The sequence below is a fragment of the Myotis myotis genome, unplaced genomic scaffold (assembly GCF_014108235.1).
Source record: "Myotis myotis isolate mMyoMyo1 unplaced genomic scaffold, mMyoMyo1.p scaffold_m19_p_9, whole genome shotgun sequence".
Taxonomy (NCBI): domain Eukaryota; kingdom Metazoa; phylum Chordata; class Mammalia; order Chiroptera; family Vespertilionidae; genus Myotis; species Myotis myotis.
The window spans coordinates 55,473,193-55,617,371 of NW_023416401.1; the positions used below are offsets into that span (position 1 = coordinate 55,473,193).

At 39.6% G+C, this 144,179-nt stretch overlaps 2 protein-coding genes and 1 pseudogene across 8 annotated transcripts; 1 reads left to right on the top strand and 2 right to left on the bottom strand.

The window, feature by feature from the left end:
* Positions 1-5,209: 5,209 nt before the first annotated feature.
* Positions 5,210-47,821, top strand: CCDC68 (coiled-coil domain containing 68). The gene is made up of 13 exons (XM_036323678.1): positions 5,210-5,323; positions 15,613-15,692; positions 20,730-20,825; positions 22,672-22,800; positions 23,925-24,011; positions 26,846-26,986; positions 28,165-28,290; positions 30,820-30,948; positions 35,799-35,881; positions 38,428-38,533; positions 40,360-40,443; positions 42,765-42,841; positions 47,404-47,821. Exons 4-13 carry the CDS (start codon positions 22,684-22,686, stop codon positions 47,459-47,461), a joined length of 1,008 nt encoding a protein of 335 aa, XP_036179571.1. The 5' UTR covers positions 5,210-5,323; positions 15,613-15,692; positions 20,730-20,825; positions 22,672-22,683; the 3' UTR covers positions 47,462-47,821.
* On the bottom strand, positions 7,798-12,519 carry LOC118663305 (annotated as a pseudogene).
* A 5,689-nt stretch (positions 47,822-53,510) lies between the features above and the next one.
* Positions 53,511-110,616, bottom strand: RAB27B (RAB27B, member RAS oncogene family). Of its 7 annotated transcripts, XM_036321670.1 has the most exons (9): positions 89,412-89,478; positions 89,100-89,158; positions 82,588-82,659; positions 82,206-82,263; positions 69,024-69,195; positions 67,319-67,404; positions 62,838-62,941; positions 60,794-60,917; positions 53,511-59,744 (listed from the first exon to the last, which is right to left on the bottom strand). In XM_036321670.1, the coding sequence occupies exons 3-9, from the start codon at positions 82,619-82,621 to the stop codon at positions 59,555-59,557; spliced, it is 768 nt and encodes a 255-aa protein (XP_036177563.1). In that variant the 5' UTR covers positions 82,622-82,659; positions 89,100-89,158; positions 89,412-89,478; the 3' UTR covers positions 53,511-59,554. The 7 variants fall into 7 exon arrangements, with proteins under 7 accessions (XP_036177563.1, XP_036177565.1, XP_036177560.1 ...); XM_036321672.1 differs by lacking the exons at positions 82,588-82,659; positions 89,100-89,158 and adding an exon at positions 110,346-110,616 and having other exon boundaries at positions 82,206-82,268; XM_036321667.1 differs by lacking the exons at positions 82,588-82,659; positions 89,100-89,158 and adding an exon at positions 91,770-91,883 and having other exon boundaries at positions 82,206-82,268.
* Between the last annotated feature and the right edge of the window lie 33,563 nt (positions 110,617-144,179).

The following is a 144,179-nucleotide window of genomic DNA, read 5'->3' on the forward strand; positions in this document are numbered from 1 at the left end:
TATTTATCAATCATATTACTTTATGAGGCAGAAAAGCAATATGCACTGATTTTGTGTGTATCAGTTCTATGTTCACAGCCTAGGAAGTTTCAGATAAATTTCAACTGGGGGACGTGTGCGATCTGGACCTGGTTGCTTTAATGGCACCTAGGACTTTCTGAAGCTAGGATCACTGTTGTGATCTGGAATTAGGTTTGAGGTCCTGAGACTTGGGTTAAATTTAACCTAGATCATTAACCAGATGAATTTTCGGCTACAATTTCAACTGTAAACAATCTGACAGGGTGATTGGCAGCCTCTCATTATAGAGGCGTACTGATTAATTAACACAGAGCTTAATTAATTTCGTAAGGCAAAGAACAGTATTTCTTTGCAGTGAAAATCAATATTGGAATACTTGGATCCCGTTCTCGGGGTTAATTTCACTCAGGTATTTAGCTCACTTTAAATTCACAGTTCTTAATAAATGTTATCTTCTTCCAACTATTAAGGTAATTGGGAATATTTATGATACTCTACCTGAAGTTATTTTTGGAAGACTGTGAAGTGTAAATAAGTATATTCTTTTATTCTTGCTTAGGTTTCAAAAGCATATTTCTATTATTGTACTTGTCAGGATGTTACACTACACTGTTAAAGGCAAAGATGTATGTAGAAACTGTGGGAATATATGCCCCCCCAAGGGTTTTGGTAAGAATTATCTCAATGTTGTGCTCAAAGGACATTTAAATCATTCTGCCATTGTCAATGCCTAGAGAATTATTTCCTTAAATATTGGAGTGAGTCTTTGGGGCTCCCCAGAAAAGAATTCCTTCCTTTGGCATATGCCTTAGGAGAATTCTCTATTCTGTAACTAAACCAAGAATGGGAGAGTTTCTGCAGCCTGCAAGGTACTTTTCTGGGAAGGCCTAAAGAAAGTCCACAGGTTGGAAACTGGAAGGGCTGGGATTCTCCCTCCGCCTGGGAAAGAGACATGATACCTGCCAAGAAGCTCAAGATGAAGATTGAGCTATAAGGTGTCACTTGGACCATCGGAAGTCTGAGCTCAGGAGGACAAATGAAGATGCTCACTTCCCTGAAGAAGACAGTGCTGAATGTGGCTTTGACCAGCTATGCAGCACAGAGACACACACACACAGAGAGAGAGATAGGACACAGTGGGAGGTGGCCTCGTGAGAAAAGGTGCTCTAGGAGTGCCCTGTAGAGGGCAAGGACTTACTGTAAGCCCAGAAGCCCAGGAGGACTCAGGAGGGCCTTCTTTTCCTCTGCTAAACCAGGAGCTAGAGCACAGTGAAGAGAGCAGAAAGGACTCTGCCCTGAGGGGCCAAGGGAGGACTGTGAGAAGCAATGGTTAGGACACTGGTGCAGGACTCACTGAGCATCCTGTTGTGCCTGTGACCCATGACATTGGGACTGCACATCTGTGAGAGATGTATTTTACTGCAGCTTGCAGAACAATTCTAAGGTGATTTAGTAATTATTTGGTTAAGCCAACTTTTAAAGTAAATTTCACTCCTTAAAGAATCTCTTTAGGGCCATAGAGAGGGGAGCAGTAACCTCTTAGTGCTCACGTGTGAGGGTGTCAGTGAACCAAAGTGCAGGGAGAACCAGTGATGTGGGGACAGGAGGAGCTGAGGTACCAGAGGGAGAATTTCAGGGTCAGCTGTGGACTCCTGAGGCCCCATGACTACTTTGTTACTGAAGCAGCTGAAATGTGACTCCCCAGGTGTCTGTGACCACTTGATACCACACACACAAGTCAAGTGCACACAGAGGGGACTTGCCTTTGCCAGTAAAGATAAGCTGTGATTTTGGTCACTCTCTGTTTTCAGGAACAAGATGCAAATTGATTTCTTTGCAGATTTTAAACAGATTCACCTGTTCGAACTGTTCTAAATATCTCCCTTTTTATTTGTAATCATTATTTCACCATTCATTATCATGAAAACATACATATGTAAGTTTTAAATTGTTCCATCTGAGTCATATTAATTGGTTAAATAGACTTCAGATTAAATCCTATTTTTATGGCATTATGAAATTTACAAAAATATCTGAGACTTCAAAGCTACGTATATCCAGTTTTTCTCCCAATTCATTAGCTGTTTTTTTCTTAATCTATGCTACATCCTCCTTCTCTTTTTGTCATCCCAGTATTTTATCTTCATACTCATTCCCTTGATTATTTCATCCAGTTCTATAATTTTTCAATGCCTTTAATAATTCACATATTTATTTTTATACAATTATACCCAGTCTTGAACTCCAGACTCCCATATAAAACTACCTCAATGTTAAATATCTCTATTGGATATCTAATAGGTATTTTAGTCATAAAAATTTGAAATGAAATGCTGCATTTTCCTCTAACTCTTTCTCTTTCTTTTTTAAATCCATAAAGTAAGGGTTGGAACTGTAATGCTGCGAACAGGTTCAAGAAACAGATAATTAAAGAAAGTTCTGCTTGTTTGGTTTGGGACTATATTAGGTTTTTCCCTATTCCAGCAGAAGAAAAACAAAAAAGAACAAAACAAAATGAGCTGCTGGAGTATATTGGCATTATCCTTTCCAACTGCAGGGAGAACAAGGATAAAGGAAGAGAAGAGGAACAAAGGGGAGCTACGACAACCCATCTCAACATTTAGGCTCCACCTATAACCAAAAACTTTGTCTAACACAACCTTCCCACGGCCTTGCTCTGGCTTCACATCCCTCCTCCAAGCTTAGAAATACCTGGATGAAGTATTTAGAATAAACATCACAACTCTCATACCTTCCTCCACTGTTGTGTTATGCCTCTTTCATGTGGGGGAAGTGATATTATTATTCTAGCTACTGCTAAGTTAGCGTGGGTGACGCTTATAGCAGAAAGAAAGGTTATGAAAATCAAAACACATCAAGTCCAAAGGAATATACCAAACTGTGTGGCCTCCAGCTGGTTTAGGTTGGTTCATCTACTAGTATACCAGATGATGGTTATGGTAGGCAGCTTTTCTGATCGGTTGGTGCCGCTGCTCAAACCAGTAGGCACGCATTTTGAATACTACCCTTGGTTATGTCATGGTTTCTGTATCTATTATGTGAAAGGAGCCTTAGAAAAGATGCACCTGTTCAGACAGACTTGTATACACAGGTAGACACTCATATATTGTTCGTAAATATTTGCTAAGTGTTCTACTGATGAACTCATAACAACAACCAGAGTTTCTTTACCTACAATGTAGGTTGCTAATAACTCCACATTCTTGTTAATCCTGAGAGGTTCCTGCTTCCCTCCATACCAGATTTACTAAAATCACCTGGGTAGTAGCACATTTGCAGAACTAGGAAATAGTACTTCATACCGATTCAAATTATGTTTTCAGGTCAAGTTCCCCACCTCTCCCAGAAAAGTGCATGGAAATCTCACCCTCCCCTCTAAGCTTGTCAATTTCCTCTGGGGCTTAAATACAATTTTCTTCTCTTAACTATTATTACTTTTAGCAGCTTTGTCAAAAAATACTTGAAATATAGAAAATTGCTTAGCTCGGTGGTACTGGATTACTCACTGGGCCATCTATCCTGTGTTTACCTGGACTATAGGGGTACATATCCCTCTCCAAGAAGTGTTAAGCCCAGGAAAAGAAATGACAGGATCTCAGAAAGCAGGACTGAGCCAGATCCCAGCTCAGAAGGAGGAAATGTGGTGTTTATGGGACCAACTTGCAAATGCAAACATGAGCAAACCAAAGCAATGTAACAAAGGATCCTCAACCGGTGGATTTCTCCAATGTTTAAAGTTGTTACAAACATCCATGGCTAAGTTTGGAACAGGTTTGTCTATAAACATGCATTTATCTATTTAATAGAACCACAAGGGTAACTTAACCAAAACTTACCTAAGAAACATCAATTTTCACCTCTCCAATGGGGGCCCAATCCTCAGGCTCATCACACACACACACACACACACACACACACACACACACACACACACCATTTCTTTTTCTCTTACTGGGTTGGGACTCAGTAATCATAGGATTCCCAGGAAGATTCTGAAAAGCCCTCGGATATTGGGGGATGTAGGCTGCAGTTTTCCAACTCTGTTCAATGTGAGAGGGTGGATCAAATAATTAGTTAATTATTCCTCCCCCTCCCCAGACCTAATTAATACTTTAGGAACTTTTAAGGGACACAGGAGCCAACCCAAAGGAGTTCCCAATGGTCAAAGCTAGAACAATTTGAGCAACAAAATAAGTAATCTAGTATAAATTACAGCTCAAAGTATAGAATATACATGAGTCCATACTGACATCAGTAAATGGTGGAAGAGTGTAAGGGGGAGGGAAGGAACAGATCTTCCCGGCAGAGTAATTGCAGGTAGTATGTGTAGACACCCCCACCCATCCAGCAGGTGGAGTTTTACTTCCCCCTCCTCCTCTTGGGTGTGGGCTGGATTTGTGACCTTCATCCAAAGAAGAGCTTATGACAGAGAAGACAAACTGCCTTGGAGAAACCTGGCAGGCACTGCTCTAACCCAGAGACTAAGGTTGCCATTCCCAGTACTGGGCCGAATTGTTATCATGTGCCCCCATAGACGCTATGATGAGAAAGGCACTTCACCTCCGTCGTCTTCCTTCACCAAATTTATCACCATGGTCTCGTCAGGAGGAAAACATCAGACAAAACCAGGGAAATCTTAGCAGAACAGCTTAGCAGAAGTCTTCAAAACTGTCAAAGTCAAACAAACGAACAAAAACAAGAGAGGCTAAGAAACTGTCACAGACCAGAGGAGATTAGGGGAAACTAGTGAAATGAGAATGAAGCCGAGTTTAGTTACTTGTATGGACGATGCTAATTTCTTAGTTTTGACAAAGGTACCAGGCAATGAAAGACCTGAATATTAGGGGACACCAGCCGAGGGGCTTAGGGCACTCTGTGCGGTCTCTGCAACTTTTAAGTGAATCTAAAATTACTCCAAAATAAAAAGCTTAATTATAAACAACAAAAATAAAAGTTTATGAACTTAGACAGCAAACAGAACCTTCTTTTATAAACTATCCCCCTTATATCTCTACTGAGAGGTGTGCGGTGTTCGGGAGGCGAGTGTTGGGGTGCAGGCAGCGCACCTCGGGGTTCGTGGAGCAGGGAGTGTGCGTCTGGGCGCGGCGGGAGCCCAGGCTCCTCCCCGGAGCCACCGGGACGCCGGACTTTGCCCCGGGCGCGCCCTTCCGGGAGGAGCTGATCTGTCCCCGAGGAGCTCCCAGGGCCCCCGAGTCCACCCGGCGGGAGATCCCAGGGGTGGAGCGGCGCCGAACCCCGCGCGCCCTCAGCGCCCTCCAAGGTAGGCGATCTGCGCCCCCCAGCGCGCGCCAGGTCACCCCCAGTAGGGCGGGCATCCAGGTGCCCTTGAAGCCGGTTCACCAGCGAAGCTCAGTTAACCAGGGACAAGTCCCTATTAAGGGGCCCTTGTGCGGAGAGTGTACCTCCAGGTAAAGCGGTCTTCTGTGCTCGGATTCCCGGGGCCAGAAGTTTCTGCTCCTCCGGGAAGAGAAAGTAGCTTCCCCAGACCTCCTATCCCCCAAGCTCCCACCCGGGCAGTGGTTCTCAACCTTCTGGCCCTTTAAATACAGTTCCTCATGTTGTGACCCACCATAAAATTATTTTCGTTGCTACTTCATAACTGTAATGTTGCTATTGTTATGAATCGTCATGTAAATATCTGATATGCAGGATGGTCTTAGGCGACCCCTGGGAAAGGGTCGCTCCACCGCCAAAGAGGTCTCGACCCACAGGTTGAGAACCGCTGCAAGAGCAAAGCTAAGTCCTCCTTAGCCCAGTGAACATCAGGTTATTTTGGTTGCCAGAGGCCCCCGCGGTTTCTGTTGTCAGGACCCGGGAGAAAGCCCCCTGGAGAGCTTGCTGTCACCTGTGAATCCCCAGGTCGCAGCTCTGGCAGGTCACTGCTCCCGCAATTAAGAGCCCAGACAAATGAACGAAGGAAGGTGGCTGTCTTGCCCTTCATTCATTCCTGCGGGACTCTAGCTGCGGGTGTGCTGTGGTGGGATGCTGGAGCTGGAAGCTCCAGAGCCCTGCAGTTGTGCCGAGGCGCAGCGTTTCCTTCCTGAGAGGCTAGTACAGGCCCGCACGAGGCTGGTTTTTAGATGAGATGATGACATGGCTGTGGTTTCCAACCCTCTTCGTGATGAAAAAAGAAAAATACACACACACACACACACACACACACACACACACAGGGGTGGGCAAAAGTAGATCTGTGCCATTGTGACATTCTTTTGAGTAAATAAAACTATTGTCATAATCTGCATGTCTTTTCCCACAGGAACAACTATTAACCCACTTTTGCCCATATGGAGTATATTTGCCTGTAAATACATTATATACATTGGGAGAAGCAATGAGTCCCAAATATAACTGAAACTGCCTGTTCACCATTACACTATATTGTTTTATTTTAGGAATCCAAACCTCCTTTCCTTTCTTGGTATGTATAGACTAGGTGAAGCAGAGAAATGCAGAGGGGAATTACTGTATTCTGCATTTGCAAGAGGGGGAAAAAGATAGTCTGTCCTTTTGATTTTACCTAACGCTATTAAATATTCAGCTCTGCAGAAGTCTGGTTTTCCAGAAATTTGATCTGAGCTGGAGTCTCAGGTACCGGGACAGACACAATTGGTGCTGTTGTTTCCTGCTGCTGGGCCGCCCCGCCCCCTACCCCTCACACTCCTGGATAGTGAAGGTCGCTGACACCGAGGAATGTGTGCCTGGGCAGGGAATGCCCTCCCTGGGGCCCCTCGGTTTACAGAAAGAATGAAAACAGTTTACACTTCCTGGGACCCAGGCAAACTTCATAAGAAGGAGCCTATCTTTGTGATTTGCGAAATGACTTAAACCTGTTCTAACTACAAAGAGGCTTTTGAAATAAATAGTCACTATTTCAGTTGTATTATTTATTCACCTTGATGGTTCTATGAATCAATACAAGCATGTTATGGGTTACAATGTGCTGGACATCGAGTGGGCTTGAGTCCTAATCCAAGTACCGGCCAAAGATGAAAAAGTAAGCTAGGTTTGGCTAAAACTGAAAAGTGAAGTGTATGTTTATTTGTCTGGGATAAGGACAGAAAAGGAAAAAAAAATTTTGAAGATTTTGGAGGGAATTTAAACGTCTTTAGAAGTAGTTGTTTTAAAACTTTTGAACTGAGATATTTACATCAAAATCACATGAGCATGTATTCATTGAAAAAAGTTCATAATGGCAAAATGTTACTATCAATTTAATTACACGTTTAAGTGAACTTACATTTTACAAGCATGAAAATTTACCTGCGTTTGGAAAACAAGAACCTGCATGTGTTTCCAGTCAATTTTGGAAAATACTTGGTGTGTCTGGGTTTCCGCCTTATTAACGCATCCATTGAACCAATATTTACTGAGCGTCCCTCCTGTAGGGCACTGTGTTCTGTGTTGGAGACTCAGGGGACCCAGCCCTGTGTAAATAGCTCACCTTCCTGTCCTCATGGAATTGACACACATTGAAATCCTCCAGGACCCTGAGACCATAGATTAGGAACCATATCAATGATCATCAGTTTTGACAGTGATTTAACCCAGCTCAGTTTCAAACCACATATTGTCTTACACTGATTTAAATAATTTGTAAAGGAACTTGTGTGTTATTCAGATCAGGTTCTTTCTTTCTTTCTTTCTTTCTTTCTTTCTTTCTTTCTTTCTTTCTTTCTTTCTTTCTTTCTTTCATTTCAAGCTTTTATTTAAGGGCAATGATCCAGAATGGATTTAAATCATGAAAGCAGCCACATCCACGGACTGCACATAGTCCTCAAAAGCAGCGATCCACCCCTCCAGCATGTCTGTTCCCAACTTTATCGTCTTCTGTCACACAAGATTATTTGAAGTTTTTAAAATTCCACGCCCCACTAGAACCAGTGTGGAAGAGGCCCGGACCAGGCAGTCTGCTTGAGTGCTCCTGACACGCTCCTCTAATTTTGCCATTTCCATCTCGTCATCCCCCGGTTTCACATCCAATAAGATGGAAGATTTGGCCACAAGTGCAGGCTTTCAGGCTTTCTTTGACTCATGCTGCCCAAGCTGTCCTTCCCTTAGCCTCTTCCCTTCTTCACTTTTCTCCTCCTCATCCGATCCAAACAGACCAATGTCATCATCACCTTTAGTATCTGTAGCTCCACTCCCTGTGTTGTCTTCCACATTAGCAGGGCCATGCTCGTCCAAAGCTGTCTTCACTCCGGGCAGGCTGGCCTTGTAGGACTTGATGTGATTAAACCAACGTAGGGGATGATACACGTCGGCAGGTGGTAGGCCGGACACTGCTTCAAATACTGCCACGTCTGTGTGTGATGGCACAGAACCCTCGATGGTTCTGGCTCTTTCCGCAGGTAGTCGTTGAGCACATGGAGACCAGTGGGCCTATTCAGGCCTCCAAAACCTATGTTGTTGGCTGATTCAGGAGTTGGGCAGCCACAGAGGAAAGAGGTGCACAGGCAATCAGTGCCAAGCAATAAGAGGGCGGAAAAAGTGGTTTTCTCTTTTGCTTAGATTGGGGAAGAACTTAGAAATCATGTATTCTGGGTTTAATATTGAAAGGTGAATATGGTGGATGGTGCACCCAGGCGGGCTAAATAGCCATCTCAGACGGTGATTAAAGAAAATTGAATTTATTTAGGGAAAAGGAATGGGGGATGGGATATCCAAAGGGAAGGGCTGCCCAGCACCGACATTGGGTCAATGATGGCAGCCAAAATATACTTGGGACAGTGAAACAAGGAAGGGCATAGAAAAGCAACAGGAGAGTGTAGGCTGTGCTGCTCTGGCTCACTGGGAAGTCAGTGAGACAGTTCAGGGGTAAGCCCAGGATGAGCTGCCCATTGTTCCCCTGGTTGCAAGTCTCATGTGATCCCTTAGAGGTTGGAGGATACGTTCCAGTGGGGGAATGGCAAGGGTGTGCTCTTTGGAGGGAGAATGTGCACTGGGGCCTTTGTCTTGCAGGTGGAAATCTTAGGGGAGGTCTCAGGGAGCGTCTTAATAGAATATTCATCAGCATTTAGGTGTGCTCTTCTAGGGTCCTGGTCTCTACTGATTGGTTGGTGCCAGGGCAGAGTGGGAGGAGTGGGGGGGTGGGGAAAGTGAGGGGGCGAGGGGTGGGTGGGGGGGGTGGTCATTAGTCAGTGCAGCTGGTCCTGAGGTAGCCACAGTGCCACTTGTTTGGTTTTGCTGATTTTCTGGACCTGGAGCTGAAATACAGCTGAAGCCTAGATGTTATCATTAGGGAAGAAAAGGTCACATGACCAGTGATACGCTAAGGCAGTGATGGCGAACCTATGACACGCGTGTCAGAGGTGACACGCGAACTCATTGTTTTGGTTGATTTTTCTTTGTTAACTGGCATTTAAATATATAAAATAAATATCAAAAGTATAACTCTTTGTTTTACTATGGTTGCAAATATCAAAAAATTTCTATATGTGACACGGCACCAGAGTTAAGTTAGGGTTTTTCAAAATGCTCATATGCCAAGCTCAAAAGGTTTACCATCACTGTGCTAAGGGAAGATAGGTTACCCTGGGGGCAAGGTTTTTGTTTTCCCAGTTTTGCCTCTAGCCAGGCATTCCCTGCCTTTCTGCCCTACAGAGTGGTTGTACCTGCCCATCATCCTGGAGGCCTAACATCCTGGGGGTCTAACTAGTATTATGAAATACTGAGATGTTAAACCTAAAATAGCTAAATATCAATATTATATAAATTTAATAAGAACTAAACTTTTAGTAGTTGATGTCAATAATTTAGGAAGAAAAAATGAATGAAAACCTTCAAATTGAGAAAATTTTATGCATCAAATTATATTTTCCTGTATATTATGACAGTAATTATATTTCCTTCCAGAGATAAAGAGTAGCTTTATTCAAGGCATTTCTTGCCTCCCCTCTTTTTTTCTGCTCTTTTTAAAAAACAGCTTTATTAGAGGTATAATTTATAGACTGAAAAATATATTCAAGTGTATAATTCAATGATTTTTAGTAAATTTACAGAATTGTATAACCATCACCACAATCCGGATTTAGAACATTTTCATTATCTCAAAAAGACCCCACATGGCTGTCTGCCTCACTGACCCTCAGCCCCAGCAGCCACTAATCTACTTTCTGTCTCTTTACATTTGACTTTTCTGGACACTTTATACAAATGGAATCATACAATATTTGGTCATCAGCATCTGGCTTTTTCCACCTAAAATAATGTTTTTGAGGTTCATTCAGGTCGTAGCATGTTTCAGTGGTTGGCTTGTTTTTACTGCTAATATTCATTCCGCTGTATGGCTGTGGCTCATTTCTGCAATTACATTTAGGTGGTAAGACAGACACGTTGGTCTAAGCTTCCTTGGTAGCATAATTTGAAAATACCTGATGGGAGCCAACCTCTTACTTATATTCCTTGTATGGATTGCTGATCTTTCCTGAATGTGACATAACTGATCTTTCTGTGATACTCCCATGAAAATTGTGAATAGTAAACCTCATGCTGATAGAAAGAAGCCTCATCATTCAGTCCTTTTTAAAATGTTTCTATTAATTTTTTGAGAGAGAAAGAGAGAGACAGGAAGAGAGAGAGACAGGAAGAGAGAAATATTGATGTGAGAGAGAAAAACATCGATCAGTTTCCTCTTATACACCACCCTGATCAGGGACTGAATCACAGCCTGAGCTTGTGCCCTGACCAGGAATCAATAACACTCAACCAACTGAGCCTCTCCAGTTAGGGCCATTCAGTCATTTAGGTTGGACTTGGGAGATGTTTAACTCTTGACATTAATATTGGTAAAGAAGATACATCTCCTTTGCTACAGTTCATCCCAAATGTATGCATTTAGAATAAGAGAATTTTGGTGATCCTTAGACCTAACAGTGACAACTGAATTACTCTTCAAAATATGAGCGCTTCTTGGTAACATATTTCAGTGGTACACTTAACATAAAGCATGAATCATCCATACCCTCTAGCCAATAATTAGGAGGGAGAGTATCTAGATTTATAAGCTTTTAGTTGTATTATTCTGTTGTTTCTATGACTGTGCTAAAGAATGAAACTGATATACCTGTTCTTTTATTTACACTATTTGATCAGGCACTATTTGAGCTCTTACTAGTAGATCAGAGAAAATCCAAAACAGAAGAAATGCTACTCCTTTTTTTTTCTGTGTCTTTTTTAGGAGCTAGACAGAAATTGTAAATAACCCAGGTTCCTGTGAGGTGGTGCTGTTGTTCTGTGTGTTTCCTATAGAACAGCAAACAAGAACCTCTTAACGCGGCATAGGCATTGGCTTGGGGATGCCTTTCTTAGCAATCGGGAACCTTGAACAGCAGTCAGTCAGAGCTGTTTTCTCAGACACCCCATCCACCCTGCTCTGTGCCAACTACTGAGTGGCAAATTCATTTTAGGATGTTACACTTGACAGCTTATGCTTACAGAGCTTCTTAAGGAGATTTCTCTAGTTGAGGAGAAACCCTTCTATAAAGAGTTGGCAGAATCTGTGACACTAAGGAGAAGACAATACTGTACATATGTCTTTGAATGCATGTTATGGCTGAAAATGCAAGTTCATACTTGGGTTGTGGGGGAGAATTTACTAACATAACTTGAAGACCTGTTGTATTGACAACTTAGAATGCAAAGGATTCTCTTTAAACTTCTAAGATTTGCAAACAAGGGACTCTAGGTTAAATAGTACAGTTTTCCAAAGCTGACTGTGCTTCCTTGGAGCTCAGTTTTTTGGTTTGACACAGTGGTTCTCAACCTTCCGAATGCCGCGACCCTTTAATACAGTCCCTCATGTTGTGATGACCCCCAACCATAAAATTATTTTCGTTGCTACTTCATAACTGTAATTTTGCTACTGTTATGAATCGTAATGTAAATATCTGATGTGCAGGATGTATTTAGACGACCCCTGTGAAAGGTCATTTGACCCCCAAAGGAATTGCGACCCACAGGTTGAGAACCACTGGTTTGAAATATCGAAACAACTTGCTGAAAATCCTGGGTGGGAATACTACTCTTTTGATGATCTGTGTTTAGATGAATTGATCAGTCTCTGTTGGTAACATCTTTTTTTTTTTTTTTTTTTTTTTTTAACTTGGTCAGGGTTTAAACATTCCCAGGGCAGATGCATTTTTGTAGCCATACACTGCCAATCTCTTTTCAAATGTCTCCTAAGAGTCACATACCAATCGCAGGGCTCTGTCTTCATCCTTTCCACTTTCATAGACTTTGAAATTGGCATGGGCACACTTCTCTGGAGGAAGGCTCCATCAGCAAAGAGCTGTAAGCATCTTCTCATTATTTTGATGCACTCACTCATCATAAAATTTGTTGACATGATCCAGTATAAGGAACTTGGTTTTACCAGAACAGAAGCTACTTCTCACCCTTGTATTTTTCTGTTACCGCCTGGATTTTGGTGGGATGCTGCCCGCAGATCAGTGACATCTTCCTGGAGCCAGAGGGTGGGTAGAGCCTGCCAAGCACAGGGTCCCCACTGCTTCAGGTGGTGGCCAATCTGAGCAGACTCTGTAGCCATTGGCCAGATAGTCTACATACAAGTGGGCAACTGTGAAGAATGATAACATGCTATGCATCTAGAAAGTGACTAGGAAAGTGATGGATAGATGAGACAACGATTTCTAGGTTCATGAATTAGATTTAAATCTTGTTGCAAATATTCTTACATAGTTTTTCTATATTTCCTCCCACTTTTCCACTTTAGTAAATAATAATTATAATTGACTTTTCTTAAGATGTTTAGATTTCCCTTGTTTCTATCACCATATTGAATGTCAGGTTTTACTGACTATTCTTATAGCAGCAATACTTCTACTATCAGCAGTCCTGTTACCTGCTTTTCAACGATCCTGATTCCATTGCTGCTTTTTTGCTATATTTACTTTTTTGGGGGGGTCAATAATTTGAGTGGAGAAAAGAAAATCAAGCTAATTGTGGCTTTTAGTTAGTTCTGATAAAGTCAGTGAAATCCTTGGATTCTGAAATCTAAATTGTATTTTGCTTTTTAGAGTACTATTGGATTATTTCTTAGAACAAAAGTATATAAATTCACCCTTTTTTAATGTAGAGTTCTGTAGGTTTTGAAAATGGTTCCAGTCATTGAACCACCATCACCATGAGGACATACAACAGTTATATCACCCACCCCACCCCCCAAAAAAATACCCTGGCTCTCCTTTGTAGTCAGCTTTTCCCTCACTTCTGTCCCCAGGTAACCACTGATCTGTTTTCTGTCCCCAAAGAATTTTCTAGAATGTTATATAAGTGGAACTAAAGAATATGTATCCTTTTGGATTTGGCCATTTTCAGTCAGCACAATGCATTTGAGATTCATCCATATTGTTGGCCGTAACAGTAATTTATTCTTTTATATTGATGAGTAGGATTCACCTGTTGATGAATGTTCGATTTTTTTCTAGTGTTTGGCAATCATACACATTGTGTTTTATGGAACATAAACTTTCATTTCACTTGGCAAATACCTAGGAATGGGATTGCTGGGTTGTACAGTATGTGCTTAACTTCATAGAAAACTACCCAGGGTTGTCCAATGTGGCGGCACATTTTTCATTGCCACCAGCAACAGACAGGAGTTCCAGCTCCGTGTCCTCGCCCACACTTGGTATAGTCTGTTTCCCCCCGCGCTGGGTAATTTTTAAAACTAAGTAAATTAGCCCTAGCTGGTTTGGGTCAGTGGATAGAGCGTCAGCCTGTGGACTGAAGGGTCCCAGGTTGGATTCCGGCCAAGGGCATATGCCTGGGTTGCGGGCTCGATCCCCAGTAGAGGGCGTGCAGGAGGCAGCTGATCAGTGATTCTCTCTCATCATTGATGTTTCTATCTCTCTCTCTCTCTCTTTTCCTCTCTAAAATCAATAAAAATATATATTAAAAAACTAAGTATATTCCATTGAAGCTAAAATATTCCAAGATGAGTTTAGAAAGTTATCGCTATTTTATATATTCCTGAGTTTTCTACTCAAAATATTTTATAAAGCCACAAAAGAAATTTTCCAAAAGGACACTTTCCTTGTCAATGTTACAAATGACTGAGATATATGGCATTGACATCTGTTTCTTATCGTATTTTTTTCACTGACAAATTGTAAGTGGCTTTTGAAATAATTGTTAATGGAAAAGCTCAAAGCAGGAGGAATAATTGGCTGATGGGAGAGGAATTGAGTGGGGTCAATTGAGTGTATCCTTGACACTGTCAAGTGATGTCCTTTTAACCAATGACCACAATAAGCTGTGAATTTAAGTATTTAGTATTCCTTAAATGCGTATAACGGGTCAGATACTCCAGTGAGTACTTTTTATGTGTTACCTCATTTAATCCTCATGTAACTATAAGGGGAAGTTAGCATTGTCATCTGACATTTTCAGTTGAGCCCTAAGGAGTTTAAAAGGGTTCCCAAGGCCACCCAGCTAGTGGGGAAGGAGAACAAAGTCTTGTGGGCAGCACCTCATCCAAAGGCCCTGTTTTGAAGCCATGAATCCATACTCCTTCTGTTTGTGGGGTAAACCCATGGGGACAGCACTGTCTGCTCAGGTTCCTGAAGGACACACCTAGGAGCTCACATCAGGAGGTACTTGACTGTTACTTAGTGACTTGCTTTGGGAAACTCTGATTGCTAAACTAGCTTGGGCTCAAGAAACTGGGCCTAGAAATCCATTCAGAATGCAACAGGAGGCAAAATGGTGATCTGGAAAGAACCAGAGGGCTCATAGGTTGGGATCCATGACCATTATGAAGTAGCAGTCTTCACTTGGTTGTGTTGAGCCTCATTTCCTCATCTGTGAAATGGGACTAATAACACCAACCTCTCAGGGTGTTTGTGAGGATTATTAAAGGTAGAATATCCTAGCCTTCATATGATGGGCATGCAATAGACCCTGGGCCCTGCTCCCCACCTCTCCAAATGGGAAGGGATCCATGTGACTCCCCTGCCCCTCTTTGCAGTTTAGTTGCCATATGGGCACTGGGTGAAATCTTCAGCTGATTTCCAAAATTCTAAATAGATAGATCATTTCATTACAAAGAAACCTGGATTTGTGATCAATCTATCTGGGTTCAGGTAATGAGGTCAAGTTATTGCCTTGGAAAACTTAAATAGTTTGTCTGTGACTTGGTTGCATTATACATACATATACAGGGATAGAGATAGAGATATATGGATAATAACTACAGATAGTGTATTGTAATGATTAATTTTGAGAGCATATGGAAAATGATTTCTTGGTAAATGACACAGTACTTTGTTAAGAATCTATATTTGTAGATTGTGTTTGTACCAATATTTCAATCCTTTTTCCCCAAAACTCACTTGCTTTTATTTCATATGTAGGAGCCTTGTGTAGCACTGGCTATGATATAATTATATGTGTATATAAAACTGAGTAGCATTTGCAAATGAACACAATTAGTTCTACTTTAAAAATCTTAGATTATTACTTGAAAACTTATTACTTGGGCTCAGTATTAACATGCATGTCTTTGATATACTGTGTGTCACTTTCCAGGTAAATTGCACAGTCACCTGAGATTTAGCTAGCTGACACTGGATGTCACCATTGTGCTGTGGAATGTGGATGCAGAACAGGTATGCTCTTTAATACTCAGGAGATTGTCTCTTTAAGAGTTTGGAGATATGTGAGCTCCGCCCCCCCTCCTCATATAACCTGATTATTTTTATAGCACTTGTATTGTATTACTTTTTCAGTTTCTAATATCTAAGCTCTATATAATAGTGATCGAGAATGATGAAACAATAGTTAATATTGTTAGCTCAGAACTGAGAAACTGAAAACTCAGAAACTGGTGTCCAAACCAATCAGGGCTCTTGGTTGCAAACCTAAGTAATTGACTCTGGCTAACTTAAGCAGAAATGGAATTTACTGGAAGGATGTGGAATAGCATCCAGAATTGATGGGAAAACTTGCAAAAATCACACTTTAGCAAGAGCAAGATAAGTCCTTCTGGCATTGCCACTGGTCAGAAGATACTTCCACTGGCCTCCTGCCTGGGCACAAAGCACCGCCCTGTGCCAGCCTCCTTCCCTTCCCAGAATAATAATGGTGTTTTCATTGACTCCAGCTTCCACATGCCTGATGGCCAATCCCTTACTAGCATTTCCAGGTGGCAGTACTCAGTGGGCTGGGTCTAGCTGTTGTACCTGTGCTCCAGCCCCTGGGAGGGAGGAAAAACAGGTAAGGCATCTTTTCCTGCGAAGACTCTGTACAGATGCCGACTCCCTATTATCTGGGAAGGAGGGTCGAGTACTGAACAACCAAAGCATGCCAACCACCCACCATGGAGCTTGTCAATCAGCACCCACGGAAATGAGTTGAGAAGACTACTTAGTCACCTGGACTTTATGGCCCCTTCTCTTGCCTGACCTGGAGTTCGCTGCACTTGCCTTGACTTTGTTCTACCCTGCCTTTCCTTGAACCCCGAGGAAGCCTTACCAGCCAGGAGGAGACCTGTTTTAAGTGGCTGTGGTGACAGCTTCTTAGGCAAATTGGAAGTCTTAAACTTCAGGCTATTAAAAAAAAAAAATCCCCGCTACATTAAAAATAAAAAAGAAAACATGGGAGGCTACATGGGGCTCCTTGTTCTTAGAACACGAAGCAAACTCCAGCCTGTTCTTGCTCCTCCCCCCACAGCCTGGAGTCCTCTTCTCCCTGATGGCCATAGGGCTTCGCCTCTTTTACTCAAGACTTTTGCTTAAATGTCTTCCCTTCCCACCCAGTGCCAGTGCCTCCTTTTATTCTGTTCCCCTGCTCTGCTTTTCTTCATGACATTTGTTATCACCTCTCATTATTTTCTCTACATACTACTGTTTTGTACTTTCAGTATACGGAAAGTCCCATGAAGGCGGAGTCTCTGGCTCACCTCTGTGGCCACAGCTCTTATCACAACTGTATTTAATAAATATTTAATATACGAATGACTGAATTAAGGGCTAAGTAGAGGAAAGAAGCACCTTTGTTAGAGTCTCTAGAATATACACAGTGCCTGTGTTAGTGTCCTAGGGCTGCTATGATAAAGCCACAAACTGGGGCTTAAACATAGTCATTTCTGTCTCACAGTTCTGGAGGCTGGAAGTCCCAGGCGCTGTTGGTGGGATGGGTTCCTTCTAAAGGCTTTGAGGGAGAATCTGTTCTGTGCTTCTTGCATTCCAGCTCGGCAGTTCTCTGGCAGTTTGGGCGCTCTTTGGCTTATAGAAGCACCACCTTGATTGCTGCCCTCCACTTCCCCCCGAAGTGCATGTCTGTGTCCACACTTCCCCTTTTTATGAGACACCAGTCATATGGGATTAGGGGTCCACCCTACCCAAGTATGAGTTCATCTTAACTAATTACATCTACAGTGACCCTATTTTCAAATAAGGTTACACCCTGAGGTACTGAGGGTTAGGACTTCAACATGTAAATGAGAGAGGGGACACAGTTCACTGCCTTCTATGTGTTGATTGTATAACGGGTAAGCCATTCTTCTGTAATTAAACAGAGAAGTAGGTTTAGTCACATCATTCTGGGTGACCAGTGATGTGTTGCTTTATCACAATTCACAATAATGTGTATGAATTGCTTTGTAACTTGTAAACTATTCATTAGATGTTAGCATAATCAGTTGGGATATCGATGGATTATTGATGCTTTCTCAAGAAAGAACCAATACAATGGGTTTGCTGATCTTTAGATTCCCCCAAACAGAGTTTCGCTTATAGCCCAGCTCCATCTGCAGACTGTTTAAAATATTACCTGGTTCTTCTCTACCACTGGTGGTTTCATATTTTACTTACTCATTTGACAAACATGTATGAATCATTTATTATGTGCTAGGCACTGTTATAAGTGCTTGAAAAGTGTTAACTCGAACAACTCCATACAGTTTATTTATATTATTAATTATTCATGTTATTAATATTATCTGAATGTTACTAATAAGGAAACAGAGGCACAGAGAGGTTAAGGAACTTGCTCAAGTTCAACACCTCTGCTGAGTGGCAGGGTCAGGCCATGAAGCTAGATAGTCTAGCTCCAAAACTTCTCTTTGTAGAAAGCTCTTTCTTCACCGAAAGTCTCATGGAAAAAAATCAGTGTGAGACTGAACAAAGCGGAGCTTCTTTGGTTCAGATGAGAAGCCAAAGCCCAGTCTGCTCAGCACCTCCCCTGTCCCCTGAGAGTCCTTTCCGCACCGCTTTGATCTAGGAAATAACACCTCTTGGAGGGATGCCACTTGTAAGCTGTCTTCAATCCACTCTAGCAGAAAACAAATAAAATTCGTTTCTCACTTTAATTAACTGATTGTGTTTTATGTTGAAATTTTTATCTGCCTAATCTACTTCTGGCAGAAATAAAATGTTAAGATGGATTTTCCCCAGGAAGCTAATGCCATATGGCAATTTGGACTTTGTGAGCTTAAGTTCCCCTTGGGTTTCTTTATACAAATCAAGGACTGTGGTTGAAAAAGTTTTCTGAACCAAACAGAGAAATGGAATTTGATTTCATATGAATAGATTTGGATATAAGCCTTGCAACCAGCTGCTTATCTTCTGTGGTCATCAATAATATAAAATACTAGGAGCAGCAATATCAGCAGTTACTCTCCATTGACTGCCTTCTACAAACAAGGATGTAAAAAAAAAAAAACACCAACAACTCGTTTTTACAATTTGAGGCGTTTCCACCCCTATTTTACAGATGTGTAAGTTGAGGCTAGGTTTTTATGCCACTTGTGGAAGATGGCCCAATAGTGAGTGGAAATAATAGTGATTAAGGAGCTGCATACCTTGATATTAAGAATAAATGACACAAAAAATATATTTTGGATATAAAACATGAGGCCCATCGTGGTTTTCAAATTATGAAAGACTGAGAGAAATCATTGAAATCCATTCTTAAGAGTGATTACTTCCTATGATGAAATACCTCCTATCATTTGTTAATGTACATAATGTATAACATAGTAAAATGAAAAAAAGAAAGTAAATCCATCAAGTGGAACTGTAGATCAAGGGGCAATGAACTGGGGAACCAAAAACAACTCAGACCAAATCGATGTTTTGCTTGCCTCTGTTTTCCCACTGGTTTTGCTCCCACTCCTTGCCAGATCCTAACCTAGGATTTTTCTGTAAAGGAGCAGATTAAACATTGCCTGTCACGTATTTTCTCTGTCACAGCTACTCAGTTCTGCTGTGTGTAGTGCTAAAGCAGCATAGACACTATGTAAATTAATGGCTCTGGTTACAGTAAAGCTTTATTTAAGGACACTAAATTGGAACTTCATATAATTTTCATGTGCCATGAAGTGTTATTTTTTAAAAATATATTTTATTGATTTTTTACAGAGCGGAAGGAAGAGTGATAGGGAGTTAGAAACATCAATGAGAGAGAAACATCGATTTAGCTGCCTCCTGCACACTCCCCACTGGGGATGTGCCCACAACCAAGGTACATGCCCTTGAGTAGAATTGAACCTAGGACCCTTCAGTCCGCAGGCTGACGCTCTATCCACTGAGCCAAACCGGCTAGGGCCAAGTGTTATTTTTTTATTTCAATGGTTGAAATTTGAGAACCATTCTTAGTCCAAAGGATGTCCAGAAAGACAGGAATTCAGCTCGGGCTTGTGGGCCTGGTTTGCTGACCACCACTCTGGCCCACTCCACCTCTGGTTGCCAAACACATTGCTGATCGCCTCCATGGGTATTTCCCTTTTTCTTTTCTTTCTCTTTAATTTTTATTGAATTTATTGGAATAACATTGGTTAATAAAATTATATAGGTTTCAGATGCACCATTCTGACCTGTATATTGTGTTGTCAAAGTCTCCTGTCACCATTTATTCCCCCTTTATCCTCTCCTATCTCCCCCCACCCCCCATTCCCTGTGGTAATCATCACGCTGTTGTTTATGAGTGTTTTTATTTGTTTTTGTTTGTTTTGTTTAGTCCCTTCCCTTTTTTTCACCCAGCCCCAAGCCACTCCCCTCTAACAGCTGTCAGTCTGTTCTCTGTGTGGATGAGTCTGTTTATATTCTGTGAGCTTATTTTGTACTCTGAGCATTTTGATGTTGTTTTTTTTTTTTTAATATATTTTATTGATTTTTTACAGAGAGGAAGGGAGAGAGATAGAGAGTTAGAAACATCGATGAGAGAGAAACATTGATCAGCTGCCTCCTGCACATCTCCTACTGGGGATATGCCCGCAACCCAGGTACATGCCCTTGACCAGAATCGAACCCGGGACCCCTCAGTCCGCAGGCCGACGCTCTATCCACTGAGCCAAACCGGTTTCGGCTTTGATGTTGTTTTGAACTGGGAACTTAACCCCAGAAGAGACTTAAGAGAACCCAGTAACAGAAGTACTTCCACTCAAATTCTGTAACAGCAGAGCTGCAGCTGCCAAGCCTAAACAAATAGAAGTCAGCGTGGCTGTCTAAGAAGATTTAGAATAAAATGGAAAATTCTTGGCATACTCCGTCAATTTCGTCGAAGATTAAAGGATAAATGCAAAACTGCGTTATCCCCAAAAGCTAACCAGTTGTAAACTGATGCTAGTAAATATGAAAATTCTTTCTGTGTTAACTGCATAGGCTATTGCTAAACTTTAAATAATTGTGTGTTTTTCTCACTAGGGAAGCCAGCCTTAATATGATGGAAACACCCTTGAACTTGGTGTCTAGAAGACAAAAGTTTGAGTTTCAGCTCTGTTAGTTTTACTGTGATCTCAGGTAAGTTAACATCACCTATAAGAATCTTGGCTTTCTTATCGGTAAAATGAGATTAATAATCCTATCTCACGGGACTTTTTATTTTATTTTTTAGTTCTTTATTGTTTATTATGAAAATTTCCCACAGACACAAAGTAGGTAGAGGAGTATAATGAACCCCATCTGCCAAGCTTTGACAATACCTTGCATTTTGCCCAGATTTCTTTCATCTTTACCCACCCCACTTTTTTCTGTATTAGAATATTTTAAAGCAATTCCAAATTTATTATTTCACTGCAAATACTTCAGAATGTATGACTAACAGATAAGATTTTTTAAAAAAATATTATTGATTTCAGAGAGGAAGGGAGAGGGAAAGACAGATAGAAACATCAATGATGAGAGAAAATCATTGATGGGCTGCTTCCTGCATGCCCCCTTCCTGGGATCAAGCCCGAAACCCCGTCATATGGACCAACCAGGAATCGAACTGTGACCTCTGGGTTCATAAGTCAACGCTCAACTGATGAACCACACCGGCTGGGCAAGATTTTTAGTTAAAGAATGTCATAAATTCATTATCACACCTAGTAAAACTACAGTGAGTCTTTAACATCATCTATTATCCAATCAGTGTTACAATTTCCCCAATTGCCTCAAAAATGTCTTTATATAGCTGGTTTATTTGAGTCAGGAGCCAAAGAAGATTCATATATTACATCTGGTCATATGTCCATTAAGATTCTTAATTTATAGCGATTTCTCTTTGCCTCATCTTTTTTTATATAATTAATCTGTGGTAGAAACTAGTTTGTCTGGTAATATTTCACATAATCTGGATTTGGCTGATTGCAACCTTTACCCTTGTAGAGTCATTAAACCAACCTTTTTTTGGCCATGCCCCCCACCTAAGCATCTCTAAAATCCTGATGCCCTCCCCCGCCCACCCTCACCCCCGTTACATATAATTCTTATTATTCAAAAAGTGGACTCCTATTCACATGGAGGAAGCCTAAATGACCATTAACTTGGTAATGGGTACTGAGAAAGAAATCACTAAGAAATTGTTAAAAATAATAATATGAAGTGATATGAAAAAGTAGCAAGTGAAGTTTCAAAACATATAATAGAGAACTGAAATGCATAAATATGTTACAATATATACTTATATGCTGTATATGATGCCTCTAGAACCATAAGAAATGTAAAAAATTCACTGTGAATAACTCATTCTCGAATTGCCCCTCTTAAATATTAAATTGCCCCCCTATGGGATGTGTGCCCCACATTGGGAACCACTGCATTAAGCACTTTCCTCTTGTTCAGATATTTACTGCTGTTAGACATAGGAGCTTAATTAGATTCAGGCTTACTTTTTAAAAAGTCGTATTTCATAGGTGATGCTTTCTACTTGTGATTGTATCACATCTAGAGGACAAAATGTCTCTGGTTTGCATATTCACAACTGCAAACCTACATTTGCCACACCCTGTATATAAGTAATATATGTATATGTACATATTATAATTATATTATTTTATTTCCACAAACATTTATTAAGCACTTACAATGTGCTAGGATATAAAGATGAAGAAGCCACAGTCTCTACAGTCTAATATGATGTGGATTAAAAAGAAAGATGTTACTATTTCCTTCTCAGATAATCTTTAAGTTTCTAGTCAAGGATTGTTTCAGCTAGTGTTGTTTTAATATTAAATAAATTCCTGGAGTTACGGGTATATACACATATCAATAATTTATAGTATTTTCTACTATACAGTATTTAATTATAGTGACAGCACAGTTTACACACCATATAATCATATCACCAAATAAGTTAGCCTAACTGATTTATGTGTTCCTAAAGCCAGAATTCACCATGACAACAGTAACAGTGACCACAGAGGTTCCCTCAAGGGGTAAGATGGAAGACAATCCTGCCTCGTATGAGTCCACGTCAGCTCACATTATTGAAGAAACCGAATATGTGAAAATGGTATGTGGGTACCAGACACCATGTTAGCACGATGTGATTTTTTGCAATAAAGTAATACAGATTAGTGGGCTTTGTTTCTCCTTCCTGAGGACATCTGAGGAAGAGCAAACCTCGTCTGGCAAAGGACAGGCTTGGTGACTGAAGTTTGAACACCTGTTTAGTATCCTCTTGAGGATACGAGCCCTCTGTTTTCACACTTGGAGTGAAATAGGAGAATGAGCCAGGGGGGTTCGGAACACCTATCAGCACTTAATTTGTCCCCCAGTATTCACCACTGCAATTCCTACTGGGTATATTATTTTCAGTTGTTCCGGGAGTGTTGGTACCATGTTCCCTAGGAGATGTTTACCTTTTCTGCTGACTTCCTGTCTCTCCTTGCCTCACTCCTTCTCACAGCTCAGGGATGCTATCTGCCAATGACTACATGTTGGCACGTTCCTTCATGAAAATTGTGAACTCTTATAAGAATTCAATGATAATGGGTAACAAAACTTACATTTGTATGAACTGTTTCTTAGAAGAGATGGGAAATGTGGACATAGATAGTTTGTAACATTCAGATCTATTAATTCATCTCTGAGTGTCTTGCAATTCCATAGGTCACCAGGACACAGGGCTTATATTTCATGCATAAATTTGTATCTTCTCCATTTAGTAATTATCCTCTAGTAATTACTAAATAGCAATTATTCTCTAGTAATTACTAGATAGTAATTATTTTATAGTAATTACTAAATAGTCATTATTTTGTAGTGATTACTAAATAGTAATTGTTTTACACTAATTACTTAATAGTAAATTAGTACTAAATTACTATATAGAAAAGCAGCGCTAAATAGAATTAAATACTAATTACTAAATAGTAATTATTTTGTCGTATAGTATTCATTCAGATTGTATTTTAGATTTGACTGAGAGTTATAGAGACCAAGTGCTTCATTTTCTGCAATCTAAACAATATTAGCCTTAATGCAAGTTAGATTGATGGTAGTTATTTAAATCTGACATCAGTATATATGTATTACTGTCTAGATAAATCAAGTACACTGCTGCTGGTATAGAGGGAAAAAAAGTATTGGACATTAAATGCCTTTAAAAGAAAAGAAAATATTTTTATCTCCTAGATTCGAGCTACTCTGGAAAAGATCCGTAATCAAATGTTTAAAGATGACACTGGGCATAGCGGTACAAAGCACAAACTAGATGCAAAGGTAATGAATTTATCAAAACGCACTACCTTTATTCCTTCAGTAAATAAGCATAAAGCCAAATAGGAAGTATTCTTTGCCGCTTTGAATGATGAATGTTAAATATTTTATCATTATCTAAAGATGTTAATGGACATATGCATGAAATATTTAACCACAGATAGCATGAAGATCAGATTGGAATGATGAGGCCTTACCTGAATATTTTAAGCTGGGCTTACTTATCTAAAGTATATGGGAAGGTGTCAGTCCAGCCAGGATACATGGCAGCAACATTACACAATGACAGACAGAGGCACAAGCTTTTAGGCTTACCTGGGCCTCAACCATGGCCATGCAGTTGAAGCCATTAGCTGAGTGGCCAATCGATAACTTTAAAACACCCCCCTCCCCTGTGATCAGCCTTATATTCTTAAGGTTGAGCAATCTGCATTTAGCCTTGTCTGGATTATTCCAAGTTAAATCTCATCTGAGCCAAGTGCACGTCATCAGCATCAACGTCCTCCACTATGTTGCATGGTCATGGAGAATACCAAAGATAGGGTATGATGCATAAACACAGTCTCCTTTATCATCCTCAGCCCCCCCAAACTAACACAACTAGCTTCAATTATTATCTTAAACAAAGTGTTCTGAAACTGGAAAAAAAAAAAGGTTAATGTTTATGAATGATGGGAAAGATAAAAAAAATTCAGTTTTGGTTCTGTTGAGTTGCCTATTACCTCCAAGTGAAGGTTTCTAGTGGGAGGGCTGGATTTCTGATTCTGGAGCGGAGGGCAGAGGTCTGGGATAGAAGGTCCAGGCTACAGGGTAGAGATTTTGGGGATTAAGAATGGTGCTTAAACTCCTAAAAGTGGAGGAGATCACCAAGCATGTGAGTGTGGATAGAAACGAGAGAAAAATCTAAGCTCTGAGCCCTGAGATTTTCAATATTAGATCTTAGGAAAAAGAGGAATAACCATCACAGGAGACTGAGAAAAGAGACTAGTGGATTAGGAGGAAAAACAGGAGAAAATTGAGTCACTGAATGCAAGAAAAAGGGTCTCAGAAAGAGGAGTTGGACTACTGTGTCAAATGGTGTCCATGGGCCAAGTAAATTGAGGAGTGAACATTGACTATTGGCTATAACATCGGGGATGTTTTGAGGACCTTAATAGAAGTAGTTCCTTATGAATGGAGATAAGTTGTGTTGCCAGTGTCTCTGCTCAGCCATCTCAAACCACAGTTTAGCAGACAAATGAAGCATCAAAACCTTTGGCATCTGGGTAATGTCACAGTAGAGATTTAACCGTAATGATCTAGGGCTCTGCTGTTACAGAACCAAAGTTTGTACACCCAATGCTTTGAAATGCCAAAACTCAAAACATCAGAGCTCCAAGTAAGAAGTTTACTGACCAAGAAGGCACCAACTGAGAAGATGGAAAACGTAATGGCACCTCAAATCCATCTTCAAAGTGTATAGAGTTCAGGCTTCTTTGATGTCAAGAGAAGGTAGAATTGGAGTGGCAAGAGGTGATTGATGACCACAGACATCTGGGCACCAGTAAGGGTCCAAGAAAGATTGTGAACCATCTTTGTCTTAGTCTGTTCACTCTAGTTGATGTGAGTCAGGTCACAAGGTTCCTGCAAATCTTTGAAAAACAATCATTTTTGTATAGACTTCCCTTACCACCTTGGGCGAGGCCCCTTCTAGTCAGGGATCTTTTTTAAAAAACTCAGACTGCAAGCAGAATTCCTCTAATGATTAGCATGTTGATCTGAAGGCCAGGAGGGAACAAAGTGGACTTCAATATGATGGAGTCAAAGAGGCCAAGCATTTCACTGTGTAAAATTCTCCTCTCAAAGTGCGGTCTACATTCCCAGCAGCAGCAGCGAGCTTGTTAGAAGTCTGGCACCTAGAGCTCTACCCAGGACCTCCTGAATCCCAGAATCAGAATCTGCATGTTAACCAGATCTATCACGAAGTGACTCATATACACGTTAAAGTTTGAGAGGCACTGACCTATGATCTTTGTGGTTAACTATCTCTGACAGTAAGCTACCTTCTACAAGAGTTTTCCCATCAAATATTCTTTAATAAATTAAAAAATTGAACAATGACTACTCTATATATGGAGAGTGAGAATATGCATGAGGGTCTGAAGTAGGAAAAACAAAACCATGACAGAATCAATTATTTATGTAGTCCATCTATTGTACTAAAGAGGATATAGGCTTTGTTGTTAAGCAAGCTGGGATTCTAATCCTTGTTTGAGCAGTTATTATGGATATTAAACTCTCTAATCTTCAATTTCCTCATCTGTATAATGGACATAATACCTTCTAGTGTTCTGAGTATTCAGACAAAGGAGTGTGTATAACACAGCTAAAAGATTATCTGATACATAATAGATGCTTACTGAATAAAAGATGTTATAATTATAGGATCTATATAATATTATATATTGTACCTATTAGGTATGATTGTATTAGTTTGTAATGCAATGTAAGTAACCAAACTGCATTTGTCTGTAACTTAGATTTTTTTTAAAAAAAACTGGCCTTGTAGATATTATATTTTCTTAAAAGGACTTAATGGTATATTTAAAACTGTGGAGAATATAAAAGACAGAAAAGATGTACTCTGCCTCTTTTAAATATAAGAATCTATTCAAATTTACGCAAATATGGAGGCCAGCTGCTTCATCTAGAAATCTCTACTGGTCTTTGAGACTCAGAAGGTTTATTTGTGCCGACCTGACTCTCCCATGATATACGTAATAGGGAGCGATCTTTGTTGTTTTGGAAGTTTGTAGAGGAAATGAAAGGTTTGTGATTATCATGCTTGCTCGTTTCAGTGCTGTCGAAACATTCAGAATGGCTCTGACTCTGAAATGGACCCCTCGTGCTGCAGTCTGAATCTGCTCATGGACAGGATGAAAGGCAAAGATTTACAGCTCTTAAAAATGAACGAAGAGAATGAAGTATTGAAAATCAAGGTATGACCACAAGGAGAACTCTCTAGGGTATTTTGAGCCAATAGGATAGAATCGTGGATCTGTGAAAGCAGACCTGCACACACAGCCGTAGATCCACACATAGGTTCACATAGGTAGAGAAGCGTTTGATGTTTTGTAAATTAAAACTCACTATTTTATTTGGGAGCCTACTTTTATTATTAAAAAGATCTCACAAAGGCTCAATGGTTATAAAGTCTCAGTTGTGCAAGATGAAGAGTTTCTAGAGATCTGCTACATGACATGTTAATATTGCTGGACACTTGAAAATGTGTTAAGGGGGGTCGGTCTTGTGTAGCATGTTCTTAATGCAATAAGTTTTTTAAAAGTCTTCACATGTTTAATAAATCATGATATATTTTACATATACACATATACATATACATATACATATACAGTCCTGCAATGACTATCTTGGTAGGTAAATCTTTGCAGTCATCCTTGATTATTTCTTTAGGTTCAATTCTTTTTTTTAATTTTTTAAAAATTGATTTCAGAGAGGAAGGGTGAGGGAGAGAGAGATAGAAACACCAACGATGAGAATCATTGATTGGCTGCCTCTTCCACGCCCCATGCTGGGGATCGGGCCCACAACCCAGGCATGTGCCCTTGACCAGAATCAAACCTGGGATGCTTCAAAGTCCACAGGCCGACGCTCTATCCACTGAGCAAAACCGTCTAGGGCTAGGTTAAATTCTTGAAAGATTCATTACACTTTAGCTTTACTGCCTTAATACTCCAATCTTGTCTATTTCAATCACTGCTATTTCAGGACAGTACATCTTTTAGCACTGCTGTGAACATGGAAGATAAGATGCTGGCAAGTACATGCATAGGCTGATGGGCACCGTGGAAGTCTGAAGGGTACAGTGCGTACACACAGGGCACTGATGTTCCTGGAGCTCCGGTTTGGCCTGCCCAGGCCCAGGCTGCCTGCATGACAGCCCCACTAAACAGGGTTTCTCATTTTACATTTTCCTTTTACAAATTAAGCGTCTTTTCTCCTGTCCATTGACAACGGGGGTGCAAACCAGACAATTACGCCTCTGTGTTTTACCGCCTCTGTGTTTTTAATTGCTCGTCAAACCATTCTGCCTTAGAACCTTTCCACTGTAAATGTCAGAGCCTGCACAGGGACCTTTCTTCTTTTCTTTTCCTAGTTGGAAGCCTCCAGGGAAGCAGGCGCAGCGGCTGTGAGAAACGTGGCCCAGAGACTATTTGAAATCTACCAAACACAGTCTGCGGAAGTTAGGAAGCAGCATGAGGACAGCACACACTTCCTCCAGGTACTTGCCTGTTGGGTAAATAGCCCCCAGGCGTTCTTGTCCCCCTTTCTGAAGAGTTAAATGTGAAACAAGCAACGGGAAGGGCAGGAAGTGCTCTGTGACCATCCCTCCCCACCCCCACCCCTGCTCTGCCGGCCCCTGGATGCTGCCAAGCTGCTGTGTTAGCACCCTTGCCCAGGCCCTGCAGCGCACAGGCGGCAGGTGGGCCGTGCCACCCTGCCTAGAAATCAGAGCTGTCCCAGGCGACCCTGGCCAGTGACTTCTCCTCTGGTTCTGCCTTTGACTAAGTAGCCGAGGTTGAGTCCTTCCACCTTGCTGGACTTGGACCTCCTTGTGTCTAAAACGAAAGAATTGGGCGAGTGAGATGGTTTCAAAATGGTTTTGATCCTAGAATACATTTCTCAGGCTGAGCAAACAACAAGCATATGTGTATGTGTGCATATATATTTTAAGATATATAAAAATTATATATTTCATATTTTAATATATGAAAATTAAAAATATTAAAACCTAAATATGTATATACATGTGTATGTAATTTGTAGACACACATTTTTGTTTCTTTTTTAAATCTGAAGTATATATTGTAAGGCCAATAAAAGCTTATCTGAAGAATGTATTCTAGAGCTGGAAAAGAAAAATAATAGTGCTCATGCACGTGTGTGCGTATGTGCGTGTGTGTGTGTGTGTGTGTGTGTGTGTGTGTGTGTACACTCACATGCGCCAAATTGAATGCTCATTCATGCCTGGATCCCCGCCAGCGCTGGCCCTAGGAAAGCACAGTGGGGACACAGTAGGAAATTCTCTCCTAGGTGACATGCCTTCATGCCTGTGGAGGTGCTGGTCAAAAATTCACAGCACACAGGGTACAGGTAAGAGCCTGAGTGACAGGAGCAGGCTGTGTGGACCCCAGCGCTCTGTGAGGGGTGACCCTGCGGGACTGGAGTGCACATGTCCCGGCCAAGGGGCTCAGCCCCAGCCTGGAGTGGCCTGGCAGCAATGCCTGCCTGGTGTTGTCAAGGGAAGACAGACACTTTTTTTTAAAACTGTACACTCTCAAATCTGTTAACTACACACGCAGCTGTGAGTGTGCATGTCAGAAGTCAGCTGAAACGCGCCCACCTCTGGCCCGGGGGCGGCCAGGTGGACTGCTCTCCACTGGTCTTCAGCACAGCTGCTACCCACCCAGACACAGTGGAGAGAATTATTCTGCTTTTATGACACTTTTGTGTTAAAATAAGACATTATTTTTCTTAAACATATAAAATTTCATTTTTGTTCTAGATATGTTTTGTTGAGAAAAGGTAAAAATTTTTTTCTTAAATTTGTGTCTCTCTTTCTCATACCAGTTCAAGTCGTATGCTTTATGGTAACATATGTAAACATTCTAGGGAAAATATTTATATATTATTAATTCTTCATTGATTTGGTGGTGTTGTAGCCCATTAGGTTTATTTAGAAGGAAACACTGAATTAAAAAATAAATTCTAAACAAGTGCAAATTGTTATTACTATTTTGGGGGTTACTCAGAAAATTATAGAAGATAATATTTTTACAGTAAAACCTTGATATAATGGACTTATTCGGGCAAGGAGTCCTCTGTTAAAGCCAAAAGTCCATTATATAGGAAAGTAGGTTTTTCCAATGCGTATGTTAAAAATTTGACAAATTAGGTTACCTGTTTTTACTTATGTAGACACATTTGTGTAATTAAAATGAAGTATGTATGAAAAGTTTCCTGTATGCTTACAGTAATTTTAAATTTACACTGAATAGATCTAGTAAATGTGTGCATTCACCAGTTACCATGAGTAAGCAAATGCACACAGCTGGGCGTGGCTTAGGGCACAGGGAACTTTGGCCAGCATGAGTTACAACTGCTGCAGAAAGTCCCGCCAGGTGACAACAGAACCAATTACCTCACGTGATGTGGTGTGATCACGTGCTAACCATTCCCTGAACATTGTTAAAAGCGGTGACTCTTGAATTTAAATATGTAGACTATAGTTGTAGATATATAATATTTATGTCAATGAAATTACTACAGTATTTTTTCCAACATATGGCCTATTTTTTTTTTATTGATTTCAGAGAGGAAGGGAGAGGGAGAGAGAGTTAGAAACATCAATGACGAGAGAGAATCAATAATCGGCTGCCTCCTGCATGCCCCCCACTGGCGATCGAGCCTGCAACCCAGGCATGTGCCCTTGACCGGAATCAAACCCGGGACCCTTCAGTCCGCAGGCCAACGCTCTATCCACTGAGCCAAACCAGCTAGGGCTATTTGTTAAAACTTGTTAAAAATATAGTGACTTAATAATGAAAAAATTACCTGTAAATTTAATTATAACCAAATCTAGGTTAAAAGCATTTTAACATTAACAGGGTGTTAATTTTCACATATGACATATGGACCGGAAATTTTGTCCATTAAATCCTGAGTCTGTTAAATTGAGGTCTGCAAAATTGAGGATTTGCTGTATAGGTTTAATAAATTAATAAGCTGACAGCTGTCTTTCTGACCAAAGGTTAACAAACTTGAAAAAGAACAGGAATTGAAACAACAGGTTGAACATCTGAATCAAGTTGCTGAGAAACTTGAAGAAAAGCATAATAAAATTGCAGCCTTGGAGAGCCTGGTACAGAGCATGGAAAAGGTAAAGGGGCAGAGAATTAAAGGGATTTCTTCCAGCAATTAAAAAAAATAACATTAAAATGAATAAGATAACGTTAAGTAGAAGTACTCTTTGCAACTCCTAAGACTCTAGGAAGTATTCAGTGATGCTAGTTTCTTCCCTTACACATTTAATGTGATCTGTATTGTTCAGGATTGACCTCTCTACAAATACTGATGTCATCACTCTGTCACTTTCTCCTTCCAGTAAATGTATAACTTAGAAAGGGAAACCAGGTGAGACACTGAATGAAAACAATGGAGAAGATAGCCAAGTTTATCTATTAATAGTAATAATATAGTGGATGGGTCCCTGTAATCCTAGCATTTTTATGTATTATAACATTTATGTAGTTTGGCCACCCACATCCACTGTAGGTTTGTATCACCTGTAGCTGCACTGGAACAAATAGAGTTCACATTAAGAAAAGACATTCTATACAAATTAGAACTCTCAAAAGAGAGTATAGAGAAAGTAATAGCAGAAGAAAAATTTATTAAAAGCTACATGCAGTGTTCTTTTAAGTAGCTGTCACTCCAAATATATACAAAAAGTGAGCATATAATTTTAATTATCCATGTTTTAAAATTTAGAATTCAGACAAACCAAGATATATTCATTTTTTTAATAGCAAAACAAACTAATAGAAAATTGGCATCTCTGAAACTGACTTGGGAGTAGGTAAGACTATAGGCTTTACTTCTAGTAAATACTTTCTAATACATTTTATATTTTTATTATATTAATTCCCTGACTTACCTATGTTCTTTCCAGCCTTGTTTTATTTAATGAGTTTCCTGCAGTTGATCCCATTTTAGAAATGTCACTTCAAAAGCATCCCGTTTCAATATTCACGTTTCTTAGCAAAAGGACTTTGATTAATTTTTAAATATGTCCCAAGAAATTAATTGATAACACTGTGCATTTGGCCGAATTTGTAATCTTAGTGAAAGTCCTATGAGGAAATCACAAAAGCTAAATAAGCTTAAACTGAACTGAATCAGATAATAATAATACTCAGCTACATCTGTGTTGTGCAATGGGTTGCTGAGTGTTGCACTTGAGCCAAAGTCACTGGGCTACAATGTACTTAAGCAGCTGGTTTGTCCAAGTGTGACAGTCCATCACGATGATGTTTTGGGCAAGTGATAACATTTCAATGACTATTTGTAGTATCAGGATATTTGTCATGTAATAAATAATTTAACAAACTAAGATAGCACAAAGAATGCTTGCCATTGGGAAAGAAAGACAATTCTGGAATGCAAATAGGGTTGCTTAGCCAAACAACTTGATTAACTAGTTTGACCTTTAAATTTAGATTTGCACTCACCTCAAACCCAGCAGCTTTGGGTGAGGGTTAGGGGCCAACTGTCAGTCCCTGCAAATGAACAAAAGCACAGTGGAATATACTTTTCATTTCTGAGAAATCTGTACTCAATATAGATTCATGTCAATTCTGGGATATATTCATTCGACTTAATTCCACAAATATTTGAGCACCTACCATGTACCAGCCTGAGCTAGAGGCTAGGTATCTATTTGTGAATGAACCAGAGACAGTCTGTTTGTGGAGAGGACAATGTAGTATATCTGGGTTGTGTGGGACTCAAGGAACTTTCCAGATCTCCCTTCATCCATTCTCTTAGGGCTCCTTAGGGCTGTTGGCACCCCTACTGAAGATAGGGGATACACCCCAGAAAGAGGTGAGATGGCTCAGATACTGGCAGATGTTTGGACTGTCTCTAGGAGTTCTGGGACAGAGTGAGTGGACAAGATGTCCATGGCTCAGCAAGGCCTTGCAGTAACTTCCAGAATGCTAGTTCAGTGATTTCTTAGAGTGGATCCATTCAGATGTCTGGGAGGCAGGGTAGTGAGGATGGAGTCCAAGGGCAATGGAGTTTTTTTGTGGGGTTTTTTTTAAGACATTGAGTTAAAGACATTTTACATTTGTAAAGCAAACATGCAAAGAAATAAAACTTTAAGAAGCAAAGCTGGGTAAAGCATGTTGATTTAAGGAGATACTGAGAATATAGGCTGTTATGAAGGGCTTCTCTGGTGCAGAATGTGTATCAGAAGCAGGGAAGGATGTACAGAGACTTTTTTATTAATAGGAAAAAGGTGAGTTCAACAAGGAAATGAAAATCAAAAATGAACATCCACAACAAAGGTTGATAAATACCACCCTCGTAGGGGCTGCCCCCAGAGAAGGAGTCATTTTCTACTCACCAGTAAATAGCCATTAGTGGTATGAGGTCTGGTAATGAACACATTACTTACAACCCTCACCATCTGTCCCCCTTTATCGGGGATGCAGTGAGAATGAATTCCAGACACACAGCGATAAGCCAGCAAAAACGTCCAGTCAGAGCCTTGTAATACAGCATATGCTCCTTTTGCGAGCAGTGCAATTCTGTTGCACCATATTTGTTTTCTAGTGTCATTGATGTAGCTCTATTAGAATTTTAGAGTTCAAAGGTGCTTTTGAGACCATCTAGTTGCTCCTCATCATTTTATAAATGAGGACAATGCAAACAGGAACTATTCAATGGTCATCCAGTTACCAGTTTACAATCCTTTCCATTATGTCTCTATCTCTCCGTCTTCTCTGATGCTGGATAAAAGGACATCCTTGGTTCCTAAGTCATGTAGATGTTAAATTAGTGTCTGCTCCATTATGATGAAGAGGGGTGATTTGGGAAGAGTGGGATGACCACTGGGTGGCGCTGCGAACTCCTTTCCCTTCTAGAAGGCACTATCCCTGAGAAGCGCTGGCTGGGATAGTGTGATTTTCTGTGTTGACAAAAAAGAAGCATTAAGACCCCTCCTCAAGGCAGAACATTAACATGTCCAATTGTCTGGTCTGCTTGCACCTTGGTTATAAAGATAATGGAGTAAGTCCATTAAGAAGAATGGTTTTCGTTTTGTTTGTTTTTTTTTTAAGTTTTATTGAATTTTTACAGAGAGGAAGGGAGAGGGACAGAGCTAGAAACATCGATCAGCTGCCTCCTGCACACTGGGGATGTACCCGCAACCAAGGTACATGCCCCCAATCAGAATCGAACCTGGGACCCTTCAGTCCGCAGGCAGACGCTCTATCCACTGAGCCAAACCGGCTAGAGCAAGGAGAATGTTTATTAAACACCATTTTCCTCCCTACAAATTCAGAGCATATTATCAGTAATATGTTTCTTTGATGATCTGAGTATTATAATAAGCTTACAAGGCATGTCTGTGATCCCTCATAAATGACTTGAACACAACTAATGCTACACTGAACAATTTCTATGTCAGAGGAATGCTATGGAAAAAATTTGAAAAAATATAAATTTTAAAAAAAACAGCACATAAAATATGAAGTGTTTGGCACCTGTAATTATTATATATTGAGGTCCTAATATGTTCCAGAGAAGCCCGTAGGCCTTTCACATATATTATCTTCAATCATCCCAACTTTCAATATAGGAGTATTATTCCCATTTTAGAGATGTTCAAAGAGTCAAAAAACATGACTTATACAAATATAGAATAAATACATGTCAGATGTTTTATTCAAATCATTCATTAATGAGGGACCAGTAAAATGGTAAAACTGGTTTAAATAAAATATTTAGAGAAACTGGCTATTTATAGGCATTTTGAAAAAAAGCATATAGAATAGGATTTCTAGGTTAGATATTTAGCCAGTTAATATTCTTTAAGGCAATTAATCCATAACCCTTGGGATTATCTTTTCAAAGAGAGCATGAGTCTATATATTAACATTCAACTTCAGAGTCAGGGCTGTAATAATAAATAATAAAAATCAAACACAGGGAAATTCTCCAAGAGAATGAAATAATCCTTGGGTCAGGTTATTAAAGTGACCCAATATGACATTAAAACCACATGCTGTATATTACTTTGATTTCCAAGTTTTGGTTGATTTTATTAACAGCAATAAGGCCCAGAAAGATTAAAGCTTTGGCAAGAATTATGCAGCCATAAAATTTCAAAACCAGGTCAATGCAGGTCCAAAGCCACGCTGCTGTTTTTGCTGTAAGCCTGCCTTGTATTTCACCCACACAGACACTGTAGCAGGAGTGCATGTAAACAGCATTGTGCAAAATACATATAATCAAATACAAAAAAGGACCCAGTCACCCCAGCTTGGTGTTTCACGGACTTGTCTATTTTCCCTTCCGATGGAAAGGGTTTGGCTTACTAATGACATTGAGGCTTATTCTTTCTCCATGCCCTTTCGCTCACGTGCTAATTAGGAAGTGACTTTATCATTTGTGACCTTGGTCCTTCCCTAAAAATGCATTTACTGCTTTCCTACGTCCTGACAGGTGCCCTATGAGCAGGTAGGTATCAAGTGAAGCTCAATAGTGTCCTTGGGTGCCGACCTCGGTCTAATGGAGAAGCACCTGTGGTGGGAGAGCCGTGGGAGGGATGAGCAGGGGCCTGCAGGGGTGGGATGGAGAGGCAGGAGAGGGGTCACTGGGCAGGCTGTGTCGGCAGTGCGCTGGGTTCGGGGGAGAGTGCTGTGGGCAGGTGAGGACAGTGAACACAGCCTGTTCAGACAACCGGACTTTGAAAACTACGTGAAAACTACGCAGAGAATGCCTGGCCAGGCTCCACAGGGGCGGGTTGTCACTGCTCCATAAAATGGCCTCTTTAGCTCAAGAGGTATTCCTATTATTGCAAGAAGCATCTTTTGTGAACAGTTTGCAAGAATGTCTTACCACATGCACATATATTGATGAGAGAGAGAGAGAGAGAAAGAGAGAGAGAGAGAGAGAGAGGAGAGAGGGAGAGATAAGCAGATATTGTATCTTATTTTCTCCTAGGAAAAAAGAACACTGCTAGAAAGAAAACTGTCTTTGGAAAACAAGCTGCTGCAACTCAAATCCAACACTACACATGCTAAAAGGTTTGCGAATCTACCTCCTAAGTAATAGCAGTTCCTGGAACCTTTTCTCTCCACTGGCCAGGGCCAGTGGACAGAAGGCTACCACCCGCTAAGGATACGGGAGGCCTGTCAGTGCAGGAGAGGAGAGAATGCCTGGCATTAGCCGCTGTATGCCTCCCCTTCCCCACTCACTGGGCTCCAGGGAAACCTGGGAAGGTTAATCCTTCTGAAGCCTGAGTGAGCCCCTCCCCTCCCCGGTTACCCTTGGTGATAAAGGCGCTGCTGTGGAGGTCTTCATTCCTTCTGTGCTTCTGACATTTTGTTGATGGGTCTCTGCAGTAGCAGACATTGAATTGTCCAGCCGCCGTGGAATTGTAAGGTAGGTTTGTGGTGTTCCCCAACTTTGTAGGAAGTGACAAAAATACTGTGAACAACTCCTTAGTTCCATTAAGAGTCCAGACAGTCTGAATTTTCTTTTAGAAATGATTTTTTTTTTATTGATAATAGTTTTTTTGGTCAGTCTTTGAGCGCCCCCCCCCCCAAAAAAAATGTAACTATTTGAAAAACGAAATTGACCTATTTTTTTTTCAGTTCTATTCTATATGAGTGGTGGTTATAAAGAATTCTCAAAACATTCTTAAAGAGGTTTTAGAAATATCTTGAGGGAAATGGATGTTTTGTGTTTATAGAATGATGTTTGAACACCCAGGCCTATGCAATTTTCATAGGTTTGTCAGTATCACAAATATTCATTTATTGCTTTTTCTGAGCTGTGTGTAGAGGTATTCACTTTGCTAAGAGGCAATAAAATGAAATCAGCATGAATCAGACTCTTGGGTTAAAGCAGCAGAGACTTGGTGAAGCTCCCACAAATAAAGGTTAGGTTCAGATTGGAGAGCTATGGCCCTAGAGAGCAGGCATCTCTGGGGAGACAAGAGGCCACCCCGGGCACCTGGACATGGCTTTTAGAAACCCGATTATTTTGTTGCTCCCATTCTGTCCTGGGTGCGAGCAGTTTCACTCTTCCTTTGTTCTTCCTGTACAGCTCATTAACTTTTCCCACCATTTTCACCAGCTGGTTTATATTCTTTGCATTTTCCTCTCCAGTTCCAGAGGAAAGAGACTGATTGGCTTAATACTGCTTCCTATTGGGCAGAATGTCAAGCCCTGCCCGTGCCTCCTGGATCAGAATATGCATAAGATCCCTGATGATTTAACAAGATCCTCCAATGCACATGAAGTTTGAGAAGCAATTTTTAGTACATGCTGTGACACAAACAGAGACTTTTTTTCTAATGAGAACATGTTCTGTAGAGTGGCATGAATTTCCATGACCTTTGTAATATTTGAACAGGCTCTATGGAAATCAGAATTGCAATTGGATGTTGGCCAATAATCGTAAAACCTTAATAAGTGAAAATTATCTTCATATATTACTTTGTAAAAAGCTCATTTTCCCAAAGTACATTCACTTTATCCCTTTAAGTCTATAATACAATCTTGTAAAGTAGAAGAGGTAGGAATTATTATCTCTGTTTTACTGAGGCTTAGGAAGGTGTGTGACTTCAAACTCACGCGGCTCCCAAGTTTGGTGGTCTTGCCATAATGCTGTTGTCTCATAACTCAGATAACACTGGCAATCGATGATAACTGTATAATCAGTTCCAGTTACCTAAATAGGGCTTTAGGAAACTGTGAATAATCTAAATTCAAACTTCAACCATCTTTTTTCACAATGGTTGATGTAGACTCAAAATATTACCTGGAATTTCATTTCCTCCTTTTTTCCCCCTTGAGCTACTTATAGGTAGCAGAATTGCCCAAAGTAGGAAGCCAAAATAATAAATAGACAAACAGACAATCTATAAGGTATACTGACTGTGTCATTGGAAATGGGTTTCTGCTATGTATGTAAAGTCTCCATTCCTGGCCCCATGTTCTAAACCAGCTGTGGGCAAAGTACGGCCCGCGGGCCGGATCCGGCCCATTTGAAATGAATAAAACTATTGAAAAAAAAAGACCGTACCCTTTTATGTAATGATGTTTACTTTGAATTTATATTAGTTCACACAAACACTCCATCCATGCTTTTGTTCCGGCCCTCCGGTCCAGTTTAAGAACCCATTGTGGCCCTCGAGTCAAAAAGTTTGCCCACCCCTGTTCTAAACTCTTACCCCCTTGAATTCTCCGTGCATCCTGATGGGTGCTAGGTCTGTGGGTGCTCATAGGCAAGACACATTCGATAGGCCGATGCTTCACCTGGGTCACTACAACCCGGCTCAACCACCTGCTGGTGGGCCAGAAAGGAGCTTTTGACACGAATTTACATTCTTATTGAAGTTCTTATCTGAGCTAACCAGAGGCTGCCTTATGGCTGTTTATCTTCAGCGTGTCTTGTGTAAAGGGGCCTGGGCATCTGACTCACATAATGCCCAATAAGTAGCAAGGTAGCAAGTGAGGAGAACCTAGCAGCACAGCTGTAAACAAAACAAAACAAAACAAAACAAAATACAGCTGTTCGATGCATTCGTGAGTCTTTTACTCTCTCTCTCCCTTTGCATCTCCAGTGTCCAGGGTCTTCAGAAGGAGATTTCCCTTCTCCAGGAGCAGATCTCTCACCTGCAGTTCGTGATCCACTCCCAACACCAGAGCCTGCGCAGAGTCATCCAGGAGGTCAGGTTAATCCAGGCGTTTCTGGGTAGATGGTATGTTTACAGTGAGAAGACCCAACAGGACCGGCTTGCCTGGGCTTCACAGGCAGCCAGATTCTTCTCCCCATGGGCCGCTGCTTCTATTCCCGAACAACATGGCTGTTTTCAATGCCTTTTTTTTCTGTATGCCAACACCTGGAATGTTCTCAACTAAGATATTGAGGAAATTGTGTTTAACTGCTCTTTAGATCAGCGATTTTCAACCTTTTTCATCTCATAGCACACATGAACTAATTACTAAAATCCCGCAGCACACAAAAAATATGTTTTTTGCTGATCTAACAAAAAAAAGTAATTTTGATTCATTCACACCAGGACGGCTATGGTTGTGTTGGCTGTTGTCACTTTTTATTTGACAATCTAAGGGAAAAGAGGTCAGTGCCTCTGACTACAGAGTCAGGGATTGCATGTTTAAACATTTTTTGGCACACCAGCTGAAAATCGCTGTTGTAGATGTTTCAGTGATTTTGAAGTGTCCTGAGCCAGGTAATGTACAGTGTTCTTTAGAAGATTCTGTATATTTGGAGGCTCAGCCTTTTCTTGAGGAAGGAATAATTGGTCAGTTTCATGTAAATTTACTTAGGAGGAGTGTTAGAATAGGGGTGCCTTCATTCATTTTTTGTACTAATATTTGTTTCCAAAAGGAGTCTTTCTAAATACCTCAAACACCTTCCTGACATAAATGTAATGTTGGTGCTTACATGGTTAGAACCTCACCAAGAGAATCGACTGTCGGCTCTTCAGAGCCAGAAAGAGCTTAGGGACATCCCACGTTCTCATTTTACAGATGGGAAACCTGAGGCCCACAGTAGTTAAATGACGGAGCCGGTAGTGGGAGGGTTGGCCTTAGAATCCATGAGTTTCCTCTTCCTGCACACTTCTGAACTTCTCCGCCTCCCAGTCCCATGCTGCCACTGGCCTGATGCTTTTCTTCTGAAGCAAAGCAGGCTCGCCTCACCATGCTGCTGGTTTGTGCCGCGCCAGCACGGCCAAAGGCTTAGAAAAGACAGATAAGAGAATGAAAGCTGGGTCTCGGTGGGACGCTGCTCCTCCAATGGAGATACAGGAACAGTGCCCACTAGTTGTGTCTTTATTTTATAGACAGATTCCAAGAGGCAAAGTAAGGGTGTGGTCAAGATGTTTACAACATTCTCATGAGTTTCGATCCTACTCAATTACATGCACCTGAACTCTATCAAGCCCACATCACTCAGGCACGTGGGGCCACATGTTTGGACCATAGGCTCAAGCTCACAACCATAGCTGTTGGCTATAATTGTGCTGGGAGGGCTCTGCCCTCCAAGCTGGGACTTGCACGTGGCAATGAGAGGACTGTGCCCTCTCATTAGTCCAAGGCTTGAGCCTGTCCAAACCCTGTAGCCGCTCTCCACACTGGTTGACCAGATCTCTGCCTCAGGTTGCTTCCCCACTCCAGGCAGTGGCCTGGCATCTTGTCCACTGGCCTCTGCATCTGCAGCATGAAAACGTTATGTGGCTGAGACATAAGGATGGCCAATGCTGCTTTCCACAGATGCACTCCTGCTGAATTTGGTTTAAACAGGTTTCCCAAAGATTGAAATGTTTAATAGCACCGTCTGTGTGCTCACATCCCCAGGAGCCAATTTGTTCAGCCATTCTCCTTGGCCTACTGAGTCTCCTGATGCTTTGGGATTTCATTTTTGTATATGATGTACCTCATTTGACCACAGAAACCTGCACAATTCCTGACTTACATAACTATTCCCTGTTGTCTGACAAGATTTTTCAATTGTGTTTCCAAATTCTTAGATGGAAGGCTTAAAAATTAATTTAAAAGAACAAGATAAAAGAATTGAAAATTTGAAAGAAAAAGTTAATGTACTTGAAGCCCAGGTAAGGAGAAATCTGCTATATATTTTAGTGTGAATGTGACTGTGTGTGTGTATGTGTGTGTGTAGTTGTGTGCAACTGTGTCTGGGTGTTCATGTGTGAGTATATGTGCATATCTGTGATGATCTATGAGTGTCTTTCTGTGAATGTATGTATATGTGTATCTTCTATGCATAAGAAATTATAGCTCTGGGGAGAGGTGCTCTTAATTATTACTAAAGAATCAGTATTAAACATTTGACATTATTAAATTTACATTACATATCTATATTAATAAAATGGTAATATGCTAATTAGACCAAATAGACATCCTTCCAGACAAAGCCATGATGGTGGGGCCGAAGCAGAGGTGGTTAGGGGCAATCAGGCTGGTTAGGGGTGATCAGGCCATCAGGGGAGAGCAGTTAGGGGCAATCAGACTGGCAGGGGAGAGCAGTTAGGGGTAATCAGGCCAGCAGGGGAGAGTGGTTAGGGGTGATCAGGCAGGCAGGCAGGTGAGTGGTTAGGAGCCAGCAGTCCCAGATTGCAGGGATCGGGCCTAAACCAGCAGTCAGACATCCCCCGAGGGGTCCTGGATTGGAGAGGGTGTATTGTTAAAAGTCCATGCAAATTTTCTAGAATACTTGCTATATTGTGGAGACAGCTGATATGGACTGGCATTAGAAGCTTGGTCAAGGCCAGCTTAGTCAGATAGCCCATTTGCTGTCTCCAACCTTTACTTACTACCAGCCCTGAGTTGTCTTCTCTCTTCTTCTTCCTTTATCCATATCCATGTGGCTTCCAAACTTTGCCTCAGGGCTCACTCACTTCAAGAAGGCTCTTATAATGTTCTTATTTTTCAGAGTTTTAAAACTCAGCGTAAGACTTGATCATTTACTGAGATGTTTTTCTATCTGCCCACTATTCCCTTTTTACTAGGGAAGCCTCCACTGAGGTTGGAGTATATGAAGCCCCCACAGCTGCCTCAGCTCAACTTCCTGCTCAGGGTCAACCCTTCTGTCTTTGTCAGATGGCTAGTCACTGCCTGCCTCAACCTGGTCACCTTGGCTACTGCAGCCCTCGGTATTTTGAGGTCCTGCTTGCTGTCCACTTCCGTGTTGTCCTGTTCTGTAAACATTCAGAGGCTCTGACTTCCTTGCAAATCTGCTCATCTTTTGGAGCTTTGCTCCTCCCCAGGGCAGACCAGAGCTACACGGTCACACTCCCAGCATGCTGCCACACCATTCCTCCCACCTCACCATTCCCCCTGCATCACTATTCCTCCCACATCACCATTCCTCCCCCCTCACCATTCTGCCCACCTCACCATCCCCCCCATCACTATTCCTCCCACATCACCATTCCTCCCCCCTCACCATTCCTCCCACCTCACCAACCCCTCTCACTATTCCTCCCACCTCACCATTTCTCCCACCTCACCATCTCCACCACTACCATGGTCCTTCTGCTTTCCCAACAGAAGAAAAAACTCATAACAGAAAGAGGTTGTCCAGATTTTTACATCTTGAATTTTGTAACCTTTTCTACCTTCCCATAAGACCACTGTTCTCCTTATTGTGCAGGGTGAACTCTTCAAGCCTCAGGCTTTGCTTAGGTTCTCACCTGCTTTAGGTCATATGGGACTGACCATTGATCAAGACAATGCTCACAGCTCTCCACAGCTGAAAGTGTGGTGATTGTGGAATAATTGGCTCAAAACTAGTGTTCACTCAAGTGCCCCATGAGGGCTGATGGTGGTACCTCGGGGGGCCTCAAGTGATATGATCCGTGGCACATTACAGCCTCTGCCTGCTAAGAAATGTCTTCAAAGGCGTCTCCTCACTGCTTTTCTTACAAAGTGGCCTTTTGGCAAATATTACTTGATAAAATATTTTTCTTAAGTTATTTTTACACAGCTAACATATTAATTCATTCTATATAAAAGAGTAAATATGGATAAGCAAATATAATACAAAAAATCATGCAAACATACCATCGATGGGCTATCACTCCATGCAGTTAAAAACCAACTGCCTTTAAGTCTTAAAAATCAGTGCCTGGCACTGAGCTGAGTTCTTTGCATGTTTTTATCTCATTTTAGAACCTCTGAAGAACAGACTATGGTTATATCTGTTATACAGATGAAGAAGTTAGGCACAGAGAGGTTAAGTAACTGAATGAGGTCACCAAGCTAGTGAGTGTGTAATTTCAGAGATAGTAGTGACTTTCAACTGGTTACCTTCTGTGTTCTGACAGGAAGGACATGGAGTGATATAGGGTTGATTAGGAGCATGATTAATGTGCTAGCCATGTGATTTCTGAACTAATTTTCTTTTCAACTTTAGAATAAAGAACTAAAAACCAAGGTGGCACTTTGGTCTGAAACTCCTAGGACAATGGTATCTAAGGCCGTTGCTACCAGGTAAAGTCTCTCTTCTTCTACCCCCACCTGCCTTTACAACCTCTGTTGAACATTCATGAATGTTGACATTCATCCCACTGGAGAGAGATCCCAATGTATTAATACTTATGTCATTGTTTACTGTCTGTTTCTCAGTTCTTCAAGACTAGGAGCTGTGTTAATCTTGTTCACCACTGACTTCTCGGAGCCTAACATATGAATGCTTACTGAATAAATGAATTAATTCACTTAGATATCTCTTACCTCTTCTTTGTTGCAAAGCAAGCCCAAGCTAGGCTTCCGTACTTTCTGCAAACAAACTAGATAGGCTCCTCTCTTGTCCTTGTTCTTCTACTGCTCACATGTTCTGTGCTATTGATGCGCATTTTAAGCATAAATTGCTTGTATTTACTTAAATGTCCATGTCTATACCTCAAATCAAAATATGTTATAAATGTCAAGAGGGAAAGACTAGTTCCTTGTATTTCACTTTACTGCCTGCGTTGTTAATGACAAGTGTCTCCAATAATAATGTCCCAATTAAGCAACGATAATGACCCAGTAAAGCAATGGAAATGATAGTTGAAACCATCAAAGTCATTTTCTAGTGTTGACAGAATCCAAAGTGACAAGATGTAAAACAAAGCAAAACAAAAAGACTTCTGGCCTCAACCTCATTTTTATAATACTCTGTGAAATATTCACTTAAAAGAAAACAGTCTGCAATTACATGAATAATTTAAAAAGTGATTAAAAACTTCCTGTTCTAGCAGCTTTTGAATTTCCCAGTCTAGCCCCTCGGGGGCAGAAGCCCATTTTCTGGAACTCTTGGCGCACGCCTGAGCTGGAGAATCCCGCTGTGATCAGCATCAGGCTAGGAGTTCAGGCCTTAGCCTCTCTGCCTTAGTCCCTGAAACAAGTGCTTCACTTGGCTAATCATATATGTAATTACAGCCTAGAGAGGAAACCAATTATGAACCGGTCTTCTAAAATCATTGGGCCCCCAGATGCTACCTTCTTAACTTTTAGGCCACTAGCCCTGCAGCTTCTAATCAAGAAAAGAAAGTAGTCCCGGCAGTAGTAAAAGAGGCAGTGAAATACCCACACTTCAGAAGCAGTGAGAGGACAGTCAATCCTCGATTTTGTGGACCTCGATTTAATGGACTTCGGATTTAACAGACAAAATTGCTGGTCCATATGTCATAAGTGAAAATTAACACCCTCTTAATTTAAAAATGCTTTTAACGAAGATTTGCTTATAATTAAATTAATATGTTATTTTATTATTATTAATTCACTGCTATTGTTAACAAATTTTAGTGAACAGACCATATGTTGGAAAAAACACTCTAGTAATTTCACAAACGTAGATCAAGACTGTATACCAAAACTGTAGTCTACATGTTTAAATCGTAGAGTCATTGCTCATTAGCAATGTTCAGGGAATGATTAGCCCTTGATCACACCGCATCACCTGTGTGGTAATTGGTTCTGCCATCTGGAGACTTTCTGCGGCAGTTTTAATTCCTGCTGGCCCATGTTCCCACGTGGGCTATGCCACGCCCAGCTGTGTGCATTTGCTTACTCATGGTGACTGAAGAATGCATGCATTTACTAGACCTATTCAGTGTAAATTTAAAATTACAGTGGGGCCTTGACTTACGAGTTTAATTCGATCGGAGACCGAGCTCGTTAACTCAAATTACTCTATCAACTCAATGCAAAAAATCGGCCGAGAAAGCTGGTATCTCGAAAAACTCGTTAGTCGGGACACTTGTAAGTCAAGGCCCCACTGTATAGTAATACATATAGAAAACTTTTCTGTGAAATTAAACCTTTCATACATACTAAATTTTAATTACACAAGCAGGTCTACATAAGTAAAAACAGGTAAACTAAGTAACTTGTCAATTTTTTAATACACGAATTCGGAAAACCTACTTTGTTATATAAGGGATTTTCTGCTTTAACAGACACCCCCTCACTTGAATTAGTCCATTTTACCTAGGTTTTACTGAGTTCACTTCACAGCAGGGAGGGGGAAGAGTTTGGAATAGAAAGGCAAAGCGTGACTTTACAAGATAAAGAATAAAACAGAAAGACAAATCCTTTTACGTTGGTGGGTACAGGATAGTTAACTAACATTTAGAGCACATACAGCTGGTATGTGGGGAGAACAAGATACCAATGAGGGGGCTACATGGTCTCTCCCTCTGGTGGGAGATTGTGCCCTGACAGGGCTAGAAAAAGGGGATTACTCTGACATTCCAAGGGTTTGTTATTGTAGCTGCAAAAGGACAATAGACAGACCCAGTTAAGGTAGAGACTGGCCTAAGACATGACTAACCACCCTGACTTGCTTTTAGTTAGGAAGTTTTAATTTCAGACAACCCTATGTGGCTACTTTAGGTCTCTGAGTTTGCAAGGCCTGCCATACAGGTCTCCCCTGAAGTTGTTAGATTTAGTATGTGGCCCCTTTCCATCCACACCAGATACCATTCCCCTTGGGGTGGTGAGGCATTGTGGCCAACATCCACTGTTTTGACCCTGGAAGGAATGGAGCCAGCCAGGAGCTGGTTGTCTCCTTACTGTAACCACTGCAGTAATGAGTGCCGAGATCCCAGTGGGGAAAGCTGCAGGAACAGAGGGGATGTGTTGGAGACAATGGCTTCTACGGCCAATCCTACAGCAGCTGCAGTTAATTTAGAGTGAAAGGCCTTTTAGTTTTAAAGATGTATTTTCTTCCTATGACTTGGGAAAGGGCACATGGGAATAGTTCCTAATTGAAATAGTGAAACTGGACTGAATATGCCCTTTGTTTTATGACTTTTTGATAGAAATTGCAGTGTGAATGATATGATGGCGATGCAGGCATTCCAGGGGTCCAGGGACCCGAGGGTCTGGGACCCACTGTGAGCTCTTAGCCTCATGTAGGAACAAACTCAAATTTGAGCCAGAATATAGTTCAAAGTGAAAGTTTCATAATGAAGCAGTGAAAGAGAAGGCTACTCCATAGGCAGAGTAGCCCTGCCCTAGTGGGATTTACTTCCTTTATTGAGGATCATCTAATCTGAGGATAGAACATTCAATAAGGGAGAGGAATATTCAGGATGGAGACTTCTTGGAAGGTCCCCATGGTCCATATTGTGTTCTTATATTGGCTTTCTGTTCCCAATCATGGCAGCCAGGTGTATGATTTAGAATGCTAATGTGTTACAATGAGCATATAACGAAGCTAGGAATTACAGCAAAGTGAAATTAGTCTTCACATTGGATCGAGCTGGTTTCCTGGGGGTTCTCAGCCATAAATTCATTGGGGGTTGGTCTTACTATCTCCGTGATAATCCTTGTAGCCCTTATCAGTTACAGCCATTTCACCACATACCTATCTCAACAGTAGGTCTCATGTTTGCAAAATGAAATATGGTTAATTGGCTCCTTTGAGAATGTGAGCATAAGTATGGTTTGGTAAGTCTGGATTCACCAACATACAGTGGGCTTACAACTCTAGAGAGAGATTGGAGTATAAAAGTAGCCCTTAACTAAAAAAAAGGTACATTTAAAAATTAATCTAGGCAAATATCTTAAATCACCCATAAAATGTATTTCCATGCCACCTCTCAGTAAGTACCCTAAATAAGTTCGTGTTTTTGGGGTTTTTTTTTCAAGAAAAAATATTAATTTTTATTAAAATGTTCTATTATTTTTTTATTGTTTTATTGCTTAAATTATTACAACGGGCATTACATATGTGTCCTTTTTTTTTAAGTTTGTATTTTGTTTTGTTTTGCTTTGCTTTGCTTTGCTTTTCCCTTGAGCATTAGAACATATAGATGTTTCTTGGGTTGAACACCAGTAGATGGAGATTAGAGGTCATTAGACAACGACAACAAAAACAAAACATACACACACACACACACACACACACTCACACACACATTCACACACACACACTCACACACACACTCACACACACATTCACACACACACTCACACACACACACACACTCACACACACACTCACACACACACTCACACACACACACACTCACACACACATTCACACACACACACACACACTCACACACACACACTCACACACACACACACACACACACATTCACACACACACTCACACACACACACATTCACATACACACACACACACACACACACACTCACACACACATTGAGCAGAGAAGGTCAGGCTTTGAGAAACGCACAGAATTGAAACATCCTGAGGGAGCACTGATGTGTTTCCCATCTCCAGGTCACTCTGGTGAGCATCTTCAGAGCGTGAAGCGGCAGACACAGCCTCTAACTCTCCGGACCCCCCACCCCCACACTTCCTCACTTTTGTTCTAGTACAACTACATGAATTTGAGTAAGTTTAATGCTTCCACAACGTGATTCTCCTGTGTCTCATGGGGAATTACAATCCATCAATTAACCGTCATCTCTTAAAGCAATTAGTTGTGATGCGCTGGTATAGGACAGTGGAGGTGGTAATGGCGGGGGTACAGCAATTACATCCTTGCAGTTTAGTGTGCTTGACCTTGATGACTATGTGGTCTTTTCTATAGTGACTTGAAGCCTGAAGACTCTACCCCCTACCTGATGTTGGTTAGGCTACGGAAATGAGCTGGCTGGCTGAAGATCTGAATGAGAATGATCATTCCGTGGGTCTTACGTATTCTTTGAAACAGAACCTAAACTTGCATGTTAAAATGGCCCAATGCCAGTATTTAATGGAATCCATCATACATCAATAATTTTGCAGGAAGATGACATTCCAGAAAATCAAACAAACATATATTCGAGGGAAAGAACTCTTTCTTCAAAGCTTACTTAATGGGTGAAGAAACCAGGAGCTTTCCCACGATGGAAGATAAATTCTGCTTTCAAGTTTTTAAAAACCTATCTTTTCTTGCAGATTTTTTACTGAAGAGAATGGTTTGTCAACTTGAACCTTTGATAGTGGTTTTTATTTATGTAAGTAGAAGGAAGTGTGTATATGTGTATGAATAAATGTTATATTTTAAAGTTGACTTTTGGATAATAAAATATATCTTACTATGATATAAGTTCATTATTCTCAACTGAGTTATGGGCAGGAGAAGATTCTTTTCAGCTAATTCTCCAACACACACACCCCTCCCAAATTGAGAAATGTGGCTACCTCACCACACCTTAGGAAACCAGGGTTTTTCAGCTCGGATTGAAAATTGGTTGCTGAAGGCAGCGCACACTTAAGTACAAAGGAATGCACTTTGTGACTGCCTTCCTGACTAATTTCCTTTCCAATATTCATTATATTTTCTAAGTAAAATATTGGGGGCGTGTAGGTACTGGTACACAGTGCTGTTGGCTCAGACCTCCATAAAAATGCCTGTATTATGAGTTCAAAGGAACAGCCAGGATCTGCAGCCAGGAGGAATCTGAATGCACGAATTAGAATTATATGTCCAGTGCGCTTGTGAAAGTGTGTTTAAATGTTAGTACATGCATTCATTACAGGTGGAGCCTTGATCGTTCTGAGTAAAACCAAATTCTAACCTGTAGAAATGCAGACGTACTGACAGCCAGGAAAGCAGAATGCTCTTCGACTAAAGGAATAATGGAAGACCTTAGTCATCCTAAAGGGTGAACTGCTTGAAGCCTTTTGATCATCCTCACTAGTGTGTAACTCAAAACATTTACTCAGGAAAGATGTTCAAAGCCTTTCAATGTGGAATGTGAAATTATCCCTGTCATCTATGAAATATTTAAAGGTCTGAACAAATGAGGTGAAGTGATATATTTATAAATCCATCAAAGTACTGTCACCCTTGAAATGGTACATAACTGTGCAGTAGGAGACTTCACTCAGAGACCATGTGGGTTCCTCTTACCCATCAGTCATCCTGCTGGATTGTAATAAATATGAGGTTTGTGAATAAACCCATCAAACTGAGCTAACAGCCCGGGAGGTATCCATTAGAATAATGTATTCTAAAGTCCAAAATGGAAGAATACTATTGGATTTTATTTTGGTTTAACTTACTCACTTTTTTAACATGGAAGTACAGTTGGACATAATACAGATGGGACCTGCTCATGGGGTCTGCGGGCTCACTTTGAAATGAATGGTCTTGGGATCTCCTGAGTATAAGAATAAGCAGGTTTGAAACTGATTGTTTTTGTCAGTAAACAAATACAATATGCAGACAGCACCCTGAATTTTCTGCTAATTTTCCTTGGGTGCAAATCAATGGCAAAAGTAATCTATTATGATTTATTTTACATTTGAAAATAGTAGCATTATGAAATTAACACAAACATACTTCTAAAATTCTTTGATATTTCTTCACTTTGAAAATCCTTAACTCTCTTATGACCAGCAAATTATTATAGCATCCTTACCAATATCAAAAAGGGTATCCAATTCCCCAATAATTGAAAGTCCCCTCACTAATATAATAATCATATTTCTCTTCCATTCACCTATTTCTTGATTAGAAATATTTTTTAAATATATTTTATTGATTTTTTACAGAGAGGAAGGGAGAGGGAGAGAGAGTTAGAAACATCGATGAGAGAGAAACATCGATCAGCTGCCTCCTGCACACCTCCCACTGGGATGTGCCCACAACCAAGGTACATGCCCTTAACTGGACTCAAACCTGGGACCTTTCAGTCTGCAGGCCGACGCTCTATCCACTGAGCCAAACCAGTTAGGGCTTGATTAGAAATATTAAGGATGCAATAAAAATTTAAATTATATTTAATTGCTCTGTTATTAAGTAGGTCCTTATGTGTTTGAAACTGTATTAGAAATATGTGTCCTGTGTGGTTTGGCTCAATGGATAGAGCGTCGGCCTGCAGACTGAAGGGTCCCAGGTTTGATTCCAGTCAAGTGTACATGCCCCAGTTGTGTGCTGATCCCCAGTAGGGGGCAGGAGGCAGCCAATCAATGATTCTCATCACTGATGTTTCTATCTCTCCCTCTCCCCCTCTGAAATCAATAAAAATGTATTTTAAAAAACTGTTTCTAGAAATATGGAAAAATGCAATTTATCCTAGGCACCCAAGGTTGGTTTAGTACTTTGCAATGTGTTGATAATGGTGAGCCTTTCATGAGCATGTATCTTCACAAAAATCCATAAATTATATAATTTAAATATTTGAATATTTACCTTAATAAAATAGTAAATATTTTAGACTGTTAGTCTAAACTTCACCCCATCAATTTTTCAAACAGGAGTCATTCATTGTTTTGCAACAAATATTTATTGAATGCCCCCTACTGGCCAGGCACTGTTCTAGATGTCGGGGCTACAGCAGTGAGAAGAGGGGAGGGGGGTGCATGTGGCCAAGACTAAAGAAAGGGAAAACAAATCTCCGTCTTCATGGAAACAAATCCAGTGATGAGGAACAAATAATAAAGTTAGAGGTGCCCATTGACAAGAAGAACAACAACAAAACAACAAACTCAGGGGTCTGGAGTTACGTTGGGTGAAAGGCTGTGGTTGCAATTTTAATCAGGTGATCGTTGAAACTATGGTCACTGTAGACTGGTCATTTAAGGAGGATAGTCATCTTAAATAAGAACTTGCTCACTATGCTACACAGCTGAAACCAATACAGAATAATAATGAAAGTAAGCTGAAATTAAAAAATAAAAGTTTAAAAAAAGAATTTTGAAAATTACAAAGCATCATTCTGGTGCATAAAAGAAGAAGAAGAAGAAGAAGAAGAAGAAGAAGAAGAAGAAGAAGAAGAAGAAGAAGAAGAAGAAGAAGAAGAAGGAGGAGGAGGAGGAGGAGGAGGAGGAGGAGGAGGAGGAGGAGGAGGAGGAGGAGGAGGAGGAGGAGGAGAAGAAGGGGAAGGGGAAGGGAAGGGAAGGGGAAGGGGAAGGGGAAGGGGAAGGGGAAGGGGAAGAAGGGAAGAGGAGGAGGAGGAGGAGGAGGAGGAGGATACTCTGACGATAACATTTAGGCTGTAATGGGGTGACCCACAGAGACAACCACCAGGACTCATCAAAATTTAGGAGCCTTTTATTAAGCTGGCCAGCGACTACAGTTATAGTACCCTGCCGAAGCAGAGGCTGAACTGCAGCACAGACTACAGGAATTACAGCATTTTTATTTGCAAAAACCACAAAGTTACAAAACCTTAGTTCCCGACACAGTATAGTATCAGTACCTTCCTATCTATGTGTTTTAGGAACAGAGAGTACAGCATATTGAGAAGGGGCCCTGAGACCATATCTCAAGGCCTGGCCTGATGTCAGTACCTTCCTATCTATGTGTTTTAGGAACAGACAGCACAGCGCGCCTGTCTGGCCTAAGTGCCAGCTATGCAGCCCAGCACAAGGCAAAGATGGGAAGAAAGATAGGGAAGTGGCCAAAAGAGCTGGTATTTGGTGGGAATGGCCCAGGTAGGAGTGAGCACAGGTGTACATACTTTGCAGGATGGGCTGGCCGGAATAGTCAAGACGTAAGCTGGACTGGCAGGTAATAAATAAGTCCTAATATTGTCTAAAGCAGTGGTTATCAACCTTGGCTGCACATTAGAATCACCTGGGAATCTTTTTAAAATCCTGATTCCTGGGCCTTATCCTGCGGAAATTCTGTTTCTTTGTTATGGGGTGGGGCCACAACATTAGTAACAAAGACACAGAATTTCCGGAGGATGAGGCCCAGAAATCAGGATTTTAAAGATTCCCAGGTGGTTCTAATGTGCAGCCAAGGTTGAGAACCACTGGTCTAAAGCATTTTCCATGCAGCATATTCTTTCATATTTCCTTTTTATAAATCATTCCTGTGTTTGATTATTCAGTTTTTCCTCCAGTTCTTTGAATTCTGAGCTGTGGTAACCTAATGGCTTTGAAGGATCCGTACCTCAACCCCCTCCTTGGTGTCCTTTTTTCCAGGGCACTGAATAGTCTTGTTTTGACCGACACTCCAGGACTGATCGGAACTGCTCTTGGTATTTGGGAGCAAGGTGCTGTGCGTTCATAACCCAATATATTAACTAGCAGGACTCAAGCCTCTGTTTCACTTTTTCATGAGTGTGAATGAGCTCATGATGTACATTTTCTCCGGGGAATTAATCAGACAGATTGAATTCTTCTGTTGTTAGCCTTGCTGCTGTTTTTGTTTTTTTTGTTTTTTAACCTTTTGGTAAAGATGAGTCTTTCTCTCAGAGACCTATGAAAGTGTTCTAAAGCTATGATCATTTCACACATCTGATTACTACCACAAAATGTTTCTAGTACCTATAAGATAGCCTTAGTCAAATTATTATTCATGTGTTGGCTTCCTAATCCATAATGCCAGTCACCTAAATGAGTTTCTAACAGCACAGCAATGCTCACAATCTTATTACAGCTCTTCTTTCTCCACAAGCAGCAACCCAGATTAGAATAAAAAATGCTTTGGTAGGGAGAATAGTGAATAATAATAATACTTTATAACAGGTTTGTTGGTTTTTTTGCTAATCCTCACCTGATGACATTTTTCCATTGATTTTTAGAGAGTGGAAGGGAAGGAAGAAAGGGGAAAGAGAGAGAGAGAGAGAGAGAGAGAGAGAGAGAGAGAGAGAGAGAGAGAGAGAGAGACAGACATTGATGTGAGAGAGAAACACATCAATTTGCTCTGGGCAAGAGATCAAACCTGCAGCCGAGGTGTGCGCCCTTGACGGGGATTGAACTTGTAAACCCTTTGGTGCTCCATCCAATGCTCTAACCACTTAGCATCCCAGCCAGGGTGTAAACAATTTTAAAATAATATATCCTTCCCCGTCAGAGTGCCTCAGTTGGTTGAGCATTGTCCTGTGCACCAAAAGGTTGCCTGTTGGATTCCCAGGCAGGGCACATAACTGGTTGCAAGTTTGATCCTCCTGCCAGTCGGGGACGCACATGCCTGGCACGTGCGGGAGGCAACCAATCAACATGTCTCTCTCACATGGATGTTTCTCTCCTCCGCTCCCTTCTCTCTCCATCCTTCCCTCCCTTCCACTCTCTAAAAAATCAATTGGGAAAAAATGTCCTTGGGTGAAGATTAACAATACCAACAAAAAAGAAGTCCTTCTTAAGTATTTAGCAAACTATGTCACTTTAAAAAACAAACAAACAGCCCAGCTTATGGCTCAGTGGTTGAGTGTTGACCTATCAACCAGGAGGTCAAGGTTCAAGTCAGGGCACATGCCCAGTTGAGAGCTTGAGGCAGCCTTTGTAAATGAACATTTAAGGAAACTGCATGGTTATGGTCTAGAATTTTCCTTGAACAATGGTCCTTTCACCAGTGTGTGAGTAAGGGAGATACCACCGCCTGCCTTAGCATTCTGTTATGGGGAAGAAGTAGGTTATAACATGTGGAAATGCTGTGTACTATATAATACTTCAACATGGTAAGTGCTAATTTTATAAATGCATCATTTAAAGTTATTAGAAAATTTCCCTTGCAAAACCCAGTCTTTAAATAAATAATAAATGAGAAAGTTTAGAGAGAGAGAGAAAATCACTGACTGCATCCTAATGGATACCTTTCCTTTTTAATGGATGCATAATTGACATAACATTGTATTAATTTCAGGTGGATACCATTCAATGTGATGCAAGTTTCATGTTAATACCCATTTAATGTTCCCCGACCCATGACATGTTGACCTTCAGCACAGAAAAAAAGGCTTCTTTCACTACACAAAATAATTGATAAAAATTCATTTTTATTTGGAAAGTGTGCAGGTAATAATTACTGAAATACAGTTCTCAGCCATAGTATTCAAACCCAGACACCACAAAATCAGTGGATGCAATGATTTCTGAAGTCACTAGAACTTTGGTACAACAAAATAATGACCTAACAGGGTCTGTCAGGCACCACAGTCTACTCAGGAGCATATAGAAAAAATAACGCTATACTTAAAGTTTTAAGTTACATTCATAGCACTAGTCAAAACAGAGATGTGTGTAGATGATGGACAAAAGCAACCAAACGTGCTTAGCCTAAAAATGAGGACACAATCACTTAACGGTAGACCATTGGGATACATGAAGCGCATCAGTGTTATGTCAGAACACTGTCTACTTTTGACACATTAAGCAGGGAAACAAATAATTTCTTAAATAATTTCAGAGAGAGTCAGTATCTTTTACAAGGCTCTGGAAACAAAAGCCCTATTTGTACAAGGAGGTTGTTGACTAAGTTGTAATATACTATCTGGAATATAATTGGACTCTGTGAAAGAAATGCAAGTTAAAATACAAAATGAAATAGAACTCTTTTTTTCAGTAACTTGAGATATATTAAATATTTTCAATCAAATACAATGACCTCAAGTTGACTACCCATTGGTAATTTCCAATATATCTACTAAAATTAGTTGTGTCTCCAGTTTTAAATTATGATTGTGATTTTTATTAGTTCTTAGTTTGTGATAATAGTGTCTGTTTATGAAATGGAATAAACCTTACAAGCCAACTTCTATGTTCTCCATGGAGCCCGAAATGAACCCTGTGAGACACGCAGGGTTTATAAGTCCCACATGAGGAGAAACCACTAAGATACTTAATAACAGACATGTGTCCCCAACTTGTTCTTTCTGGACAAGGCTTCCTCTCAATGAGCATTTGAAAAAAATAACCTGGAGAATAAAAGATTAAGGATAAGCATATGTTACTGCATGTCAGTAGGGACACTATTTTGATGGGCCAACAGATATAAAGACAACAGCCACTGGTTAAATAAGGGACCCATTAGGTTAAGGACAGATCTACCAGCTCCTACACAATTTCCTAAAGATCCTTAAAGACTAAGTCAGCTGAGGGATATTAGTCATGACTTCCACAATTTGTGGGAAAAAAAAGAACCTGAACACATTGAAATGACTCATTCCAAAGATGATTCGTTTGTATTTTGTTTCTTTAAAAGATGACACCTTTTAAAAGAATCCCACTAGTTTGTCACTGTTTTTTCTCCTCTCTATATATGATGATAGGAAATCTTCCTCTGCCCCTCTCCGCATCCCCCACCCTACACCCCTCACCATAGGTGAGGGGAGATTTCCCATCATCATATATGTGATGCTACTCCAGTTTATGAGGTTCAGATAAATAAAATGTTCCCAAGTTTCCAAAAGTTTGATGTTAATAATGAAATATTTTTTAGCTTAAATATTTTTATTAGCTTAGTTCTAAAGATAGACTCCTCTACTTGTTAGATAAAAAGGATGAATAAATATTTCCCACATATCTACTTACAAAAACTCCTTCTGTTACTCTTTTTTTTTCCTACCTAAAAATTAACCTTTTAAGTATGAACTTCTCCATGTTCTGCCAGATCTAAGGACTCTATGTAGACAACTTTTTAATTCTTATCTCTCTCTATAGTGCTTGCTCAACAATGTCATCATGAGTGGGTCTTCACCCAAGCGTTCTAAGAAAATAAGTTTATAACATTCCCTATATACCTAGCAATAATTTTTATCAGTTCTACTTTGTGAGACAAGTATTTTCATGGATTTATAAAGCATTGAGACAACATGCATCTCAGATAATATTCTATATCAACTGTCCCTGGTAAGAGCTCAGCACTCTCCCCATAAATAAGTTTATATCATATTGCTCACAAAATCATCAAAAAAAACACACCATAGCTTTTGGTGAACGTTTAGACAATGTTTTCAAATATAGACAGCATCTTAGCATCCTTAAAAAAATGATAAAGCTTTCCCTAAAATACTTAAACATTCTAGACACATCTTAAAGCTAGGTAGTAGAGGATGAAAGTAAACTTTTAAAATCACTTTGGTTAACATCAGCTCTCAGAGCGTCCTCTTAAAGAGTTATTCAGTGTCTTAGGAAACAGAAATTTCAATATCATTACTTTAAAGTTTGAGTTTTAAACTCCTAAATTCTTTATGGATGAGGATTTTCCTTCAAGTGGGTGAGTGTGATAGACAATGAGGAAAGCATGTGCCCCGCCCCCTCCTTTTTATTCAGGTGAACAGAGATATGGGCTGCAAACAGTCCTGTTTCATAGACACAAGTCTCCAGGTTATACACTCTACCTAGCTGTACGCTCTCTCTATCACACGTATTTACATAGTTCTCTACCTGCTGTGCTCACTCTATTGGTGAAAATATATACCTTTCATCAAATTTGTTGACTCATTTTACAGCTTAAAAATATTTGGCTATTATTACTTTTTAATATAGTCCTGTCCTTCTCTAGGCTCAAGCTTCTGTCTCTTACAAGGGCTGATTAAAACTCTTGCCCAGTTCATCCAACCTGATTGGCAGAGAGTAACTGATACTAGAAGCATAAGAAAGACACCCCCTGATACAAAAAATGACCCATCTGGTTAAAAACAACAGGTAAAAGCTTACTTTAGAAAATGCTGGCGTTGAATTGTGTGCAGTGTGATAGCTGATACTATGGAAATGGTGGCAAAGTGGCTAGAGTGTGACTTGGAAAGAATTTTAAAACTCTTATGTAGAGACCTGCAAGCTCAACTCCCAGCACTTAATATTTTCTCCGCCGATTCCTGACCTGCCACCCTCGTCATACCAAGGCAAACATTGTGTTCTCTCAACTATTTTTGATACATTTCTCAAAGGAGTTTTCTCTTTTTACACAGAAAGGTAACCTTGTACCTATTCAGTTAAGAGTCTCAAGGAATGCTCACTCCATGAGAAGTGAGCTAGGAGACCAGGAGACGGTGGTAATGGTCTCCGATCCCGATGACGTCCTTGAACCCTTTGCCAAAGACATCAGAGACCTTACGCTGTGTTCATGTCTCTGTGAGGCCTCCCTATAATGACATTACAGGAAGAGAGCTATAGGTTGGAGACAAACGTGGTCACAGCGGTATCCGAGGCACGGTGTTAGAGCGATGTGAACATTGAAACAGAGCGGACACTCCAGAAGTGGTTTCTATACCAGAAAGGAATGTCATGTGCACTTCAAAGATTTTTCCAAAATACAATTTGGCTTCCTAGAGCATTTGGGAGATAATTAGTTACAGGGCTCATCTTGGCTAAACATATATATTGTTGTGGGTTAAAGGGGCTATGCAATCCTTTAAAGTGGTCTATACACTACTTCAGGGCCCCAAATTCATTGGAGGTTGTAAAATAAATAATACAGACTAATTAATTGGGAAATAATAAGAGAAGGAATTTCTATTAACGTTGACATAGAATTTGGGGTCAGATGTCAAACTTGACAGAAAATATTTCTTAGATCAAGTTTTTATAAGTAGAATACCACTACAAAGTAATTTTCTTAAGTTTTGTCGTACTTGAGATTATTACCCAATAATTGTTATTTTTACAGGCGTAGTTCTATAATTATGGGCATCATCACCCTCTGCTTCACGCTGCAACTATCAAATGACAATCTTAAAATAGACCCTGAATAAATGCTTGTTAAAGAGCTGACAATGACAGAAATTTGGCATAAGTAAGTCAATCATGTAACTGGAAAATCAAAAGAAACAAAAAGGCATATCCAAAATAGAATACTTTCAGGATTTTTATAAAGGCTAAACATTCCCTATTATGGAAATGCAGGGGATATCACAATTTGGATCCAAATAAGACATTGACATAATGACCTCAAAAGTTCACCAAATTTTGCTAAAACAATAGCTACATTGTTTCTGCTCACTTTCTTCCAAAAGAAGCATCTTTCACGTTAGCCAATAGCTTTCTATCTTCAGGGCACAGGTACTGAGGTCATGAAGAACATCACGGAGAAAAATACCATTGGCGGGAACACCCGAGTGTGATCTGTCTCAGAAGCTGGCTTTGTGCTGCAGAAGTCAGAGGAAGTGGGCAGCAGACACCCAGAACTCCACCAGGCGCTAGCCCATCAAAGGTTCCAGATCACTTTGATTCAGGGCACATTTCTGGGTCTAGTCCACACTAAGAACACTATAAGTAGACATTCCCTTGGATCTGAGTTCCTAAAAAGGATTTGATACCAGATAGATGTTGGTAGGCAGAGGTTAAGGGGTGGGGGGAGCTGGGTTTAGGGTTTCCAGTGTCTGAAACTTAACAAAATAAGTATGCACCGAATTGGAAAAATGAAGTTTAACTGGCAAAATTTTATAGTAAGAGGAACCATTCTGAAGAAAAATCATATACTCACCGTAAAAAAAGAGAACGTAAAGTGTAATGCCTTTGTTATTGATAAAATTCACTGAAATATTTAAATAATGGTTTAATAGGAAGTGATAATGATAAGAATAATGGTAAGAATAGGCAAATGAAAAATACTTTTGAGATTGTCTTTAGAAAGAAAAGGCAGCTTCTTGTGAAAAAAAAAAATAAATAAAGTGATTAACCAGTTTTTGGTGAGATATGATACAGTTCCATTCCTGCCCAATCCCCAAATATAGGTCAACTATGGGCATTTTGCCTTAAGCAAAATAAAAACAAGTGCTAAATACATTGTAACATGGCATGAGTTATCAATTCTTATGTGATTAGCGACATGAAAATTCAGAGTGACCATAAAATGGATCCATGATTATTCTGAAATTGTTGGTCTACAAAGTGACACACCTGTATTTTCACAATTGATTCAAAGCCAGAGTATGAGTTAGAGAGGGGGGGAATCGATTTAGAGTTTCCAGGATTTTGTAAATTGAAAAGAAAACCACAATAAATAGTCACTTTCTGTTTCACATCACCAGCATATTTATCTAAAAGAAATTAAGGTGAAATCGTTTTTGTTGACTGCATTTTTAAAAAGAGATTTTTAAAAATAAACAGCAATCTTTAATTTGTGCTTGTGACTATTTATCACCATTTGCTAAGAAAAACGACATGTGAAGCCAAGCACTGAACCTATTTCTAAAATTTTGTTTGAAATGGAAACCTCTGGATCATCTCTTAATCCCAGCTGATAATGTCAGCTTCTCATTGGCGTGAGTGAAAGCTGGCTAAGTGACTCTTCCAGACATCTGTAACAGATACGTTTAATTCCATTTGTCTAATGCCCTGTTCCCATAGTTTCATTTTTCTCCCAGGGCATTTCTCTTGTACACTGTCATCCACAATCTTGTTCTTGTCTATCTGCCATTTATTAATAATATAAAAATGGCATTATTACACACACTCCTACATTTAGCAGAAGTCTGACATTCATCCTCTCATAACCTCACCACTAATTAAGTCATTCTAACACAGCGTATTGGGTGTACAGAGTAATGTCATTGTTAATGATCCATTTAGAATTCTTTATTGTGTATCCATTTTTAACTATGTTTCCCCAATGCAAACCGAAAAGTAATAATCAGATTCTACATGTGAAGTAAACCCAATCTTTTTTAAAAAAATCAACTTTCTATGTTCTCCCTCTGGTAGCCCATCCCTTTCTCCACTGTGACAGGGTAATTTTTGTTCTCATTTACAACTCACTGTCATTTCACCTGTGTACGCCCTTACACACTTGTCTTCTTTATTTAAAAAACAAAACAAAACAAAAACAGAAAACAAAAAAACTGGGTATCCATGATGGTGAGATCATGTTAGGAATCTTTGATCTTGTTTGAAGGGGCCTCAGAAACAACTGGCCAATTCTTTTGAATACTGCTGACTATTTTGGTTTCTTAAAATACATTTTCTGGCAGAAAAAGAAAGATGTGCCATTATGCATGGTCTACCCAACAGTTGTGTGGTCTGTCGCTGTTTGGGGAAGTAATATTTGGGTGGGATCTGGGTGATGAGTTCCTGTGTAAGGTCTAGCAGGTGCATTTCTTCTCTGCTGGCTTCTCCCCATCGAGCTTCCCAGAGTTTCCACCATTGACAGAGTCGGGGACTTGTGTCTTCTCTACACATTGTTCCATTCGCTTCATTATTAAGTCCAGAAGAGTTTCCACAGCTTTCTCCACGTCTTGGCCAGTCGCCGCACTTGTTTCAAAATATGGTATGCTAGCATGGAAGAGACGAGAAATATTTTTGAGAGGAAGAAATCAGAAACGAGGCAACAAGATGTACAAATGAGTCACACATATGAAAATATGGCTGACAGAGATTGCACAATATTCAGGGTTTTGCTGGCTGAGTTGGAAAGCATCCCTGTTCTTACTCAGGGAGTAACAACTGGTGAGCTGCTCATTAGTGTGAATATAACCAGTACTATGGGCAAGAAAGCGGATACAGGAGGTGCTCAGGAACTTGAAGTTAAGGCACTATAAGTATTTAAAGTTTAAGAGGGTAAAAAATGGTAAACTAGTGATCAATGTTACTTCCCTTCTAATCAATTATCTATAAATCTGATTTAGAAATTACACTGCCACTGAGTAGGATATTCCTGTGACTACAGTCTCTACTTACTTGGAATCAAAAGTTACAAGAACACCTGTACAGTTCTAATGTTCTCAAGGACAATCCAAAAAGAACGGCAGGTGTGATGAAACTGCTTTCAATTAAAAAAAAAATCATGACAACGTCTGATTTGGAAGTCAAGTTATAACTGCATGGGGTGTTTTAAAATTTTTCATTTGCCATTTAAGTTCATTGAGAATAAGGCTGCAATATTATGTCCACACAGGTATCACCTTTAGAGGTTTGCAGCTATCAATCGAGAGGCACTAGAAGAGGATCGTGTTGAAGAACATGAGTTCTGATCTCAGACTGCCTCGGTTCAAGTCAGCTCTGCTGCTTACCAGCTTAGCGATGTGGCCTCCCCTCAGTTATTAATCTCTCTATGCCTAATTTTCACATATAAAGTGGGATAACTCTAGGCCTGCTCCATATGGTTCTGAGGGGTTAAATAAATTAAAATCTAGGAACAGTTGCTAGTACCTAAGAAGTATGCAGTAAATGTTAGCTGCTATTATTAAGGAGTAATTGATTTAAAATATCACATACATTCCTCTGGAAGATCTTTGTAATTCCTAGTATGGACCTTGTGTCCCTGCCCCATGACTTAGCAGCAGTGTGCAAGGTTGGATGACACTGCCAGGTGACTGACTTACCTGTATTTGTCAGCCAGGTCCCGGGCTTGCCGCTCATTGACTTCCCTTTGGTCTGGTAAGTCTGCCTTGTTGCCAATTAATACTATATCTGGATTTTCACAATAAGCATTTGCTTGCAGTTGGCCTTAGAAAGAAAGCAGATGGAATCGGCAAGCTAGTTACAAACAAGCAATGTCAAATGACTGCTCATATGAGATTCCTAATCTAATTGTTTATCTCCAGCTTTTTATATTATATTAGCCAAGTAACATGGACGCACTGCCTCACAAGCAGCATGTTGTGAAGATCAGTCATCATTTGCATGAAGCCCCTGTATGAACACCTACCAGTGCTCTTCTCCATCTGAGGACGTGCCCTCCAAGAGGGACATACTGTTTCATACCACTTGTTCCTCAAACATAAGTGGAGAAAAAAGAACATGATTTTAAGTACACAAATTTGCTCTTTCCTTTAAGAGCTAAGGTGATGATCTAAGAGAGCAGAACAGTTTTGAACCACCACAAAGTCAGGTAAAAGCAATTGTAAGACAGGAAACTTGGTTTTTGTCCTCCCCCCCCCCCCCAGGAAATGAGAGAGAGAGAGAGAGAGAGAGAGAGAGAGAGAGAGAGAGAGAGAGAAGAAAGTGGAAAGAAATGTGTCAACCTATGGTTTGGCAGTAGAGGGATTACTCTAATGTTATCACAGGGCCTGCTGCATGCAATTGCCAAGGAAGAAGACAAAGGCTTACCCTATAACATCGACTATTTGCATGTTAGAAATGAAAGTGTTTTAGACATAGCAACGAATTGTCTTAAATCCCAATGGTATCCTTCTGAAAAAATTTTAAAATAAGGAAGAGGCTCATCTACCTTGATAAAGGATGAAGAAATCATTCTCTGAAAGTATGTATTGAATAATCTTATCTCCTCATCTCTTCAGAATCTAATAACACCAAAGTTTGAATAAGGAAATATAACAATAAAAGGAAAGAGAGACAGATCCTAGGATAATTACTCATTTAGAGAAGAAATATTTTTCCCCAAGGTAACAACTGTTATTGAACTCACATTTAAAGCAGTTATATATATTATTCATTACAAATAATATATAATGACATATATATTAGATCTAGCAAATAAAATATTATCTTTAGTGCCACATCAAGTAAAAATAAAATACTATTCTTCTATGCTGACATATATTAATCTGGCTTTAATGACTGATTAGGTGACTTTCAACTTCATAGCAGATCAAAATTGTGTAGTTTTTTTATACAAGCCTTCCTCATATTGACTATTTTTTTTTTTTTTGGAAGAAAAAACAAGTAAAATTTCAATGTGAGCTGCTTGACTGGCACACGGTCCCTCCTCTTCACGTGGCTGGTCCTCTGCAGCAGCTTCTCTCCTGGCCACCCTGTAGTTAACTAACCCATTACCTAACCCAAGTGCATGGGAACACGTGTTAGGTGCCCGTGTACCCTCTCAGGAAAAGCAGCTGCTTTTCTCTATGTCCTTTCTAGGTTATATGTAATCGATGTGGAAGCTTGCATATTTCTAAGACAGAGAAACTTTTTTCTTTTGAGGGCCATTTGGATATTTATCACATCATTCATGGGCCATACAAAATGATCAACTTTAAAATTAGCCTGCTATATTTGCTCAAACATTTCATTAACTCACCCCTGATGCCATGGCAGGCCCAGACCAAATGATTTTGAGAGCCTTATACAGCCTGGCCCCGTGGGCTGGATGTTCCCCACCCTTGTTCTAGGAAGTCCTTTAGATGGCTGGACAAGTGGAATTAATGGCCTTACAACTGCAAAAATGAAGACCTTACATATGGTGGATCTGAAGCCACATCGGCTTCCTCTAAGAGTGTCAAAGTAAAATACAAGTCCAGGCCACCTTGGGGGATGCACATCAAGGCCACCACTTTGAAGGTGACACCGGAAACTCTAAACTCATGACTTCCCAAGGTTATTCTTTCATCTTGTGAGGCAAACAAGCAAATACGCAGAGCTCTTGGGTCCCAAAGCGACCAACACAGGTTACGTGGTCCCACTTACTCATCCAGTTTCTGACATTTAAGAAGCTCTGTTGACTGGTGAGGTCAAACATTAATAAGAAACCCATGGCATCTCTGAAAAATGCAGTGGTGAGGCTCCGGAATCTGCCAAGAAAGCACAGTGGGTAGTTCTGAAAGTTAGTCCACGAACATATAGTGGTGACAATACAAACAACACTGTTTCCTTCTCAACTATGAAATCTCTATGGCATCCACTATGGGTTACCCTACAGAATGGGATGTGACCTTGAAAGACTGCTGAGGGGCCAGAGGAGGATGTCTGCTGGTAGGTTCTTTGGAAGACCACATCCTGGCTTTATGTTCCACAGCACTTACGCACAAGGAATTTGTAACATTTAATCGCACACATGCTTACACAGCCCTTTGGACTCGTTGGCTCATGGGCCTCCTGTGATCCACAAATAAAACTGAGAACACTTTAGAATATTGGGACTTTAACTTATACTTTTCAGTCATTCTTGTCTGTGCCCAGAAACTTTGGCTTGAAAATGAGTGCTTATGATTACATGTGGAAAACCACAGCTTGTTAGCATCTGGATCCAGAGTTCTTTTGTAGGGAAAAGCAGTGTTGGTGAGAAAACTCTTGTGAACACTCTTCGGAGTTAGAGAGTGGCATCTATGTCTCATGAGGAAGAGGGAAGATAGTGAAGAAAGGAGGATGAGGAAAATGATTAAGGGAACCGAGGGAAGGTCAGACTCAGTTGTTAGGGAGAAAAGGGAGCACTCATATCTATTAGAGGATTTTGAAGAATACACTCTGTCGTGGGCAGTATAAAGACTGTCTCTCCTCTGCTCTGACCCCCTCCGCCACAACATCCTCAGTGGAGTGGACCATGTGCTGAGGCCCACTTTAATGTCAGGAACAGGTGAAACCAGAGTCCACATATACAGACCAGAGAAGGTGCATTTGGCAATACATTTTTAGAAAGGCACATAACTTTGAAATTAAGAAGAATATCGCTTCCTATCCTAAATGTCCTCAATTTTGGTCCCCTATTTTAGCTTATTTGTAGATTCTATGGTTTCCTCAAGTTCTATTCTTGACCTTGTCTTACTCTACACACATTCACTGGGTAATCTCATCCACTTCCTGGCTCAATTATCACCAATGTGTTGAACCCCACATTTATAGATCTAGAATTTGCCTGCCTTCATACTGTCTGACCAATTACTTGCTGGATATTTCCACTTGGAAGAATCTAGCATACCTGCACCTTCCCTTGTCTAAAACCAAACTGGCCTTTCTTTCTGATTTCCCTTCCTGTCATTGTTATCACCATCCTTCTGGTTGGTAACCCTCTTTCTCCTTCACCTCCTGTATTCAATCAACAAATATCTCCTGTCCTTCATCTTTATGTCCATCCACCTTGCCACTACCCTAATTTCAAACCCATCATCTTTCACCTGGATAACTTCAACAGCCTTCTCAATAGACTTCCTGTCTCTAGTATTTTTGGGGGGATCCGTCCCTTCCCTGGTTTCTTCCTCTGATTATATAAATCACCTGATAAAAGCACTTTCATGATGATGCATTACTTTTAAGATAATGACTGAACTGTTTAATAAGCTGTCAAGGCTCACTAGCCAGATTCATCTCTGGGCTTCCCACAGGCATGCTGATCTTCTTTTAGTTCTTAGAAAGTTCACTCTCTCCCCTGGGCTTTCACACACGCTGTTCTTTCTGTGGGTAACCTCTCCTTAATGCTTCCTCACCTCCTTCCCCTTTAGCCTGAAAAAGACTCACTCATACATTGTGTATGAGTATATAGATATAGATGTAGATATAGATGTAGATGTAGATGTATATGTAGACATCAGGGAAAATATCACCTCCCCATGCAGTCTTTCCAACAACCACATCAGGATTATGAGCTCCTTCTGGCACACCTGCCGACTACCCTTCGTGTCCTATCACTGCCCTAAGGCTATATGACAATAGTTTGTTATTGGTCCAAATTCTACCCTAGACGGCAAGCTTCATGAGCAAAGGAGCTGTGTTTCGAACTTGCTGTGCATTATGTTTCATGGCCCTGAATACAGTATTTACTCATTAAATGTATGTCAAATTAAGAGGGGGGGGGGAAATAAAGAGACTAGCAAAATATAAAATTAGTAAAGATTTAAATGACTTCAATAAGGAACAAGACTGTTAATATTGAAGCATGGAGAAGAGATATTTCAACGACTATTAATTTTCAAATTAGGATATTTTTGGTAAGACATAATCATGATGATTATGAAATACCAAAAATTGTATGCAATTTTTTCTTGTGGCTTTGTTCCTACTAGTCACTGAAAACTCACAGAGATTATAGTACTTTTATTGAATGGATCCCTCTATTTGGGAACTAGCTGTACTCATAAAATTGTCTGCTACTCAGCCACAATAGTGTGGTTAAATCAACCACAACAGCCTGCTCTCTTTTCTCTCCATGAGTGTGTGTGTGTGTGTGTGTGTGTGTGTGTGTGTGTGTGTGTGTTATTTGAGGATAAGACTCTGCCTTATTCCCCTCTCACTGTTCACATGACAAAGTTGCTTAAAAACATGCTTATTGTATGGATCTGATTGGGGCAAATACTTTTGCATCCATAGCAATGTGGATAGGATATTCTTAGTCTGGACCTGGCTTATCCCCTGGGCCATTCTTCCCCAGTACCCTGTTATCCTCCATTTTTTCCAGGACTTATTCCAGAGGGAAGGTAATTCATTTTCTGCTTTACCCACCAACTTCATTCTGTCTGCAGGGTGGAAAAATCGAGGAACCCATTAAAAAAAATCACAGATGCCAGGGTCACATTATCACTGGGAATGAAGGCTGTGCCCTGTATCCTTTGGGCTTACACATGGGGTATTATTTTTTTCCTCCTTTCCATAATATCACTTTTATCAATAACCATTATTGTATATGGGTTATGCTGCCAGGTGTCCTGGAACAGGGTTGAGGTGTGAGGCCTTTTTATCTTGTTGTTTAGCTACACCTATATTTACAGAATGCAAAATCCCCAAGGGATGAATACCCCATTGTTCCCAAGACTGCCCCCAGTCTTCCCCATTTCCCTCATGGAGCAGCTGTCTTAAGGGGACAGATGAGAGAAGCCTGCCATCATGCTAGGCTGACAAATCATGTGCGAAGACATATGGGAACCACATTTTCTCATATTACTTCTTCAAATAGGAATCAAATTGGTCTACAAAACATACATCTTTGTGACAACCAAACTGACATATGAGCAGAGAGTCTTGTGAGGAATGACTCCAGCAGCACCAGCAGTGTTGAAGGATGTGTGTGAATGGAATTCACAGTCAGAAAAGCTAACTGAGAGAGCCCAGCACCTCTCCTGGCGTTTACACTCACTGAAGGCGAGAACATTTGGATGCATTTCAAACACTGCAGTGTTTACAAGCATAAACATTCTAAGACACACGATGTGGAATGTGGAGGTATGTGCCTTCTAAATAGCTTATCCTGACAACCTATTGCCAATTTTTATTTACTCTAATATTGAAGGGCTTCACTAGCTTGGGGTCTTTAGCATGTGTGAAATCTTGTATCTCAAAGAAATATACTGCCATCAGGTAAGCAAGCAACATTCTTATCTACTGAGTAGCTCTTGTCTTGGACATTGTACCAGAGATGACACTGAACAAGCAAGCATAGTCTCTGCCCTTATAAATCTGACAATTCTGTTTGGGTGACAAGGCTACAAGTGAATCAAAGAACAGCAAATAGAGACCAAAAATAAGAAATAAAAAGATTGGCTTCATTAGGAGGTAAATACTCAATTAACTTAAGTGAGGGTAGAGTAGGTGTTGTAGGAATCTAAAAGGAAGAGGCAGCTGCTTTCAGCTGGGGGTTCAGAAAGGCCCCAGGGAAGGTGGATATGAGAGAGGCCTGGTGAAAGGAGAGGATCAGGGAAGGTGGAAAGGCACTCTGGCTGAAGGGCAATGCTGTGTCCAAGATCTTGGAGAATAAAGCTGGTCAGATGGCACAGATCAGAGAGGCTCTGCGGAAGAATGTAAAGAGATGAGAGAGATCTAAACACCCTTTCCTTCACGTCCCTCTTGGAGTAGCCCTTGTAACAGTGCAAATACCCCGCCCCCCCTTAGTTCAATTAAATTCTGGAGAAAATGTTCTTCCAGATTTTGAAGTACAATGGCAACGTATAACAAGAAACTTCATAGAGATTTTTGGAAATCTAATTTTTGAAATCTGAACCAAACTCACAATGCTGGTTATGGTTAATTAACTATACACAATTTCTTTTTATTTCTCAATACAAATGCCTATTTTTAAACTAGGGAAAGAGTTGCATATAATGTGGTTAAGTTTTTTCTTATATAACTGAAACCAATACAAAATAATATTGACAAGTAAATTATAACTTAAAAATAAATAAATAAGTAATAAAATCAGTTCTTCTGCGCTATTTGTAGCTAGAAACAAAGTAATTTACTGTTACCGCTCTTGTCCTGCAGTGTCCCAAAGCTGAAGGTGCACCTTAAACGCTTTCCCTGATGATCCATTTGGCCCTTGTGTATTATAAACCTGAAAGATATGATTTTCGTCAGTTTATACTGCTTTGGATTTTTTGTCAACATTCAAATTCTCTGGGTTCACTCAACATGTTTTTTTTTCTCAATTACTATAATCAAAGTTCATAGTGCAGGATAAATATTTGCTCTGTGTTTTTTCCCCCAGAAATATCACATATACTCTCACTTTTAAATGTCAAGTACAAGTATGATTTTCAACAGTTTAGGCATACTGCAAACTTAAATTAGACACCTTCTGTCATCTCCTCATGGAGGCAGCAAGCAGTTGATTTAGGACCCAAGTTCTAGGTTCAAAAATCAACTCTTCATTTAACCTTTCTGAGTCTTATTTTCTTACCTGAAAATTGAGACCCATAATTTCTCCCTACTTTACAGTCACTGCAAATTTAAATGAAATACCAAATGTGAAGGCATTCTTAAAACAGTAAAATGATTTACAAATACCTGAATATCTTTTACTGTGCATTGGACTTTCAGAACGACTTAGCCATGGCATTTGCTCAGAATTTCTCAATAAGTTTACACAGGATATTTCAAGTCTTCCTTTATTAGCCATTTCTTTCAAGGCTATTTTTAAATTCTTTAAATTATGGTCTTTTGACTTCTTATTAAGCAAAGCATAACAATTTTAATATTTCATCAGCTCCCTTAAGTACAGCTTAGTGAAATGTTTCAAAGGGAAAACTACAAGGGCACCTACCTAGCTCAATGGGGGCACTCAGGAGGGGAGAAGGCACAGGAAAACCCTGTAGGGGTTGGAAGCAAATTTGCTAAGACTACAGTGTATGGACTTCAGATAAGGCACAGGGCATTATAAGAAACCATGATTTACCTTCTCAACCATCATTTCCTTTGTGTGGGTTTTTTTTCTCTCTCTCTCTCTCTCAGTTCTTGAGGAATGAATAGATCTGTGACATCAATTGGGAGCTGCAGCCATCTTGGCAATCGAGAATACCTTGGGCGGCAGTAAATCTGGCAAAGCTTATGTGCCTATGCTACACGTCTCACATGTCACAATATCTTTATTCCTGTCATTAGCGTCTAGCATAGGAGAAGGAAGTGGTGGCAATTCTCACTTAAACTCCCTTATCTCGGAAAATAGCATGGATTGGTCTCACATTCTGTTCATAATCAGCTAGTGATTGATGGCTGAGTCTACACATAAATAAAAATGCAGCAAGAACTTACAAAACTCATATTCCAGCTATTTGCCAATCACTCTTTTGACGTCTTTAAGAGTAGAAAAATGAACACTTGTTCTTTTTGAGGGACTTAACTCAGAGTAAGAGTTAATGTTTTCTTATCCTGAATAATTCAAGTTTTGAAAGAGTCCTTAAGAATTTGTAGAAAACACACTATATAAACTCATACATTATTTATTTTAGTTGCTCTGTATACTTTTGGAGATAAGTGATAGTGTCACTCAACGTCTTTCTGTGCAAAATGTTATTTATAATGGAGAAAGTAAAAAAGTACTATAAATTAAAGTGACAGGTCATAAATTGCATGTGATAAAAGACAAATGTCTCACATGCAATAAACATAGCTTCTTAATTCTTAGCTCATCTGGGAGGATCAGCAATAAGCATAACAGTATAGGTAAGAACTCACCACACGTTTTTCCCGAAAGTCTATTCCTACTGTTGTGATGAACTTGGGATTGAATTTATTGTCTGTGTATCGGTAAAGAAATGTCGTCTTCCCCACCCCCGAATCTCCAAGGGCCAGCAGTTTGATCAGATAATCATAGTCCCCATCGGTCATAGTGATGGTCTTGTTGGGCCTGTGTAGAAGAGGAATAATATTTTGTTAGGTTTCAAAGTTTAAAATTTTGAGTGCCTTCATTCTGCCACATTCTCACTCAACTTGTTCTGAGCAGCTTCAGGAGTAAAAGCACATCTATTATTTCAGTCAGAACAAATCTTTTTACATCCGGTCAGTTAATAGGACAAAAGCTACATGATATCTATAATAGACATTGCCACAGCAATAGTAGAACTAAAGAGTCATCACTTTTTGTTTTAAAGCCCTTCGGGGTCAGGCATATGGTGCTGGGAAGAGGGGGGAGTTACAAAGGGAACAGAAAGCCCACCCACGATGATGCAGGTATGCCAGAGAGAGACTGACATTGTATTTGGGTAGTGGAAGAGGAAAGCCTAGAGGGCTATTTTGCATCTAATCATACAGAATGAGCTTTCTATCATGTGCAAACAAAATATTCCTTTTTAATTTTAAAATTTTAACAACTGGTATGACAACCTTTAAAAACACTAATTTGAAGTCATTTTAAAAGCAATGTTTAAAAATCTTCTGTTTTGGAATACTAAAGACTCTGCTCTCCAGTGGTAAATCTGTTATATTTGGCAAGTCTGCTAAATGTTTTCCAGGCATTAAAAAAAGGGGGGGAAGCGAAATTAAGAGGCATAATTGTGGTAATTCTGCTAATATGTAATATTTCTCCTGACTGAAGGAACAATGTCAGTTGCCATTTCTTCCAGTGCCCTAACTTCTGCCTCAATCTTTTTTTTCTGCTGTTACAGTGATTATGAGTGAAGATGAGCTCAGGGCCAATGCCAAGTGCACCTACTCTGGTAACATCAAGACTACCTCCACACACACTTGAAGGATAACTCCACCTACTGAATACTTAGTGAAGTTTCCAATCTTGAATTTGGCAAAATGACTGGTGGGTTATAGACGTGGTTTTGTCATATCCTTGTATAGAGAAAGGCCTGTAAAGATTTTATTGGAATGGGAAGGTTTCTTTCCTCACTCTGCGAGAAGGAATGTTCTCCCCACCTCTATACTAGTATATCCAGAAATCACTGGACTCTTCAGGAGTTCTGAGGTGATTAAAATTAATTTCAATAACAGGTGTACCACGGATATATCTAAAATTGTTAGATTATTCTAAAAATTTTTTACATGAGAGGAAATGATACACATGTTCATCAATTTAAATGAAACAATTTTTTTCAAAATTGTCACTTTAGTTAGTGGTCAAAACTAAAAGATTTTATGTCTTGGGATAAATAATAATAAAGATGATAATTAGGTACTTAGCAAATCAGTACCATTACATCATTTGGAAGATTTGCAATTTGTTTACATTAGAATTTTCTAAAATTTGGACCATACTGTTGCCAAATCCTACTCAATTTTTTACGGGTTTATTGTTCTTTCATTAATGAGTGGTTCCTGAGGACAGGTGCTTCAAGGGCTGACAATGCATAATTTTGCACTAAAGCTTTTCTTCCCCATTATATGCTTTCTTCACTGAGTTAGGACTCCCAGGGTGGTTACTGACCATGAACGTTTACTTTTTCTTTTCTTTTTTAAAATATATTTTATTGATTTTTTACAGAGAGGAAAGGAGAGGGATAGAGAGCCAGAAACATCGATGAGAGAGAAACATCGATCAGCTGCCTCCTGCACACTCCCCACCGGGGATGTGCCCGCAACCAAGGTACATGCCCTTGACTGGAATCGAACCTGGGACCCCTGAGTCCGCAGGCCGGCGCTCTATCCACTGAGCCAAACCGGCCAGGGCTACTTTTTCTTTTTTAATATCTATACCAAGTACAATCATTGCTCAGGAGGAGAGGCCATCAACCACCAGCCTTCCTTAATAAGAGGAAACAGACATCTCAACTACTGACATGGAATTCTTCTCGGAAAATGCCTGCACTGGTTGACAACTTGACAGCAACTAGTTCTGAGTTTGGGTGGTTCTAAATCTCTTACCAGGAGTTTGTAGTTGAAGATATTGATGCTTCTAGTCTTTGAGCAAAATGAGTTGCTAGAGAAGATGGCTGCTAAAGTAGCATGATTTTCCCTCATTTCAGGTTTATTACCACCATTACTCAACTTGTTCATGTAAAGCTCTTTCTAAGTCTGTCATTTCACTAGAAGAATTGGATGAAACTGCTAAAATTCTCATGGGAAAATAAAGAGATTAATATTTATTCAAACTAAGACATCAGTGACCAGAGCCTATTTTTTTTTTCTTGGACACACACATTGATAATCTGGGAAAGAAATTGAAGCCACTTGGCTGCCTAAATACAAACTCAGGTTAGAGGGTACTGTGGCTCCCTGGAAAGTGAAAACAATGCAGCCAAGAAGATAGATATATCAGCATACTTTAAAACTTGGTTTAAAGTTAAGTGTGTTTTTTGCAATGTTTTTGTGACAGTGTTAGGGAAGGCTAAGTCTTGAGCAAATCTAATTAAATATCTTCAATATACAGTATCAGGTTCAAAGATGAAAATTCAAAAAATGTAAGTCATAATCTAGTTCCTGACAAGGCATACATACACTTAAAACTTAAATAAGAATGCAAGAAAAATGCAACATAACTTTACAAGACGGAACATGATGAAGTGATAAACGAGTCAAATAGCTGTACTTTCAGTTCTAACAAAACATTAGTCCTCATGGTCTTCGGTGGTCTGAGAACCTTTTGTAGAGGAAGAGAACCTTAGAGCAGAGGGAGGGATTCAGTCAAAGAGGAGGAGACACAGGTCCACTGCAGGATGACTACCTCCCACGTGTAGAATGAAACTACCATTGTTTGCCAACTATGTGTATTCCTGATCTGAGCCAATTTGTTCTCTTGTTCACACATAAACCTGCCTGGGCAATACTGGGGTTGCCTCCCAGCCAGGCTTTAATCCAGAGTGAATAATCCTGGCTCACATGGATCAATTCCACTGTGGCCCACACTAGCTCTTTTCTGTAAGTAAAGGGTTGTGGGCACAACCTTATCACAAATTCTCCACCTGAAATGAATGCAAAACTTGGCACTGTGGAAAACCTACATTTAGTGTCTCCAACAGACTACTTAAAGAAACTGACACATTAAGCTAGGCGTCAGATAATTCACCTCTAAGCCTCTTTCAAAAACAAATTTTATTTCTCAATCTTATATCTCTACACATACCTATATCTAACTATGCATAATTTTTATATTTAGTTTGGTTCCTCTTTTATTACTATGTGGTTTTCTGAGTCCTAAAATCATATGATCTCGGTATTCTATCCTTAGCACAGTACGTACAACACCACAAAGAAAAATATAAGCCTTGGCAAGGTTTCCTCTTCTAAGAACTGGGCTAAAAATATGATCTGGGAGGGATCAGAAAGCTGACAAGTTTAGCAGTATTGTTTATTCCTGTTCCATGACTGATGGTCTTGTCCAGTTCTTGGTTCTATGGATCGACAAGGGAGGAAAAGCCAGAAGACTGCTGTGTTTCAGGAAGTGTGTCTGACTCTCCACCATTATCACTGTGTCACAAGCTATACCACACCAGCCAGGAGGTCCTTTAGATATAGAAACTGAAGTGTCATCCTTAGAGCCCTTCATGGAAAGGTGTGGGGCTGGCAGAGTAGGGAAACTATCCAAAACACCCAGGAGGCTCTGTTTCATAAAGATTCATAAAGACAGAAGGAAATGTAAGTAATCATGTGGGCTAGCCTTCAGTTTATGGATAAGTCATGTGACTTGTAGGGTGACCGTTTCTCATAGAAGGAAATCCAAGACTATTGGTCCCTATAATTTGAAGTGAAAATTGGGTTAGATAGGAAGAAACTAGAAACATTTTCATAAGTGGGAAGAAAATCTTCTCTGGGCATTAACAGGAACATGATTTTCATTGTTAGAATAGCTAGAGGTTTCCCATAGTTTCTCTCCTTTTCTCTTCCCTGCTATGCTTCATTCTTGTTCAATATAAATTCCATTAGTTCAGGAATATCCTCTGTCCACTGCTGGTTCCACAAAGACCAGAACAGTGACTGGTGTATAGTAGGAGCTTAATACCTATGTATTGGGTGTACAAATATATTTAAGCCTCTCAGAGCTGTGCAAATGTCATGATTAATCAACTCATCCCAGAGCAGTTGGTGGAAGTGGTGTGTCACTCCAAGTTCAGGACTCATCTGTGAAGTGAATTTTTAGATGAAATGATTACTTGGTACTTTCCAGGTCTGGCTTCCCAAGTTCACTTTTCAATTATAAATTGCACAAAAGTATAAAAAAAAACCACACACTTCTGAAATAGAATATTTATATTTTTAGAGGATCCCTTCCAAATAACCTGGGGAAAATGAAATATAGTGGGACCATCATTTATGAAAGTGAGATTTGTACTGGCAGAGTTTATAAAGCTGTCAGTTGAATAGGTCAGTCCTCTGAGAACTGGGCTCCTCCATGAAAGCATCCATTCGCCCATCTAACACACACTCACCGGCACCTCTTATTTGGCACGGTTCTGAGGATACACTCTGCTTTCTCTAGTGGGAAACTTAACCAGTGCTACCGATATGTATGGATGACCACTATCCAGACAGACTTACCCATGCAAACTGATGCTCTTTGCTAGTTCTCCAAGTAACAATCTTACGAACACCATGGCAAGCTATGACCTTGTGACTGGAGCTTATTAAATTAATAAACACCAACTTAACATTTTTAAGGCACATTGGAAAGCTTAAAATAATAGAAAAACAAAATATCAGTAATGTTATTTTGTATGCAGTTTAGATGGTTTCAGTAAAATAAAGCTGAAAAGCATAAAATGGACAGAAGTTTAATAGGTCCTCATTTATCTTTGGATGGTTTGTGTTGGGCTCCAGTAGGTACATTTTGAGGTCTGGGATTTTCATAGCAAGCACTTCAATTGTCTGAATGATAGCCTGAGGGAAATTCTCACATACTGACCTTCCAACACTGCTTCCCCAAACCACATTCATGTCCTGGAGGTTGGAGCTAAATTATGGATGGCTGAAATCCTCTAGGGACCTGTAGGCTGTGCATCAGTAGAACAAAAGGCATTTTCTAGAGGGAAGGGGTACATTTTTTAAAAAATAAAAATTTTTAGTGTAATCTATAGCATCTTGTTCTGTAAGGAAGGTTTATTGAAGATAATTTTTATTTTGATTCTTCTTAAAGTTGATTTAAGATTAATTGATCTGAGCCTATATGGAAGATTCAAACCAAATTGCAAAGATAAGTCAACATAAAGTTAATCAAACAACTTTTACTTAAGTTGACAATGGTCAATGTGCCTACTGAAGCAATCAACTGTATTTTAAAAAATAAAAGTGTCCATTTTGTTTCATTCTGTGACTAAAGGATCTATAAAAAAACAGAGATAAACCAATAATTTATTGAATTTCAGCTTACTCACCCTGGAAATAAAGGGTAAAGTTCTAAAATTATTCAGTTTTAAATAGATTTATCTCCATTGATATATGATTTTCACATATAAAACTCACTTCTAACCCAATAAATATATTTATTTCTCAAAAAAATTTTTTTTCGAAAGTAACAGCTTTTCTTTTGGCTTAATTTTGTGGTATCTTTTGAAACTACATGAACATTCTTTCTTTTTTTTCCTTTACATTTTATTGCAAGAAATTCCAAAAATATACAAAACTTGAGGGAATAGTAGTGGGCCCCCATATACTACTCACCCAGCTTGGCATTGCTAAAACCCAAATTTGCTTAAGGAGTACCCTTACTGAGATCCCTGCAAATGCCAATAATCTTTGTAATTAGGGTCAGGATAAGGCTGCTCCCTGATCTAAGACATTTTTACCAGAATTGAAAAAACTTTTAAATTATTCTGTTTATGAACATTGATCCATTCATGTATCTTTCTACTATTGGGTCATTACAGCTCAGCAGGAGCCAGCCAGGCAAAAAACTATTTTGTCCTCAGTTGTAGCACAATATCGACAGGTTTTCTAAATAGAATCTTGCTGAAAAGAACAGGAGGGCAATGACCTAGCATTATCCCTCGAAGCTCACCTATACCCCTGTAGAAAAAGCAAACCCCTCACTGATGTGTGCTTAAAAACATGTTAGCAGATATGCCCCCAAATCTCAGGGTTAATCAAAGTGATGCAGGCTTTTGGCTTCAGATGAGCAAATGGTCGGTAGAAACAAAATAAAGTAGTTGTTTCAGATTCAGAGAAACCCAATGTATGTCCAGGGTCATGCTGAGAGCACAGGCTTTGGAGCTCGCATATGTTGTCACTGATCTGTCAGCTAACGTTGTTGGCACAGGGAAAAAATAGATGTTCCGTCTCTACAGCTCCCAAAAGACGTTGTTTAGCTTCTCTGAATCCTAGGCTGGGTGTGTGTGTAGCTCCACGGTGGAGGCACAGCCCCTTTGACAGGTCATTTGCACCATCGAGGTCAGAGGTGGTGAGAGACCCAGGCAAGTTCCAGGCATCCTCCTGGATCTCAGTCTGACCTTGTGGACTCTTTGCTCTCCCCCATTCCATATCCGTCTTTCTTTCCTGACCTTGACTTCAGATACAACATGAAACAGAAAAGCACCAAACTTACATAGACTGCTGAGCCAGCTCCCACAATTGCAAAAAATTCTGATTTATACAAGTGTTGGAAAATGTAGGTTTATATTTGTTCATACAGAAAATGTTATAATAATTTATAAATAATACATGAATAAACTCTGTGGTTCACATACAACTGTAAACCTACTTTTGCCTACCCCTGTACATCTCATTTTCTATATCACTTATAGTGATTCTGTGTTGTTGTTCTTTTGTTCTTTTTTTAAATTAAAACCTTTATTGATATCAAATGCTAGAAAGTTGAGAATCCCACTTCAGGCATATGCCTTTATTGTTTAATATCTATAAAATTAAATAATAGACATGGTATAGCTAAGATAGAGCCATGGAAAGGAAAACTATTTCATAGCAGATCTCCTGTATAACTTAATTCTACTCACAAATCCTAGTTTTGAAAGAGCCACACAATAACCACATTGAGGACTGCTTAGATATCCTGATATCCAGCTAGAGGGTCTTACAATGAACTGGCCAATGGCTTCTGGCTTCAGACTGAAGTGTTTGTTTTATGTTCCATTGCAGTATTACCACACCCACTGCAAGATGGTTTGAAGCAATTAACACTAACTTTCTCAACTCTGAGGCAGGGTTTTGGCATATGCCTCCAAAATCTCCAAAGGAAGCCCTGTGGGTGCTGACACATCCCTGTAACCAATGAGCAAGTGCATCAAAGAACTTTCACTGAAATGTACACATCAGTCTTCAGCTCACATCAATGATTTGAAGGGGGAGGGGAGGTTGGCTTCTAGCCCAACTTATAGTGCATTAAGCCAATGGGGGAATAATTTTTTTATGGATTGGAATAAGAATGTCTTTAGATGGTACTCTTAATTTTAAAACATCATGACATTTAGAAACAATAATTAGAATCTTCATAGATGCTTTTCTACTCTGCTACAATATAGGATTTTATGATTGCTTCTTCAGAGAGGTAAGAATTACACTCAGGCAATAGAATGTACTAATTAATGGAATTTTCATGTAAATATAATAAATTTTACCAAAGAAAAATATCTGTGACTATGAAGGGGAAAATGCCACACACAACACAAGTGCACTTAAAAATAACAAAACATCAAATGATTAGAATGGGATATCTGAGACAACTCAAATAATAACAGAATGATACCTAAGAATAGTTGTATTGCTTTATTATATATCAGTTACTGTTCTAAGCACTAAGTACTAAGGACTAACACATTTAATCTTTAGAATAACCCAGCAACAAATAGGTTTAACTCATTATCAAAATCTAGCTGTTGTCGGCCAGAAATTATAAGCCGTTCCTAAAATTCATATGTAAATGCAAGGGACACAGAATAACCAAAATAATCTTGCCCAAAGAACAAAGTTTGAGGACTTATACTTTCCAACTTCAAAACTTACTACGAATACAGTAATCAATACAATGTGGCACGGACTAATGACACCCACATAGATCAATGGAATAAAATGGAGAGTCTAGAAATAAATTCTTACATTGATAGTCAATTATGGCCCGAGCGGCAAGACAATTCAATGGGTAAGAAGAGTCTTTTCAACAAATGCTTCTGAGGCAACTGGATAGCCACATTCAAAAGAATGAATTTAGACTGCTGTCTTGCTACAAATATAAAAATTAATGAAAAATTGATTATAGACCTAAGTGTAAGAGCTAAAACTATGAAACTCTTAGAAAAAAAATAGTAAATATTCATAACCTTAGATTGTGCAATGGTTTCTTAAATATAATACCCAACAACCCGGTGACAAAAGAAAAAAGTATAGAAATACATTTCATCACAATGAAAAACTTACTGTGCTTAAAAAGACCTATCAAACAAGTGAAAATATACCCCCCGACTAGGCAAAACTATATGTGAATCATATAGGGAACTTGAATCCAGATTACATAAGAATTCTTACAACTCAAAAATAAGAAGATAAATAATCAAACTAATAAGTGGACAAAGGATTTAAATCTATTTCTGCAAAGATGATATACAAATTCCCAATTCGCATGTGAAAAGATTCTAAGACAGCATTAGCCATTAGAATAGTACCAATCAAAGCCACAATGAAATGCCACTTCACACCCCCTGGGATGGCTATCATAAAAATATGAACAAAGCAGGTGCTGGGAAAGATGTGCAGAAATGGAGCTCTCCTATGTCACTGGCAGGAATGTAAAACGGTGCAGCCATTTCTGAAAACAGTTTGGCACTCTCTCCAAAAATTAAACATAGAGTGACCATTAGACCCAGCAATTGCACTTCTTGGCTTATATCCAAAGGAAATGAAAACATATGTCCATGCAAAAACTTGTACACAAATACTCATAATAGCCCCCAAGTGGAAATAACCCACATGTTCACCAATGGATAAAGAGATAAACTATAGCATAGTCATACAATAGCATATCGCTTAGCCATAAAAAGAGAATGCTGTACAGATACATGTTACAACATGAATGAACTTTGGAAACATTATGCTTAAGTGAAAGAAGCCAGAAGCAACAGGTTATGTATTTTATAATTCTATTTCTATGAAATATCCAAAATAGGCAAACTCAGAGAGACGGAATGCAGGGGATGTGGAGAGGAGCAATGGGAGTGACTATTAATGGGTATGAGGAGTGTTTTTTATTGTTTGTTTTGTTTTGTTTGTTTTTAAGGATGATGAAAATATCCTGGCTTCAGATAGTAATGTTGGCATATTTTTGCAAATATACTAAAAAACACTGAGTTATATACTTGGAAAGGGTGGATTTTATGGTATGTGAATTAAACCTCAGTAAAGCTATTATTTTTAAAGCTCAACAGTGTAAGAATACTGTATTTTATTTTTAAAGTAATTGATTCGTCTTAGCTAGATGTTCATACTTGTTTACAATGAAGCCACTTACTAATGGTGCCCTGTGTAGTCAAACAATAATACCCAATACAGTCTATGACCTAATTAAATAAAATAATTTATTATTGTAAAAATATTTATCATTTAACAGGGTCCTGAGAGCCCATGTGCTGAGCAAATGTGCTCACAATGAGGACTGAGTAACTGAAACTCACTGAGAAACAGCAGGGCAGACCAGTTACCAGGACCCTGTGAAACACCAATGGAATGAAACTTGACGGCATATGTTATCCCGTGGGACCCAACCCTGGCTGGTCATCAATATCCCTGGTGGGGATTTACAAATACTAATTCCAGGGCCTCTCCAGAATAGCCTACAGACTCTCTACACCCATGTCCTGGAACTTGGAGTTTAAATTTCCTGCTAAGTTACAACAGAAGAGCAGCCAGCTTTGCGAACTACATTCTTCATCATTCTTCACCTCTAGGCAGGTCCTCCAGAAGGTTGAGCTGTGTAACCCCCTCCAGCAACTCAACTCATTCTAGTATAGAAAACCCACTGGAGTTAGTTTATCTGACCTGATCCTGTTACGGTTTAGAGCAACTTCTTTTTGCTGACTGCCATCAGCAAAGCTTGGCACACAGCGCATGGTCCCTTCTGCAGCTGAAACCCATTATTACAATGCAATTAATACGCTTTCCCAGCTACATGTGACTTTTGTTCCCTCACATATCCTAAATTTTGTTTCCCTGACAATTGGTAGCTCCCAAGATGGTACTGTACTCACTCTAAATACATGCACGGATGATGTTGCATGAATGTTCGAATTAAATAAATTAAGCTTCAAGAATGTTCTGAAAGATTTAGTATTTGACCTGGAAAGCTTTTCTGCTTGTCTTTATAAGGGGGCTGCATGACTTACTTTTCATAAGGGAGTCATACTTTTCTTTAATGCTCTTTTAGCCAAAACTCCAGCTAGGGAGCAAGAGAAAGACATATAAAATACTTAAAATTCTGCAAAGCCTTATATTGAAAGAATCTTTGATACAAATTATATCTCTTCAAGGCTGGAAAACCTTGTGACATAATAAAGCGGATTAGGAAGTCTCTACAGAGAGGCCAATGTCTTCTTGAGACCTATCAGTAAAAACAGAAAAGGGGTTTCCGACTCAGTGGTTCTCAAACTTGGAGGCTTCTTATGCTAAGTGAAATAAGCCAGTAAGAGAAAGACGAATACCATATGATTTCACTTACATGTAGAATCTAATGAACAAAATAAATAAACAAACAAGATAGAAGCAGACTTGTAGATAGAGAGAACAGATGGTCAGCTGTCAGAAGGGAAGGATTTGGGGGGCTGGGTGAAAAGGGTGAAGAGATTAAGCCAAAATGGAAACAAAACATAGACACAGACAACAGTATGATGATTACCAATGAAAAAGCGGGGTGGGGGAAGAACAGGGTATAAGGGGGATAAATGTTGATGGGAAGAAGACTTGACTTGGGGTGGCAAACATACAATATGATATACAGATGATGTATTATAGAATTGTACACCTGAAACCTATATAATTTTCTTAACCAATGTCACCCCAATAAATTCAATAAAAATTAAATAAAAACTCCCTGATGCCCAGGCCACACCCCAAACCAAGTAGATCTGAATTCTAATGGTGAGACAAAAGCATTAGTATCTTTTGATGCTCTCCAGATGATTCCAATACACAACCAAGTTTGAGAACCATGGCCCTTCCTCTTACCCCAGAGACTCCTCACTGCCAATGACTGATTCCTAATTTATACTCTGCCTAACTGAAGTGAAGAGTGTACCACATTCATGAAGGCATATCTTCTCCTAAGACAGTAGCGCGTTGGCAAGATGGGTCCTTTTTGACCATAGTCACCTGCTTCAATGGGCCAACCAGCACAAGGCACAGGACAGTTCCTTTTCAGTCAACCCATCTCTTTGCTCTGTTGAGTTATGTGACATGTCCAAGGATGTTAAGTGTATATGTATAAACAGACGCATCTACTCTTAAACAATGTCTCCATGTAGAAAAAAAGATAAGGTTTTAACTTAAAGAGATGCTCATTTAAAAGATGCTTTGCCAAGTTTTCAGACGTTGGTCTAATCATCTTGCAAACTGGCTTATGTTCCAGCTGGCTGCTGCTTTGAGGAAGTCATGACAACTTCTATTGCTTTGTTTCGCTTCATTATCTGAAAAAGGACATACTAATCCAAAATCTGCCTACGAAGTCTGCCTCTCAGAGATAGAAGGAAGCCAAGTCAGATAACATCTATGGGTTCATAGGCACATATCTATGAAAATAAGATGTGCCATATTATTATAATTTTCTCACTTAAACATAAGGTAACTCCAAGAATAAGGAAGATAAGAAATCCATTACCTCTTTAAAGAAAAGAATGTTAGCTGGTCATTGTTTTAGCTGATATTTAACAAGAAGCTTAGCAAATGTTGGAAAAGGGAGATTATATCTACAAAGAATGGAGTTAGTCCAAAGGAAGTGCTTATTTGTCTCACAGGGGATCTTTACATTATGTAGATGCTTAAGTTAACAGAAATTTCTAAATTGGAATTTTATTTCTGCAATATGTATGATATGAGGCTGAATGGAAAATAAGGAAGACTATTACACATGGTTCTTAATCCTTATGTGAGAGAGAAAATAAACAAACATTGAGTCCCTTTATCTGACCAGTTATTTAAAATGAGGCCTATACCAGAAAAATCTAGGGCTTTAAGTCTAAAAGGTGTTTAGAGGAGAAGGAAAAACGCATAAAGGATGAGCAAGTGGGAGCAGAAGTAATTAGGAAGGCTTCATGGAGGAGGTGAGATGAGAGCTAGAACTTGATAGGGAAAGAAGAAAAGAAGGATTGGGATGAGCAGAGCACTCACTGGTCCTGCAGGCGGAATGTGTACCCAGTGTCACTGGCTATAGGAAACTTGGCTTAGAAGCACAAGACACATTCTGGGGGCTTGGCTGCTGAGGTTGGATCTACAGGATCAAGGGTTGACAGTGGCGTACTGGTAAGAGGTAGCTATTGGAGTCCATTGCCCTGAGTTACTTTTAGCCATTTACCCAACATGTGGCCATGGGCAAATTACTTAACCCTTGACTCGTATGGTCTTTATCTGTAGTTATAAGTATGTAAAACCTCTGGCTCAATGCATTCCATCGCCATGAATTCCCCCTCCACTCTTGACTTGCCAAGAAATAAGGAACCATAAAGAACCAAAACATTTTGACTAATGATACAATGTAATAAAACCGCAAAATAATTAATCCATTAACAAAATACTTTATAGCCTATGATGAAGGCAACAAATTCCTCAGGAAAAAAATGGTGGTGGAGAAATCCCAAGGAAAAGGCATGGCTGAGTTTTAAAAAGCTGGTTTTACCTCTACTTAACGAAGCACTAGATTATTTCACTTTTATCCCTCCTGGAGCCCTGATAAAAACGAAAATATGTCAACGATGACTAATTACAGCTTTAATGAGTCTATTGTTTACTTCCTGGCAGTACCCTAATAAGTTGACCATGTCTTAAACTCACCTGGCATTTTCCAATATAAAACATTTATAACTTTGTCTTTGACAACTTTCACCCCCAGCTGTTCTGGTGAGAAAAGAAAAGTCATCATTAGCACAAAGACATTTACAGTATGCCCACCTTTCCCTGCTGTTTGGTACATTTTAACGTCTCTTCAGACGGAGCAGCAGGCAGCTTCCCAGTGCCTGGCGTGGAGCCTGCTAAGGTCTGATCATGAAGAGAATCCTGGCAGGGCACCGTGGCTCTACTGTGTTCTGTAACTTTAGAACTTGCACACATTTTCAGCTTAATCATAATTTGGGGCTGAGAAAAGCCATGAGAAATACTCAAAAGTGTGCATGGTTTACTGAAATTATACTTAAATAAGGTTGCTACCCAGACTTACACAGCACTGAGAAAGGGACTTTTGTTGGAAACATACTCTGTTGACTGCTCCAACCCACAGTGATTGTGCTCACTGAAAAAAAGAATCATGATTTCAGCAAAGAAATAAATGCCAAGAGTTGGAGTTTTCATAAGCTAAGACTTGGTATGAGTCAGTTCTTATGAAATTAGCTTTGCCTGTTCTTTCCAGAGTCACTCTACACTGAGTTGCTGTAAGAATTTGGATTGGCTTACATTGTATCTCATCTCTGCAAGGTTGCCTCCCTGAAGTCCATTCCTGCCCAAGGAAAAACATTACCTTTCCCATTAATGGTCTACATATTACTTTCTGGTATTTTTTTAACAAAAGGACAGATATCATAATTTACTACATTAAGTCAAAATACTGAGAGTAAATGTTAACATGTTAGAGGGAAAAGAATCACAATAAAGCATCTGTCACAAAAAATACATTTGCTTATCTGGCACTACCCAATTTATGAAGGTCTATGTCCTCAAGAAATTCTTGGGAATCAATCTATTTCTTCAAGATCAAAGAATGCCCTTCCTATATCACTGTCATCAGCTTTTAAACAGAAAAATCCACCTATCTTTCTTTTACTGTCTTGTCCCCTAAGGTTCCAGTGAGCTTAACTGCAAGTGTGCAGTTCCTTCTGGCTAAACTCAAAGCTTTCCTGCTGAAATCTGAGCCCAGGTTGGTAGGTACTCTTATTACAATGAGAAGCAAAATTATGAAAGCTAAATGCTTGCATATTAAATTTCAGGAGTATAAGTTCTAGTTACACAAATAAAGAAAGAAGTTTCACATTCGTTGTGTCTATATATTTCTGTTAAATACATTAAGGTAAATATTCCATTGACTATTGGGGAGTTTATGTTTGAGAATAAAGTTGGCTCTGCCCTTCTCTGATAATATCAGTAACTGATCTTCGAGTTCATATTTATACAATGACTAACACAGGCTAATATTAAGTCCATTTTATTTTCCCCAATTAAGCAGAGGGTGGGGCTATGATATTATATACCTGAAACTCTCCCAACTTCTAGAAGAGCTAACTTTCCCGAGAATCTAAAACAGAAATGAGTCTTATTTTTTTTTATTGATTTCAGAGAGGAAGAGAGAGGGAGAGAGAGATAGAAACATCAATGATGACAGAGAATCATTGATCGGCTGCCTCTTGCATGCCCCCCACTAGGAATCGAGCTCGCAACCTGGGCATGTGCCCTGGACTGGAATAGAACCCCGAGACCCTTCAGTCTGCAGGCTGATGCTCTATCTGCTGAGCCAAACCATTTAGGGCCAGAAACTAGTCTTATAAATTCAACTACAGGTAAGGTGTCCTTGTTGAATAATCAAATTATTTTACAAATGTCAGCAAGTGATATACTATATGTCATGGTGAGCAGGTTTACAATTTCTTATACAATACACATAAGTAAAATAAAGTCTGAGGAATGAGTATAAGAATGCAAGCTGGAACATTTTTTTTCTCCAGCATAACAGCATTGACTGGGTTACATCAGCTATTGATTGCAAAGGATCAGCAAGGCCATAATGAACACACAGGCGCAGGCATGTATGTACACACGCACACACCATGCACATATGCATACAGGTACATCAAGCATGGAAAGGTCTTTAGGGAGTGGACTGTGCACCCATTCCCTAAAGCCAGTCTTCTATTTTACCTGATCTTATCAGAAAATAAGTCTGCTTGAATGCTTATGGAGTAAGCCAGACATAGATACAATTTGCAATACAAACTTTGTAAAATATACACGCTTGAATTTTTCTATGCCCATAATTCAAAGTAGGAAAGTGAGATTACCTTTTTTGTTGAGAATTTGGTGCAAGTTTTCTAATGGGCAAAAGCTACCCTAGCCCGGCCAGTGTGGCTCAGTGGTTGAGCGTCAGCCCATGAACTAGCAGGTCATGGTTTGATTCCTAGTCAGGGCACATGCCCAAGCTTCAGGCTAGATCCTCAGTAGGGGGCATGCAGGAGGCAGATGACCAATGATTCTCTCTCATCATTGATGTTTCTATCTTTCCCTCTCACTTCCTCTCTCTGAAATTAAATTTAAAAAATATTTTAAAAAGCATCTAACTTCTAAAAAAAAAAAAAACTACTCTAATTGTAAAGAGGGGGTGGCATACTACAGAAATGATGCCTAGCTCCCTTTACCTGGGAGTAAGGTGGTACTAATTTCCTGGATGGGCAGAAGAAGACAGAGAAGGAAGTTTTTTGTATAAGTGCGTGGTACATTAGGACACCATCAGTGTTGTTAAATAGGCCGGACAGACTGCCCAGGTGGAGGCCTCATGAAGTTGTGCATTCAATGTGGCACAGCATGCTTCAAAGGGAAGATCAAAAAGTTGCCTGGGGACTCTACACTGTCAATGACCTCCAAGATTTCTGCTTTTGATAAAAGCTAGTACAGCAAACACATTTACAGAACCTCTGCATGTAAAACAGTAAACCCAGGAGAGAGGAGGAAATGAAAAAAAGAACATGGAAATACATGTGAGACACTTTAGAAACACTGAGAAGCAAAAATAAAGGGATATTGGTAAGAAATTAGAGAAAGAGTATGGAATATATAATCAAAATTAGGCTTCACGTTCTGCTCGTAGCACAACTCCATTTAGAAAGCAAGGATACTGATCTCCGCAGATTCACTCATCTACTCACTCCCCCAATAAACATTTATCACCATGTTCTATGCACTGGGCCCATAGAGCTTATTGTGGGATTAAATAAAATGGCATAAAAGGTCCCACTATCCCAACAACCGCAATAGCTAAAGCAACCGCATGCCCTGGTATGCTGACCACATGCCCAGTTTTCGCCTCCTGTTTTGTAAATGGCATCTCCTTCCACTCTCAGAAGGGTTCTAATTTGCACAAACTGTCTGGTCACTACAATTCGTAAGAGCCTCCTAACTTGTCTTCACGCCTGCAGTTTTGCCTTTCCCCCATCCATTCACCACATCACAAGCAGTTCTCTTTGAAAACTGTAAATTAGACCACGTCACTGTTCTGCCTAATCCTTTCCTATGGCATCCCAGCAAACTTAAAACAACACCCAAGTCCTTCTTCTGCCTTACAAAGTGCTGTGTTTCTTCTTGTTCATTATAACTTGCAATACCACAGAATCTCACGCAGGAGACTCATTGGCTAAACCCTCCTTTCTATGATCCCATATGCAAGGCTCCTAATGGGCCAACACATTATTTTGTTTCTTTTTTTAAATTTATCTTTATTGCTGAACGTATTACAGATGTCCCCTTTGTTTGTTGTTGTTTTTCCCATTGACGACTTTCAGCCCATACCTACCCCTCCCAGGCCTTCACCACTCTATTGTCTGTATCTATGGGTCATGCATATGTGCATATAAGTTCCCTTGTTCATGTTTATAAATGTATAAAAAATGGTGACTGTTTCAGGAAAATTCCAGAAAGCATCATCACCATAGGATGCTAATACCATTTACATTCTCTGTAAATGGAAGGATGACGTTTGCTACTGAGCCCCTGTTTTCACTTTGGACTTGATCCTTGGACAGAGGATAATTAATTAATTGCTCCGTAAGCTATGAGACTCTGCAGGCAGATCTTCCTGTGAACAAATTTCAGTGAAGTTGAATACTCAGAACCTATATTCTAGAGAACTTTTGGAGGATTAGACAAATTTATAATTTACCTGCTTTATTTCTCAAACCCCACATATTTTAAAATAAAGTTATGATTGAGCTTCCCCTATGTGATACAAAGACAAAATTCTAGAAAAAAAAAACTTGTTTTTTTCCTATATCACCCCCCCCCCATAATTGTTCTCTAAAAGTGGCCTCTGTAGACAGTTTCTGGAGGTGTACATAAAGACTTTCTTGGATCCCAGCATCTGCTCAGCCATGATGACTTAAGTCCTTATGGGAGCCTCATGCAATAGACATTCCTTATGGGTCTAGTGCAGCGGTCGGCAAACTGTGGCTCACGAGCCACATGCGGCTCTTTGGCCCCTTGAGTGTGGCTCTTCCACAAAATACCACGTGCGGGCGCGCACGTGCAGTGCGATTGAAACTTCATGGCCCATGCGTAGAAGTCGGTATTTTGTTTGCCGACCACTGGTCTAGTGAAAAGAAGTAACTTTAACTATATTAAGGCAAGAAATAACCAAGAAGATAATATATTAACTAGCTCACTCATTAGCGTTGATTAGGTTAACTCACCAAACTCATTACCTCCCACAGTTACCTAAACCTATGTCTTCCAAGGCAAGTTTTCATTAGTAAAGTACTTGGTTAAAAAAGACACACGTATTTTGTTAAATGGATTATGAAAAAAGCAGCAAAGATTAGAACGAGGCATATTTGTATTAATGAGATTCCTTAATGGGAAGATAGAGAGGAAACCTAGTAGAATAAGGTCAATGGCAGATGGAGGGACACTGAGAAAAGAGGCGGGTGTCCAACGTCAAACCCCTATAACCCCTCCCTGGAAATTTTGTTCCTGGCTGGCCTTAAACACTTCATAACACAATCTAAATATTCATATTGTAGCTGGTCTCGGCTCACATTGGTCGAGCTTCAGATTCTAGAAGCTATTGTAAATAATTAAGTTGGGAAAACCACTCTGCCCTTTACCAGTGGCATTTAATTGAATACACTAGTATAATAATCTGCATGTTTGCTACTACACTAAGTCTAAAGATGTGTTGAAACAAGATGCAATAAAATGGTGAGGGGTAAAGGAGAAATACCAAATTGTTCAGCTAGAACTTATAGACTTATTTGTATGACTGGATTCCAGATGTAAAAGAAGCCACAAGCAAAAAGCTACCAAAAAATTCAAATGAAAGTGGTCTGAATAAATAGGATGAAATGAGATGAAAACATTAGAAGTCAGATAATAAAGGGCCTGGGCTGGATAAAGGGGAATTTTATAAACTCCAGACAAGAGCTATGTATCATTCTGTGCATAGTATAAAGGCTAGTCCTTCAACCAAGACAAAGTGTACTAACAGTAATAGACGTGAAGAGAACCTACCAAATGGCCTACCAGGCATGACTCTGATACCTCAGAAAAAGACAGAGTCAAGACACTTCGGACCAATTCAAAGAATTAAATAAAAACACAAAGAGAATTTCTCTAACCGGTTTGGCTCAGTGGATAGAACATCGGCCTGCGGACTGAAGGGTCCCAGGTTCAATTCTGGTCAAGGGCATGTACCTTGGTTGCGGGCACATCCCCAGTAGCGGGTGTGCAGGAGGCAGCTGATCGATGTTTCTCTCTATCCCTCTCCCATCCTCTCTGTAAAAAATCAATAAAATATTTTTTTTAAAAAGAGAATTAATAAAACATTAAGAAGTTGACCTAATTTCCATTTTTTTCTTTTTTCAGAGTTTTTAGAGAAAACTATACTTATAATTTCTTTGCTGCTATCACAGCATTTTCCTTTTAATTCTGAGCCAAAACCTAATTCCAAACGACTGGAATCATTCAAATTATGGTTTCCTGGATGTCTTTTTTTTGAGTCCACACTTGCCATGGACTGCCAAGCATAAAGCTCTCTCTGAAACTCATAGGACCTTAGAGAATTCTTTCTCATCAACTTTTTGCTAACTGCTAGTGATATACTCACTTTGCCAAACTATCCAGAATATACTATATTCTCACTTTTATTTATTTTTAATTTTTTAAAAATATGTTTACTGTTTCAGAGACAAAGAGAGAGGGAGGGAGAGAGAGACAGAAATATCAATGATGAGAGAAGATCATGGATCGGCTGCCTCCTGCATGCCCCCTACTGGGGATCAAGCTTGAAACCCAGACACTTCCCCTGACTGGGAATCTAACCATGACTTCCTGGTTCATAGGTCAATGTTCAACCACTGAGCAACACCAACCAGGTGGTATATCCTCACTTTTAAAAGAGAACGTCAAGACAGTTCAAGAAACATTTACTAAAGATCAACTATATGCAAGAAATTTTCTAAGTCTTGTAAATGGAGACAGAGGAAAGAAGCTAAGCCATGAATTGAATTCAGTTTCTACTCTGAATCTGCCTCAAATGTACTGGAAGATATCAATATCAGGAAATGACCTTGAGACAGATACTCACACTATGTTCTCTGCTGCAGAAACTGGAATGGTTTTGTGGTCTGTTTCTATATCATGCATTTCGTAAAACACATCCATAAAGGAAGAGAAAGACAATATTTGGCATGTGCAGAAATAAGATATGCACCCCTCCTGTTCTAATTCAGTCCCTTCATTTAGTCACACATCAAGACATGGGTATGAGAGATACACATGATCTGAGCAAAAAGATAAGGTTCATTAGCAAAAGACACTGCTTGCTCTCCTGAATCACAACTCGTAATTGTTTTCGTTCTGTTTTTTTCATAAGCCCTTCATGCTTAGGTAATCCAAGACAGGTGAACAAAAACAAAATCCAGAACTATCTTGTAAGGGCTTTACAGAGATGAAAGAAACTTGAGCCCAAAGGAATTTTACCTGTTTGGTTTCTTTTGCTGGTTCTCTCTAGAAGGCATTTTGGCTGAAGAAGTCATCCACTGAGAAACAAAAACAGCTATTCTGAATCTTTTTCCAAATATAGGAGTTTTGGAATCTTGTTGAGAAAGATGGTAATCTCAAAATTAGACCAGATTAGGATGTGACCCTAGCAAGATATGGGGCCAGACATGGTTCGAATCCCAGCTCCTCTACTTACTAGCTACACAGCCTGAAAATTTTATTCAACCTCTGTCCCAGATCCTTCTTGTGTAAATAATGGGGTCCCACATATATGCAGAAAACCTGGCTTACCCCTCAGCCAACTCGAAGATACTGCACACGTGGAGATGGATCTGTTGGCAACAACTTCTTTGCGATCCTGTAATTTATTTTTAATTAGTATTGCAACTGCAAACACCCATTAATAACATTTCTCAATTTGTGCATTGCCTAAATAATGAGACCCTGGCCAGGAAGTTCAGTTGATTAGAATGTTGGCCAATATTCCAAGGTTGTAGGGTTGATCTCCAGTCAAGGCACATAAAAAAATTAACCAATGATTGCATAAATAAGTAGAACAACAAATGGCTATTTTTCTCTTGCTCTTAAATCAATTTTAAAAACCACTTAATAATGACTGCAATAAATGACTCTGTTCCTAGTCAACGTGTATTTATTGAAAACACTTATAAAGTGCTCAAGTCCTATGAAGAAAAGCAGCATAGAATATAATACTTGCTCTAAAGGGTTTATACTTTAAGAAACAATTTTGAGTGATTGCCAAAATATATTGTTAAGTAAGAACTGGTGTACGCAGTTGTCAATGGGCATGGGACTATACACTTAAAATGGGTGTGCTTTTTAGTGTGTAAATTGTTCCTCAATTAAATCACTGAAAGATAATCACTGGGGGGAAAAATACTGCTGTCCAAGTACAATTCCTAGACATTCTGATAAAATGGGCCTGAAGTGTGTGGCTTGGGGAGAAGAGTTTTAAAACCATCCCAGATGATTCTAATATGAAAAAAAATATTAAAAAGCAGACAAATAAGATGCCAAACAGTAGGATAGTAATTTAGAGATGCCAGAGTTAGCAAATATATTCAGGGCACTCAGTTAAATTTGAATTTCAGACCACCAATTAAATTTTTAGTATAAGACCCAAATATTGTGCATTTAGCTGGATGTCAAGTATTTTATTTGAAAACCCTAAATAGTATCCTAACTTTTGTGCAAAAAAAAGGGGAGGGGGAAGGAGAATAAGTGTATCTCAGTGTTTATTTATCTAGGTATAAAATATATTTGGAAAATTTGATTCTGGGGAGGGGAGCTAGACGGAAGGCAAGGAAAGGAAGGATACTGTTCACTGTATATTTTTGCACCTTTTGAATTTTGGACCACAGAATGTGCTACTTATTTTTAGAACAAATATAATTATAAAATTTAAAAATAAATAATTTCTAATAGGAGTTAAGAATCACTATAGGGAGACAAAGCAGATATATATGGTACACGTAGAAAACAAAGCTGATAAGAATTTGCCCAAATACTTGATTCTAGTATACTCTGATTTTTCAGTGTAGTTAGATGTAAGTAGATATTAACCATTTGTTGAGTTGCCGTGGGCAAACTACGGCCCACGGGCCGGATCCGGCCCGTTTGAAATGAATAAAACTAAAAAAAAAAAAAGACCGTACCCTTTTATGTAATGATGTTTACTTTGAATTTATATTAGTTCACACACACACTCTCCATCCATGCTTTTGTTCCGGCCCTCCGGTCCAGTTTAAGAACCCATTGTGGCCCTCGAGTCAGAAAGTTTGCCCACCCCTGTCTAGACTATAACTGGAATTACTAGTAACTTTAGCAACCTCCTCTTGTGTTGCTATTATGTTAAGCCAGCAATTTTTAAAACCTGCAATACCTGACTATTTAGTCAGGGGCACTGGCCTCTTTTCCCTTAGATTGTCAACTTAAAAAAATGACAACAGCCAACACAACAATAGCTGTCTGCTGTGAATGAACCAAAAATATACCTATTTTTTAGTCAGATCACCGAAATACATACTTTTTTGGTGTGCCGTAGAATCTTAGTAATTAGTTTATGTGTGCCATGAGATGGAAAAGGTTGAAATCACTATAGTCACTGTGCTCAGCACTTTGCATACATTAATTAATTTAATTCTCACAAAAATATTTGGGGGTTTTGCAAATGAAAAGACTGATACACAGAAAGGTTAGTTAACTTGCCCAGGACCACACAGCCAATGATTGGCAGGCTCAGGGTTTGAATCCAGATCTGTCAGAATCCACAGCCTGCTGCTTTTAAACATAAGACACCACCACAGTCTTTCAGACATGCATTCCTAATGTCAGGAGATTTGGTTTGGGGCATGGAAGTCAACGCAACGAGAGAGAGCAGTGAGTAAGCACTTTTCTACACTAGCATCCGTCAGCAAGCAATGAAACGCAGCACACTCGTAAGTACTTCCTTGGTTTTTAAGTAAATATACAGACACTCTTCACTTTCTGCAGTGCTTCCGCTCCAGGTCAGTTCATAAATGCCACTTACACAAGTGTAAACATATTTAGAACAAACTGGGAGTCTTCTTTCTAAATGAACTAGTGTATTCCTTCATAGAAGGGAAGATATTTTGTAATACGACCGACCTCTGTTTGGTTGCTTCTGGACGGTGTACAAAGTGACATAACCTAGGAGTCTGCTCATTGCCCTTTAGAGTTGAGGGTCTTCATACAATACATGCGTGATGGTCTATGTGTGAAGAGGACTCTGCTAAATTACAAAGGATTTAAGTAGTTAAGTTTCTGGCTTGAGTCTGCATTTAGTTAATTTCTTATTTTAAAAGTATGAGTAAATATTTGTCAGGGAGAAGCAGAATGTCACTGAACTTATCAAACTAGTCCTATTTTCACAGCTTACCAGAGACATGACTATGTTAGAGGGCTGTTTCGTTTTCTGTTGTGACTGGTTTTGAAAAGATTTCTCCAAAATCTACTGTGGCCTGCACATTCTATACATCCCCAGGGACCTTCCTTCTTCATATTGCAGGGGCTCAGGGGTGGGGGTAAGGGGATTCTCTGTTGGACATGACATTTGAAAGCTAATACTTCAACAACCTTTAAAGCAAATAATTTAAGAAACAGTTGACCAAAAGCTCTCGTCCTATTGAGAAGCGAGCTCTGCCTCCCTGAACAGGTATCAAGGTCTCTGTCAGCAGGTATCAGGGCCTCTGTCAGGTCAGGATCGGAGAGGTGGGAAGGCAGGCACCTTCCTCTCCAGCCCAAGGCCAGCTAGAGGAGGGCGTGCTGCGGGCAGCGCTGCCTTGTTCATATCTGTGCTTTCTCCCATCGTACATCAACCCCTCTGAGTAACTACTATTCCAAATTCACACTTTTAAAAAATAAACTCAGGAGGCATTGAAAACGGTGCCCCAGAGACGCTGTCAGCCAGACCATGGCTCCTTCTGTCTGTAGCGCCATCTTTGTTTAGCAGTGTTTGTGCTGTCGTCCGAATATTCTGTTTGTTTTCTTCTTTATCCCTTATAAAAGGGAGCATTTTCTTTGAAAGAACAAAATTAAAGAATCTGCATAAAATGCTTTATCTACACCATCAAGGATATGTCTCAAAAGCTATGAGTAATTGAGGATTTTATGTTAATTTTACCTCCCTTCAGTTCCCTACTGCTTATCACCCCAAACTATACCATAAAATTTATTGTTTATATTTTTATATATATTTGATTTGATAGATATTTTCCCGAATGTATTACATCCTCATAAGGTACTGCCAGTAATCTGCATAAAACTTATATTATTTCCAATAAATCAAATTGCATCTCCATTTAATTGTATTTGTTATATCTAACTGAATCAAGTTTTTTTTTTCTCTTCCTAATTTTAAAATTACAGAAATTGAATCATTTATATCCTTTATAAACTGTAATGGTTAAAAATTTTTCCCCTCAGTTTTCTCAAGACCTCACTCCCTCCTCCCACTCCCCCTACACCCCGTATATCACCAGCCTGTTCTTACTTCAGTGTCTCCTTATCTAGAGCCTGTGGAATATACGTACATTTATTTATGAATAAGTTACATGAATTTTCCCCATTTAATATTTTAGCAATATGAAGGCCCAAGACTCAATATAAAAATATCTGTACAAAAACTGCTGATAGCCCAGCTGATGTGGTTTAGTGGTTGAGAAGGACCCATGAACCAAGAGGTCATCAGTACGATTCCTGGTCAGGGCATATGCCCAGGTTGCAGGCTTGATCCCCAATAGGGGGTGTGCAGGAGGCAGCTGATGGATGATGTTTTTCTCTCATTAATGTTTCTGTATCTACCCCTCTCCCTAACTTTCTCTCTAAAAATCAATAAAAACATATTTTTTAAAAAAATTGATGATAATGTAGGTTTATAAAACAGCCACAAACAACTATTTTTATAAATTCTGACAAGTGTTAGGTTAATAATCGAATAAATTAAAAAATCAGGACAAATTAAGCTCAAGAATTTGGGCATCAACAATCAACCCAAAAAATCTATGTGGGAAGGCTTCGAGGAGTTTATAAGCTTTTGCAGAATATTTTTGGTTTTCCTTAAAATTTCACTATTTGAGCCTATACAGTGGGGCCTTGACTTACGAGTGTCCCGACTAATGAGTTTTTTGAGATACCAGCTGTCTCTCGGCCGATTTTTTTGCATTGAGTTGATAGAGTAATTTGAGTTAACGAGCTCCTTAACAAGCTCCTTAAAGAGCTTGGTCTTGGAACAAATTAAACTCGTAAGTCAAGGCCCCACTGTACTTTGTACCTTCCTCCACATCTTATCAGAAAATTCTTAGCACCAGTGAGAGAATGGATCAATAAATAGAAGTGAGCATGGATATTTAAAAGAGTGAAGGCTTGCAGGGGGCAGTTCCGGTCTATTTAATTAAGTAGAGTAGTCAGGTGGGTTGGTGGCTCCAGCCTTTCTCATTCTCCTGGGCTGCCCCATGGTGATTTAAATCCATAGATAAATGCAGGCCTCTCTGTCTACAGCAGTGGTTCTCAACCTTGGCTGCACATTAGAATCACCTGGGAATCTTTTTAAAATCCTGATTTCTGGGCCTCATCCTCCGGAAATTCTGTTTCTTTGTTACTAATGTTGTGGCCCCACCCCATAACAAAGAAACAGAATTTCCGGAGGATGAGGCCTGATCAAACGTATCTCCTCCCTTCAATTTACCAAAGGACCCAGTACTTTCACCATGACAATAATTTCATCTGAAGCTCTTTAAGAATGTAAGTGTGAGCCTAACCTGTGATAACACTGCATTTTATGTCAGCATCCCAGCAACACACAGACTTTAGATCCTTGTAGAAATCCTTCATCGAACAACATAGAGATCGTATTAGCGCCTCGGGCTTTGTTATTGTCAATACACAGGCAATCATACAAGTTCCACTTCTGTATCATTTATAAAACTACAATTGGAAACATATATTATGTGTTTTGTGCCCTGACATTACTCTTAGAATATAATGATACCAAAAAAATGTATCTCCCAATAAATTGACATACTTTCTTTAATCTGATAGGAGAAGTTGTATTATTTGTGTTTTTGTTGTTTCTTTGTTTTAGCCTGGGCTACCTGGAAGGTCAGAATTCAGTTTTGCTTACGTGTAACAGGCATCAAAGGTCCTCTGTTTAAAAAACTTGACCTTTTTTATCTCTGGATTCCATGACTCCATGTTTGCTTGTGTTTTATTCTTCCTTTAGCGACCTAATTTTTTTTCTCTAAACCATTGAAAATCCTTTCATGAGAGGAAATAAACACAGTGAGTCATGGTAGTTTTGTTTTCTAAAGACACTGCAAACATAGAATCAGGGAATACTATGCTCCCAAGGGAAATGCAGAGTGAAGTTCCTGTGAATCCATGGCCACAATATTTTCACCAACTGATCAATACAAGCCTTGTTTTATGTGTTTCTGTTTGAAGACACATATTTCATATATGTTGCTGATTCATAAACATTGAGATCATGGCCAATAGCCCTGTAACTCATGCCTGAATGAGGCTTATGGAACACATATATTTTCTCCATAGGCACATCACAGTCTTCCTGTGCTTAAAAACACTACACAGAAGTTCAGTGATATGCTTGGGGCCGTTCTAAACAGACAGAATATTCCACATAAAAGCACAAAAATGCAAGAAATATGGCACTAAATGGGGAAAAGAAAGAACACTTGTTTACCATATGAGCTGAAGTAAGAAGGTAGAGTGTCAACTGGTTTGATCTAAGCTGGAAATGTGCATGTCAGGAAACTCAGAGTTTCCCCATTTCCAAACATGTCTGTGAATGACTGCAAATGCATCAGGGGCATTGATTTGGGGTTACAAATGAATTTTAACCAGTAGACAAATTCACAAATAGGCAATCAGCAAATCATGAGGATTGATTGTACAGTTTCCCAAAGGTAAAACTATTATTTTGGGGCCAGTTAGCGGATTAGCAACAATTAGAATCTCAGAGTATTGTGTATAAAGGAGGCCTGAGGGAGCGGAACCAGGGACAGGTGCACTTGGATAACCTTGTGGAAAGGTTAGATCAAAGATGAGAGGAGCAGATCCAGGGCTTCAGGCCCACAAGGGGCCCAGGGCTCTGGCGAAAGGAGAGGAGAGACAGATGAGCCTAAAAAGGAGACAGCATTAACCTATCTCACAATTTTACTTTGTTCCTATTACAGTAACCCTTGTATTATATTCATTAATGCTTAACTAGAGTTATTCAGGGGGACATTTTTTCTTCCCCAATCAATTGAGAAAAATATTGACCTATATGATAAAAGCCTAATATGCTAAGTGTCCAACTGTTCAACCGTTTGACTAGTTGCTATGATGTGTGCTGACCACCAGGGGGCAGATGCTCCAACAGATAATTTAGCTTGCTGCTGGGGTCCAGCCGATGGGGACTGGGTGAGACAGGCCGGACACTCCCTGGAGCCCTCCCATGGTACCTCCCTGGCCCTGATCATGCACCGGTGGGGTCCCTTGGCCTGGCCTGCACCCTCTTGCAATCCAGGACCCCCCAGGGGATGTCAGAGAGCCAGTTTCAGCCCAATCCCCGCAGGCCAGGCCAAGGGACCCCACGGGTGCACGAATCTGTGCACTGGGCCTCTAGTCAGTCTATAATGACCAAGTACTGTAATGCTAACACATCTGGGGGAAAAGCAACTTAATCTGCAATGAGTTAATTTTGGCCAAACTGTTGGTAAAAGTTGTAATATCAGATTCTGAGGGGAGACTCCTCTTTCTACTGTTTATGATGAAAAACAATAGTAAGCCTGGAACAGCCACTCCCTCTCTCTCACACCATCATAGTCACAGTAAAAGTGACATAAAGACACACACTAGGCAAAAAAAAAAAAAATGATAGAAAGCAGGTTGGGAAAGATGCATGTGAATTTTGCAGCACTAGTATTAAAGCAAATCAGCCCATTCAATTAGGATGTTGCACACAGTAGGTCCTCTGGGGATCAACTATGTAAGAAGTAGCTCTAAATTAAAAGTAATTAGCTCCTAAAGTGAAGATTCAGTATGGTTTCTGTACTTGGCTTCTCGCCAACACTAATTAACCCTATTGGATCTCTTATTCCATGCGGACTATGGAGACTTTTAACACCATGGAGTTCTATAGATATTTTAACACATGGCTATTTGTCATGGTTGATGGCTAACTCAATGTCTTTTTCCATGAAGTTATTTCCTGCAAAGGATATTGATATATAGACAAATCATAATTGTATACTGTGTGTTATTCATGAACTTGGCTTGGTTCTTGAAGTCACACCCTTGTTATTTCAGACTCCACCCTAATTACTATGATGCTCCTCCCCACTTCACTGAAGCCATCTCAGGGTTATGAAATGACTTCTCTTCTAGTTCTGTGGCACTTATACTTCCTGTCTTTCATTTGGACTCAGGTCCTAAACCTATTTGGATGTGCGATTGGCATAGAGATTCCAGCATATGAGGGATGGTTGCTCTAATATTCATGGTCTTAAAAATCATTTTAATCTTGGTTATCTGGAAAGGAAGAAGAATATATAGCTCCAGTTTGGCTAAAGTTTATAAAATTTGAAGAAATATTTCAAAGAAGACTTGCATCATTCACATTTTATATTTCAGAAGAATAGAAATAATCCTCCTGTTACTATCTGATATTTAAAAGTGTAATAATAAAATAGATTGAGTTAAAGGTTAAAATGTGCCTGCTTTCCAAAATAGCCAGTTTGTTCTGCTTTGTTTTATAATAGTTTGACATTGTTGCCCAGACCCAGCTGATATGCAGCAGGTACAATCTAGTGTGGCTTAAAGTTCCTGATATCCTGATTGGTCAGTAGGTGCAAAGCTATTCAACATGTTTACCATCACCTCTGGTTCTCAGAGAATCAGGAGAGGAAACAGAAGAGATAAGTGCAAACACATCCATGACCTATTTTTAAAACCAGTTCAAGTGCAAGCTCTCTGTACCAAGATTCAGAAGCATCTTCTTGATACATTTATTTTAGTGCCTTCCTGAACCTCAATCATCAGAAAGTTTTAGCAGAAACTTCAGCCTGGTTATGTTACTTACTGACACATACCCAGTGACAATGGTACAAGTAAATCTGAAGGACAGTCATTGACCTTCATAAAGGTTTACAGTTTCTCTGCTCATTAAAATGTAATACAAATGCATTAATTCAAGATACAACAAATATTTTTGTCTGAAACTAGAAAATCTACGGAAAAATTGTTAGTTGCAGCAGACCACTGAACTAAGAATATTTTTAAATAGGCATTTTGCCCTTAAAAGTAAAGACAGATAAGACCTAATGGCAATGGTTATCTTAAAAGAGACTGCAGGCAATATTTTGAATTTTGCTTTGACCATCAGGAAAAAGTAATTTTACTTATATTATTGATATGCTCCCAATGGTTATTTTCTTTATCTTTTTTTATATTATCACCTAAGCTTTGATGGATTTGAGAATGTCCTGATAAACCGTGTTATTCTTAAAAATTAGTTGAAAATGTATATCCACATTTCCTTTCACACATAAAGCTTTACAGAAATCTTTTTTTGAAAAATAGTTCAAAAACCTCGGGTCCTTGAAAAGAAATTAGAAATTATTTCAGTTCATTCTATTTAATAGTCTAGTAGTTCTGCAAAGAAAAACCCATAAAAATATCTCAAAAAAAATGTCAGTAGTTACAGTAGAATAAACAAGAAACTGCTTACAGATCCCTTCCTATAAGCAAGTGTGTCAACCACTTCCAGGTCAGTTTTTTAAATTTCACTGACTTGAAATGAAGTATTGTTTGGAAACAAGCCAAGTACAGATAGAAAACCAGGACTAAATTTCCCCATGATAAACCACTTAGTTTTACTCTAGGGCTATATCTTACATAGCAGCCTTCTGCCATTAGGCATCTGACCTACCTTGTTACTTGGCAACACATCCAAATATGCTTAAACAGCGAATGCTGGACTCCATTTGGCTCACTATAATCAATAAGGTTTGATTTTTGTCTCTAAGGAAAGTCAAACTATTACCTCTTTGTGATTCCTGTGAATTGTCTAAATCCTTAACTTGGAACCATTTTATTCTATGTAGTAATTGGGTTTTCTTAGGCTGGCAGGCTGGAAATCGGACTGAAGTATACTGGTATCTATTTCTAAAGGTAAAAACTCAAAGGACAGTGACGGTGTTAAGAATGACTCTACAATTAGCAAGATACAAATAACCAACTGATCTTTTGATATCACGTCTCTATTGCTGATGGAAAAATGTTCAGGCAGTTTGATCTCTTATCATTACTTTAGTCTGTGGACTAACCACAGTGTCTGCCAGCTTATCAACGGAGTCTATTTGCATATTGTAATGTTCGCCCACAAGACTGGAAACTGAAAACTTAAACTGAAAACTGTGTATCAAGGATACACAGCCAGGTGTTGCAGATAGTATTGGTAAGCAAGTCTCAAACTCTACGAGGAGCCAATTTCCTTTCTTAGGATGGCCTTCAGCGATTCTACAGGAAAGTCACCCTTCCTACAAAGGAATGCGACCATATTTTCAGAACTAAGGATTTGAATCCTTATCTAACCGAGAGTCTGCCCTGGTCATGGAAGATTTTAAATGGTGGCTGCTCCAGAAATTGCAGAATAGACCCACCATCTACCTGGACAACATTAGCTTTAACAGATAAAGTTCTTTTTGCCCCAAACTGTTCCTCTAGAAATCTATCCTGAAACTCCTAGTATTAGGCATGCCTTTGGATCTTTGCTACACGTTATAAAGCAAAATGCCTACTGGGCATTATCTGTTTTCAGTGATTGCTACTTTAGAAGAAATTGATTCATCAGAAAGACTGGTCAACAAGTCATTGATTTTCCATCTTGGGAGTAACAAATTGGTACCAAGCACTGTAGAAAAATATCAAAAGAGAAAAGTGGGCTCTTAGATACAGTTCTGAGAGAAATTAATCTTACCCATGACTTGTACTAAAAAGAACGTTCTTTGTTCAACTGTCAATAAGTGTCAAAGAAAAAGGAGACAATCTTACCTCCATGATAAAATAGACATGTAATAAAATCATTTGCCCAGGCAGGAGTTTAGAGGCCCCAGGGAATGTTTGGCCTTATAAAAAGCTTCATTATTTCCAATTATATAGGAGAAGCTGGAGATAGATCAATTCTCTAAAAAGTCTACCAAAAAGCATCTTTTGTTTCCTCCTTAATAAAGCTTCATGACTAAAGCAACACTCTTAAGAATAACATATGTTTACTTATAGACACCATTGCTGGGTTTGAATTTAGTTCTGGAAACTCACCCCTGGAATGGCTATTACAGAAATATTCCCTCCCCTCTTTAATTCTAGTATCAGTTAAGTTTAGGTCCAATTAAACAGGGTAATTTTAAACTAATGGGAAGTAAGTTATATTTGCTGCCTAAAAAAAACAAAAGATATTATTTAAGATCTAGTCTACTCAGACTTGTCTTAACTAGTGTTGGATTAGATATACGTTCTTAGTATCTGGGGGTACTAGATAATACTAGAGGAAGGCCCCAGATAGGTAAGCACAACTTTTACTTCTGCTTTTATATATACTTTTCCTTAGAACTCTGTGGATTAGAGAAGACTTCATTGTTACCCAGATCATGTAGTTCAATTTTGCCTTTAAATTGTTCCTTGGGCCAATTTTGGTAATTGTGTTAAAATAAATTAAACTCATGGACATAGACAACAGTGTGGCGATTGCAGGGCGGGCAGGTGGAAGTAGAAGAGAGCATAGAGGGTATAAATGGTGATGAAAAAATAATGAAAAATAATACTTGTGGAATAAATGGGAAAAAAGAAACTAAACTCATGAAAATTATGGCTAGAATGGAAGAAATGTTTGTTTCTTTTTAACTTTCATCTTTTTTTCATACCTTGGTATATACACTGCATGGATGTTTTGAAATCTTTTCAAGTTATATGTAAAACGTGTGCCAAACAGAAAGCAGTTGTAAGAAAAAGCAGAATTTGTAAAACTTGTCCCATTAAAAGGAAAATTACCCAACTTCCCTTTTCTTACACCTGAAAATTAGTGCATGCAATGAATACATTCTTTAGGTGATAGTATTTTAAATCTGAAACTGATGGCCCTTGTGGTCAGTCTTTAATCAAGGACTCATTATCAATGCCAGTTTTCACCCCTGACAGCCATGTCAAACAGCCATACTTCACAGTGATCATCAAGTGCTCATCATACGTTACAGGAGGACTTTTTAAAGCTGAGATAATATGTGTGCTTTTTCTTTGTATTATTATTATACTTCCACACGAATCCAAATACTTTGCAAAGTGAGAGATTTGTATTCAGAATATTCTCTTATGTCTTCTCAAACCTCAAACAAGAAAAAACACACTGATATTTTTCAATATAATATGAAATATTGATGACTTCACAGAGGGGTAAATCAGTTAGATAATAGCTTACTGAATAACATAAGTAACAAAATGCTTGAGGGGGAAAAGTACAAAAGGACTAAAGTCAACACGGTTCCAATTAGAAATCCTGACTGGGATATTGCTAGACCTGGATTATGTGTCTAACTCAGAGATGAGTCATCAAATATTTTTTAAGGATTTTGCTTCTCCATCTATAATCATCAGAATACAAATAACTGGGCTATTGGCTTATTATAAGAAACTTTTATGAAAAACACATTTGTTTAGAACTAGATGTCTGAAATGATGCATCTATAACAAAGAATGCTTTACTCACCTGGAATTAATCCACAAGGAACAGAGAGAACCCCTGAACTGGACAAGTGGGCATGCAGGAAATTCATGTTGATTATTTAATAACCAGAAATGCTTAGAATGGAGAGTGAGAGGCAGTAGATGGTTGTATAATGAATGCTTGTCGATGTAATAAAATATTGCAAACAGTGAACTGAAATGTGTATTATCATGGGAATGGTGATGGGGTAGGAAGAGGAGAGATGAGAGACTAACTCCCTAAACATAAGTCTCTTGGAAAATACTTACAAGTCAATTATTTGACAATACTTTACATATTATAGGAAATAGCAAAAAATAATCATTACAAAAGGGTTGTTCTTCAATTATTTTAGCACTAGTGATATATTTTGTTATGTCTTGGTAAGTAGATCTTGAGGTGAAAAGTGTCATAAATTAAGTCATAGCAGAGCTAGAGCAGAGCTCCTGAGTACAATGAAGACAGCGGGGGTTTGTTCTTAAATCAATATGGACTGGGTGTTAGTTGTTAAGGGTCCCAGATCAATAGATTCAATCACATTAGGGATCTGTTAGACTTTCCATTCTCTGGTAACAGACGCATTCCTAGCTGAGATAGGACTTTTCACTTTTCACAGTGTGGATGGGAGAGAACATGGGCAAACAGAATTACAGGAAAAAAATGTTACTTAAAAATGATTGTCCCACAGAAAGGGATAAATGATGTCATAGTCATAACCTAAGAGCTACAGACATATTTAATATATCCTCCAAATTTAACAATAATAATTATAAATGTAAATAATTAGATATAACCTTACATTTCCCCTAAGTCCTTTTAGAACTTATATGTCATTATTAGCCAAAGCAGGTCAGTGCTTACAGAAGGAATAAAATTATGAGGCCTATGGCTATATTCCTCCCTCTTTCCAGGGTCTCTCTGAGATGGCATTAGTTTTTGTGAATTTTGGTGATTACTGCATTGCAGTATATTCCCTAATCACTATTACTAGCCTGACCAACCTTAGGAGGTGCAGATTCTGGAAGTCATTTTCCTACACAAATGCACCTGAATGACCCCAAATGCTGTATGTCTTCCCCCCTCAATGTGCTTCACCTTTTTTATACCTCATTTCAGTTTTGAGGACCATTATTGATCTATCCATTGCCTCCTGAAACCAACTATTGAGACCTCATAACATTTTTCCCTTCTCCTAATATCTGATCGATACCACTCATTAATTTCTCTGATCTGACTTTTCTTCTCTAACCTTATAATCACTGACCTAATTTCAAGCCTTTTTTATTTTCCACTCTTAACTATCTACAGTTGCAACCCCCTTAAATGTATCTTCCTCTTTATTACCACAATACAGCATTGAAATCACTGATTTTACCAGTTTACACTAAAAATTTTATGCTCATGTATCTCTCTCTACCTTACCAGATTTCAAGAACAGGAGCTAGGTCTTATTCATCTTTAAAACCAAAGTACCAAATATGATGCTGGTACATAAAAGGTACTTAAAGAAGTTTTTGATGAAAAATTAAGGTATATAAAAAGTATACCAGAGAACACATTGCTATTATCAGTTTTAACATGGTGAGCAAATATTTTATTGTGATAAATAAGAGTGTCAACTTTAACATAATTAACTTGACATTTTCTCTAAAGTTTATGCAATCCAGGTAGAATTTGTGCTCTCCAAAGGATTTGAATAATTTTTGAATTACTTATTTTTATCTTTTGGGTCAAGTGACCACACACAATAACATGTTTATGGTAGAAAAGGCAAATTAGGCAGCAGTTTTAAGCTATTTCTTTAACCCTCCTATTCCAAGTTCTACACACTTTTAGAAAACATGGTTCCTGAAAAATAAGTCAAGTAAAAAATATTATTCCTGTTTATAAAATATGATGATGCAAACAGTATATCTTTCTTTAAATATATAGTTAACATTTATTATTTTGAATTATTCCTATTTTCTTTTGAATTAGATGGTGCCTCTCCCTTAGGTGTGTGAATATTTACTATATTGATTTTAAGAATCAACATGACTACTCTAGACTCATTACACCATACTGTAAGGCTCGTTAAAATCATCTTATCCCAACACCTTCCATAAACTAAAGGACAGGAATCTAGTTTCTGATTCCTATCATAAGTTTACTGTAAAAGTCAAAATATAGTTTAAAAGAGTGAAACACTATAGGAGATCAGAACCATGAAAACCACACTTGATTAGAAACACTGTTGGGAACCAGGAAGAAAAACACTATAACTCAAGGGAAATTCATCTTCACAGCAACATAGTTATTTTCCTATAGTTGTTTTACAGAGAAAACCACACAAAGAACTCAGAGACATCCTTGCAGCGTGCACTGAAAACGTGTGCACGCCAGGCTTTCTCCACGCCTGCATAGGCAAGCCTCAGGTTGACGTTAACTTTCACATTAGATGGAAAAAATCAGACAAGGGCCCTTACCCTCATCAGGCCCTCACCTTTACCAGGGATACCCTTTGTGTCTCAAACAGAATGAATTCTCATCAAGTATATAAAGTCCTGGGGTGGGCAGAGTGCACCTCCATGAAGGGGGCTCAGGACCAGTACTAATGAGTTATGCATTCTACTTTGGTTTGTTTGTTTTTTTTCCAGTAAGTAAGTGAAAAATTAAAACCTAACCAGGGAGGTTTGTACAGGTAGATTTCAAAATAACTAGCACCTCATGATGGTCTAGTGAGGTCTGGAGAAAAAAGTAAACCCAGGTTGCTCATTTCACTTGATTACTACTATGCAGTCTTTATCAACTAGCACCAGTTTCCAACCGAAGATAAAAGAATAGACCTTCCTCATCTTATGCTCTATTTTTATGCCTGTTTCCTTATATCTTAACCTCATTTATAGATACCAGAATATTTTTATTAAAGCAATTTTTCTAAGATATGTTTTGCAGTGTTGTTTTCTGTATTGTTTCTAGTAGAAGCATTTACTATTGAACCCTGAGAGGCAGCATTTGATAACAGGTATTGCCAACCTTAAAAAAATTAAAGTCAAAGAGTGGATTGGGACAGGAAAGGAACAGAGACTGGGAATAATAGGTTTATTTTACTCAGTGAACTAAGAAATTACCAAATGGGTTACATGGCTCCTGCATTTCCCAGCATTTGGAAGAAAACTTTAGAAAATCTCAGGCCCTGGTCCATCCATGAAGGTACCTGAGTCAATATTTAGAAGCTCTGTAACTACAGGGAATTCACCCCACTATTCTTTTGACATTGTTTCTGTAAATGCTGACTCTGACTAATATGTAGCTTGTAGATGAACAGCATGTTTATATAAGAATCCTAGAAATTAACTTCAAAAACTACAGACTCCAGCCTTCAGGTATTCCCAGCAAATCTGGGAGATTTGCTGACCTTCAAATGAAAACCAGGAAGATGCACACCAGACCATTGCTTGACCAGTTTCAAGGTCTTTATCAGAATAGACTGTGCTGGTCTGCACACAGTGCCCTAATGGAGAACTCTCAACGCCCTCTCCTTGATCTCTTTGTTCTGTTTTCCCTCGCCCTCCTTATAAAAATCTCAGTCTATACTGAGATGGAGAGGTGAACTTTGGGACAAAAATCCCCCGTCTTCTCAGGTTGCTGGCACTTACATAAACCACTTCCCTTCTCACCAGCCCCTGTCTCAAAAGTTTGATTTTCACTGAAGCAGGCAGCCAAACCTGTGTTAGGTTACCCTCTTGATTTTGGAAAAGCTTTCCACCTTTATTTTTTAAGCACTAAGAGATGCAAGTTTTTCTTATCCTCTTTGAAAATCTAATTTTGTTCTATATTTAAAATATTTTGACATGTCCAAAAACATTTACCAACAGTACATTTTTTTTTTTTTTTACAAAAAGAGCATATTTTGAATAATAGACTGCAAGAACTGAGTAATTTTTTTTTAACAAACTTAGGCTCCGTGGTCCTTGCCTAAGTTAGACTGAAAAACAGAATACAAAGCAATTTTGCTTTTCTAATTATTTTGTGGTGTATCCCTCAGGTCAGATTTAGTACAGTTTCAATTTTCTGAGCAAGTTAAAGAGAGAAGCACAAGAAAACATATTGGGTTGATCCCAAGATCACTATAATTAAAAAAAAATAAATAAATTTCTGTGCTACAGAAGAAAAGATTAAAATAAAATCTTGTACATTTTCTCTAAGCCTTTTAAAATTAATTTTTTCCTCTTTTATAGAGTGTGTATATATATATATATATATATATATATATATGTGTGTGTGTGTGTGTGTGTGTGTATATATATATATATGTGTGTGTGTGTATATATATATTTGCCTTTCTCTCTTTGTTCTCTGTGTGTAGGTATGTGCATGTATAATATCTATGGATATCTATCTGTCTATGGATATCTATCTATCTACCTATCTAAATGGGTAGATAGGTAAATAATTGGAAGAAGAGAGGAAAGATACAAAGAAAAAAAAGAGAAAGGAACTAAAAACATGAAGCAAAAATTATAAGTTACCTAGGTCTAAGGCTAGACAATAGGGATATGAAAATAATCAACATTTTTCTTTCACACAGGAGAAAATTGAGCCTTTTGGAGACTAATCTCATATTCATAGCTATATTATCCAGCACTAACAGTATTTTATTAGTGATGGTCTTCTTAATGTTTTGTTATAAACCTTACTAATTTATGAAATCTAATTAGCCTTCTCTGAAATTGTTCCCAAAATTATGTGGGTGAGTCTTGATTTTGTTTTAACTACTAAAAAAGTTTCTTTCTGCATTTCTGGGTATTAGACATTTGGTTTATATGACAACTACAACTTAATTTACCTTGACCTGTTATTTTTTTACAACTTTATTAACTACACTTTCACTACTATCTCTTAATTTGTGATCTAGAATATACATCAAACACCAAACAAATTGTGTTCTTATATTTATAGAATCCCAGTTTTGGAAGAGAGCTTGAAGATCGTTTAGTCCAACTTCCCAATACAAACCGTCCCTAGAACAACTAAGTCTTGGAGTACTACCTACACTTATGACTTCCTAAGTGTCTTTCTGTCTCACCTTGTGCCTCTCTCTACTGCCTACTTTCGACTCTCTGAACTCTTCTGCCAGCTCACTGAATGCATCAAGCTCTTTCCCAAGTCAGGAACTTGGCAGATACTTTTGCTCTGTCTGAATTGTTCTCTCCCAACTGTCCACCAGACTGACACCCAGTAGCCTTTATATCTCAAGTAAAACACTATTTCCTTAGACAAGTCCTCTTGACTGCCCCCACCATTACTCTTTTCCATTTGAAAAAGTTGCTTGCAGTCACAATAACTTCTCATATTTCTTTGATTTTAATTTTGTTTTGGTGTTGTCCTTCCTGTTTTTGAACACTATTTCTTTTAATTAGAAAGAAGAAGAAAGCAATAGGCACTGAGTAATAACACTTTCTCTCACATACATTAACTTCCTTATTCACTGCTTTGCTCTAAACAACACTAGAAGAATTTTGGGCTGTTCTTAGCATTTTTTTTCCAAATTTCAGTCCATCTGGGTTTTACTCTTCCTCACACTATGCTAGCTGCTCATTTAACACCTTTGTAAGTATTTCTAATTATGTGTTCCTCAGTTCATCCATTCTACAAGCCATTTTTAAAAATGAATCTGATTAAAGTCTCTATGTATAATCATGAATTGCTCTAGTGGTATCTTTCTTGGGATAATGTGAAGTGCTAATTCCAAATTTTTTAAAAGTTAGTTTATCTGAACTCCTTTTTTTAAGAATTCCACGTCCTATCAAAGCTGCCAATGATTCCAATGGGTGATCTCCTCAAGACCATGGCTCGAAATAGCCTTCATGGGCACTTGATTCCCAACTTTCTCTATTTGCCTGTGACTTCTCCCAAGTTCTGCAGATGGTTATATCCAAAAGCCCAGTTTGACATTTCCACTTGGATACCTAAAAATACCTTAAAGGTCTAGAAATGAATTCATTTTTCTTTCAAACCTGTTTTTCTTTCTCCATCTTAGGAAATGGCTTTACCATCTACCCAGTATCGCCCGTAAAAAACTGGGTGATCATTTTGTTTTCTCATTTCCTTCATTCCCACTCTTTATCCAATTAGTCAGCAAGTCCTATTATCTCCACCTTCAAATATTTCCTGAGTTTACCCATTTCTCTCTAGGAGCCCTGTTTCCACCTGTTGTGTTCCACTGTCATCTCTGATCTACTGGAATACCCTCCTCACTGGTCTACTCTGGTCCCTTTATAATATGTTCTCTTCACTGAGGCCATGGTGATCTTTTAAAAAGATGGCCTTGCCCTGTCCCATGTGGCTCAGATTACTGGCCCATGGACCAAAGGGTCACAGGTTTGATTCCTGGTCAAGGGCACATACCTGGGTTTCAGGTTCAATCCCCAAACCCAGTTGAGGTGCATGTGGGAGGCAACCAATCTTTCCCTCTTTCTGTCTCCCTCTCTCTCTCTCTCTCTCCCTCCCTACCATTCTCTCTCTCTCTCAACAACAACAAAAAAAATCAATAAAAAAATATATTTGGGTGAGAATTAAATATAATAAATAAAAAGATGGCCTTCCCTGAGGCTCTCCCTGGACCATTGAATCACACCAAGCCTCCCTCTCCACCCCAGTCACTCTCATGATTATACTTTAAATATTTTTAATAGCATTGAAACTTCCATAATTGCTAATTTATTTATTAACCTAGGTGTCTAACTGAAGATACTTTAAGATATTTGTTAAGCAGAATTTTGTTCTCATTATTAACACTCCAAACGAGTTTTCTTCATGTAAGGAGGGCCTATGAGAAAAGGTTAATGTTTAGGGACCATGAATAATGATTGCAAAAGGCACAAAGTAATACTCTCAACTCCATTTATGGGGAACTAATAATCTCAACTCCATTTACGAGGTTTACAATAGGTTTTTACTGCCCTTAGTGATAGTCATACTTCCTACAACTATATAATAAACTCAAGCTCCATATACACCTAACAATGAGTAAAAAATCATTCTCCTGTAGCAGTCATCTTTAGAAAGGGACGCATTTGTCATGGAAAACAACTTGTTTGTCCTGTCTGCTTTTACTAAGATTGTTTTCCTGCATCTCAACATTACATTACTTGCTCAAGAGCCTAACTATTGGTCAACCTGCCTTGATGATTCAACTCAAGAAACTGGATTAGCTATGAGCTGAGTTTTATGTAAATAATTGGTCTACAGTTCATGCTCTACTGATCTGAAAATCAAAAAAATAACTAACCTGAAATTTCTGAGTGAGGGTGGGAAAAGAGCAGATTTCTATTCTGAACCACCTGGGACTTTGGATGACTTCCACTTTTCCAGAAGAGTAGTTAAATACATGAAAAGCAATTCAGACACCAGCGGATAATTTTAGTAAAAGCTGGTGTGCCAATGAGCTGAGATGATCAGTTATCCTAGGGTTACCTTCCCTATCAAGTCAAGTATTCCTGTTCCAGAAACAGCCTATGAGAGAGTGGTTTGCTCACATATGACAGATTCCTTTATTCCTTCTTGGCAACTATGAGAACAGGCCCATCCAGTTTCATCTGCAATGTTTTCTTTTCCTTTTGAAATCAATGATGGTAACATTTCATAGGAGGCCATAGTCAGTTCTTAAACAGAAAAGCAGCATTAATATCAAACTGTCAAGAACACTTTTTTTGGGGGGGGAGGGGGGTCATCTGTAAGAATCCCCTCTTCCCTTCAAGAAGGACTGATCCATCCGGGTACTGGATTATGTTAGGAAACTGAAATATATTTAGGGGGAATGGCTCTCACTTCATCCTACAACTTGAACTTCATAGTAACCTGAAAATTCAATAAACTTAAATACCTGAGGCTATAATGCTAAGCCTCTTTTCTGTTCACTTTTAAAGTGTAGAACTATAAACCATGCATACAATACATATATGCTTTTTATAATACTGAATATGCATGAATGTAACTAAATATTAAAAACGCAAATTTTTCTCTTAAACAGAACTTAAGAGAAAACTCGTAGCTATTATTATGTTAAATAATAATTTTGTTGTTAATAATCCTGAAACTACATGTTATTAAGTTGGGCTTAATTTAACCATTTAGACAACTGGAATCTTCTACCCTTAATTTTAGACCTTGTTATAGGAGTGTGATTTTAACCAAACATACATTTTCCTAGGAAGGCAGCCAGCCTCTAGCTTCCCTTGCTAGTTACATTTCACCTGCTTCAGTAGTTTTCAGATTATGTTGTATTGGGTGGGAAACTCTTGAAGGCTAATATATTGTTACCACTTGAACGATTACATTTGCTCACACCCTAGTTCCTGCAACACTTGGGTCAGAATTTTGAAACACACACACACACACACACACACACACACACACACCACAACTGAGCAAAACATTGGAAGACAGAAATTGCTTTTTAATTCTCTGCTTCTATTTCACCTGAGGAAGGGCAAAGAAATGTGTGATCACTTGCCTGGCTCGCTTCGCTAAATTACTTTTTAAATGAAACTCTAAACACGTTCTTCTTATAATCATCATCATTATTATTCCTTGGTTGTTGTTTGAGATACCAATGGGAGGAAATTGCCATGGCAGTGCCCAGTTTTTTATCCTCACCAGCTGTTTCAAATGCAAATACCAAAAAAAAAAAAAAAAAGACAGCCAGCTCGTTTTCTGATGCCATCCGCGCGCACATCACCGCTCCGACCAGGATTTCTGTGGACGCTGCGGATGCAAGGCGCTTGCACACAGCCAGGCTCCCCTCGCCGCTCGGCTGGGGCTGGCCGGCCGTGGATCGCTCCTCATCCACGTCTCACTTCCTTCTCCGAGGCCGGGCGCTGAGAATACCCTGAGGGGGTGGGAACACATTCCAGCAATAACAACCCACTTCCCCAACTCACCAGCCTGCGAAGTTTCCCGTGCGCAAGGGCTGGTGTCGGGTGTCAGAGGCTTCCTTCCCCTTCCCGGAGCCTGGAACTCCTGGCTTCCGCACCAGCAGTGACGCGGGACCTGCTCTACAGGGCGACCATCGTGAAGACAGCTCCTTATTCTTCCAACCTGTGGCTCTGGCTCGGTCCCCAGCCCCTGCCCGTCTGGACGGCGAGCGGCAGGACTGGAGCACCACCCCTGGGTCCGCACAGCCGCCTGGATCTGGGAGGTTTGTGTGAGAAGAAGGCGTGTCTCCCACTCCAAACGCGGATGTGCAGAGCACACCTCGGGCCAATCTTGGTTGTGACTCAAACGCGCTTGGCTCCTGGTTGAATTCTCCTCGTGGAGCTTCAAGCCCTAGCAGCAGCTCATTTTTATCCAGGGCACTCTGAGAACTGCTCCCAACGCCTCGCATTCTCTCTCTCCCGGGGCAATGTCTCGTTAACTATAGAGAGGGAGGAATTGCCAGTGAAGAACAGAGAAAGGCCCGGGAAATGGAAAGGCAGTTCAAAATTCGTGTTTTAAAAGTGAGGATCTGTAGATATGCATACATTCATCAGTATGCACAGGCTAAGCTTTGCCTCCTAGTCAGAGATCAGTAAGTTAGTAAATAGAGATCAAACAGAAATAGGAGGACACACATTCCCTGAGCAAATACTAAGAACCTACTGTGTCGCACACGCTGTCCTAGACACTTTGGATTCACCCACAACAGGGATCCTGGCTGGCTCTCTTGAGCTCATGGTTCAGACAGACTCACATCCCTAGTTTACAGACTAATGTAAAGGTAGGGATCCCAGGTCATATACATCGGATAGCAGCTGTTTCTTCCTCTGTGAAGAAAATTTTAAAAGTTCCCAACCTGTTGCTTGCACTCATGTTGGTCAACAAGGAAATGGATGCTTAAATTTTCATTGTTTGACCCAGTTCTGACAGGGGGCCTTAGAGAATCAGCTAGGAAGTGTCTCCTGGGGAAGTGCTGTGGAGGGAGAGGGGGTAAAGAAATACCCCCAAGTCAAAATGAAACACAAACAAACAATAGCTAAGTAGTGGAGGAGCATCAATTCCACAAAAATTTGTCTATTCTATAGGAAAATATGGAAGTTCTACTTTCTGTCTCTCAATGGTCCCGTCTTGAAAATGGGGATAATACAAAACCTTCATAGGGTTGTGAGTTCAGATCAGTGAAGTGCATAGAACAGTGTGTGTCACAGAAAATGCTATGCGTGTGTTGGCTAAGTTTATTATTTTGGTGGCATTTATCTACTTCATTCTCCCAAAGTAAGGTCCAATTCATATAAATTATTCTATCTACCAGGAGAAAGTATAGGAGATTCAGGTTGTAGATTTTCAAAATATATATGCTGGGAATCTATATTCATGGTAAATCTATTTTGAATTTATCAATAATATCTAAGTATATAACAAGTGTGTGTCCACACTTGTTCCAGGGCCTGGAAAGAGATAAAAGACTAAACATAACAAGCTTGAATTTAATGCACTGTATATAGCACATTAATTTATATATAAAAGGCTAATATGCTAAGTGTCCCTCCCTCCATCTGACCAGTCGCTATGACATGCACTGACAATCAGGGGGCAGATGCTCAACGCAGGAGCTGCTGAGCTGCAGTGACTTGGCAGCAGCAGTTCTCGAGTGATGCACCCTGAAACCAGAGAGGAGGGAACCCGATTCCTCACGGGGCCTTGCAATTCCACCTTTGGCTGTGGGTTATGTTGTTGTGGGTTATGTTGGGGCACCGTAGGCCCTGAATCTGATTTACTGCACACTTGCATTTGTGTTGCACACCCTGTACAATAGCAACTTTGCAGAGTGCCCTTTTGCACTCTGGGACCCCTCAGGGGATGTGGGAGAGCCAGTTTCAGCCTGATCCCTGCAGGCCAGGCCAAGGAACCCCACCTACTGGAGGGACCCCACTCACTCCACAGACACCTTTCAAGCCACGGCGCCACCCAGATGCGGCTGGCCAGGGAGGGACCACTGGAGGTTGGCTCCAGGGTGTGTCCAGCCTGACTGGCCCAGTCCCGTCCCGCTGGCCACCTTCTAATTAATTTCCTTTCAATGTGCACAAATCCGTGCACTCGGTCACTAGTTTAAAATAATTATCTGTACTATACAACAATAATCTGTATTCTTCGCCTATTGCATATGTTCACTCCCATGAATCTGAATGGTTATCTTTTCCTGAATGCAGTAGAGTTTATAAGGCTCTTGCCCAAATAGATCATCTCATTTGACTTTGATGACATCGCTTTGAAATAGGCAAGTCATCTATCATTTATAGTGTCCCCATTTTAAGAATGAAGAAACTGAGGTTGAGAAAGTCCCAACAAAGTGCCCAGAATCACGAAGGTCCCTAAATGTAGAGCTCAGGTCTGCTGATCCCTAAGGCGGGGCTCAAGGTGGTCACTACTGCCTCCCTGCTATCTGGGCCAAGTCCCTGCTGTGAGAAAGTCTAACACATTTAGGCCGGCTCTCCTGGTCACCCTCCCTGCCCTAAGTGTGTCAGCTGCCTGGTAGGGTCAACTCTTGCAGAGACAGCCCTCTTGCAGTCACTTGCCCTGCAAGTCCTGTCTTTCGGGTTCTGAGGCTCAGAGGCACCAGTGTTGCAGAGTGATGCTGCTCAGCTACTCAGAGTGCCGACCTTCCCTTCCTTCCCTCTGGAAATGGTGCTGAGGAGGCGAGGGTGGTGGGAGAGCATGAGAGGAAGGAGGCTTGGTGACTCAGGAAGGCCACTCTGAACAGAGGTATAAGACCAGAGCAAAGTAAAAGACCCTGGAAAACCAGTGAAACAGATGACCGCTTCTTGTGACATGATACAAAATAAATTCTTCTTGTCCCTGGAGTTGATGTAGCACAAATTAAGTAGACATAATTTCTGTCAGTAGGTTTATCATCCAATAAACATAGCGCTGAGGTAAATATATAAATGTACATGGAGGTTTCTAGTGAAAAATGGCAAATGGATCACATGTTTCAGCTCCCCAACCCCTAACTCCGCTAACACAAGAATGAATGAATATTTTAAAAGTCAGTAAATCATAAAGACAAATAAAAGGGAGAGGAGAAATCAAAAGACAATAACTGCAATAGATGATTGGAAGAGCTTAAGTTAGATGCATGCCTATAGGAGGGGTTATGGATAAGAAGCAAGACAATTAACTGCTTTTCATCCTTCAAAATATTCTTAAAAATTGCCATCTTGTCTACCTACTTGAACCACAAGTGATGAGATGAGAGGTTCCTAACTCCCCCTTCTCCTGGGATTGCAGAGAAGGCTTTGTCAGGTGGTCATGCACGGGTTTGCCTCCACCCTCAGATGATTTTCAGTTCATAGGAAGGCTGTTTAATCACAAATAAAAATCAACTCCTCCCCCGTTTGGAGAAACCCCACATCATGACTAACAGTCACAAGATTGGACTTCCACGTCATGCTAGTTTTAGTAACTACTTTAAAGATGTTACTTCAAGAAATATATAGGCTTAAGCTAATGCATACTAGCAAATTGCTTTAAATGGGTAACACATCCAGACATATTCTAGGCACCAAAGGGGACTTGTTCACATAATTATATGTAGGGCATCTATGATGGGGTCTTAACCTACCCCTTGCTAACTTCATTTTGCCTCAGTTTCCTAGAATGTGAAACAAACACACACTGTAACCTTTCATGGAAATGATGGTAACTTATTCTAATTCTTTCTTTCTATGTTAAAGGAACATTCTATGGGAAAGAATCAAATGGTTTCATGAGTATACCATATATAGCTTTTATCAAGTCCGAATTTCAAAGAAGCCACAGTAGTGGGTAAGCCATTATTCTGTCTATGAGTAATGTTAGACCCCTTTATAAGTAAAAGCAAAAATACTATAAGTATAATTATGGACATAATTACAATTATAAAATTGTTTAATCAATTTATCAGGTTGATTAAGGAGAAATAAATCCATGTTAAAAATGAAGCAGAGAAAAGAGTGTAATAAAATATATATGCATAAACATAATCATAGCAACATATATATCTGTGTGAACATAAATATAGTCATATATTAATATTTATACATTATATATATATATACATATACTTGCTCAATGTTAGCTTTATAGTGAGCTACAAAATAAAATGTCATTTGTGACTACCATTTAAGTGTAAATGAATATATGGTGATTCCTTCATTTTCCCAAAATATGTCACTAAAAAACAGCATTCTTATTCACAACTTTTGTTACCTTTCAGCTGCAAACACTTCAAATTGTCATATCATACAACTGAGGAATAATTCTTTTGTAAATTTCTTTGCCTGCCTTTTAACCAATTTTCAGGTCATTTTTCTAAGCATTCAAACTAACATTGATAGATATAATTTCAGGCAAATATTCCTCCCCTAAATATTTTTTGATCAAATTAAAGTACTTTTATTAATGTTCCATGATAAGAGATCCATGATTACAGCAATATAAAGTCAACATCTTTTTTAAAAGTATAATTTGGAAAATGATGTTGCCATATATTTGATCATATATACATATATATGAAGATAATTTGCAAAAATAAAAATTAGTAAATGAAGATTTAGTGATAGCAAAGAATTCCATGCTAAATGATTACTTTTTAAGACTATATTTTCAAGAAAAATGCTGCCTTAAGAAATAATCTTACATTATAATCACATGAAATATGATCTAATTTGTTTTATCATCAATATGGTAAAAATTTATAAGCCCACATGAATTTTTATTATATTTCTAGTATACATTTAAATATTCTATTTCCAAAATGACCTGAAAATCCTGAGTATTATAGCCATACGGTATCTCCTAAATATGCATTAGTGATATAACCACTAAGTACGTTCCTGTCCTGTGGAATTTTTAGCTACAACTCTTATTACTGCCATAGATTGAGTGAAACACAGAAAAATCCCCACTTCGTATAAAATATGTGCTTTTCTTAAATGACCTGAAAATCCTGAGTATTATAGCCATACGGTATCTCCTAAATATGCATTAGTGATATAACCACTAAGTACGTTCCTGTCCTGTGGAATTTTTAGCTACAACTCTTATTACTGCCATAGATTGAGTGAAACACAGAAAAATCCCCACTTCGTATAAAATATGTGCTTTTCTTAAAACTACTCAACCTATTTTATATAAATTATAAGCAACTTATTTTTATAGTCAAAAAATAAGAGAGAGAAGGTGTTTTAAAAGAACATGTGATCAGAGTGAAGATACCACAATAAGAACTCATTTCCTTGCATGTATCCACCTGTAAAATGTGGTAAATAATAGTCATCTTTTTTATATTAAGCATTCAAATCCCTTCCCTGTGTGTGGGTCTCCTCTAATGCATATCCTAAATAAATTAGGAAGGCATTACCCCTTAAGGACAATAGCAAGATAAAGCTGCAGCAGAAACTTTGAAGTTAGCAAGGACAAAGTGTGGTAACAGCCTTATCAGAGTGGAGGAAAGTTCCTGTGTAGGCACACAGAGGAGTGAGGTACTGGAGGCGTGAGGCACTCTGAAAAGTGTTGAGTGGAAATGAAGCTGAAATATAAGGGTTGAGGGACCATCTCTACGTAGAGTACCTCCTCTCTCACCCAAAGTTTAAGAAAGGAAACCATCAACAAATTGAAAAGACAATCCACTGAATGGGAGAATATACTCACCAATGATACATCTGATAAGGGGTTAATTTCCAAAATGTATAAATAATTTATACAACTCAACACCAAGGAAACAAACAATCCAATTTAAAAATGGGCAAAGGACATGATAGACACTTCTCCAAAGAGGACAAACAGATCACCAATAAACATATAAAAAGATGTTCAATTTCACTAATCATCAGAGAAATGAAAATTAAAACCACAATGAGATATCACCTCATGCCTGTCAGAATGGTTATCATCAATAAATCAACAAACAAGCATTGGCAAGGATGTGGAAAAAGGGAACCCTCATGCACTGCTGGTGGGAATGCAGACTGGTGCAGCCACTGTGGACAACAGTATGGAGTTTCCTCAAAAAACTACAATGGAACTGCCCAGTGATTCCACTTCTGGGGACTTATACAAAGAAACTCAAAACACTTATTCAAAAGAATAAATGCACCCCTGTGTTCATTGCAGTGTCATTTATAATAGCCAAGATTTGGAAGCAGATCAAGTGCCCACCGGTAGATGAGTAGATAAAAAAACTATGGAACATTTACACAATGGAGTACTACTTGGCCATAAAAAAAGGAAATCTTACCTTTTGCTACAGCTAGTCAGAGAAAGACAAGTACCATATGATTTCACTTATATGTAGAATCTAATGAAGAAAACAAACTAACAAATGAAATAGAAACAGACTCATAGATACAGAGAACAGACTAACAGCTGTCAGAGGGGAAAGGGTTTGTAGAACTGGGTGAAAAAGGTGAAAGGATTAAGAAAAAAAAAAGGGCAGACAGATAATAGTATGGTGGTTGCCAGAGGGAAAGAAGGATGGAGGCAGGTATAAAAAGGTAAATGGGGGATAAATGGTGGTGGAATGAGACTTGACTTTGGGTGATGAGTGCATGATACAGTATGTAGATGATGTGTTATGGATTTGTACACTTGAAAACTGTATGGATTTTATTAACCAACTAGAGGCCCAGTGCACAGCATTTGTGCACTAGGGGGTTCCCTCAGCCTGGCCTGCGCCCTCTTGTATCTGGGACCCCTCAGAGGATGTCCTTAGCACTGCTGCAGAGGCAGGAGAGGCTCCCGCCACCACCACTGCGCTCACCAGCTGTGAGCCCGGCTTCTGGCTGTGTGGCGCTCCCCCTGTGGGAGCACACTGATCACCAGGGGGCAGCTCCTGGATTGAGCGTCTGCCCCCTGGTGGTCAGTGCATGCCATAGTGACTGGTCATTCTGCCGTTCAGTCGATGTGCATATTAGGGTTTTATTATATAGGATGTTACCCTAATAAATTCAATAAAAAATAAGTTTTAGAAAGGATAAGTTGATTTAGTTTGGCCAGTAAGGAATGCATAATCAATTTTAAATATTTTTAAAGCATGTTAACCAGTTTATTGGCTTTGTTTGAATAGGTTGACATGTGACCCAAGGATGCTGGGCCAGCATATGGAGGCCAGCTTCCCTGAAGAGTTGTCTAGACTATTTGTGAATAAAAAACAAACTGCTCAGCTATGGGTATTGTTCATTGCCACAGCATTTCTAAACTTTTTCAATGAGTGCAGAGTATGTATGTTATCTTAGTTAGTAAACAATGAACAACATTTAGATATTTATAATTGCATAATATTTAACCAACTTGTTTTGTTCTTACAGAATTTCTTACTTTTATTATGATGGAAACTCCTCTGGCTTTTTGTAATTATTTTAACCAATGCTAAGCATGTAATTAGTGCAAAATTAACTCCTACATTTAAAGATACAAATAGATTTGAGCCAAGAGTGAGACAGGAAAGACCAAGACCAAGCACCATGTATTCCTGTGTTCAGAGACAGGTGACATCCCCTGTGGTGATGGAGGAATAGGCAACTTTTAAGGTCTCATTTCTCTTCTGAACTCTTTCCCCGCCTTGCACAGAACTGAGTGATGTTTACATGTTCCTCCTCCCTCCCCCGCATGGAGGTATCCCATTTTCAGAACTCACCTGTGAGTGCAAGTATAGATGAAGGGCTTGGTAAACTTGATTATTTTCCCATTGAATGTTTAAGAACAAAACTATTAACATAACTAGTAAGACATCAAAGGTGGTACTTAAAGCCCACAAGAGTATCATTACCGCTACACATTCACCATTAATATAACAATCTACACTAATAAAAGGGTAATATGCTCATTAGATCGGACATCCTTCTGGACAAAGCCATGGTGGCGGGGGCTGAGGCAGAGGCGGTTAGGGGGGACCAGGCCAGCAGGGGTGGGCAGTTAGGGGTGACCAGGCAGGCAGGCAGAGTGGTTGGGGCAATCATGCAGGCAGGCAGGTGAGCGGTTAGGAGCCAGCAGTCCCAGATTTTGAGAAGGATGTCCGAATGCGGGTTTAGGCCCGATCCCTAAGGATGTCCGACTGCCAGTTTAGGCCTGATCCCTGTGGGATCCCTGTGGGATCGGGCCTAAACCAGCAGTCAGACATCCCCCGAGAGGTCTCGGAATGGAGAGGGTGCAGGCCAGGCTGAGGGACCCTCTCCCCCCTACCCATGCACAAATTTTGTGCACTGGACCTCTAGTGTAATATAATAGTGAGTTTGTTTCCATAGCTGGTGAACAATATGCATATTGATAGAGTTAAGAAATTATCTGGTTTTGTCAGAGGCTGGGGACTCAAAAGGATGGGGAAATGATTGTGATCACCCCTGTTAAGCTCCAAGTTCCTGAGGAGGTTAGGTCATATTCTCAGGGTAAAAAGGTAAGAATGGCTACAAGCCTGCCCACCTCTTCTGCCTGTTGCTGACGCCTACAAGATAAGTTTAAACCTCAAGGAAAGACATAGCCTCAAAATCAGTGCCCATAAAAACATTCAGAGACTTTTTCCTTAATACTTTTGTTCAGAGCATTCAGAGACTTTTCACTTTCAGAAATGCTGCACATAATGGGTGCTTTCTCAGAGCAAGAAAAGTTAAATTAAAAGTAAATGTCAGTTAATTTAACTAAACTTCAAAGAGTAGTCCAGCATTTTAGAATGAGCTTTGTACTCACCTTCTAGTAAATTCACTTTGCTTAATCCTAATTCATGTTTGCTTTTAAGAGATTTAGAATGTTTGTTTCCGATGTTGAGTAGGTTGCTATTGATATAATTCTTTAAATGTTTAATTTTATTTTGGCTAGTTTAAACAAGGTCTTACCACTAACCATCCCAGTTTGATAGTAACTAACAAAACATCCTGAAAGCTTATCTAACTATGCTACTTATATCTGAAAGATGTTGTAAAATTATATGTATGTGGTCCTTAAATATGTATTTATATTTCATATATGTTATCCTTTTGATAGGTTTGAAATTTTAAAGTTTTTCATTAATATATTGAGGCATTGCATTCTAACAATTGTTACTCCTATTTGTTTCTTTCAACATTCATTCCCATTTCAACTCATATTTGGGCTAAGATCCAAGAGTATCCAAATGTAGCACGTGGGTGTGGCTGTGTGAGAGTCACCCACCTTTTAGTGTAAGAGTTTCAATCTGCAAATACTATGTATTAGTATTAGCAGTCATTAAAATCAATCATTAAAGAGTCACAGATTTTTTAAATAAAAAAAGTATCTCTAATGCTTTTAATTCCATAGAACATCTGTTCTCTATAAGGTCAAAGAGTAGGGGTTTTTAAACTAATTTATTAAGTAAGCAATTTAAGAAACATTGAGAGTGAATAAACTTCAAATATTTTTCAATATGCAGTTGGACTTTGAGCAACACTGGTTTGAATTGTGTGGGTCCACTTATACGTGGATATTTTTCAATAAATATGTATGGTATTGTAAATATATTTTCTCTACCTTATGATTTTCTTAATAACATTGTCTTTTCTCTAGCTTACTTTATAGTAAGAACATCCTATATAATAAAAACCTAATATGCAAATTGTCCCCTCAACTGGGAGTTTGACCAGAAGTTTGAACAGGGGCCGGGGCCAGCCAACCAACTGCCTGTGGCCCCTCCCCCAGCCAGCCTTGGTGGCAGGCGGCCCGGGGAAGGGAAGCCCCAGCTGGTAGCCGGCAGCTGCTAGGGACCCTACCCATGCACGAATTTCGTGCACTGGGCCTCTAGTAATATATAATATATATAAAATGCAAAATATGTGTCTATTGATTATTTATGTTATCGTAAGGCTCTCAGTCAAGTAGGCTATTAGTAGTTAAGTTTTGAGGAAGTCAAAATTTTATGTGAATTTTCAACTGCACAGGGGTCAGTTTTCCTAACCCCTGTGTTGTTCAAGGGTCAGCTATATGAGAGTCTGTTTCAATAGGCAGAGGCAGCCCAGTGAGTGATAAAAATATGCCCCATCAGCCACTGCTTCAGTCCCTCATAGCTTCTCCCCTCTTTGTCCCAAGTCTTAGTGTTTATTTTTCTTCAGGACCACACCGGTCATACAACGTTATTCCTAACACACTCTCCATGTCTAAGTCACATTGGAAGTGAAAGACATTGCAAGTGACTGAGGAAAAGAAAGCATGCTTTAAAAAAACAAAACATAGCAAAAAAAACACTTCCTTTGTTACCTAACAGGGGAAAAGGAGCCTGAACTAAAGAATCATTAATTATAATTTTCATTGTGATAATTCCTGAAGTAATTTTTAAATGAGGTTTAAATTTAAGCTCTTAAAATATGAATGGAAAAGGAGTGAGTGCTCAAGAGTGGTAGGAAGACTGTTAGTTTTCGTGTTTCATTTAGATGCCAATGCTTATATACCCTTGAAACCAAAGTGACTAGTGTAACAAGGAGATAAAAAAAGAGACGGCTCCTCTCATCAAAGGCTTACATGTCCCCCACAAGGTGATACACAATAGTCCCCGTGTCACCCCGGGCTCCATCCCCCTAAGAAGAGGTGGGTTCTGAGTTAATCAGATGATTCAGGCAACAGCCACAGTTTCCAGTCCTTGACCTAAGGCTGAGTTCACTGCTTATCTGTGAAGCTGTCAACAGATTTCAAAAACTGTCACTCTTCACAGAGCAAGATGTGAGCCTTGGCGGGGAAAGGGAGCAGCAGCAGTGCTTCATATCTCTGAAGGAAATCCCACAGCTTACAAGCAAATCCAGTGGGCTGAATATATCGTTCATTTTTATCCCAATAGGTCATGATGGAGCAGCAAAATCAGATGCTCTAAGAGAGCAATGTGGGGAAAATGAGCAGATGACTTCCTATAAAATGTGTTTGTCGCAACTTATGAGTAATAAATGCATGATTCTGATGGAGAAATATTTAATTATTCAAGCTACACATTTGGAGACATAAAATTATATTTTCCAATGGAGAGAAAAACTAAACGTATTTCTGAAGCATTTTTACTACTCAACTGTGTAAAATCCAATCTCTTGAAACCTGATCTTTGATTTATGAACTTAAGTTTCAAACAACAACTGTAGGTACCTCCCTGGTGAATGGTGAGTTAACCTTGAGATCGCATTCAACTCTGTTAATATTTTCTAAGAATTATCTGCCCTTAGTTTTCAGGGCATAATAGCCCATGATCTCTAAACTCACAAATTACGTAGACTGTTCAAGTCTTTTCAGAAAGGGAATTCAACCACAATAGGATAAGACCAAACTGCTCATGGATTCTCCAATTACTTGGAGCAAATCATCATCATTTCTGGTTGTAAAAGTTGTTTTGTGCTCTGAAGCCATATCTAGGATAAAACCTGGCAATTTCAAATAGAAGACATACATTTCCACAAAGTGCGAGCGAGGCCTGCAGAGCGACTTGGACATCTGATAAGGCTTTGTTACCCACTAGCTGAAATTTTAAGGAAGTGAAACCTTCAACCCTTCGGTTGAAGTGAAACCTTTTTAAGAATTATCTGCCCATAGTTTTCAGGGCATGATAGCCCATGATCTCTGAACTCACAAATTACCTAAGATGTTCAAGTCTTTTCAGCTGAAGTTTTAAGGAGGGCATCACCCTTGGATTGAAGTGAGACTTCCAGAAACTCCTCTCTCCGCTCTGTCACATCTGCATCAATATTGCATACAAAGGGCCCAGAGCAGTCAACATTACAAAACAAAAGCAGAGAGCAAATCCTTCAAATGTATATAAAAAGGTGATCTCACAGTAAGAAACCCCCCGTACCCTTCATCCAGACACCCCATCAGGCTCAGCCAGCCGTCCCAAGAATATCATTTAAAGCAAACAAATTCAGCTCCAATTCGGGATCACGCGTTGCACTGAGTTATCGCCTCTCTTTATTTTCCTTTACCCTAGAACAGCTCCACAGTCCTCCTGAGACCTTCACGACCTTGACTTTTTTGAAGATTACAGACACGGTATCCTGTCGAATGTCTCTCAGCTAGGATTTGCTGAGGTGTCCTCACAATTAGATTCAGTCACCCTTTCCTAACAGTCAGACCTGAATGTGCACAGGAATCTGATTAATACCTTGTTAACATGCAGATTCTGATTAATAGGACTATGGTGAGATCCTTGGTTCTGCACTTCTAACAAGCGTTAAGGCCTTGTGGTCCGACCACATATTGACCAGGAAGAGCCGGGAAGATATCAATCGGGAGGAGGAGGATATAATTAGGACTGTTTACCCACCTCCCCCTTCATCAGGACTAAGCCTCCCATCCTTCCTGACTGTTGAATGTAGTCAGATAGAAAATTACTGATTTCACCACCAGAAATCCCAGCCTTCCGGAACTATTGATTTCCTTATCCTTAAATGAACCCCTAAACCTGTCCTGACCAGCATCTCAATGAAGCGTCCTATTGTCCATCCAGTTGCTCATCCTTGATCCTTTCTTCTCGTGCAGCTCCCAGGGTCTGGCACAGATCTGATTCCAAAACACCCCCAATCTATTCACCTCTACTTGTCTCTGCTGCCCTGGCTGCACTGCATATTCCCACTGCCTTTTGCTTACACATACTGACGTTGTTTCCCAACTGGTCTCACTGCTTCCACTTAGCACAGCCACCAAGGAGAGCTTTTCAACATAACAGAAGTGAGGTTTCTCTCCTTAAAAACCTCTAATGGCTACTTATCATATTTGCGGCGGCGGGGTGGGGGTGGAGGTGGGGGTGGGGGTGGAGCTGAACTCCTTTCTTTATTTGCAAAGACTGTGTGACTTCTCTCACCCCACTCTTGCTTGCACGCTATTTTTACTCTGACCAGCCAAGCTTCATGCTCCTTCTTGGATGTGCCTTTGAATGGCTTGCTACTTTGTATCATTCAGACCTCTGCTCAAAGCCATCTCTTCCAAGTACCTCATAATCGCCTTATCTCAATAGCCCCACCCCCAGTTTCTGTACTTCTCTACCCCCTACCTTTCTTTATTTTCATAATAAGCAGCATCACTCTGTGAAATTATGTTATTTATCTGCTTACTTGCTTTGTGTTTCTTTTTCCTTCTAGATATCAATTCATAAGAGGAAGGACATTGTATTTTTACTGATGCATAACATAAACACTCAATAAATATTAACTAAATAAAAGGACTTTCAAAATGAGTGCTATCCTAAATAAAAATATTTATGTAAGCAAAGGGCTGCCAGTGAGGAATTAGCAAGCCTGCTACTTCCCACATAACTGCTCACCGTCAGTATGTCCTTTCCAAATCTGGACATGCCCCTCAACCTATATAGATTGGACACTGGAGTGTTGTGTAGCCCCTGGACCATCCCTCTTGCAATGTAAAGGAGCTTACTTAACGCCTTGCAGAATGATACTGGTCCATTTCGACTTTAGAATCCTCAGAGAAGGCATCCCAACGTCCCCCATTCCAACCAGGGGACTTATTCTCATGACTCCTGGTGTCAAGTGGCCCATTGAGCCTGCACCTTTCAATTCCCTTTGCCCCACATTCCATTGAAATAACTAAAGAATTTAAAAATAAGAAAATATCTGTTGCAACCTAGAAAAATAGGAAAAGGTAAAGGCAGTGAGAAACTTGAAAAATGTCAGAAGAATTTAAAGATAAGGAATTTGGCCTGAAAGAAAATCTGATCCCTGATGACCAGAGAAGAGAGTAAAGGACCCACCTTGGACATACATGAAGGGGTTTCCCCAAGAAGTACTAGAAAAAAAGGCAAACCTTGAATCACCGCATACCAGATACAAGGCAGGCACTGACCCTGTGGGTGACAGCCAGTGGGAGCACTAAGGGAACAGTGACAGCCTGACAGCAGCTGGCTTCGGTTTTCCAGAGCAAAGAAACCAAGGGAGAAGCTCCCAGAAGGATAACCTCGGTGAGCTCCCTCTCTGGGAATTCCTTCCCTACCTCCCACTGGCAGTTATCAACGAGGGAAAACACATCCTCCCGTGATACTGTTAGAAGAAGCTGGGACAAAGGAAAGAATATTATGAATCCTGGCACGGCTGGGCTTCCTGCACCTTCAGTAACTTTATTCCTCCTGGTCATCCTGGTGACAGAAATGGAGGCTCTGCTGTTTAGAGAATCCCACAGTCAGTATCTTACTCAATGGGTAGGAAAGGGACCAGGACACATAATTGTTGATTGCTCCTGGGCTATCTATTCTGAATGAAAACCCACCTGCTGTCCCCTCTCCTTCACTCACAGGTCCCAATTCCAGCTCACTCTCAGGTCTCCGCACCCCTCATCCACACACAGAATAGGAGGGATGGTCCAATAGGGGACAGTGTGAAGTGACCTTCACCGTTGCTGAGGAGCCCTGATTTGCTACAAGTGCGAACCAATCTTATCAGAGGTCCTGAGGCAGCGATTCTCACAGAGGAGCTGTTTTGACCCTTCTTCCCTCCCCCTACCCTGCCTCGGCCCCCCTCTCCCCCCCGGGTGGTTTGGCAAGGGCTAGAGACATTTTGAGTGGTCACAACTGGGTGGTAGAGGGTGTGCTATCATCATCTAGCAAATAAAAGTCAAGGATGCTACTGATGATCCCCAAATCACTTGGCAGTCCCCCAGTTCCCAACAAAGAGTTTTATCTGGCTCAAAACGCCAATAGTCCTGAGGTTTATAAATCCTGCTCAAAGGTTAATGGGTCCAGATGGGCAACGGTAGATGTGGAGCTGGCAGTGAACAGTGGGCCTCATGGGGAGAGTGCGAGCTGAGATACAGCAATGTGGGCCCAGTGATGACAGGTTTTCTAATTTTTGAAGAGAGGGAAAGAGTTTGGGGATTTAATGGCTGGTTTGTATTGTTGCAGACCCGTTTTACCATGGTTTTCACAAATGTTGGAAATCAATTTTATAATGTTGAAAACCAGTCCAAATTAAAATACAGAAACAAATAAAAAAATAAAGGCACTCCATGAGCCAAAGAGTAATATGTCAGTGGTCTGGACCTGACCCATGGATGGCTAATCTGTCATTGCAGATTCAGTACTTTATTTATTATACATGAGCTGACTATAATAACACAATTAAGTCTGAGCACCTAGAAGGACGGACAGCAGTTTAAAAGTGGGCCTTAATCTGAGCAATAACCAGAGAAAATGTCTATCCCTAGCAAATGTTAATATAAACAAGAGCGAAATTTAAACGATATCATATACTTGACATAACTGCAGATGATGGCGAAGGGGTAAGCAGGGTCCAAAGCCTTAATATCTATATACTATTTAAAATAGATAATATAGAGATTATACAGTAGAGGATCATGCAAATATATATATTAACAGGTAAATCTTCAAAGGAGAATTGCAAACAGTTGCAAAAGATGCTCAGTTGCAATGAAAATCAAATGTATACAAATTAAAATGAGGTTTTTAAAATGAGATTAAAAGGAAAGTAGTGCCCACTGTTACTAAGCAATGGGGGGAGAGAGACAGGTACACTAATGCACTCTTGGCAAATAGAAACTTTATTTGAAATCTATAATTTGTATCAAATTAAAAATGTACTCATATTTTCATGCACAAGTCAACATCTAGGAAGTTGTCTTAAGGAAACCATTGAGTAGAAGGATTTATGTATACATATCATTCTGTTTGTTTATTCTACTATAGTTTATAATAGCAAATAATTGGAAATACCAGACATGTCCATTCACAAAGGTTTGATTAAATAAATTATATTAATAACCACACACAGTACAAGGTTATACAGCAGCCAAAGAGAATGAGATAGCCATATGTATGGAGAAAAAATAGCTAAGGTCCCTTTAAGCCCTAGCCTTCTCTGATTCCATGAGCAGATCCAGGAATAGACTTGAATCCCGGGCTCCTCAGGATCTTTTCTTAGCATCTCTCATCCTTTGAGGAGGATTGCCCATACATTTAGTTTACTCTAGGTAGACAGTTGTCTCTTGGGCTTCTGATATTCTCAGGAACCAAGAAATAAATTGCTAAACAATAAGGAAGGAGAAAGAGTCCTCAATATGAAACATTAATGGGAAAGAGAAGCAGAAAGAAGAGAGACATGGGAAGAGAAGTCAGTGGTTATGTTACAGAAGAGACCAATGGCTTTTACATTAGAGCTACCAAGGAGATTTTGAACAAAATACTCAGCTTCATCCCTATCAATTAAATCCAAATCTTCCAAGGTAGGATGGACACTAATATTTAAACAAGAATAAAAATAGTAAGACTGCCAGGTACTTGCCTTGCATAGCCAAGACAATGCTCACAAGACAAGATGACAATGAGAGTATCATTTGAGACAGAGAGGAAATTAATTCAGAAATATCCTTATGCAAATGAAGATATTTTAAAAATACCTACAAACCTAAAATGGTAACTCTTCTGGATTTATAAAGAAACTACAAATCGCTGTTCAATGAGTCCACGAGGCAGACAAGGTTGAGAATCGCTAGAGCGTAATGCACTGTGTAGCATTTTAATATTTGACCCTTATTAGATTTCAAATTTAGGGATTTGGAAAATTGAGACAGGTATCTGTTTTACTTAATCTGTCACCATAAATGAGGAAGGCTTTAACTTATACTCAACTATTCTGAATAAAGAAGGAATGAATTAATATTTTTGCATTTTTAAATATCTTGGCCTAAAAATTCATTAAAGGATTCCATTCAAATATTATTGAACAAAAAATACCTCAATCTACATGGTCCCCAGATGTCACCTAGAAGTCATTATTCTGGGATCCATGAAGAGACCAACTTTGAGTGTGTTGCTACATCTGTATTTTCAGTACATCTCTTCCTATGTCCCTCCCATTTATACCTAAGCCATAGCTTAACAATTATTCTCTGAAAGTGACCAAATTAGCATACCATGGTGGACTCTGAATTGGCAACTCTCCCAGTCTCCTTTTTTCTGGGAACTATCTTCCCCTTCCTTTTTTTCTCATATTTTCATTTGGGCAAACATATTTGGATAATGTGATGCTGCCTTTTGTCACAACTGAATGTTTCAGGGCCAGACATGAAACCCAAATGGGCTACTTCCCCGAGTATCTGTAATTCTGAGAATCTAAGCAAAGTCTGCATATTCTCTCGAGGAGTCGAGGTATAAGGAAGGAACACGCTATTGGCATCCATTTTCCAGCCTGGAGACTAAAGTGGAAGAATTTGGTTTTGAGAAAAAGGGAAGAAGAAAGTCCATGTTCAGAGGGAAGCAAGGAGATGAGAGAGGGAGCAATCAGACACACTTGCTTCCAGGCCATTTCTCCATCCAGTTTCCTTGATTTACACTAGACACCTTTGAATCCCCACAGTAAGTTGTCCTTTTGCTTCTTGCTGTGAGCTAGAGTTAGTTATACCTGGTATAATCAGTAGATCTAAAAGTACAATAATCACCATGTGTACATATATAACATATACCTATAAACTTATATGTAAATATATAAATGTATATATAAATCTATATAAATGTATATAAATGCATTCACACACACACATTTCCACAGGCTCCATGGTTAACATTTTCAAGCTGAAAGCAAAATATTTACTAATTCAGCCACCACATTCAAAATGCTTTTTGGAAATGGATATCAGCAAAAATCACAGTAGGGGAGGTGATAAAACACATTCTTCCAGCTCGGAAAGAATTGTCATAGTGATAGTCATCAGCTTGGTGTGTTTCCCCAAATGCTCTCTAAAATGATACCATAAGAATCATGTCAATGTTACCCTCAGAAGCCCATAAGGACCCTGTCACTGTGCCAGTGGCACATTCGGTTCTGGTTTCCCACAGGATTCTGATACTTTGTATCTATCTGATGAGTGGAACCCAGTTAAGTACTGCCTGGCATAGTTCCAGTTTTAAGAAATATGTTGCCCTAGCGATTACTCACTGATTTGTTACTATGTTTTTCTGAGGTCGCACAAAATTCAACATCACTGGAAATGATGCACAAACAGTGTGTGTTTCACAATCAAATTTAAAGAATCACTTTAGTTTTAATAACCATTTTGAAATTCACTATAGAGGTTTTCTTGGAATTTACTTAACAATCAATGACAAAATCATATCAGAATAGCCATAAAATTTTACCTAGTGTTGTTTTATACAAGAGATATAGGAAGGGACAAGGGAAGGAAGAGGGGGTTCTTAGAGTATTTAAAACAATAAATTGCAAAGAGACAAGAAATAGAGCTATGGCTGCCAACACAGATCAATTTCATTGGAAGAATAGAGAAGAGAGACGTAAGTGTATAAAACTGAGTTAAACAAGAATGAGTTAACTTTGAATATAAGATAATAATCATTTATGGCTACTAACTTTCATTTTTGAGCGTTTACTAAATGCTATACTGTGAACTATAGGAGGACAGAGTCTTTTATCCCTAGAACCAAGCACATTGCCTGGTACAAAGCAGGTACTCAATATAAATAGTTTGAATGAAGGACTAAAAGTCTTACACTATTTAGCTAGTCTAGACAGGTGTTATCTCCTTTACAGCTTCCCAAGGGTTAGCTGACTTGCCCAAATGTCACAGGCAGATTTGAATCCCGAATTGTGTGACTCAAAGACCAGTTGCCTTCATCTAGGCTGTGCTAACTGAGCTAAGGAGTTCATTTCTGAGCGGCGGGAAATGGGGAAACAGTGGCAAATTTTGAGCAGGGGGAATGGGGGGTAGAGGGGTCAAACAAAGTAGTCATTTTGGAGAAATAGGGTTTTTAGGGTGTTAGGTTGGGAGTGACGGCAGGATGCCCGAATGCAAAATCGTGGAATTTGTGGGGTATACGCAGAGAAAAAGCATATGACTCATTGGCCAGAGGAAAACCACTGGGCCTTTCAACATCTGGCTGAAGATTTCTGAGAGAGACCCTACTCATGACTTTATTTTTCCGCCAGGTTGTAAATTGTTATAGCAAATAGGCGGGAGGAGAGTTCTCCATGTGTACATGGAGTTCTGTAGGAGCTTGGCTTTTTAAGAGCATCCTTGTCTGACACATTCTTGTTATTTTATATCTTCACCAGAGTCAATAAGCGCAAGTGAGAGCTAGACTGAGAGAAAAATAAAAGGAAGAAGGGAAGGGAGAGGAGAGGGAGACAGAATGGCCTGTTATATCCAACGTCCTTAAAAAACCAAATAGTCCATTCTTAATTACATTTGTGAGCAACCTTGTTTTTTATTATATCATGAAGGAAATAAGGAAATAAAGTTGCAATTTAAATCTATCTTTGAGGAGGTAAAGGGGGGAAATTAAGACAAATGGCACACAAACGAAAGCTAATACCCATGTGAAATGCAGTCACCCTGAAGAACTCGGGCCAAGAGCACATAATATACTTCTTGAACCTACAAACCACAGCCACATTCTTTCCTCTAATTACTGAAATAAAAGGTAAGTTGTCTCCATGTTGCTTTCTAATTTTCTCCCCAACCCCTTCAGATTTTTTAAAATATATTTTTATTGATTTCGGAGAGGAAGGGAGAAGAGAGAGATAGAAACATGAATGATGACAGAGAATCATTGATTGGCTGCCTCCTGCACACCCCACCCTGGGGAACGAGACCGCAACCCAGGCATTTGCCCTGACCGGGAATTGAACTGTGACCTCCTGGTTCATAGGTCAGTGCTCAACCACTGAGCCATGCCAGCCGGGCCCCTCCAGTTTTTATTTGAGGAATTTCCACTGAACTCAAGGGCAGGTAGTACACAGACTGTGCAGGCGTGCGGGCTGCAGACTCACTGCCCCTGTTCCTAACTCTGCAAAAACCAATTCTCATGTCAATGCATTTCTGCTAACATTTTCTGTTCAGCACCTGTTCCCTGCCCCTTCCCCAACTGACCTGTGAGCACGGCCAGTTCTCTCTTCTCCTCCCCCCTTCACCATTTATCATTCTTGACTCCTTTATGTTAACAGGCCAAAGCTCAAATTCTTCTATACTGTAGCACTTCACTAAACTTGGACAAGTTAAACATTTGAGAACGTCTCTCACTTCTCCCAATGAAGGATACTTCTAAGCTCCCCATTTTTATATATGATTGATGTTACGGTGATCAGAGTCATTCATTCAGCAAGTATGCCCTGGGCGAGCGAGTGGGCGCTGGAGTTATTCTGGGCACTGCGAACACAAAGATAAGACCTCGGTGACTTTCACAGGCCAGGCCACAGGCAGAGAAGCTGACAGCTACAGAACAGCATTGGAGGCACCCACAAAGAAGTCTGCCCAGGGCAGCATGGCAACAGCCCTAGAATCCACCCTCCGGGAAGGTCTATCTTGCTCCCTGCTGGGATTGCAATCTCCGGAAAAGGTGATGACACCTCCCTTCCAGCTGCCCTTGCTGTGACCCGTTCACCCACAGGGCATGGAGGTGTCAGGGAATCCAGGGACAGAGCCCGGCGCTTGAGCTGACTGACCCCTGTCACCTACACAATGCGGGCCCTGCATTGGTCACACAGCCTCAGCTGCTCCTGCTCTCTCTCTCTCTCTGAAGCTGAGGCGACTATATGGCTGAGGCCTCAGAGCAGTGCCTTAGCTCTGGGATAAACTATAAAGGTGTGCAGAGACGAGTGGGTGGGGTGGGGCCTGCAGCCAGGCCTTGCCTGTCTGAGCCAGAAAACACTCTGAGGAGGGGAGGGGGCTCTAATCCCTTTCTTCCCCCACCTCACTTCCCCACCCCCCACCCCAATAGCTGAGATTAGGGGCAACTTTCTTCCCTCATAAGAAACACTGAAGGGCAGTTTCTCTCTGTTTTCTAAGAAAACTGCAGTCAAGCAAGTTCAATCTACAAAGAAATAGGATTTATACCAAGGGATTTGCGAATAGTACACGTTCTGCTCTTTTATGTCACATGTGGCCTGTTTCCTGCATAAGCGGCGCATGAATCTTGGAGTAACTTGCTGAAGAGCTATAATCACAGTCTATTAACTCCAGTACCTTTTCCACAAGAAATCACCTGTGGAAATCTCAAAGAGTCTTAGCCTTTTCCTATTGTTACCTTGTAGCATCACTATGCTCCTCAGTGTCTGACCCACTGCAAGACGCTCAACGCGCATATGACCGCGAGTGCCCGCGCCGAAGCACAATGGATGATGGGGCATCAGGGAGGAGGCGAAGGGAGAGGAGAAATTGGCGATGGTCACAAAGAGGGAGGAAGGGACAGTAGGGCCAAAAGCTGTGAGGAGAGGCAGCGTGGCTGACATCTGGGACATTACAAGTAGTTCTGTTGTGGGACAGGGGGGTGGTAGAGGTGAAGAGGAAGAAACAGACAAGGGCTAGATTGCAGGGTACACGGTGTGTCCGGTTGAATGCAGTGGCACAGTTATTCTGGGGCCAGACTCCATGTGGCCCACATACATCAGCAGTCCCAAAGGCCAGGGCGCACAGCCTGGCAGTGGATGGGAAGATTTCTGGAGACTGAAAGGACCGCGTTATTGCCTGGGGCAGAAGGTTTTTGGAGACAAATCCCTGGACACTTTTTTCTTGGCAATATGATGCCAAGAAGACAAAAATTAGGCCAAGAAATTCAGCCTGTTCTCTGGAAGAGGAAGGGATGGAATATTGTTGATTTGGCATCCACTCCAGACTCAAGGAAAAGGCCTAAAGTGCAACTGCCACTCTCTGTCCATCATTCAGCCAGTGGCAGCTGAGGATTTGCCAGACCTCATTTCTGGGCTTTCCATGACTTCGGAGCTGCTTTCTACTGACACCGCAATTATTACCTCCTCTAGGCAGAGGTCAAGCAAAAGGAGAATGGCGAACACGCTCTTACAGTGAGCCTGGGTTAGAAGCTGGATGGTCTGCTCCCAGGTCAGGCCCTTGGGAGAAGCAGTGAAAAGTTCTGAGGACACCCTAACCTGTTTGGCTCAATGGATAGAGTGTCAGCCTGTAGACTGAAGGGTCCCAGGTTCGATTCCGGTCAAGGGCATGTACCTTGGTTGCGGGCACATCCCCAGTGTGAGGTGTGCAGGAGGCAGCTGATCGATGTTTCTCTCTCATCGATGTTTCTAACTCTCTATCCCTCTCCCTTCCTCTCTATAAAAAAATCAATAAAATATATCAAAAAAAAAAAAAAAGTTCTGAGGACAAGTTCCTCCCAGATGCAAGAGCAAGGACTGACTGCCACCAAACACAAACTTTGCTTGTATTTATTTATTCAACCACTGATATATGTGATGTGCATAGTGTTTCTAAGGCTCAGTTCTAGGCTCTGAACAAAATATAAGGAGCTTCTAACTGAGAGAAACTGATGATACACAAATGAGTACAAAACTGTCAGATGGAGGTAAGCTATCTTATATAATAAAGAGCTAATATGCTAATTAGACTGAACAGCAGAAAGACAGTCCGGATGACCTTCTGGACAAAGCCAGGGCTGCGAGGGCCAAGCCCCTCTCATGAATTTTGTGCATCAGGCCTCTAGTTTGACAAATAAAAGGCAGGATAAGGGGATAAAGAATGACTGGGAAAAGATGCTATTTTTAGGTCTAGAGTGATTATTGAACAGTGTTTCTTCATTATAAAATGAAAATAGCAATCCATAGTCTCAACTTCTCTGGGTTGTGATAAGAATTAAATGCAATGTAGTAACAAAAGACTTTGCCACCTCTCTGGAATACAGTGAGTAATCCATAGCTTTCATTATTACTGGAGGTGAGACCATTATAGTGGGTAAGTGCTGTTAGAACTTAGAATCTGTGAAACTTCCTGTGTTCGTTTGCTTCCACGCCTTACAATCCACATGGCCTTAGTCAGTTACTCTATCTCTCTGGGTCTGTTTTCATGTCTATAAATGGAATAATATTAGTATCTTTCTTGTTAAGTTGTTGAAAGGGTTAATGAGATAATACATACAAAATGCCTAGCTCGGTGCCTGTCACATAAAATAGATGCTCAGTATAAGTTATCCACTAATATGGCAACCTCTTCAAGAAAGGGTATCCCGGCATGAAAATCAGCCTTCTAGGATTATAATTGTTTTTAATAATAGCGATTTTGTTGGTAGCACAACTTTTGGGGGGTGAGGGAGAGTAGCGTTCAGAACAAATTGGCAGAGACACCACATGTGTGTCCTACCTATTCATTCACTTACAGTTTCTTTTGGACACCTTTGGTTACTACTTGAAGGCAATAATATGTGAGAAAAAAACCAGAAGGTATATATCCCACTATTCAAAATGTAAATGCACTGATGCATTCTTCCGTAGGAAGTAACAGATGTCCTGCTTAATGTATCTATCCTCCCTGGAGCGTGCACTCTCATGTTAGAAAAACTTCCTTAATGGTGTGTATTTGCAACACCTATGCTAGTGCCTGGAAGAGTGAAGTGATTGGAAGATAAGGTTCATTGACCCTAGGAGCCTGAAAGGAAAGGAGTGCATAACCAATAGCCACAGGCACATTAGGCCACACTATGGAACTGGGGTTCGCCACCATGGCAACGCCCCCTTGCCTTTCTTCTGTAGAAACACCCTGGGCCATTTCCTTTAGGAAAAATCAGCCACAGTCATCTCCACCTGGCACAGTCCCCTCCTCTGCCTCTCCAGCCACTTCCCCAGGGATATGTGCTATGGGAGCTGAGCTTGCATTGAGAAGGGCCATTCGGGAGCTTCCTTGAAGAGGCTGGGCATTGCTACATCGAATCATAGCCTTGGGAACAGGAAAATATTGATCCCTCTGTTTACATGAATAATAAAAAAATTCATCTTCTTTTCTGTTTTAGAAAATGAAATTTCAAAGCCAATGTTTGCTCAATTCAATTAAATTCACAACAGAGTGTGAAGTGATCTCAGCCAAATGAACCAAAAATAATTGGTGAAAGTAAAGAGAATACAGGCCTGACAATTAGTCTGCAGCTTTTTGAAAAGTTCTGAAAAATACATTGGATTTGAAATTGCATGCAAATAAAGTCATCAAGGACAAAATGCATGAAAAGAACATGAAATTAAATTAGGAAGGAAACTGATATTATTCTTCCAGGCAGCAAAGGGGAAGTTGTATGAAGAGATGAGGAAACAGCCCTGGCCGATTTTGCTCGGTGGATAGAGCGTCAGCCTGCGGACTCAATGGTCCCAGGTTCGATTCTGGTCAAGGGCATGTACCTTGGTTGCAGGCACATCCCCGGTGGGGGGTGTATAGGAGGCAGCTGATCGATGTTTCTCTCTCATCGGTGTTTCTGGCTCTCTATCCCTCTCCCTTCCTCTCTGTAAAAAATCAATAAAATATATTTAAAATAAAAGAGATGAGGAAACAAATGAGAGCAGTGAGAAGCAAGTATACTAAAGCACATAGGGAGGGACACCGTTGAGCCTGATGATGGTGCATAGTATGTCCTTCATAAAAGCTTGTTATATAAATGCATGAATAAGAGGAACGTCTTATGGAATTAAAAATGCAACAAATTAAGTATAAAATACAATATCATTATTTGGCAATAATTCATAAAGGAGACTCGGTTTAGAGTAAGGATTTTAACTGTCCTAATTCAATTCAATGCAAAACATCTCTTATCCTCACACTGGATGTCTATTTGAAATTTGGATGCATACAACTATCAAAATGAAAGTTCCCATATTTTAAATTCAAATTGCTGCATGGAAACGTAGGAGCAATCAGTGCAGATAAACCCAGAGGCCAATGCAGAATTCAGGACGGACCACCAAAACGTTGTCTTTTCTCCCGTCGTGGAAGGACTGATTCCCAGGCATCATTTGCACATGGTGCCTTTCACAGATGAATAAAGCACGCCACTTTGTCAGTCACCCCCTGGGTCCACAGCACGTAAGCACAGAGAGGAAATGGTCCAAGAACCATTGGCATCCAACCCATGATACATTATGTTACTACATATCTGGCATGGCAATTGGCTAAACCTCATCAGCCAGTTGCCAAATATCATTTAACAAAGCAGTCCCCATCCAGGACCTCTATGTGACTATACTGGAGGTGAAGAGACACATTCCCTAAGGAAACTCATCATTAGAAATAAATGTGGCAGCTCATCAAAAAGCCAAAGCAACATGAAGAAATTGAAGAGGAGCTTTTGCCTAACCACTGTGCTTGTGTGGTTTTGCCTGTGTGTTAGTGAATGTGCGCAAATGTGAAAGTCTTTATTCTATCATGTGACATTTTTTCTCTTAATTGCCTAAACTAGCGACGAGTCTTCCCCCAAATCATAAATAAAACAAGTATTTATTCTTGCCAGCCATCTTCAGAACACAGAATCCAAGGCCGCTTGGGTTTTAGCTCTTCCTTCTAAGTATTTTGAGAAAACTGTGCGAAGATTTTTCCTCAGCCTGCCTTCTGTATGAGGAGAAATATCCTTTGCCTCTTTGCCAAGCATGCAGTCAAAGGTAATGTTTTAATGAGAGAATGGAAAAATTCCTTTAATGAATTTTTATCTTCTTATTTTGCATGGTCTTTTTATGCAATCTCACCCCCTGCACACACACACACACACACACACACACACACACACACACACACTCAACAGTCAGCTCCACCCTTATGATACTCCCTTTATGCATTCACTTTTCTATATTAAAATTATATATCCAGATGAGACAAAGGTAGGTTTACAGTAGGACAAAAGTAGGTTTACTTCTAACAAGACCTCTCACCTCAGCTCTAAATTCATATCTATTTTTTAGGCACTTCAAAATGAAATGTGTTCAATATTGAGCTCATTGTCTCTCTATTCCTGGAAACGCGTCCCTTTCCCTGACTTCTGTTTATGAACGGCACACACATGAATGCAGTCCCAGTCCCGCCAAGATCCTGAGTCATTAATACCACTATTAATACCACTCAGCCGGTTTCATTAAGAGCCAGTGTTGACTGTACCTGCAGAATAACTGTTTTTTCAGCCCCCTCTCCTCCATCCTGGCTGTCACTGCCTTTGCCTGGCTGGACTCAGCATCTTCTGGATGGTGGCAATAACCACACAGTGGTCTTCCTCATCCTGTCTCACTGAAACCTAATCCACCCTTCCCATTCTGATGCAGCTCTGAACCGGCAAAATATACATCTGAGCTCTGCCAGTTTCTCAGTGGTTAGAGCATCGGCCCACACACCAAGGGGTCATGGGTTTCATTCCCAGTCAAGGGCACTTACCTGGGTTGCAGGTTCAATCCCCTGGCCCGGTGGGGGGAAGGGGGGACGGGGTGCATACAGGAGGCAATGAATGGATGTGTCTCTCTCACATAAATGTTTCTCTTCCTCCCTTCCACTGTCTCTAAAAGTCAATGGAAGAAATAGCCTCAGGTGAGGATTAACAACAACAAATATATATATATATATATATATATATATATATATATATATATATATATGTGATAATGTCTAGCCACTGCTGAAAATCTTTCAGTTTAATAAGAACAGGACAATACCTAAATAAGGAAAATTATGGTGTCTTTGCTCTGAAAATTAATATATAAATTTAGTGCAATTAGAGCTTCAATAGATTGTTTGAATTAGATCAAATGATACTAACATTTATATAAAATAATAAATGTTGAAGAAAATTTTGAAAAATAGTATTTATGGATGAATATACCTTACCAGATAGTAGAAAGTAATATAAAGCTGCTATTACAAAACATAGTATTGGTACAGGAATGGAAAAATAAATCAATGAAACAGAACTGAGGTTCTAAAAATAGATCCCAGAATATTGAATAACTTAGTATATGATAAAGGTTGTATTTTTCATGCAGTGGGGGAGAAAGGTAGTTTATTTAATAAATAGTGTTGGCCCAATGGTCTGTTTAACTAGAAGGAAATTAAATTGGACCCCAAATGTACATTATTTACTAAAATAAATGCTACATGTAGTAGAGACTTCATTGTAATGTATAAACCACAAAATCTTAGAATAATATGTCGGTAAATACATGTGCAATGTAGGAGAAAGGAAGACCTTCTTAGCCACAATGAGAAACCCCAATGCTATAATTGAAAAGAATACCATCTAAATATTAATTTTTATATGGCAAAATGTACTAGTAACAAAGTCATTAGACAAATAATAAAATTTGAAAAAAATATTACTGTTGCAGAAAATAGACAAAGAGCTCTCAAAAATTAACAAAGAAAAATAAAAGCAACAAAATTGGTCAAAAAATACAAAGAGGCTATTTCCAAAAGGTCAAATTTAACTGATAAAGAAGTAGAAGAAAAGATGCTCTAATGTAAGAATCACATGGCATTTGATACTCAACAGACTCTCCAAAACAACAGCACTACAGCACCCTGTGCTGGCTGTGGAATATAGAACGGGCAGAAACGGGTGTTGATGCAGCCTTTTAGGAACGTAATCTGGCAATTTATTAAAATTAAGTCTTAAAGGAGACATATGTAATACTCTTTGTAATACTTTAAGCAATAAATAAATAAATAAAAATAAAATAAAATTAAGTCTTTACCCTGGAAATATAAACTCCAGTTTGTAAGAATATAAATGTATACGTGTATGTATTTATAAACTGGAAACAAAGAAGAGCCATATTGATAGATGAATAAGTAAATTATTAAATAAAATATGGAAAATATGGCACATTCACATTTTAGAAAGTCTTAAAAATATAAGTTGATTTGGAGGAATTTCAAAAAGGCATTGAGATAAACAGGATGTAGAAAATATATATATATATATTATAAACAAATTCTTGTAAAACAATGACAACCCCATCTACATATGTCTGTGTATAGGGTTATATAGAAATGGGAAGAACATGAAATTTAGATTAGTTTGTTAACATTGGTTACCTGGCGCAGGTATTCTCCTGCTAATGAGAATACAGGAGACAAGAGGCAAAGGTAAAATCAAATATGGAAAACCTATATGCATTCAATTTTCTATCTTAAAATTATATAGCCAGGGTGGGACAAAAATAGGTTTATAGTTATTCATATGGAAAATAATGCAATATCTTGTATAATAAAAGGCTAATATGCAAATCAACTGAACGGCAGAATGGCCAGTCACTATGATGTGCACTGACCACCAGGGGGCAGATGCTCAATGCAGGAGCTTCCCCCTGGTGATCAGTGCACTCCTACAGGGGGAGCGCCACTCAGCCAGAAGCCGGGCTCACAGGTGGCGAGTGCAGAGGCAGTTGAGGGAGCCTCTCCCACCTCCCCAGTAGCTCTAAGGATGTCCAACTGATGGCTTAGGCCCACTCCCCTCATGAGCTCCTGGACTTCGAGAGGGTGCAGGCCAGGCTGAGGGACGCCCCCCCCCTCCAGTGCACAAATTTCGTGCATCGGGCCTCTGGTCAATAAATAATAGTTCAAGAGTAAACTGTGCTTCACATACTTCACAAACTAGTTTTGCCCCACCCTGTACTTGAATGTACAAAAGATAATTTAAAAGTTATCAATGGCTATATATTGGCTTCAGGCAATAAATTCTTTTTAATTTAAAATTTTTCTGCCATCCAAGAGCTTTCATTATAGGGCCATTGCCTATTATTCCATTTTTACAAATTCCTTCATGCTTTGTTCCTAGGAAACATTTATCCAGACCCATAGCATGCCCCACTCTTTAATTCTATATTTTCTTTGGATTTGCTATAATAATGATTTCCTCTTTAATTAACTGATGAATTTCTACTCATCCCTCAAGTGAGAACTCAAGTTTCATCTCTTCCAGGGTATCTGTCCAGTCCCTATACACCTCCTTGTCTCTACCATGCAATGGCTACTTCCAGATAGGATTGATTGTTCTTTGATTGTCTTTCTTCTCCAAGTCTCTTTTGACTCAGGATTCTTGGAAAAAAGGACTATATTTTTTATTATTATTACATCCCTGATTCATTTAATCTCCCCACTAGCTCCCCCAACACAGACATTCCCTAAAATTATTCTAGGTTACTTCTACAAAGCAAAACATTCCCTTACAATCTGATTGCTTTATTGGAGATAAGGCTCAGCTGGTTGTGTCTACACAATGAGTAAAGCTCAATCATACAACAGGAGCAACATTCCATGTGCAGAGGGTGGTACCTGAGGCTATCTTGTGTGTTCTGGTGTGATTTATGGGAAACAGGCAAAAGAACATGACTTCAGCTGGTTGAGGACTCGCTAGATGGAATGAAGCGAGTGTATATTTAATAAGATAAAAGAGGAAGATAAACAACATGTATTGACTTCATAGTATCCAGGGTCATTATCTAAAATGCAGAAGAAAAGTGATTGCCTAATTGTGTTTGTGAACACCTTGATACAAACAGTTCCTACCTGTATTATTTTTAGTTGTATAGAGTTTTAAAGAAAGACCATCTGATTGGGGGTCTTCTCAAAAAATGCAAGTAGCTAAATAACTGTAGAAATTAAATGCCCTCACAATCATTGTCTCACCAGAGAACTATACTACGACCTCTGACCATTTAATTAGAATAGCTGGGCGACTCCTGAAACAGCAGTACTACCCACCACATATCAGTGTGAGCCACTGGTTAAACCATGGCTGTGTGTGGCGTTATTTGCCCTTTCAGGTTACTTACCCATTGGAAAACCTGCTTGGGGAGTATTAGAGCAAACATTTCAGAGAGAAAATAGAGAAAGTAGCTCAGTGTTTCATTTCCTTTAGGCAATATGTTAGAAGTACGAGATAAAAGAAAAGAAAATATTTGTTTCCAGGGTGGGAAAAAGCCTTTGTGATTGATTCAAGTTTTTGCACCTTTCTCTGAGTCTAGAGTCCAAATTTGTATTCATTCACAAATTAAGTGAACTGGATTGTCTTCAAAAATCCCTTGTCAGTTATGGCCAAATGCCTACATTCCTGTCATTTGGCACAATTAACAGAAGAGCAAAAAAAAAAACCAAAAAAACGAAGCAGTAACAACCATCTAGAGAAGCCTTTAGGAACGTCCCCCTGTGACGCATTAGTGATGATTTACCTCCAGATTCACATGAAACATTCCCTAGGCAGCGGTGGCTCTTTCACTTCAGCATGAGTAACTGAAATTACATTTCAAAACGAACAAATTCCGTTTATTATCTCTGGGGAGCCAGCACACGAAGGACCAGGGGGGACAGGAAACATACGACAGTCACCTACACATACCTTGTCATAGAGTTCTGGTATATCATGCACTATGTCTGTGTCTTAGGCATGTTTCATGGGTTTGTATGCAGAGGTAAAAATCCACGTAAAAAGTAAAGAACCTGCATTACAGACACATAGACACAAACTTGGAAGGAATTTTAGTGCTTATTGAATCTAACCTCTTCATTTTATAAATAGAAGAAAAACGGGACCTGAACACATTAAGTTACCTATTCAAATAATAGGGCAGTTGAGGGCAAAGCCAGGGGTGGAACCCAGGTCTCCTAAACTCTAATCTGGTGCTCTTTGCATATGCCTGCCTGCTTCTACTCAACCTGCTAAGCAACCTCCATAAACTAATTTTAGAGGTTCATCACTGCCCTTTTACTCATCAACAATGACTCCATTTATAACGTTCCATGTTTGCTTATATTGCTTCATATTTGTTTTTATTTTTGTCTGCTTTGGACAATCCCTGGAGGGCCTACCATGAAGATGACAAAATGGTGAGATGGAATGGAGCCATGTGCTACCCCATGCAGCTATTATAAGCCTGGAGCTGAACTCCAGGAATTCTAAGGTTCACTGAGGTCTCACATGGGCAACTCTGGAGGTGTGACTGTTGAGCACTAGTTTGAAAAATGGGCCACAACAAAAACGTCTGTGTCTTGTAGTTAAGTAGGTTTGGGAAACTACAGTTCCTGGTAGAATTCGATGTTTATCGGCATAGTAAGGATCTGAGAAGTCCTACTGTAAATAAACTGGTTGAAAATTATTTAACCCATTATTTCTCAATCATATTTGAATATGGAAGCTCTTTCTAACAACAATTTCTGACAGAACTAATCTTCCATTGAACAAACATTAGTAAGTTGCTTTATCATAGTGAGCAATGGGGTGTGGGCCAGTATCTCATCTTTCAATACTTCATTTTATTGTAAAGTATCTGCAAAAGATTACTTTCAGGCAGCTCACTGTAAAGTAGAGGTGGGTACACAGGGAGAGGAGAGGGAAAAGGAGATATAGGAAGTTAATAATGACTCTAGATCCTTGAGTTTATAATCTTATTGTGTGTAAGCAAGATAAACACGAGTAAGGAAAGTCATGAGATTGTGAGTAATCCAGCATCCAGTATCCCCATAAGGTACAGATAAAGCCAGTAAGATTTTAGGCTTGAGCTCAAATGGGACAAAGTACATTTTATATTAGACCCTGAAGGATATGTAGAAAGGATAGTGCCTTGCACAAAAGCGATCAATGGATGTTTACTTAATAAACGAAGGGCATTGTGGGCTGGGGAGCAGCATGAACAATATCTTAATTGAAATTGAATATAATGTGTTAGTCATGGAAGAGGGAAGAATCTCTGCTGCCTGGAGTGGCATTGGAGGCGAGCAATGTGCTGGAGGAAAAGGAAATTAAGATCAGAGGGGAAGGATATAAACATTTATATTAAACATTTATAATTTAAACATTTATATTCTGATGAGGATTCAGGTGTCTTCCTGAAGTTGTGAGTCTTTTCTTATTCATCCTTAGCATCTTACACATAGCCTGGGCATGAAATAGGCATTTAAAGAATGTTAATTAATTAAAAGAACAAATGAATGAGCATAAATAGAAAACATACAATGTGGAAAAACTGGAGGGTTTCCATTTGAAAGTCAGTCTTTAAAGTGGGTGTGAAATGCCATAGACAGTAGATATTGGTTAGAAGACAAAGGTAGAAGTAAGGGACAAACTTTTACTCTACAGTGGATATATTTGAAATGCATTTTGAAAGAAGAGGCAATAAGCTCAAAATGGCAGCTAAATAAAGAAAACAAAAGATGGTGGGTAAAAAATAGCAACTAAATTTAAACCAGAGAGTGGTAGTGTCATTAAGAGACAAAGGAAACTTCCAAAGAGGGATAGGATTTAGAGAGAGTGACTGTTGCGGCATGATGGCAAATATTCAGCAGGAGATATCCCATCACCATAATGGTGACATAAGACAGCGCAACTGCTCGCAAAGCACGGTCACGCATCTTAGCTTATTTTCCAAATGAGATGTGAATATGATGATTATCACCCCAACTTTGCAGGTGAGCAAAGTAGAAATCTCAGGCTGTGTTTTAAATACACATACTCAGCAGGGAGCATAGCCAACATTCTGATTCCTATCTCCTAATTTTATATGCAGTGTTCTTTTACAATATTACATTTCTGGGAACATAGGATTGAGAGACCTATATCTGGTCAGAAAGAGAGATTTGAAATTTGCTGATGTAGATATGAGAGTTGGAGTAGTGAAATAGTATTTATTCCATGAGAATTGAGTTCAGTGTGATGAGCTTTATTTGGATGCCTGGTGTGTGCTCGGTTCTGTGATCCTAACGAGGGAATGGGAAGATAGTAAGCACAGGGTCAAGAACTGCCATCTAGGGGGGAGCTAAGAAGACAGGAAGGGAAAGGAATCAGTAAACAAGCCAAGTTAAATAAAAATCAAGTTAACTCCTGTTCTCTGAGTACCTACTACCCACTATGAGCAAGAAAGGGCATGGTTGATGGGAAAAGAATGTGCAAAGGGGAAAGTACAACGTGTCGGAGGCAGGGATGGCAAAGAGGGATGGCTTGGTCAGAGGTGAGAAAGGCCACAACTAGGGGATAAGAACTTAGAAAGTCCTCTCCTCAATACTACTCCCCTTTGGGCAAACCAAGAATGAAAAACAGGCTCAGTGAATACCTCTCATCCATCCAATTTGCCAAATTCTACTAGAAACAGACTCTTGCTCAAGCTCTGGATTGACTATGGGGCTTGAGTACTTAAAATAGATGGGGTCAAGGGAGAAGAAGCAAATGATGCCTAGGGATTTAAGGGGGAAAGCCCGAGTCACAAAGTTTTTCAAATGTATTTGAATGACAGAGATTCCTTCTACCCATTTTCTCTTTCCCTCAAACAGAATCAGAGGAATTGAATGAAAATAGTACCATACGCAGGATGTTTCAGTCTATCACCCACCTTTCCAGGCTTCTCTCCCACTAAAGCTGGACATGCTGCCCATTTGGCAGATCAGTGGTATTATTTGCTGCCCTCAGAGCACACTCTGATACCTTCCACCTACCAAAATCATACATACCTTCATAGCTTTGCTCAAATACCACCTCACCCAGGATGCCTTCCCTGAATAACTTGGCCTGAAATGGCCTCTCCCTTCCTGAGCTCTATAGCACCTTGTGTTTTGGAAGGAGCATGTCACTCACTGGTCTGTATTGTGACTTTCCAAAGAACATCATCTAAAAAATATGAATTAATTAAAATATTGTAAATACCAAAAACAATGGCACAGTCTGTGAACCATAGTATTCCCACTTCAGAGCCTTTCTGTTATCCTCACTTACTCTTTTTTTTAAAATATATGATTTTCTCTTTTAAGTTTTAAGTTCCCTGAAGGCAAGGACCAAGTTTTACACATCATAATATTCTTCAAAGCACTGAGCTTAGAGACTCAATAAATATTTGATGGATGAATGAATTAATTAGACAAATATATGTGAAGTAAAATAACTTTCTTTAGCTTAAGCATTTATTCACCTAAGCTTGGGTATGCTGGGACACACACTGTTATAGGTGCTAGGAATACCGGTGGGTGTGAGGGACACAGGCTTACAGACTAGAGGGAGGAGCCATAGAATATGCAAGTAAAGGAGGAAAATATTTGCCCAAGGGTGATAAGCCCTAAGAAGAATAATAGGG

Excerpts from the sequence above, each read along its gene's own strand:
- CCDC68 (XM_036323678.1), top strand. The coding sequence starts at position 22,684 with ATGACAACAGTAACAGTGACCACAGAGGTTCCCTCAAGGGGTAAGATG. Across the intron at positions 22,801-23,924 it reads AAACCGAATATGTGAAAATG|ATTCGAGCTACTCTGGAAAA; the intron begins GTATGTGGGTAC and ends TTTATCTCCTAG. Across the intron at positions 30,949-35,798 it reads TGGTACAGAGCATGGAAAAG|GAAAAAAGAACACTGCTAGA; the intron begins GTAAAGGGGCAG and ends ATTTTCTCCTAG.
- RAB27B (XM_036321667.1), bottom strand. The coding sequence starts at position 91,827 with ATGAGCAGACTCCTAGGTTATGTCACTTTGTACACCGTCCAGAAGCAA. Across the intron at positions 62,942-67,318 it reads GACACTGCAGGACAAGAGCG|ATTCCGGAGCCTCACCACTG; the intron begins GTAACAGTAAAT and ends CTTTCTTGGCAG. Across the intron at positions 59,745-60,793 it reads GACCTGGCTGACAAATACAG|CATACCATATTTTGAAACAA; the intron begins GTAAGTCAGTCA and ends CTTCCATGCTAG.